The 143,433-nt window shown below is 34.6% G+C and overlaps 5 protein-coding genes across 5 annotated transcripts; 3 read left to right on the top strand and 2 right to left on the bottom strand.

Moving 5' to 3' along the window:
- Nucleotides 1-22,145: 22,145 nt before the first annotated feature.
- On the bottom strand, nucleotides 22,146-40,149 carry BTBD10 (BTB/POZ domain-containing protein 10; the record flags this gene model as incomplete). Its single annotated transcript, XM_051216834.1, has 3 exons — nucleotides 22,146-35,457; nucleotides 36,689-37,157; nucleotides 40,091-40,149. The coding sequence occupies 3 exons, from the start codon at nucleotides 40,147-40,149 to the stop codon at nucleotides 33,343-33,345; spliced, it is 2,643 nt and encodes an 880-aa protein (XP_051065454.1). The 3' UTR covers nucleotides 22,146-33,342.
- A 7,924-nt stretch (nucleotides 40,150-48,073) lies between these two features.
- DRC1 (DNA replication checkpoint protein Drc1) lies at nucleotides 48,074-83,146 on the top strand (the record flags this gene model as incomplete). Its single annotated transcript, XM_051219449.1, has 17 exons — nucleotides 48,074-48,085; nucleotides 51,995-52,051; nucleotides 52,160-52,234; nucleotides 54,085-54,222; nucleotides 57,286-57,372; nucleotides 59,626-59,748; nucleotides 61,446-61,645; nucleotides 64,116-64,190; nucleotides 66,172-66,318; nucleotides 68,224-68,316; nucleotides 69,018-69,129; nucleotides 70,380-70,469; nucleotides 71,719-71,836; nucleotides 73,977-74,158; nucleotides 76,900-77,303; nucleotides 80,285-80,456; nucleotides 83,096-83,146. The coding sequence occupies 17 exons, from the start codon at nucleotides 48,074-48,076 to the stop codon at nucleotides 83,144-83,146; spliced, it is 2,136 nt and encodes a 711-aa protein (XP_051065453.1).
- A 4,339-nt stretch (nucleotides 83,147-87,485) lies between these two features.
- RPL17 (60S ribosomal protein L17) lies at nucleotides 87,486-88,567 on the top strand. Its single transcript, XM_051219448.1, has 3 exons — nucleotides 87,486-87,666; nucleotides 87,702-87,953; nucleotides 87,986-88,567. Exons 1-3 carry the CDS (start codon nucleotides 87,550-87,552, stop codon nucleotides 88,196-88,198), a joined length of 582 nt encoding a protein of 193 aa, XP_051065452.1. The 5' UTR covers nucleotides 87,486-87,549; the 3' UTR covers nucleotides 88,199-88,567.
- Nucleotides 88,568-96,454: 7,887 nt separating this feature from the next.
- Nucleotides 96,455-101,809, top strand: MS3_00008496 (uncharacterized protein). The gene has a single exon (XM_051216833.1). It carries the CDS (start codon nucleotides 98,095-98,097, stop codon nucleotides 99,370-99,372), a length of 1,278 nt encoding a protein of 425 aa, XP_051065451.1. The 5' UTR covers nucleotides 96,455-98,094; the 3' UTR covers nucleotides 99,373-101,809.
- Nucleotides 101,810-103,232: 1,423 nt separating this feature from the next.
- HES2 (hairy and enhancer of split 2) lies at nucleotides 103,233-117,642 on the bottom strand. The gene is made up of 4 exons (XM_051216832.1): nucleotides 117,550-117,642; nucleotides 117,307-117,510; nucleotides 111,882-112,575; nucleotides 103,233-104,454 (listed from the first exon to the last, which is right to left on the bottom strand). Exons 3-4 carry the CDS (start codon nucleotides 112,356-112,358, stop codon nucleotides 103,468-103,470), a joined length of 1,464 nt encoding a protein of 487 aa, XP_051065450.1. The 5' UTR covers nucleotides 112,359-112,575; nucleotides 117,307-117,510; nucleotides 117,550-117,642; the 3' UTR covers nucleotides 103,233-103,467.
- Nucleotides 117,643-143,433: the final 25,791 nt, after the last annotated feature.

The raw sequence follows: 143,433 nt of genomic DNA, 5'->3' as shown, positions 1-143,433 counted from the left end.
GTTAAAGACCTTCCCTGGTATTGCCAGTAGTGTAATGCCTCTGTAGTTTTCACATTTGCTCAGATCTCCTTTCTTTGGAATCTTGACGAGGTGTCCTTCTTTCCAGTTCATCGGCACTTGTTCCTCACCTTGAATAGAATGTGAATCATGTTTGTACTTACTTCGATGTCTGACTTCAGTGCTTCAGATGGTATGTTGTCGGGTCCTGCTGCTTTCCCGTTCTTGATTTGTCTGATGGCTATTCTGATTTCTTCCGTCGTTGGTGGATTGACATGTATAGGAAGATCTGTGTGTGCTGCTTCGATGTCCGGTGGATTCATTGGAGCCGGCCTATTCAGGAGTTCCTCGAAATACTCTACCCATCTGTTCCGCTGTTGTTGAATTCCAATGACTGGCCTGCCTTCCTTGTCCTTGACCGGTCTCTCTGGTTTACTATATTTCCCTGCTAGTTTCTTCGTTGTATCGTAGAGCTGTTTCATATTTCCTTCTCTTGTAGCTTTTTCCACTGTCGTTGCTAGTTCTTCCACGTATTTCTGCTTGTCGGCTTTAATGCTCTTCTTCACTTGCTTGTGTGCTTCTATGTATTCAGCTTGTGCTTGGACTTTCTCTGTTCGTGTTCGGCTGTTGTTAATTGCTATCTTCTTGTTCTTCCTTTCTTTGATCTTGTCCAATGTTTCTGTAGAGATCCATTCCTTATGATGATGCTTCTTTAGGCCCAGAACCTCTTGACACGTTGAAGTCAATGCTTCTTTGATGCCTTTCCAGTTGTCCTCCATAGTAGTTTCTTATTCTTTCAGTAGATTGTGTAATGCTTGGAACCTGTTGTTGAGAGCTACCTTCAATCCATTGAGTTTGTCAGTATCTCGAAGGAGGGCTGTATTGAACATTTGTACTGTTGTTTTCCCAGCTATACAATGTACTTTTAGCTTCAGTTCCATCTTGGCCATAACCATGTGGTGATCCGAAGCTATGTCAGCACCTCTCCTGCTTCTCACATCTTCCATTGTCCTTCGGAATTCTTTATTGATGTAAATATGATCGATCTGGTTCTCTGTGGTGTGGTCCGATGAGATTCATGTACCTTTGTGTATACGTCTGTGTGGAAATATTGTGCCACCTATGACCAATTTGTTGAATGCACACAGGTTTATAATCTTTCTCCATTTTCGTTTCTCTCTCCCAGTCAGTCCATGTCGGCCCATGATATCTTCATATCCGGTGTTGTCTATTCCGACTTTGGCGTTTAGATTCCACATCAGAATGGTGAGATTGTTTCTTCGACACTTTGCTTTGATTGATTGCGGCCTTCCATAGAACTGATCCTTATCATCGTCGTTGCTATCATTGGTGGGTGCATAACATTGGATAATGTCCATCGTGATTCGCTCCTTCTCTCTTTTTAATGATGATTTGATGATTCTGGATCTGTGAGATTCCCATCCTACTAGTGCATTTCGTGCTAATTTGGACAGCATTCGAACAACTCCCTGAGTGTGTGGAGCATTTTCCTCTTCATGATTGGAGTATAGCAGCATCTCACACGTATTCAGCCTTTGTTGTCCAACTTGGGTTCAATGGGTTTCGCTGATTCCCAGTACTGCCAACTAGTATCTCCTCATTTGCGTGGATATTTGACTGGTCTTCTCAGTCTCCCTCATTGTTCGAACGTTTCATGTACCTATAAAAATTGTTGTTGTGGTTGTTAGAAGGGGCATCGACCTCGTGACTTCCGAAGGAACTCGGCTTTCACCATGAGACGTCATAGTTCTTCTAAATGAAGACCTCCTAACTCTCAGGGCAGAGTTTAAATGATTTGAATAATTCTTTCTGGTTAGCGTTGTTTTTTTAGCGAGTTATTTTTCTACGGGATGGTGTTGCTAACTCCGTGCTTAACCCTCCTCCTTTACCCGGGCTTGGGACCGGCAGTAACTCTAGAATAGCTACAGGCGGAGTTGGATATTGAGATTATCATTATTTTTTTTCGATAAACAATAAACGGCCGATTGTCTGTAAACGCAGACTGAGACTGTAATAATCATATGGATATGCGTAGGTGGTTATAAGTCAGCTGATATTTTTTTTCGATATATAAACAATACGTTAATTTAATAATCAGATAAGCTTTGTAATTTAAAATAGGAATATCCACACAAATAAAATTATATGTGACATATTTTTTTTAAACTTACACATTACATTATTATTAGGAATTTGGGTCAGGTTAAAGTATCCAACAGAACGACCTTGAGATGTCGATCATTATTAACTGATCAGTAAGCAGAAAATGAATCAAAACAATTTTCGAGAAATAATATGTCAAATGATTGACCAACTTTCCTGTTTTTATTGTAGGCTTTTAACCGTTATAGTTTAGGGTTAAAATTGGGGTTTATAGTTAAGATTTAGGTTTAGTTTATAAGACTAAGGTTAAGATTTCAAATTCATGGTTGTTTGGGGATTTGGATATAGGATTTAAAGGTTACGTTTTAGAGTTGATATTGTGTTTTATGGTTCATTTATGTCTTTAGTAATTCTAGCGGTAATTTTAACCCTAAATCCTAAACTCTACAACCTGATTGGTCAGTAATTAAGTGAAGTTTCGAAACGTCACCTATCTAATGATACTTCCCTTTTTAAGGTCAATCATATTTTGTTCGATAGCCATCATCGTGGTTTAATATTGTTCAATAAACGGTGAAAATATGGTATGAGACGAATGTAAAACAAGTGTGACGAGTTTTCAATCACTTCCTAGCCAATCAAAGAATACCATTTAGATATGGATAGTTTCTAGGAAAGGAAACAATAATATTTCAAGGTGTAGAGATTTTAAAAATGTAATAAGTTTGTCAACGTCTTCTACAGGTCACTCAGCCTGTAAATCAGAAAGACTGTGATACATAAACCAGTCTTTATAGATATAAATTATCCGTCTTCTCGAACCCTTATAATGATCAAATAAATTTCTATGAGTAGCTACGTTGTTTCTGGTTAGTATGAAAGATTAGTGTTGGGATTTAAGGATAATGGAAATTCGCCTGTCATATACAATTTACAGAGACAAAATTAATAAGTTAATATGTCTAATATTATCATTGTACTCTATTGTTGCAATAAGTGATTTTTCATTATCGTTTCAGGCATTATAAGCAATAAACAGAGATATTTCTACTGCTTGTTATATATAGGATTAGAATTTCGTGCAGAAACCTAAACGTCACGTTCTTGATCCTGACTAGTTTTGTCCTAAAGTATGCATTTTACCAAAAAATGTTACACTAGACTGAGATATGCCCCAATTTTTTGAAGTCTCTTTCACTAACCTGATTGGTTCCGAAGTTTACGTTAGCTAGACAGTATTCTAAATAATTATGAATTCCATAATAAAGCTGGCTATTTTCTCAAATGTTTTATAGTTATCAGTTATTCATTAAGATCAATTGTGATTTCGCCAAATACCCTGGCAACCAATTAGATTCATAAATTAAAAGAAGACTAGTTCATTAACCTGATGATTTGTGATAACAATCTATGAATATTTAATACCGACCTTGGATTAAAAAAAACATTTGTGATACTGATCGAACTGTAATTTTAAGAATTATGGAAAAAAAACACAACAATAACAACTGAATATTGTAGTTGTAAATATTTCCAACTATACTTTTTAATTGTGTCAAAGAACATGTTGTTTTGGATAGGACAATCAATTTTGCTGCAGGATAAGTTCTTGTCAGTGCAATTTTTAGTCTCATATTGATTGATCCTGTGATGTCGTCACCTTTGAATTGAAGTTGAATAAAAATAGGCTTTTTCTGTTCTACCAATGTAACTGCTTTGGCAGATACATGTAAATTTGTATATACAGTTGGTGGTAACATGAAAGGGATACCTGTCGACTACGTAGAATAACAAAGAAATAATGAAAATATACATTGACAATTAATCTACACAGATGAAAGTTATTGGTTTACTTACGAAATCTTTATGAATGAATTTAAAAATGAACAAACAGATCACCTATTTTTTTATTATTGATTTCATATGGAAACCAATAATTATGGTGATGATCACATTGTTCCGTTTCATTGTACGATGTATAGTTTTATTATTTACATTAAAATAGTGATAGGAAACATGCTGTAATAAGTTTTGTTCAAGCAAAAAAGATTTTTTGTAAGTGATTTTTGGGGAATTTTTTGAAAGTATTCTACACAAAAACCATTTAACAATATAGTAATAATAATAATGTGTTCACTAGTGACTAACTTAGTGAGGGAATTCTCAGAGTTCTAGTAAGAAACCATGACTAATGGAGTTAATCCGTGTCAGGTAGAGACAGGTATCTACCTCAGACAAGGGAAGATGGTCGCACAATTTCGTGGATTGGTTGAAGTTAGACATTAATACCGCCGGATGCCGGCTAACTAGTCTAGATATTAAGCGTTCGTGCACAAGATCAAAGGTCCTGGGTTCAAGTGCCTTTGGTGCGGTATCATGGGTGCTCACTACTGAGGAGTCCTATATTAGGATGAAACGGCAGTCCAGTGCTTCCAGGTTCTCAACGGTGGTCTAACGTCGATCGATTCATGATCTCAATCAAAAACTTAACAATCTCCATAACCCCATACTACTACTAATAATAATCGTATGGACATTAGTAACTTAATTCATGTATCTAAATTTTTCACAAAAATTCTGCATATGATATTACTTAAATAAACAAATAGAAAATTTTTCTTTGAATAATTCAATTTAATTTTAGTGCTGATCTAAGTTTATTGATCAGGTTGCAGTGTGGTCAATAGTTGAAGTGACTTGATATTAGTATGGATTATGTTCAGATTTTAATGGGGTTGGAGGAAGTCGACAAGAAACTCTATTTGACTTACGTTTTATGCTAGTTGACATTCATTAATAAGGTATTCCTATAGTCCTAAGGAAAATGATGCTTCGTTGTAGAATGTAAATGTTTTATTTTTGTTGAAAAATCACAATAATTGAAATTTGATAATCCTGATAATTTTACAGGTAAGAAAACTTAGATTTTTTTATTAGGGATATATTTTGACAATTACGTTAAAGGTCAAAAATGTAGCCGAAATTGTCAACTTAAGTTAATTAGAATTATCGAAAAAATTGTACGAACAAATACAGTATGTTCTTTTTTTGATGTGGTTGGTTGAATATTAAAGATAATGTTAGTATCTTTTCCAGAAGTTTGAAAAAAAACCCAAAGGACAATAGTAATCATCACAAATTACCTTTATTTACCGTAATAAAATCAATCTTAAAAGTAAAATGTTATACGTGACGAAAACTGAATGAATAGAAAATGCCAGGATTAATTTCAAGACTATTATTGTATATATACTTACTGCATAATTATTCAGCATTTTAAACCTAACTGCCGGTCCCAAGTTCGGGTAAAGGAGGAGGGTTGGGCATGGGGTTAGCGATCCCGTCCCGTAGAAAAAATTCTTACCGAAAAACGCCAATCAGATTAAACAAATCAAACCATTTCAATTCTAACCTGAGAGTTGAAGCAAGAATTATGACTCCTGATGGTGAAAGCCGAGTTCCTTCGGAAGTCACGAGGTCGATGCCCCTTCTAACAACCACAACAACAATTTTTATAGGTACATGAAACGTTCGAACAATGAGGGAGACTGAGAAGACCAGTCAAATATCCACGCAAATGAGGAGATACTAGTTGGCAGTACTGGGAATCAGCGAAACCCATTGAACCCAAGTTGGACAACAAAGGCTGAATACGTGTGAGATGCTGCTATACTCCAATCATGAAGAGGAAAATGCTCCACACACTCAGGGAGTTGTTCGAATGCTGTCCAAATTAGCACGAAATGCACTAGTAGGATGGGAATCTCACAGATCCAGAATCATCAAATCATCATTAAAAAGAGAGAAGGAGCGAATCACGATGGACATTATCCAATGTTATGCACCCACCAATGATAGCAACGACGATGATAAGGATCAGTTCTATGGAAGGCCGCAATCAATCAAAGCAAAGTGTCGAAGAAACAATCTCACCATTCTGATGTGGAATCTAAACGCCAAAGTCGGAATAGACAACACCGGATATGAAGATATCATGGGCCGACATGGACTGACTGGGAGAGAGAAACGAAAATGGAGAAAGATTATAAACCTGTGTGCATTCAACAAATTGGTCATAGGTGGCACAATATTTCCACACAGACGTATACACAAAGGTACATGGATCTCATCGGACCACACCACAGAGAACCAGATCGATCATATTTACATCAATAAAGAATTCCGAAGGACAATGGAAGATGTGAGAAGCAGGAGAGGTGCTGACATAGCTTCGGATCACCACATGGTTATGGCCAAGATGGAACTGAAGCTAAAAGTACATTGTATAGCTGGGAAAACAACAGTACAAATGTTCAATACAGCCCTCCTTCGAGATACTGACAAACTCAATGGATTGAAGGTAGCTCTCAACAACAGGTTCCCGGCCTTATAGGATCTAATGGAAAAACAAGATGACATGGCCCCCCTATCCCATACTCACCAACAATAGAGATGAAAACAACTAGTGTAGCAGCAGCCTTTACATTAGTAGGGCTCAAAATACACAAAGGAAAAAGGAAGATCCCCAAACACAACATGAAGAACATCAATCCAATCACACTTGGTGGAGAAGCTCTCGAAGAGGTGGACAGTTTCACGAACCTGGGAAGCATCGTCGATAAACAAGGAGGATCCGATGCAGACGTAAAGACGATGACTGGCAAAGCAAGGACGGCACTCCTACAGTTGAGGAACATATGGAACTCAAAACAAATGTCAACGAATATCAAAGTGAGAATCTTGAGGACAGTCCTACTGTATGGAGTACAAACTTGGAAAATTAAAACAACCATTATCAGAAAGGTACGAGTATTTATAAACGATTTTCTACGCAAGATATTCAACATCCATTGGCCGGATACCATCAGCAACAGCCTTTTGTAGGAGAGAACAAGCCAGCTCCGAGCTGAAGAGGCAGTTAATAAAAGATGTTGGAAGTGAATAGAACATTCATTTGTGAAAATCATCAAACTACATCACGAGGTAAGTGCCAACTTGGAGTCTTAACCGGAAACGAAAAAGAGGAAGGCCGAAGATCACACCACGTCGGGAATCGGAAGTAGATATCAACAGGATGCATAGCAACTGGAGGGAACCGGGAAGGATTGCCCAGGACAGAGCTAGATGGAGAGTGCTGGTGAGAGACATATGTTCGTGAATGAGGGGTAACAGGCGTAAATAAGTCGAAACCTACCGACAGGACTTACTTCAACAGTCAACAACATAATGGACCAATGCTATATTTTGACTTGACCATTCCAGGCTTTCTTTCAACCGGACATCGCGTGCCGAGATGGCAGTGGTTGTGTATAAGTAATATTTGTCACAACCATCTAACGATTGACCAACCTATTTGTCATCTTTACCTAGTACCTTGGAGTTTAAGCTCAGTGTTGATCATGCATGCACAAGCAATGCTTCTAATAAATCCATCACGAAATTCTAAAAACATACGAATGTTAATTAGTCTTAAGAGATAAATTTTCCGGATGTGAACTAGAACGCAATGAACTGCTACACAGAGTTCTCAAACTTTAGTTGGCAGACAGACTTCTAGACTATACGAGAAGTGGTGTAGGTTTGCAAGTCAAAGGACTAATCGAATATTTCACTTTCTATAATCAATCCAGGAGATGACGCACACAAGTCGTAAGGCAAAATTCTATTTCAAGGAAGAAAGACTCATCCCAGACATGTGTGCAATATCACTCGAGGTGTTTAGAAGACTGTATGTTTTCATCAGACAAGACTGCATCATACGCGTACTCAAGATTACTGAGTGGTTTTCTAGGCGGAAATTCGAACAATAACGGGGTAGGGTACACACATATCACATACAAGTCTATATATATTCCACTAATCGTAAGCTTTCGGTTAACCCATCAACTACAGTTATACGATTTACTAGTAATATTTTATCGTTAGTCTGTTACTTACAGTTTCCCCCAACCACAACCACTTTCTGAGTTAATCATGCATTGATGTTATTTTCTATTATATGGTTGATGCAGTCTGGTATGTTTGTATATTAATTACATGTGCTTGAAACATAATATTAGTATGCTAGGGGCTGATTACTGGGCAGGGAAAGGATATAGGCTGTCGAATCGCGGACTACTAAGAGATTAGCAGTGAACCAAGGCTATTAGTTCTGGTTGGCTCAGGGACAAAGTTGTAGAAGTCGATATTCTGATAGGTGGTTTTGTCATGTCGTATGAGTGAGCGGCCATAAGTCATAACATAAAGCTTCTGATTCTAATTTCTCGATTCTCGGATTTCGTTGAGTTTCAAACGTCAAAGGTATACCAAGCTTAGTAACGGACATGCCTAGACGAATGTCCTGAGTTCGACTCCTAGACATAATACATCTACTCACTGGAAATCTGTGACAAAATGGACACATAGGCTGCACATATCCCAACCAATACCGATCAGAAAATAATTTAGTCAAGAATATCTACAACGAGATAACTTGAATCTTTTCTAATACTGATACAAATATCATACCAGTTGGACAAGTGAGTGACTGGCTATCAGTAGCTCATGAATTCAACTATTAAAAATACTACAATCTACACAAACCCCCATTCTGATAATCACCATCATGTGGTCACTAGTGACTGGGTTCAAAGTGGATTTCCTGGACTTCTAGTGAGAAACCGTAACCAATGGAATCAAATCCGTGTCGGGTGGAGAAAGTTATCTACTTCAGACAATGGATGAAGGGTTGCGCAAGATAATGGGTCGATTGACGTTAGACATTAACACCGTTGACTGTCAGTTCAGTGATCTAGAGGTTGAGCGTTAGCGCGCGAGATCAAAAATCCTGCGTTCGAATCCCACATAAGGGATCCTGGAATCGCACTGCTGAAGAGTCCCATGCTAGGACGAAATGGCCGTCAAACAGTGCTTCAAGGTTTTCAATGGTGGTCTAGCTTAGATCGACTCATGAATTCAACTATTAAAATTACTACAGTCTCCACAAACCCCCATCCCGATAAAATGTCAGTGTCTCGTGTGTTTAGTGTGCATAATTTACCAACCTTTTCATGGAAAAGTGTAATCATAGTCGAAATTGTCAAGATGAAGCAAGATCAAACAAATACAGTTGTTCAGTATGCAAGCAAATAGTGTAGGACCACTCAGTGATCTTCGTTGTCGACGATTTTTACTAGAATCAAACTCAGGGACCCAACAGACCCAGTCAGTTACCTTCAAAACGCAGTTCATATTTCTGACTACAGTTAACTAACGCCACGATTCAAATACTATTAGAAAGTGACCAACTCATTCCCGGTTGAACTGAACCCTTCTCTCTAGAAATTCAGGAATCCATCCCCCTTAGATAAATCACTAGATAGAACACTATTAATGTTTAGTTCATGAGTTTGTGAAGATTATTTTAAAATAAATTTGATTTTCATTATAAAAAAGGACTATTGGAAATAAGAAACGTCAAATGATTTGTCTTTAGTTTGAGACTTCACAACTCTGTTCTTGTACTCACACATTAAATAATTCAGATTCAAACCTAGAACTTCCAATGAATATAATCAGCATAATACTACAAATATATTAGGTCGTCGGAGTATAATAGTTCATTAACTAGACTTGAGTAAATATGTGGTGACTGCACTACTCTTATATAGCATCATCGGTTAAAAGCGATTAGCTCATCATACATGATTTCATTAATAATTCTAAAGGTCAAGGTCCTTCATTAGAAATTCATTCCGAAATTAATCATAAATGACAGTATGTACATCATATATTAAACAAAAGATCAATTACATTCATTTAAGAAGTCCTAGGTGTCTATTCTTAGTAATGTTGTAAGCGTGAACTGGTAAGTAGTCTCCTACTAAGATGAAATGACCGTACAATGATTTCTAGTTTTCAACGTTGCCTCAACTGAAATTAATACGTGAAGAATTTTTTCGCAAAAACCCCTTCATTTAATTGGTGACGTAAGAGTCCTTACTATATTTAAGAACTAAAAATGATCTAACGAATAGAGATTATTGAAACCTATAAAATTATTTCAAACAAAATCAGTGACCAAACATTACAATGAAATTTTATTTACTTTCTACAATATGTGTGTTGTTGTGGATGGTTGTAAATTTGTATGATCGATTAGATTAAATTTCTGCGGTCATTATGTTCCTATTTTGATCACAGTTTTATCATTAAGAATGTTAAAGTTAAGCGATTTATAGATTACGTATTTATTGATTGTACGTATATGTATGTGCCTTAAAAAGAAAATTACATGCCGATTGATATAGATGTATGTGGCAATGTGAATTGTTTGTTACAAATAATATAATATTAATTCGCACTCGAGACTGAAGGTCTTTGGTTCGACCCTGTTAGGTCGCGATAAACATAATGAATGGTAACTTTGGGATCCTTTTATGGACCAATACTAAACGTATGTTTTTATCGTATAATTGTTAAATATCTAAACTATTCATATTCCTCTTATTATAAACTTTATTTTGACCTATGAACCATTATTATACGTTTTACCATTCTTGAATTATGCCCTGTCTATTAGTCATTGCCTCCCACATTCACAGCCACATTTAGCCAAATTTTGTACAAATGTTATTTTCTATTTCATGTTACGTTTTGGTCTGTTTGATTGGTATATGAACTCAGTATGTTTGAAATATAAGAATTCATATTACAGAGGCTGAGATTGGCGTTCTGGATTTAACTGGCTGGGCTAGGCGGACAGCAGGACCAATCAGAACTCTAGGCTGCTTGCACGTGTTTTACGCGTCCCTTGTCCGATCGATAATTCGCTGCTTCTGATTGGCGGCTTTGGGCTTTAACAGACCCCTGAACGTGGAGTCGTGGTTAGGAACTGTTGAGGGGTCTCCTACTAAGACGGGATAGACGTCCGATGTTTACAGGTTTCCGATGATGGTCTAATTTATGTTGGTTTATGGTTCAAACGAACTGTAATATGATATGACAGTAGTTGTATAATTAGGCAGTATGATAATAATCTGTACTGTATCTAACTGATTAACTGAGGATGAGATTTAGTATTTTAGTTGTAATGGTCGTCGTGGTACTGATGAAAGTATTACAACTGATTAACTATCTAGGTGCCTCTTTAAAATAGAAGACAAAAATTATCAAAAAGAACTATGTGATATACACTAGCGTAATACATTTCGAGCGATCTGATCACACATACTCTTGTTAATAATAGTGATATATGAAAAATAAAAGGTCGACAAGACAAGGAGACTAAGGTAATGAAGAAAATCGATATGGCACTCACTACTCTGGATAATAAGACAATATCAAGGTAGGTTTATGGTGAGAACAAACCGTTCCTAAATACATAAGAGGGGAATTTTCATATAACCAAGGCCTCAATAAACCTTACAATATGCCCTAGACAAATTTGAACAAAACCATAAAGGTAGAGTTAAGATCAGTCTAGTGATTAGTTTCAATTATGCGTTTGGCAATTAGATCGTCCAAAATGTGTTGAGCTAATTTATCAGGTAGATTTGGTAATCTTTGTCTTTTTATTGGATCATGCAAATTTATCAAACGGACTAACTGTTTAAGCAGAGATGGATGGTGGTTGGAAATGAAATTCGAAACTCGCGTTTCGTCTCATTTATGACTTATCAACTGGATGTACCTGGATTCCACAGTTGATGTTCGCAGAGGGATACGAATCAAGTACCGTTCACTTCAGACACCATCACGTTGCACACTTAGCTAATGAGTCCAAATAGTCATTGGTTCATGCACACATGAGTGTGTGGTGGACCAAATATATCAGTTCTGAAATAATGATAAAGTTATTACAAAAAAATAAAAGGTTAGTTTGTTAACATACTGAAATACTAATTATGCACAAAGAAAAATATGGAACGTTACTTAAATTGTCAGGAGGCGTGTCCGAGTTCGTTTTTGGTCTAGTAGTACACAACTATGAATTCAAATGTGATTTATATAATACAACGTGTGTATCCAGAGTAATCGCGTAATGAAGATATCAATGTGATCTGTAAACGTAGACAGCAAATATATTAAAGTTCTATTATCGCGACAGCTGATAAGCGAGAACGAGAAATATATGTATGCAGCAATTTATTTTAGGGCGATAATCATTGTGTCCTGACATGAGAGTACAAAACAGGGACAGAAGATCAAGGTCAAAAATTGTTAAAACAACAATTTTACGGTCAATATTAGTAATTGTATATATAATACTCAATAATAAAAAATGAAAATAATTACGAAATAAATTCACGTTAACTATCTCCACAAGTTTTAAATTATACATATTGATTGTCTGAATCTTCCCATTGATGTTCAGGACTGCAATCGATCCGGTTTTTTTATTGGGATATATGGTATATGTCTAACTGTGTCTCAAAAATGCTTTGGACTTAGTGGCAATATCGAAGCAATCCGTATCGAGTGCACATTTTCCTAAAGAGATCAGTCAACTTCAGGCATAAACAACAATGGGACGATTCAAAAAATAAATACACACAAATTGAAAGGTACTGATTTTTTTTGAATAATTCTATTGGTTAAGAAAGTTTACCATAAAAATTGTCCAATTTGTAGCTTGCATGATGGACTGATTTTGGTTCTAAACAACCACTAACAACCTGGATTTACTGACCGAAAACCTTTTTTGTCTTAATATGGGATTTCTCAACAGTGCTCACCGTATCATCACGGTCTGAATCCATCACTTTCAGATTCTGCGGAAGGTGAGTCATCACCCTTGAAGGACTTAGTTGGAATCCAGTGATTTGTTTTTAGCTTCAGTTAATTTTATAGTTTATATCATAGACTGACATTAGCTAGAGAATCATTTGAAAACTAGAGAACACCGGACAGTTGTTTCTTTCAAGTATGGAACTCCTCAGTAGCAGTACACATTCATAATCCCACCAGGGGTCAAGGTGCCCTGTTGTATAGCCATCATTCTTTTTCCCATTGGTAATATATAATGAAAAAATTGATTTTAGAAAAAAATGAGTAAATTTTAGTTCAGAAAACTGGAGCGTAAATAAGAATCCGTTTATTGTGCTCGTCTTTTATGGTCGAACATGTATTGTAACATGCACTTACAATAAATCGCCTAATCATTCATTTTTTAAAAACAAATATATAACAACAAATTCCAGCATTCAGGAATACGAGGTGATTAATGGGCGAAAAGACGTGTCAATATTTTCAATACTACTAATAATCGATATATACTTCAATATCTTCTACATTAGAAAGAATGATCATCTGGACGGATGTTTTCTGGAGACAGTATTTAAAAAAATAGCAGTGAAGGATTCAATATCTTGGTTGTATCACGAACTGATATTAGATAGCTCTACGTATTAGTTACATATAAGAAGTATTTCTAACGTATCTTGGACCAAATGGATGAACAATATTAAAATTAGTAGTAAGGTATTTGACAAAGATGAAGTAGTGAATTCTTACCAAATAAGGTTGTTTGAATATGTTACGTATGCTCAAACACAGCATACTTCAACACTCAATATTAGGGGTGTAGGAATAGGTTGGGAGGAAGTTAGGAGTGGTCAAATCGAAACGTGGCATCACTCCATGAAGTTACTGATCGTTAGTCTGAGCCACATAGGTGAGTGCTGACTACCTGGTTAGCTTTGCTGTAAATTATGGTTAAAGATTTTTGGTGAAATGTCTCAAAATCGGTCGTGATTATACAGATTTATTCACTGCTTATCTTACTCTAAATCTTGAGTTCCTTCATGCATGACTTTTCATTGTCCTTTCGAACCACATTCTCAATGTTCAGTCCTCCTCATTGTATCTAATTAAAAACTGGATTAGCTCACATCAGTGTCAGGCTTTGTGTGAATTATGATTGACCGACTGATATTACATGGAAAATTGTTGGAAACTAGAGAGTATTGAATAGGTGATTTTTAATTCCGGTTTTCGATTACTCAGTATCACTGTGGATCTAAGCAACCTTACATCAAATTGGCAGTATTCATTATACCATTAGACTAAAATGAAATCATGGGTACATTTTTCTTAAATGTCTTAAATATTCAGAGAAAATAACTGTACCAATAAGATCTCTGTGTGTTAAACATTATCCTAGATGGTGTCAGTTCGTAATGTGTGTTAGCCTTATAATAGATTTAAATTCGGTTACTTTTATTATCTTTTCAGAAATGTTAAGTTCAAATAAATGTTTCAAGAACTATACAATAGTTTAACAATGAAAGCTACCGACTCAAAAAAACACACCTTAATTTACCTAATTTGATTTGAACATTTCGTACTACTGAGTGCTTTGAGTTAGATGATTTAATCGTGAAGTTTTCAGTATTGTTCTGGATAACGTAATTAATCAGCGTTTATTTCATGCAGAATTGAGCTTCTTAGTTATTCTACAAGCGATAAATCACTTCATTCTGATGGCATTTGTCTGAGATTGATTATTTTCGTAGGTTTCATTGTCTTCATGTATTCTTGTAATGACGTTGATTATTTTATTCGACCTCTGACTACGCCGTTGATAGATCTGATCAATCTCGATGTGTACAGTGAATGCTGATTGATCTAAATGAATTGTTTCTAGAATTTGTCTGATATTCTTAGGATTTCGAACAAGTCACGTAAAAACAATATGTTTGTTATACAAACTGTAATCTGTAGGTTTAATCGAGTAAATCAGTTAAATGAGAAGATAGCAAAACACTTTCACCTAGAATCTAGGAAAGTGTTTATCGCTTTGTATACGCTGTTCTCAATCTAATCATTAATATCGAAGATAACAAATGTGAAATTAAAGAGTTATGACAATGGTTAGTACTCAGTGGTCGATCAATGTAAATATCTCAGCCATACAGGTCAGTCACGATCTGAATAACTCACTGGTAACGTCTCCTACTGTGTGTGAAACCCAGTGATGTGGATTCGAACCCCGCAAGATAAATCAGTTCCTTAAACGTTCTAAATATTCCTTATTGACAAGTGTTGACTAACACGAAATCTTGATCTAGGATTTTACTGTCGACTACCTTCAACTTACCTAGGATCTCAACATGATACACATGATATCAAGTCACTAAGACAACCGACTACATTATCAATTGATCGATTGAATTTAATCAGATATAAGGTTATATATGAACACAAAATTGGCTAATACTTAGTGATTAATCATTAATTAATATATATTCACATTCATTTATGTTGACAATGTTGTAATGCCAATGACATTCATATTGTCATCATTTCTATTGTTAAAACAGTGCAAATAACTTCAAACTCAACGACATGACAGTAAATAGAAACTACAATTTAAATCACATCTCTATTCAAGTTATATTTTAGAATTCTAAAATGTTATGAATTAATCATAAAAATATCATGTATAATATATAATTATTAATACCATTAAATCCAAATGGTTCTTCAGCATTTCTATTTTATAGTTTTATATATTACCAGAACACACATATATGATGTATATACGTAGAGATAGCTGGCTTAATACATGAAAATGACCTTGTCCCCGGGTTGGCATGACTTCGTTAGTTCACTGAATCACAGATAAAGACAATATTATATATATAGCATGTGATTAGTAGATAGAAAGATTAGTACCATTTATTGATAAATGAAGGATAATACCAGCAATAATAATAATAATAATAATAACAATAATAATAATAATAATAATAGTAACTAATGGTTCTCTCAAATTGAAAAATAATTATTACTGTTCTTCCTTACAAATAATGAATTTCAAGCAGGCGTTTACTCACGTTGTTTAACGCTTATTTCCATATCGTTATTTTCAAATAGATGTATTCACTGATCGATTGAATCTAGGGCGTTGTTTTAGTCAGTAGATCAATAATTGTTATTCTAAACAGACATCGTATTACATAACTAGTTCGGCAAGCTAATATGATGCTTAATAAATGGCTTAGTGAATAAATGATTGACTTTCAGATATTTAATTTGATTTGATACAAAGCGTGATTCATAGTCTAGTAAATACGTGTATGGTTAACCAATAAGTTACGTCATACTTAAGTTATATGCGATACTAACGTGATGTTTGTTAAGATGGTGACAACAACTATTTTTGCTTAAGTGAACTGTTACTTATGTATACTTTCTCAGCACAATTCTTCTCTATTCATTAAAAAGTCACATAATACTCTATGAGAATAAGGGAAGATACGAGCAAATGTGGATGTACTAAAGGTAAAATAGTATACAGATTGAATGATATCACTGGTTTGCCCAATAGGTCTATTCTGTGATTGGCTAGTGAGTGAAAAAAGACAGACCTAACCTAATGAGTCATACATATAATTGACTAGTCTTATGTTCTAATAATTCAATTCATGAGTCAATCTAAGCTAGACCACCATTGAAAGCCTAGAAGCACTGTTTGACGGCCGTTTCGTCCCAGCATGGGACTCCTCAACAGTGTGCATCCACGATCTCTTATGCGGGACTCGAACCCAGTACCTTCGATCTCGCGCGCGAACGCTCAACCTCTAGATCACTGAGCCGACATTCAACTGTGTTAATGTCTAGCTTCATGATCTTGCGCAACCCTTGTGCGGGATTCAATTTGTCCTACAGATATACTACCAGAACCGTAAACTCAATACTGGCGAGCACAGAGTTTATGTAAAAGCTATGGTCAGAACAAGGACAACTTGGCTTTAAACTTTATCTGTTTCTAAACGCAAAAAAATTAGATTAGTACAATAATTAAGGGAATTACAGTCATTAAGTGAAACGCACAAACATACCGACCAACATTGCATGTCTTATCGAAATGAATAAAAGTCATGAGTCACACTAATATAATTGAGAGGTCACATGCAACAGGGATAGTTTACAGACACATCAGACCAGATCAACGTGGTGGACGCTTTAACAACGACTTGACTGGTTAGTTATAGACATAATTAACATTCCCCTTCGAGCGGGCAACACGTCCAAACCTCACAAATGTCGCGTTCATACAGTTGGCTTCTTCCAGTCGGTACAGATTCCATATATTCCGGCTGATTTCTTCGGTTGCCATCTTCAGTCGAACCATTGTAACTCGTCCATCTGGATTAAATTGTCCTTGTTCTGACGATAGCTTTCACAAAGACTCTGTCCTCGCCAGTATCGCGTTTACGGTCCTAGTAGTATATCTGTAGGACAAATAAAATCCTACACCTTGTCTGAAGTAGATAGTTGGTGGTCTAGCTTAGATTGACTCATGAATTCAACTATTAAAATTACTACAATCTCCGCAAATCCCTATTCTAATAATAATCTTTCGCTGTTAATTACTTCGTTCTACTCTGTGTTTGTGTCAATAAAATTGTCGTCATTTTTATCTGTCTCTTGGTTCAGCAGTCGGACAGGCGTATCTGTAATCATACGGTTCAACATACCTCAAGCTATATAATATCTGACGAAGAGTATACTTCACATCATAACATTCTAAATATACTTCTTTTAATACACAATGATGAATACCGGAGTGAATTTAAAAGAAATCTCCTCCTGGATTTACTTCGATTTCAAAGTAGAAAAACTATAAACTAAACTTGAGAAGAGGTCATCATTCATCGTTCATTTTTGCTTATTTTCTGCACTATACTTAGTTCGCTTTTATTACATTTATTTTTCGATTACCTAAAAGAGGACAAATTTTGCTGGGGATTTCATTTCGGTTATTTTAAACTATCTACATATTTTTTCAGTGAACATGTTACTGTAGTGCGTCCTAAATCACCGAGTGAAAAAAAGTAAATAAGGTGAAAGTTAAAGCTTGAAATGGAATTCTCAGTGAAAATAATGTTTTTATATGGCAGCATTCACGGGTAGATGCGTCACGGACATGTATTTTATTCCAGTGATGTCTTATAATTAAATGTCAATTATATAACACGTTGTATATGAATTAGAGAAAAAAACAAGTGTAATGAACATTTATTAATAATCTTATTCTGAGAATCCTTAATGATATATCTTCCATGAACTCTTTTTTAAGGAATAAAATCAACTGGCCTCAATTTTTGTGATTGCTAGGTTAATCGATTATTTATTTGAGGTCAGTTGTATAGATTGGACTATTTTTGAAGCGTCAACACAATGGCTAGAGACGTCATTAGACATGGTTAAAAAAAGAAGCCAGTAACTATCCTGCTGTAAGTTTCTTCATAAAAGTGAATGTGATTTCTTTAACTGAAAGAATTCTTTCTGCTTGTATTTTTGCTAACTGAACTGTTTCTTCCAATATTATTATTCCATTCTCATATACTAATTTCTGTTCGTTGTTGTCGTTGTTATTTTTATTACACGCACTTTACATTTCCCATTTCTTCACAACATTATTGTTATTGTCTGGCACATATGTATTTGGTGCCCCCTTGTCCCAATGTTTATGTGTTCAAATAAGAAATTATAAATAAATTTACTCACTATTTGCCAACTTGGGAACTAAGTGAAAAAAAAGTAGAGAAGTGGTTAGTTTTTAACATGGAACTATGGTATGAAAAATACCTATACGGGAATGGTATCTTTTAATCCACCTGGAATCAGAGGTTGGGGTTTGAGAAATCGTATCTACAACTCAGTATATAGTTTATTTGGGTCTTGCTGTTGATGATATAGACTGAAATTGATCAGTCTCTTTTCAGCATATATGCATCCTGTTCGGATTTCCATCAAGTCACCAGCACTTGATAAACAGAGTTGGGTAGTGGCTAGCAATGGAATCCAGAACACGCACCTTGTCTTATTCGAGACTAACCAGTTCGATGTACCTGACTCGTGTTAATTGTTATATCGGGACTTGAACTCTCTACCTCTCGTTTCAAATGCTTAACACGTTATCCACTTAGTTACTGAGCTAATATAACTAACGACTATTCAAATCTGCTAATCAAAAACAACTCAGAGGTTTGAGGTATTTTCAGACGTAACTCAAAATAAGTTTGTAGTGATCCCATGGTAATTTACTAGTATATTTCCTATTAAAACGAAATGGACTCTCTTAAGTGAAAGATTTCTTAATTATATTTTTAAAGTGAGATATTTCTTTGATTAGATACTTGTTACGTCCTTGGTTTGTCAGCCCACAGATATACAGGAGTGAAATTCATCTCAGTCTAGTTCAATGCCCTAACACGATACGTTATCTAGTTCAACCCCGAGACTAGTAATGCGTGAGTCTGAATTGGGACTAAACGACACTGGGGAGTAAAGACGAAAACTACCCTGTCATCGGATTGTCTAATAAGCGAGGGATAGTGAACGATTGGATCATCACCCGATCCATTCCTGAATAAATAGGTGACTAACACGAGCACAACACACAAACAATAAGAAAAATATAATTATGTCCAAACTAAGTATTAGGGTAGAAAAATGGGATACGAAAGGTTAAATTTAAATTACAATAATTTTCGAATAGAAAAAAGTATGACAGTGAATCAAGCATCAGATGAAAGCTTATGATTTGTAGAATAAACCAGAAGCAAAACTAATGACCCCACCTCACAATAACTTCTGTTGTTCGTCATGTCTTCTTTATTTCTCTATTCAAATCAATATTATTTATTGACCATGTAACATTTCTCTCATGTATTTCTTTACAATATTCTGATTTCATTTTGTTTAATTCGTTGTTTTAGATGCCATAATAATGCACAAAAACTTAGTTTAACATCAAACCAGAGAAAAAAATGTTAATGGAAAATATTGGTATTATTATTGGTTACTAGGAGGTGAATTTCGATCATCATATTTACTTTTCGTTCAGTGTATTAATAAGTATAAGTATGTCTGTTTTGTTATTAGATTAATTTTTACGTCTAATTAAGGTCATTGAAAAAAAATGATTGTGGATGAAAGCTTCTTTCAGACAGAATGACAACCGTACTTACAACCTTGACCCAGTTCTAAACAAATTTTATGATGAATCGTATATTACAATTTCGAAAAAGATTTATTAACAAACTACATAGTACATAAAATTTAATTTTTTTTAACGTTACCGAATATAATATTTAATGTATCAATTCAACAGTAATCAACTTGATAAAGACGAACTAACGACCAATCAGAAGATAGAAAAGATAAATAGACGACTTATTATGCTAATGTGGTGTGTGCTACTGATGTCGACAGATATAAGTATTATATACCATCAATCAAAAGTGAAATGCCAGGTGGCAGAATGTTAAGAAGATCGACGAAAAGAGAACGAGAACAAGGAGTGATTGGTGTGGGAAAAAAGGAACAGTCAAGCCTGAAACATTTTTCAAATGAATAATTTACTGTATGGTTCTCAGATTTTACTAAGATATTCTGTAATTTTGTTTTTAAATACATTTGGTTGTCCCTACCAGTGTTCTCGTTCACTACACTAGAACTTAGGATACTGAATTAAGGATTGTGCATCATAGGTGATGCCAATTTGTGATGAAAACCCTAACTTCATAACTCCTAAAGCCATTTCTTAACACTGATTCCTAACCCTATTTTGAATATGTACCGTAACCTTGAAGCATTTTGCAAGTTCAACATTGACTAAGCCGTATGGTCCAGCTTTATGATTATCTCTCGTTTTTCCACAGACGGGGTGAAGAAAAATACACAAACCAACATTGTGGTACTTTTTGAGTTTTACAGTAGTTAGATTCGCGATAGGTTGTAAGCGTTTTGTGAGAGCAGGTAAATACATGCAATTAGCAGATATAATTAGTTATCTAAAATAAATCTAAACCAGGAAAATTTATGGCAATAAATGCACTTTTGTAAAAATGAAGGGCCCCATATTTGAACAGGTCAATGAAAAAAGTCATAAGTATTAAAGAGCACAATTACATTCGTCAAATATTCTATTTCATTCTTTTGCAGAAGACGTTTACAGCGAAAATTGCTGAAAAGAAGCATGCTATATATATGCATTACTGACATACTCTACAACTAATTAGTCACCGAGTAATAGCAATAAATGTAACATGAATTTTATTGATCAAGTTGTTTTGAGGTCATTCATTTAGGGTTTTCCATGAAATCTCACGGTGTGTGCATATACTAAAGAAAACATTATCAGACACGTTGATCTAAGTCCCAACTCATCATCTTCATACTCTCTTTCTCTCTCACTTTCTTGGGTAAAGTAAATCAGAAAGAAAAGAATAACAGTAACTCAGTTTAACAAAAAAACATTTTATTAACAACTCTTGCATATATGTCAATCGATAATTGGAAATTAATACGTTCTCGATAAAAGACAATGAATATAGATTAGATTTATAAGATTTTATCTTCCGATAATGTGTTGTATTGGTTCAGAGAGACGATGATAATCGAACTGTGGAACATTTTATTTCCTTCCTAATCAACACCAATGATGTTATATCCTAGTGAAGATTAAATTAAGGGTAACAGTTGTGAACTATTAATGGACTAATGTTAAATATATATTCTTACTGTATAACCATTCAGCAGCTAGATTATGCATATTTATATTCCTCTTATTATAAGCTTTATTTTGACCTATAGACTATGATGATGCGACTTACTATTCATAAATTATACTCAGTTTATTAGTTAGTCTCCCACGTTCACAGCCACTTTTTGGTATGATTTTGTGCAAATGCTATTTCCTATTTTATGGTGTGATGTGATCTGTTTGGTTTGTATATAAACCTAGTATGTTTGGAATAAATGATTTGCATGGTGGAAGCTGTTATTGGCGTTCTGGACTCAACTGGCAGGGCTAGGAGAACAAAGGACCGATAAAGATGTTAGGCTGCTCATACCGGTCGAGCGTCATTAGTTTGGCACCATGCTAAGATTGTATAAGTCGTATTCCGATTGGCGGGTAAGTCACGTGATAATTAGCTGGGCTTAAAGCAATAACAAATGGTAAGATTATGAATTTGCTTTAGTCACACTATACAATCAATTGTGTGTTTCGAAGAATATTAAGAAATTCGGACTCATTTGATCACTAATATGAAATCTCTGATGCATATATTAGAAAAAACGGGGGCAGATATTGCTCAGTGATTGAGGCCTTCAAACTTCAACTATTGAGTAGCAGGTCCGGACCGCCATTTATGTACGTCAGTTGGGGCAACAGACGGTATTGTAGTGAACGAATAACTCAGATGGGGAAGACCAATTTATTGTTTCATGTAAAATTACGGAGTGCTTTCTTAAAATATGAAAATCATACGTTAAATACATTGTTTGCACATTTCCTTCAGTTGTCCTTTGCACGCTTCCTGATTCTTTCAATTCTGTTGTTGTTACAATTGCTCTGTCTTCCTTCCTGTTCTATTCTTTACAATCTTCTTCTAGGCATTCCACTTCTGAATGGTGTTACATACTGCTTATCTCTGTCAACATAGGTAGCATACACCACAGTATCACTAGCTTCCACACTTAGAAATATGGCTCAAAACCATGTATGCGAATCTATAACTGGTTGATAAGCCAATCACAATCAGCTACAAACTATATATTTGTGTACATTGGTGGTCAAGTGTTCTCAGCTATTACTTTTACTCTATTCAAAATTGACACTTTCACAAGGATAAGCAAATATAAGCACGTAGCTCACTTATTAATTATTGTCAGTTTTTGTATCGGTCAGTGTGACATAGTTTAATTGACTGAAAATACCTTAAATCGGAGTCGGTATGATGGAGCTTGAATTCGTGACTGAATGATCAGAAACTTCGACAATGTAATCACTGACATATTAGGACTCGGTTAATTTAAGTGAATAACATGGACAATATATATATAGCTGGTTTTCACACTATTTGACTGAGAATTACTAGTGGTTTTATGCATACAACTCTACAAGAAACCAAAATAACACAGTTTTGATATGCGCTTTATTATTAAGTAATGCCAAAAAAACTAAGACAGACTAAATGTACATTACTAAAGATAACCAAGTCTTAATGAATAATCATTTTTTTTATTTTGTCTTATAACTAGACTATCATTCTCGAAATTTCATCATAGTCATTATCATAATTAAAATATGGTGTGCATCAATATTAGGAGAGTAAGACAATATTCTATTTCATTCACATTAATAATAACATAAAGTAATAAGTTCTCTCTTTGCAAGTTGTTTAGTTCCATACTCATCCTATCTTTTCTTCTTCCTGTCAATCTTTTATATTTAGGTTGGTTTTTTATTCCGGTTTCACATCTGAATCCTGGGTTCAATATGCTGTATGAAGTCGATTTCGTACTATTGATAATAACAATATGAAATATAGAAGGGACGAATTGAGCGAAGAAATTTTTTTTCAATTAGTTTTTCATCATGGCTCTACACTAATATATATATATGTTTTACAATAATAATATAATACTCATCGAGTGGATACGTTACGTAATAATTACATAATGACATTTAAATTAACATTGAGTAATTGGAAGAAAGAGGATTATTAATATTCAAAGTAATCAAGAAGTTGCTATGTTGCGTAATATAAGAAACAAAGAAGGAATAGAATTTTACCGGATGGTCAATAGGATAGTAGTTACGTAAGAATCAAGAGATGAATGTTGAGAAGTTATAAGGCTCAAAAGCGATAGAAACAAAAAATTACTTGGTTTACTAACAGTTAATGGGAAACATATCTCCGATATAATCAGGTATAGACAGAATATGTTGAATAGTGTTATTAACTTTGAATAATATTATTTACGTAAAGATTAATAACAATATTACTCAGTGCTCAAACTATTACAGATTGATTTTGGGATTCGAATCTATAAGTCGAGTGATTTAACCAATAAATAGTTAACATTGAATGAAAAAACACTGATAAAACTGAATGATGAAAATCAATATTTCAATACAAAAATCTCGTTAAAGGTGGAAACCATTGATTTTGAGTTAATCTCAGATAATCTTGAAATATTTATATCTAATATTCCAAGTTTTTTTTTCTTTAGAAAAGAAATACTTTAATTCAAATTGTTTTCGTATCCGGTGAACTTGAAGAAATTTAAACAATTTATGCTTGACTTGGTTAACACATGACAATCAGATGAAATCACGAACCTGTTTATTTCATTACCGTTTAAATAACAATTGTTACGTCACACGTATATACTGTACAGTATGACCTAATTATGTAAATTAATTAATGTAAAGTTAATTTCAACATACAAGTCATACGAAATTATACCTTTGTAGCACAAGAATTTTTTCTTTAATAAAAGAAGGTATGAATTTGTCCAAAGTGAGAATATACCAGATAATCAAATATTTATTCGATATGATTGTAATTTGTGATTTGACCTCAGTCAGTCATAAGTAATCTAGGACTTGGGATATATGTGCATCGATTCAATGTGTCACACCAAATTATTCAGATAAATGTCAGACCAGTGGAAATAGTAACATTATCAGTAAAAAAAATTGGGTACAGGAAATATAAGAATGAATTAGTTTCTGGAGTAAAACGAGAGTAAAAAATGATTTAAAAACTCAGGATCTAAGAAAAGACAAAGGATGAATGCATCTGAGCCATTACGACTGATTCTGAACCATATGCTATAACGCCTCCAACCATCATTTGAGATAATCACGAAGAGATCTCGATCAAGTAGTTTGTATTTACCAACATAGCTCAGTTCAATAGTCAACGACTTTACGGACTGATGTCTAGCTTTAGTTGTGATGAGTCTAACTTTCTTCTGACCTATTATTGCACTAGGAAAAATGACAAGTCAATGTAGATGGTGATTGAGCATATATGAAATAGATATTCCAACCATTCAAGTCGATGAAGATTCACTATTTTGCCAATTAACTTTCTATCTTTAACTAGAGTACCCTGTTCCCAACCTCAGTAATACTCACTCGATAGTCCCTGTATACACTAGTAACATTTGTGAAGCATCTATGGTCGACTATTGAACGTTTAGCAACAAAAAACTTTGACAATTGTTACTTCACTCAGTAATTGACGAAATAGAAACTTACTATTATACTGAATATATTGTGGGGTGACTTTTTTTTCGACATTAGTCGGTCATAATCAATGAAGGAGCTGGTAAAAATATGTATCGTCTTATTTCTTGGAATGTTTTCGCTTCACTAAGTGGAGTGGGATAACCAATATTAATTATTTCAGTCAGCTAATAAATAAGTATTCGTTTCTTCTTTAAAACTTCATTATAATTATTTTATTGTAAAATTCTTGAAGTATGATCGAAGGGGTTTCGAACGACTTTAACAAAATGTCTGTTTTATCACTTAAAGCGTGATTACATTATATTTGCAAGTTCATGAACTTATCTCAGAATAGATGAAATCGTGAAAGCAGATTAAATTTAGAAGTTTGATTTTATTTGTTTAGTCTTTAGTATTGACCGAGTTTATAATAGTATTCGTTCATCGAGTTACTTTTCGCGTGTTCTAGCCATACCTATGAACGTTTGGTATTGGTACCCGATAAAAATCTCTGAAATTAAGTCATTTGTCTGCTACAAGTTGCGAATAGGGAATGCCCGAAATCCAGAAGCTACCGATGGCGTATCACAGAATAATTAAAGAAACTCATTTAGTGAGTATATGTACTCAGCTTTTATTCACTTTATATGGACGGTAGTGACACTGCCATTCAACTGACCAAGAATAACTACTACCATTGAAGTAAGTGCTTCTATCCATTTGTACTGATGCATATATATGCCTGATCCTACGTTGTAGACGGCTGAGTGACTGGGTGGAGAGTGGTTTGAATCTGGGACCTATTAACTGAAGGCTGAATGGTTTAAAATCTAGGTCTCCGCTTGCTGAATTTGGGATTTATTTATTTATTATTATTTATTTTAACACATACTGGTACAAGGAGGCAGCAAATACATATGCGCTACACAAATCTCATTTGATGTGTGAGGGCTGTGATACTGCCCGGGTGCCCAAACCGAAGCAGGTTGAATTTGGGATGTCATTAACAGAATAAGTAGATTTCACAGTGTACGTTTCTGGGTTTACTCTATAGGAATTTATAGACTTATATTATCACATAAAGTTAGTACAATCATATGGTCAAATAACTTAGTGCCTGGTTGAGATTTCTAAGGTAGTAAAAGTTTCCCAATGGTTACTTAGTATTAGCACACATATGAGATATCAATTCAGAGTCTCTCATAAATCTACACTTCTAAGGATAATTTAATGTATATTGTCATGGTTCACCAGGAATCAAAGACATCAAAATAAAAAGAAAGTTTTAGAACTGAAAACTGGATCATATTTCGTAATATTACATAATCGAATATCTAAAATTATTTATTTATTTGGACACATACAAGGAGGCACGAAATAGATATGCGCCATGTAAATCATTCGATTTGTGTGAGGGCTGTGATACTTCAAGGATGCCCAAAACAAAGTAGGTGGTTTTCTTAGGAGGCCACACCCCGAGACAGTGGAGCAACTTCAGGAGATGCAGTCCCATGGTAACCGGTGACCAACAATAGGTACATACGCCGTTTGTTTGTTTAGGATCACTGAGCCCATGTGCACCATTGGTTTGGAATCAGGGTTTTCCAACTTCCCTAGGTGGACCCTCCATATGCACCAACCCGGTTAAAGCGTCGGACATTCGATTTTCGTTCTCTCAATTCCGTAACCAACACCCCCGTCACGAGAGGGCAGTGAGTACGACTTTCCTGGGAGTGGCTGTATACACGTGGCCCCTTGGAAGCATTCCGAGGGGGAGAGCAGGCTCCACCCCCGGCCGTACCATGGTATGTGGGGGCAATATATAAAATGGTATCTAGTTTACTGGTCACGAAAACTGAAGAATCTTCAAAATGAAAATTATTGTAAAATAAAGTATCCTGTAAAATCACCGAAAACTTGCTTTGTTTTTAAAGCCGAATTTTCGATGATAAAACATGAGAATTCCAGGTCTTCATGGGAGGATGCTAATTTTAATATTGTCGGTTAGGATTCTTAAAATAAAATTTTACACGAGTTCAGTCGATTATTAATGCTCACAGGAGTAGATTTATATTAATAACGGCATCATTAACATGAAAAAGACAGCTCTTTGATGTTTCTTAGATCAGTATTTGATGATAAAAACCATTTGTACTCTGTCAGTTTTTATCGAAATAGTTAGAAATGGAATTAACTCATTTAACAAGTATTTAGGCATGAACAGCATGAGGGCTGATGATACTACCCGATTACCTAGACCAAATTATGTGGAGTGGGGTTCAAATTTGAGACTTGAAGTCAAACACCTTAACCACTAAGTTACCGCACCATAGAAGTAAAGTCAGTACTTGATTTGTTTTTACCTCATCATCAAATAGTAAACTACACATGTATCAAATTCACTGAAAATATAACACACTAAATATCTTTCGAAAATAAAACACCACAATGACGATAACACACATGAAAGTGATTAAACTGAGGTTCTTGGTAAAAAAGAAAACCTGATGGCGAGATGTCTAATTAGTTTCATTTCGTATTTCTATCAATATCACTTAGCCTAATGAAAAACGGAAAACTGTCAGGATAGTGAAACTATGACATGATACCGACCTAACTGATTCAAGTTGTTTTTGAAGCATGGAATCCATCATCTGACATTTAAACTATGATTTTAGTTATAAGTATATTCTCTGAATTCATTTTAATGTCACTTTTATTTAGTCTTATTTATTGGATAACTTTATATTATGAGAGAGCATTAGATTTACGCACAATATTGCGGCATTCTACACTTTAAGACAGTTTTACAAATACAAATCTGGGCCAACCAGACATACATGCCACACAGTATCACAAGACTATATGTATGCATATACATATAATTAGTATATACATTTTAATTTATTAAAACTGTCATGGAATAAATGATTGTGTTGAATTTCGGCTGTACTAGACTACCATCATGAACTACGAGGGTGTATATATTCCATTCGGAAAACTAACAAAGTAAGAAATTAACGTCAACTACATTGGCTACTACTACAGTCGTAATGACCTAACGATACAAACGGAACAGAAAACAATGAAACAACCACTTTGGAAACGTACACTTAACAGAAATTGAAAATTTTTTTGTTCAAAAGAGAACAAAACAATATATTAATGAGTCAGTGTACAATTTGATATTACACTTTTTATAATCTGCCCTTTTTTCCAATTTAAACATATTCGTTAACATCTTAAATCATCATCAATGTTACAAATGAGATAAACAAACAATTAAAGCTAACTAGTCAAACATTTTAACGTATTCACTTACGTTGACGAATCAAAAAGATATTGTAGACGTAGAAGATAAAACTGGACAGACGCGGACGGACAGTGAGTAAAAATCACGCATATATATATTACAAACATGGGAATTAGTGTTAGAAACTACTCAGTAATAATAATAATAATAATAATAATAATAATAATAAACAGATTAAACAGTCTGTGTATTTCCGAAAAAAAGAAAGAGGTAGTAGAGGACCGAGACAAGGAGTATTGCTGAATTTTTACTATTAGAAATGTAGAAAATACAAAACAAACAAAAAGCAGAGGAATAAACAAAATGAACACAACATTATTAATGAATCCTAGTAACAACTGGGTATTTTATGTGAGTGTAATATAGTAAAAATTAATCTGAATAAGAATAGTTGATAATTTAGTCACCTATATTGATAAATGATAGCATATTACATACAGTATATAACGTTTTCATTTCAATAGATAACCGATAATGCAAAAATAATTGTGCTTTTTATTAAAGTTTCCCTTTGTTTTCAGCTGTACATTAATTGCGATCAATAGTGATAATAGTAGTAGCCCTAATCGTAGGATGAACGAATACAATTGAATAATTTAGTTAAGTCAAAAGTGAGTGGTATAATCATGTTGAGTATGTATGTATGCATTTATGCGTAGACAAAGAGAAAGCAAGATATAAATTAGTTTTATGGTCACAGCCAATTACGATAAATAATTCGTATTGCCTATTTGCTCATTTGTGTAAGTAGTATACATATATGTATATAATGCATGTGCATATCTGTGTACTGTAAGAGTTTACTGATGAATAATTGCTTGTAAGTTGAGGAACAATGAGAGGATACATTGAATTATTATCCCTGATAATAACATCAGTTATTCCCCTTTCCTATAGTTATAAAGCATTGATTGAATGTGTTCTATTTTTACAAAGAAAACAAACAAGACAGCACCATAAATAAATAATTAGTAAATAATATTGTTAGAGCAGTGTTGTTTGAAGTGAAATATAACATTAGAGTGATAGATTATAACACTAGGCGTTAAGATGAAGAAGAAGTAGGTGAGACAGGATCATATTGTGATTCAGAGGCATTGTATAATGGAGTAGCAGAATCTGGTTCATCTGAATTTGATCCTAATTCTGAAGTTAAAACAGAGAGATTAGATAGTCGTGATATACGATTCAGGTAGATTGTACTTCCATTATTATTATTATTATTATTATTAATCGTAGCACATGTATTTGCTGGAGTATCACTGGTACATTCGGTAAGTTCGTTTGAAGTCACAGAATTTACACTATGGTTTAGTGTACTAGTATTAGTAATAGTAGTACTAACAATACTACTAGTTTGAGTTTCGAAGTTAGAAGATACAACAGTAACTACAGAGTCTGGCGCTGATGTTCTTAACTGATTGTTTAAATTTGAATGAACTAAGTGTGGAGGAAGTGGGTCGATGACAGCTTGTTCTAAGCCTGTTGTTAAATCACTAACTGATTTACTCTTTACACATTGAAAATCTACATGGCGTGACTTATTTTCTTCTTCTTCCCAAGACATACGAATAAATGGACATTGAACATAGTTGTAAATTGCTTCCGGTCGAGCACCTGGACGAAATTTTACCCGATCTTTACAAGTTGGATAACCTTCAATGCCAATACGTATTTTTTTAAGGCTACGTTCAAGTAACACTTGTTTGGCTACTTCACGATTTTCAATATATTTTAAAAATCGAAACATTTGTGTACTGTAAATTATATGTGAATTTAATTCATTATCTGGCATTTGTGGAGGATAGTCTGGATCCCAATCAATAGTTTCATCATCTGTTACAATGACAATATGACATTCACGTTCACCTAATTGAGTACACTTGACAAGTAATGAGAGAATATGTGTTTCAAGAAATTGTCCAAATATACCATGTGCACCATCATTTGATAATTCATGTAAAAATGCTCGTAGATTTTCACATCTTACAGTTTGTTGATTGAATGGGATAAGAAAGTAATCACATGCTTCTTTAAGTTCTTGTACTGAAACACCGGGTGGACAAGACATACAACCAATAAGATAATAATCAAGAATTGTACGAAATACCTGAGCTGAGATAGTTGAATCTTGAGCAATTGAGATATCTGGTGGATGTGTTTGAAAATTATGGTGGATTGTCGTTGTTGATGATGATGAATGTGTGGTAGTTTGTGATTTACTATCACTTGGTGAACTGCTTTCCATTGACGTAGACTGAGGATAATTAGTATTGTTAAGATTATCATACAAATATTTAGTCTCTAGAAATTGTGAACTAAACATTCGTCCAAGCATTGTATTAGGATGAGCTTGAAGAAGTTCAGCATCAATGAGGAATCGAACACCATCGACTAATAGACTAACACGCCGACGTCTACTATTAGATGATTGTCTTGAGGTGCTGATATTACGGAAAAAAATACATAAATAATTAAGAGAATACGGTAGAAACAAAGGTGAATCATACATTAACACATTCGATTCTGGACGGTTCTTTTAATTTGCTTGAATGTAAAGGTCTTTGAACAATCTTTGAGCAGTCCAATTCTATACTGTACAATAATTTGAAAGTGTTTATGTACTGGTTAGGTGATAAGTACCAATTAGTAGTACGTTAGAAAATCAGAAGTGGATAACGTATATTTTATAGCTGAAACTTTACGATTACGTAGCATGGAAAAGTTTAAGCTATCCTCCTTGAGTACTAGTACTTTTTAACAGATTTAATATACTTATTTGCTTTAAGTAACAGCTAGTTTCTTATAGAACTGGGTAATATTTTAATACTTAAGTAATCCCATATTTGAAAATTAATCAAGTTGTGACTGCTTTTGTGTGAATAGGGATCTCATGAGAGGTGTTTAGAAGACTGGGTGTTTTCAGCAGGCAAGACTGCATCATACGCGTACTCAAGATTACTGAGTGGTTTTCTAGGCGGAAATTCGAAAATAACGGGGTGGGGTGCACATATATGCCATACAATCCTTTTTGGGTGTAGCATAAAACAAGTTGTTACAACGGAACGAATATTGTAGAAGTTGGAACTGGTTCATCGAATTATTCTTAATTATAATTTTATTGTACAATTACTAAGTAACTAGATTACCATATATATATATTCCATTTATCGTAAGCTTTCAGTTAACCCATCAACTACAGTTATACGATTTACCAGTCATATTTTATCGTCAGTCTATTACTTACAGTCTTATCTAATCACAACCACTTTCTGACTTAACCATGCATAAATGTTGTTTTATATTATATGGTGCGATGCGGTCTAGTATGTTTGTTTATAAATAACGTCTGTTTGAAAATATTAATAGGGGCAGGTTACTACTTTGCACTCGGGACAAGATAAAGAGTAAAGTCAGCTAGTAAATTAATAGGAATCTAGCTGCCGGTTCAAGGTCAATAGTACTGGTAGGGCGTCTACTACGCCGTCAGATACAGATAAATTAAATGACAGATCAAATTAGGATTCTGATTGGTGACTTGGGGAGTGACTTTATTCATTGGTCACAAGACAATAAGTGCCATGCACTCATTGTCCTTGAGAGGTCAGGCAACCCAAAATTAGGTTTAATGTCTTTTTAAAATCCTCTTATGGGTATTTCTACTGACAAATCACTACAGCAACAAATTTAAATAATAAAACTAAGTATAGACTATAACCTAGTGTTTCAGATTTACTCTAGTTAGTATTTATTTAGGGGATTTTGTGCTTTTTAGAGCGGGTTTTATGTAGGTGATTAGCTATAGTAAGATCTTACCCATGGAAATTAATTTATTTATTTAACACATAAACATTAGTACAAGGAGGCACGAAATAGATATGCGCCATGTAAATCATTCGATTTGTGTGAGGGCTGTGATACTTCAAGGATGCCCAAACCAAAGCAGGTGGTTTTCTTAGGCCACACCCCGAGACAATGGAGCAACTTCAGGAGGAGCAGTCCCATGGTAACCGGTGGCCAACAATAGGTACATATGCCGTTTGTTTGTTTAGGATCACTGAGCCCATGTGCACCATTGGTTTGGAATCAAGGCTTTCCGAATTCCCTAGGTGGATTCTCCGTATGCACCAACCCGGTTAAAGCGTCGGACATTCGTTTCTCGTCCTCTCAATTTCGTAAATAACGCCCATGGAAAGTAGCATGTATAATAAAGTTTCACACTGTTTAAAAAGTGTTTTGTCACTAAATTTTACACGTTTTGTACTTTCATTCATATCTAAATTAAATAATTCTTACTGTGTTGTTGGTGTTTTAGAAAGTTGGTTTGTTGTTCTATTTCCAAGGATATTTTAGATAGAATTAACTCAATAACTTTAAACTTAATCTAAAATCCTCTAAAAACTGCTAAAGATAAACCGTCTATTAATGGGTAACCTGGAGATCAGGGTGCAGCGATGTCCGCATTCATTGTTTATGTTAGTAAATACTAGGAATATTCACTCTTTTTATGTGAGTTCAAGATGAGGTCAGCATGTCCACCAATAAAAGTTTTGCGTAAAGAGTACGACTGCTACATATTTACAACCCAAAACGTGAATTTCCGCCACTCAATTAATTTATATTATTGTTTAGCAACAGTATTCAACGAAACCGATTAAATTATATTTAGAGATATTTACTCTGTCATAACAAGTATACGTGACACGATTAAGTCAAAGCGAAATCTCTAAACATGGACAACAACCAATTAGTTGAAAGCTTGGTCCAATACATAAGTTGATGGTGACCGTTCGAATTCAATATTGAAGTTGAAATAGATACTTGACGAAAACCACTTTTAAGTTGAATAAATCTTCAGAAACAAGTAAACAAAAAGGCAGAGTACTTACTTAACTGGAGATGCTAAATTCACTTCACAAAATGGTAGTGCTGATAGGGAATAGCGTCTCTGTTCTATGTTTGTAGATTGAAATTGTGTTTGGTTTATGCAACTATTAAGTGTATGGCGACCATCACTACCATTGCGAGGACAAAATAATTTAGTATGTGGTGATGATAACGTGAAATCTAGACCAGAATCGTCGTAAAATTCCCTACTAACACTTGCAGGATTCATAACACCATTATGTCCATGAAATGACCCATAATCTGAACGATAATTTACTTTAGCAGAACTAGAACAAGACTCAGGTGGAGAATCACAATTAACTAGTGAAGTTATTTTATTTGGATGATGGTGATGCTGGTAACTATGTTTATGAAGTAAGGGGCAATTTGTTAAATGGTGATTATTATAACTGTTGTTTGGACAAAAATAGTTTCCACTGCTGCCACCAATAGCATGACTACACAAGTGACCTGATAGTGAAGAACATCTATGGTGACAGATATTATTTGCTGTTGTTGTTATTGCCGAAGCTAGCGGCTGAGACGTACAAATAGTCGATGATCGTCTACTTAAGTGTATTCGTTCTAATTGTGACGGTAGATATGCTGTAGCCCAGTTATTATTATTATTATGACTATTATGATCATGATTACGATATGTGAATGTACACGGAATGTTAGATGTAGTAGGGATGAATGAGTTCGATCGAGTACATGATATATTTGTTAAAGAGTTATTTACTAAACACATTGTATGTCTCATTGAATTCGTTGTTGTCACAGTAGTGATAGAATTATCTGAAACAACAGATTGTATATTTTGATCACTTATAAAACTATTATTATTGTTATTATTTTCATCATCATTATTCATGATATCAATTGGAGTTGTTTCTGCAATTTCAATGCTTGGATAATCCTTAACAGATGATTGATAATTTGTAGACTGTATATTAACTGGTATAGTCAATGGTACCGTTTCTGATGAAGATAATGATGGTAATGGTGATCCAATTGTTGTTAAATTACAATTTACTGAGTAGTTTGTTTGACCTGTATTGGGTAAACCAATTTGTTCATTTATTTCTTTTACACTAGGATCAAATGAAATCCAATTTACACCAATTAAATCATTAGGGATATCCATTAGTGAATACATACATTTAAAATCAGTACCACCATGAGTAGTATGTTGTGTACAACAATAATAATAACGATTATCATTACTATTACTACAGAATGAGCTTCGATTACTATGTGATTGTGATAAATCCAAAGGAATTGGACTAAATGAATGACTTAATATCTCATAATCATTCATATTATAATGCGATAAAACAGATGTGAATGGACGATTAATGGCAACTTGTCTCTGTAAGTTTTGCGTTGTTGTTGAAACAGCAATAGAATTGTCTAGAATTCGGACACGATTTCGTTTATGACGTGTACTATCATTTCGAATATCTGATTTAGTTTTAGTCCAATCTGAAATAACTCCAGAAGGATGTGGTGATACATTTATTGAATTTTTTACTTCACATAATTTATCATTTGGTTGATTACTAATTGACAAATGATCTGTTGTATCAGTTTCAATACTAGTTGTTCTATATTGAAATTGATTACGTCGACGTTTTTTATCACGTTTATTCTCAGAACTATGATTAAGTTTAACTGATGACGATGAACATGATGCACCATATCCACTTTCACCATCTAATTCAATCAATTGTTGGTGATGACATTCATCAGACAATAAATTAATTGTACAATCTTGATCGTGAACATGAAAATTTTTATCACCATATTCTTCATCGATATTGTTATCGTTATCAACTTGATCTGTCTCCATTTCTCCATCCATTACCCCATCATCATCAACATCATCAGGATTGTCATCAGATAAATAACTAGGTGAGAAATGCGATGAAGAAGCTGTCGATGTATTTGTCGTTGATCTTAACAAACTATGATGATGCTGTCTTAGCGCAGCGACAACAGCTTGGGCCAAAGGCGGTGCAGGAGAATTGGATGGACTTATAATATCGTCAGTGTTTGACAAACCGTTGACATCATTATTACCATTACATGTATTCATTAGATTATTTATATTCTATAAAAAAGTAAAAGACAACTGGATAACAATACAAAGAATAATCTACTAATACAAATCGAAACTGATAGCATTCCGAATTCCATCGTCACATTAAGAAGTTAGAGAGATAATTTGTTGTGCTGGAACCAATTATATTACAAAATTAACCAGTTTTGTATGTTATTTTGTCAACGTATTTCCTCCTGGTTTATGGACTATTATCGGCATGATTAATTGTTGTGGTTCATGTTGATCATCACACATATAGTGATAGTCATAATTTGAACAGATACACAGCTACTTCAGTGTTCAGTTTCCAACAGTGAAATCGCGGATGTGCGTTTTATTCAATTCAGGACTCTTCATCTGGATGTGAACACCTCGCAATCATGATATTTGCACTAAAGCCCGGACCTAGTACCCATCGCTTCAAACATCGTATTATGTACTAAGCGACTGAGTCATGAATGATAGTCACTTACTTGTTTTTACACTATTTATGTCCGTCCATCGGCAATTCGTCTTATTAAATCCTTCTCTGAAGTGGTGTTATTTAGGAACAACAAAATTCGAGTGAACAACTAATTTGTACGTAATTCCATCATCAAATCTATTTGTTCACGTGAAGGTTATATTAGTTAAATTAGTTGCCCTGTATTTGACTCCAATTAAATCGTTTGCTGATAGTTATCAAAATATACATGCCATTTTTATCGACTTAATTCACGTTAGAGAATAACGGAATAAAATAAGTCAAATACGAGAATGAAGTTTGAATACGTATATTTCGTACACTCATTGGTCTGAACAGATAATCAGAGAAATGAAGAGAGACGAAACAACGCGCGGTGGAGAAAGCGAGTTATCCAACTCGTATTGATCAATCATGACTCAATATTTTAATTCGGACAAAAATAAATTACAGACACATAATGAATAGGATAAGCAATTGACACACATACGATCATATAAAAACAGTCAGGGTTAATAACTGAATAGTTGACGAGATCAAAATGTGGCTTGGGAAGAATGTGTAAATTTGTCTGTTCAGAAGCTAGAAAAGCCTATATGGGTTTGACATAATAGCAGGCACTACAAGTTATTCAAAGACATTAGCAAACAGAGCTGAAAACAATCGCAACTTTTTACTTCCAATTATTTTTTATCTGGAAGAGCTCATTCTACAAAATTATTGGAAATAAACAGCCAAAATAATTCTTGCAATATAAACTTTAACAAACGGACTTACATTGTTTATAGCTTTGATAGCATCAACCGAAGGAGGTGGGCTGCGAGATTGACTTCCATGCTTATCCAAGAATTCTATATGTGAGTGCCTACGCCTTGCTCCCAATGATGTTGAAGAGGATGTCTGAGCAATAGATGGTGGAGAAGAGAAGCTACTTGGCTTTGATTTAAAAGAGATATTTTTATTGACACCACTTGTAATTGCGTCACTGGTACATGCAACATTGGGTTCATAATATGAAGAAACCTCACAAAGTGTTCGTTGAAATGATCCAGGATCGATGGATTTTAAATTACTGGTAGATGTAGGTCTAGGGCCAGTAGAACTGGATGACCTGAGGACTAGGCATGGTTTGGCTGCGACACGATAGTGAGTAGGATTTGACTCTTGGTCACAGACTACGCCAAATGGCCTTGAAACGCTACCAGTGCTGTGACTTCGACTTCGACCCGATACGGACTGATCAGATCTGGTAATTGAAAGATATATGCTATGATTAGCTGTTAAATCAACAGAATATCACTCGTTTGTATACAGCTTATAAGAACAATTCTATCATAGTAAAATATTATTAGTATGTGAAAGTGTCAATGTATCCGATCAAACTACTAATATATTGAAGCAGATTATATTTTTTATCGAAGAACTAGTAAGTTATTACGTGTTTACACTAAAGTTTAATTGGTTTACTATCGAAGTATTTTTATCCATTTATGTATCACTTAAAACAATAACTGAGCAATCTATCCGAAACAATTTAAAAAACTTTTTAAAACTGGGAATTGCTCATCAGTTATTGAAAGATAACGTCAAACGGTGTTAGTCTAATACAACAGAAGTATAAAGCAAGTCTACAATTGAATGAATTATAATTGGGGGACGAACACATAACACGAACAAAAACAGTTAACGTTGGAACCACTTCATAATGCACAAGTTAATGAAGTTATAGATTATGTTACCAGTTATCTCATGTGATATCGAAAGTTTGTATTTGAAGTAACTGTCAGAATAAAGTATCTAATGTTTTAAACTGGAACTTTCACAGCTTTAGAGAGTTAAAGAGCTATCATCCGAGTTTTACATGATTATTGTATTTATTAACGATTTATACTGACGCTCCTATTAAGAAAATATATGTTATGCTCCAGATTCCTAAGAGACTAACATTGTAGTTTTGACAGATGGGATGGGACAGTCGACTATAATAACAAAGTGAAAATTTAAAAATTATCTGACGTGTTTCCATATCGGGAGCGTTTGGCAACTAATCATTACGAATGCTACTTCTTAGGTAATAATAAATAATCAAATCTTAGGTACCTAAATAAACCAACGTGATTCTAGTCGTTAAATCTTAATTTGAGGATAAAAGGTCTAGTTAGTACTGAATATATGGCATCAATAAATCGTTGGATGGACATTTCCACATAATATAAACTCGATATAGTTGATGATCACTAACATCTGTGAGGCATTTCCCATTAACAGTGGACTTGTTAAATGAAGAAATGCTGATGTAAGGTATTAGAGAAGTTATTAGGTTACTACGATTAGGCAATGGACATTTAGAAATATGAGACACCTAAAGAATATCAGTTAAGTTAGCGGTATTTCCGAAGTCTTAGGAAAACAAAATTAAATACTGCATTGTAATCGTTGGTCGATTTCCTGAATATAGAGACAACTTATGGGTTCTTGTAAAAGCCTCGATAGTAAAAGTTGGTGGTTAGTGTAACCCAGAAACTAAGAAAGTTTTCAAATACTCCGCTTTTAGTCATATTTTTATTAGGGTTTACAATTTTACTCGGCTGCTGAAACCAAAATAAGTCAGCGGAGTGCGGACCTACAACTTGATGATTAAAAGCTACTTTTTCTACATAGTGATCCCAATAATCTTTATCATTGGTTTAACAACTACACTGGTTAGAATAGCGGGTCGATAGTTACTAAGTCTCTGCTGCCCATCTTATAAATATAATCAAGAATTACGTTTATCCAGTTTCATCGGTTTAGACTGTCTCAAAGACGCGCCGAACAGTATTACCAGGGGTTCAGCAATTATATCCATCAGGGCTTTTATAATCTTAAAATGAGTATCGTCGGGACCAAGAGGCTTATCTGGTTTGGTACGTTAAAGTAGTCATAAGACAGCTCCTTTCTCGATAACCACAAGATCCATCGACAAGCCACCATTATTACAATCAATTGTTAGTCCTTTACCATCGTTGACAGAAAACACTTTATTAGAGTATCGACGGATTTTCTTACACCAAAAGTGGTAGGATCCCATTAGCTCTCCGAGTGCGCCACTTAATATACGAGGACGATTTTTTCGGACTACTTTCACAATCCTTAACCAATTGCTTTTCATGCGAAAGTCTGGGCTTACTTATTGACGCTCCACACGTGTTCCTATTGAATCTGTACTGTTCAGATGCTGTAGAAGTAAATATACTCAGATACTTTTTACTATGTCTTACTCGAACAGTAAAACATACAAAGGTATTGAGATTTAAGCTTCGAGCATTTTTGTTTGAGATGGGTTTTAAACAAGTATAATCCTTGTGTAACCACATTTTACACATACCACATTGCATTCCTTTTTCCACAAGGAAGAAACACTCTGGCTATCCACATTCATAAGCACAGCTTACCGATGTAAATGAACTTAAAAGGGGAAAAACCGACAAAAATGCACAAGATAGCTACTAAAATGGGAATCAAATAGTGTCACGAAACGGACTCGAGGAGAATTTCAAAACCTAAACGAAGTGATTTGGGTTAAAGTAAACCAAATATACTTTGGATGCAACAAATACATAGACGTGAAGTTAGTTCACAAGTACGAAATTACTGCTCTTTCTTAAAATCCACAAAAATGAACAACGTGGGACTGAAATGGACTGTGATTGAGGTATCTCAAAAATCTGATACGGAGCAAACGGTTTTTCACAGAAGCACTAACGTGATTTATAAATTACTCTGACCATAAGGGCATCCTTTATCTTTTAGGAATATGACAGACTGAGTCCTTACAGTCCATAAATATTGGCCGAATCCTGTTAGCCAATAAACAAAGTCCACCAGTTGGTCGTCACAAAATTCATTTATCCTTGGAGACAATTCCAGAACACCTAATCTCATTATCTTGCACAAATTTTGGGGTTTTCCCCAGATTATTATAAAATTCCGTGAAATTATTAGGGAAAACCAAAAACTTCCCCAAATATTTTGGTAACTATTCCAGAACTTAGGGAAATTCTGAGGTTTTGGCGCTGTTTCCCCGAAGTTTTCCATAGCAGTTTTTCCTAAAATGGACAAAATTCCCCCCAAAATAGGGAGATTGGGATTTATGCCACCGAATTTGTGAACCTTGGTGAAATCGTCGAAAAGACTTACGATGGATCCAGAGAAGCATCATTTTTTACAACGTGAACATTATCATTCTCAAGCGACATAACAATGTAGGGGAACCGTTTTGTCACTTCTTGACAGGACGGCAAACCGACGCACTCGGGAATAGGTCGAACGCTCCAAGGTTAGCCTTTTGAAGAGCTGGATCGATTTAATAAAACAACTGCACTCCGATCGAAATAGTAAACTGAAATCACAAAGTTATTGCTGGAAAGAATGCTATTTCTCGTGAGCACTATTTATGGTAGCAAGTTGGGGCTGAAATAAGAGAAGCTTATCGGTATAGTGTTGTAGAAATTGTTGAGTTGTAATTGAGATTGATAATTATCATCCAGTCTTCAGTAATAAAGATAGGTGGTCTGTCAACCTATATTACTCCTTGCAGTTTGTAACACTGTGGAGGTTCAATCTCGTTTTCAATATATCAACAGAAAGTGCTGGTATTACATATTCTGGTAGGAAATTCCAGTAATTCACTACTCGGTGCGAAAAAATAAACTCCAGGCGTTTATGATTTGATCTTGGTTTTTGAACTTCAGTCGAATGCCCTCTCAGATGGTTAGTCTTTGATGAAAGGAAAAGATGGGACGCATCAGTATCAAGGTCATCGCTCAGTAAACCATAACTGAAATAATGTGAGGTGTCTCAGTCTATCTTCATAAGATGGCTCAGAGAGACCTTTTACTATTTTAGTCCCTCGTCGTTGGACTCGTTCCAGCATATCCGCATCATTCTTGAAACAAGCACTCGCTGCTTGAATCCCATATTCTAAATGCGATCTCACGAATGTCGGGGTATAATAACCTAAAAATTTCTCCATCCAATTACTGAAAAGACCTACGAATACCCTACGATACCCTATAGCCTTTTGCAGCAGCAGCCTTACAGTTACTATTAGTTTTGAGATCGCTCCTTATTATGACTTTCAAGTCTTCATAGATTCCTACTTTAGGGCAATACGAATCCACATATTGTGTAGTGATACGAATCATCACCACACTCTTGTTGGGATTCACTTCAAGTGACCATTCGTCCATCCATGCCACCAATGAGTTGAAATCGTCCTGTAATACCATTGTATCTGACATACTGTGTATGGGACTCCAAATCTTTATATCGTCGGCGAAGAGTAGAACGAATGACTTTGCTACGGTTAATAATTCATTTGTATAAAGTAAAAAGAGACGAAGACCGAGGATTGTGCCTTGGAGAACTCCACCTTTTACAGGTTCCCACGATGAGAGAGCCCTATTTACCCTTACTGTCCTCCTTGTCATAGAGAAAGTCACTTATCCGGTCTATGACCTTATAGTCAATTCCAAAACTTTCCACGTTTAATTTAAGACCTGAATGAGCGACCTGATCAAAGACTTTACTCAGATCTATGAAAACCACATCTACAGGAATATTCCGATCTCTAGTCATAGCCCAATCTATCGTAATTGGTGGGTCATTCAAACATGATGGATCTTTCCGAAAACTATATTGTTCCCTGAATAAAAGATTATGCCCTTCGACATAGTTCGTAGCAGTCATTAGTTTTTCAAATACATTAGTTAGACTAAGGGGTCGATAAATACTAACTAAGTCTCTGATCCCTGAAGCATACACCGGACTGATTATTGCGTCTTTCCGGTCCCTTGACAATCTGGACGGTCTCAGAGACATATCAAACAGTGTGGCTATAGGCTGAGCAAGTACTTCCGGTGGGGCTTTCATAATTATAGGATGAATATCATCACGACCATTGGACTTATCAGATTTGGGATGCTGAAGTAGTCTTGGGACAGTCTCTTTCTCAATAACTGCAGGATCTATCAACAAGCCGCCACAATCAAAATTAATCGTTGGTCGTTTCTCATTGCTGACAGAAAACATTTTACTGAAGTATTCCGATAAAGCTTCAGCTTTTTTGGCACCATCTGTTGCCAATATTGACGGATTTACTTGTACCAAAAGTGATGGACCTCCAAACCTTCTCTGAGTTCGCCATTTTGTTTACGGGAATAGCCGTTTCGGACTTATTTTACAATCCCTAATCAACTGTTTTTCATACGACAATCTAGTCTTACTTATTAATGCTTTATAAGCATTCCTAGGCTTATCATGTGCTAACTAATGACTAGCTTCCAGAGTCAATGCTCGGAGTTGTAGTGAGAAGCTATGACTAGTGGAGTTTGACCGTGCCAGGTGTGAGGCATTCACTCAATGGATGGTGGTTGAATAATATCAATGATTGGTTGAAGTTTCGCATTAACATCATTGGATGCCAGCTAGCTGATCTAGAGATAAGCATTCGCGTGAAACCGAAGATCCTGGTTTCCAGTGCTTAGTGTGAGACTGTGGATGCCCACTACCAAGGAGTCCCATACTACCACGAATTGACCGTCTAGTACTTTCAGATTTTCAATCGTGGTATTTGAAGTCAATGTGGTCATAAGAGCGCTGTTGGTCTATTTGAAATGTAAATTGTCTCACTGATTTTGCGTCATCATTGGTCTGATTTTATCTGGGTGATATTCACATATCAAGTGTACGACAAAATGAAGAATGTAATGAAGATCTAGATATATCACCTAGATGATGCAACATACTTAGTGAAACCGAATGCATCCAAGCGGATTAATATTCCTAATAGTTATTAAAGGACAGACGAACACCAATCGCCGTAAATGGATCTCGGGTAAACCATGGAAAAAGTTTTGAATTCAAGGTAATACATATCTTGGTTAGCTGTTGAGATGCAACTGGAATCTGAGCAACCATTAAAATTCTTGTAGTATGTGGTAGTGCAGGACATTTAGATATCTGGTTTACTGTCCCTTGTCAAATGGAGTTGTATTAAAGTGCTTAAATATACTCCCAATAGTTTTGTTCGGCAATTGCGAAGGATCTACGTATGGTGACTAGTACAGTGTAACCGAATTTGTGGGCCGGACTACTGTAAGACTTACAGGTGAATTTGTGGAGTTATTAACTATGTCACTCCATCCAGACTTCGGTTTGTGATTCATGTTCATTGCGGATGTGCTTAATTAGGCTGGCTTCATATATGCGTAAGAGAGTCAAAATTTTTATCGAACGTAGAACGTGTTGTAATAAACGCGTTACATATGCCGCAATTATTTATAAAGATTTCTTAAAACAGCTATTTAAAGACTGTATAACGTTTACAAGAGCGAGGAGAAACTTAAGACCATTAATAAAAACGGCAAAGAAGATGATGTAAGCATCTTATGATCCAAAGCCATATTTTAATGACTTCCCACAAGTTATTGTTCTTAAATGGATACTATGGATTTGATTTGCCGCCCCATGAGACCTTGTGATTGACCATGATTTATTAGAGTATCTGCACAAACCAGTTGGTTAAGGAGGACGTCTTCGGAGACATGCTAATCTATTCAATTCACTTGACAATTTTTCTTTTGTAATTAAGGTGACAGAAATATGTTTTGAGAAAGAAGTAATGCGCATTTAAGAAACGGTCCCACAGGAAAAGCTCACTGACAAAATTAATAATGACATTTTTAAATTATCAAGATCCTTCGGTATAATCTTATGTGAGGAAACATATTCATTAAAGACTTTCAAGTACACGAAGACCCTAGAATTATTACGGAGCGATTAAGTGGATACGTTTTTGACTCAGTATCAAGCGAAAAACCACTAAATGAATCAGAGTCTATCCGGTTGCTTTCTTTCAAATTCATTCATACAAACTCTAATGTGTGCAATATTTTTAAGGCTTTTAGCACGCTAAAAAGAACAGACGGTATATCAACTAGTATGCTAAAAAAAGGTGGAGGTAATCTCTGGTTAATACTTTCAGGACGATTTTGAATATCACTCATGACAGCATGTTTTGTCGCTTCCTGTTAAACTACACGTCATTCAGAAGATTATATCAAGAGCCCAAGAAAATATTGAAAACTGCTAGCCTACAAACATCATCTCTGAAATATCTAGAGGGTTGAGAAAATGGTTAAGATGGCAGTAATTCAATATATACTTGCTAATAATCTCATATCTACTTACCAGAATGGGCTTTTAAGGACTAGGTCATACGATAGGCACCTACTCGACTATCTGAATGATATAACTTTAAAGAGAGGCGACGAACTCCACATATCAGTCCTATTGGTCAACTTTAAGAAGGCTTTCGGCAAGGTGTCACATGAAATACTAAAGTCATTCGGAATTGGTAACACTTTACATTCATGTTTTACTCCAATTCTAACCGAACTTAAACCAATAGTAAAGTATGATGACTTCCTATTATCAACAAAACAGATTTTAGGGAGCAGTTTCCTACAGTTATGATTCCGAACTATTCCCCAGACTGTCTATCACAGAGTTTTATTTTAGTCAAGGTCAGAACTAGTAAACTATTTCGCTTGATAAACCCTATCTGTTTCTCAAATATAAACAAGCACTGTAAGTATGTAAAATAAACAATTAATACAGTCCAGTAAACAGGGAGAGACAATTAGCATACTGGACAGTAACCAGAAGACAAAAATATAGGTCGAAAAACCCAATATCGTTTTTGATAAAAATTTCAGAAAATGACAATATATTCTCAAACAACAATATATTACATGTGGTATGTAAGTCTGCAGGCAAGATCAAATTGTTACAAATAATAAAGGCTTCACTGTAGTAAGTTACTTAGATAGGTTGATATGTTTTAAGGCGCACTGTTTACAACAGCCCTCACATATGAATGTAAAAAATGTTAGCAAGACTCGAATTGTCAATGTAAGAGTTGGCGCTTGCTATGTGTAATCGATGGTCTAGAATGAACTCACGTAAACGCAACATTATATCCCTCTAGCATATCTGAGGTGTTAGTGGGGGCTCAGCTTCAAGTTACATGTTCCGTATGTGTTTTCGGTGGCACATCACGAGGGTGCTGAAAAGGAGAGTAAAAAAGATAGGACGAGAAGCGAGGTAAAAATGTTCATGACTAGTAAAGTTGAGTTATTGTGATGAAACAAATAGGGTATGACTACTTAGACTTATTCTTTTTTAGTAATCCGGTTTTTAAGCAAGAGACTTTTAATAGGTTAAAGAGAACAAAACTAAGCATGGCGATGAATGGACAACGAACTGTATTAATGAAGGTGACGAGAAAAGAAGTTGAGAGTTGAGGATTGTATGTAGTTTTGTAATATAGTATGATATTGAAAACACAATATTCGGATACACAAATGGCTTTCTCTCCTGTTATCGTCAAAGCTTCTTTATAATATTATGGATTTTGTAGGGTGATGAATAGACTTCATTTTAGCGTAATTAACCAGTTTTGCTTTTATTAAGATTTATCGACATGAAGTCAAACCCATTCAGGGCAACAAGTATGAGTCAAAGAGGTTTTTGGCATAATAAATTAGCGTCAGTACTATTGTATAGTTACATCCCGTCAGACCATAATAGGCCGTAATTTAACAAAATGTCTTACTCCACAAACTTGCTTAAATTGAAATTATCTTCCAACCCTCATATTTTCTGGCCAGTAATGCCACCCTTCGTCCTGTGATATTAGTCTATCTTACACTTACAGCGGAGGTCAGATATTGATGTCACTTATATGAGGCTGGTTTTATACTTCAAAAGATAGACCAAATGCTACAAAAGATAAACCACAATAAATTAGAAATACATGAGACCATTGTTAAATTCTGTTTTTAAGAAGTTGTAAAAGAAGCTGGCGTCTCAACTTTGGGACAAAAAGGGTCAATTTTGGGCAGACTTCGGGCCAGTTTCATCGTAAGATTTTGGTGAATTAAGGAATATACAATAAAAAACCCGAAATTTACCTAGGTCTGTATCTTTTCCAAAATTCATTGAAGTCTGGTGTTTTTACCCAACATCAACACAAATTTAAAAAACGCTGTGGATATATTTGCAAAATTCTGTCACGGATTACTAATGGTCATCAGTTAACACACATACATTTTGAATGATCGTATTAATGATATTTGTCCCGTGTTACAAAAACTATCGAACAGACAAATACTTTGCCACTAAAAAGGTTTCCTCCTCGTTTTATGAATGTACAAAAAGATAGTGCTTCTTACTTGACATCCAGATAAAGTTTACTTGTACTGACATTACAATTGACCCGAACCAACATGTACTTATTAATATCAACGTTTTGTTGCACACGCAACCTTGATTTTGTGAACTACTGTCAGTGAGAAGCCCCACGACCTTGAACCCTAAACCATGCATTACAACTGTTCATCCCAAGCTTCACATTTCCTGAACCGGTTCACAAAACCTAGTTCTCCCTTGTAGTTTTAATGCCAGTTGGCACTACTGGATTTACCATGGGAGCGGATCACTCTACGAGATCGTAAATGGTAGAAATTACGCAGAACCTTCAGCTCGAATTTGCTCGGAAGAACTGTAGCGTGGTGTCGAGTTGAGGTTAACTATGAACACCGCTACCAAGAAACACGTGCCAAGTAAATCAGAAGGCGAATGTTGAACGTAACCAAAGAAATCCATAAAATCTCCGAGAAGTCAAATACCAGAAGGCAATTAATGGACCAAATCGAGATATGTATTTGCTGGCGATCTCGTGGTATCGAAAGGATACCGAGATCATGCCAGGATACAACCTTGGTTACAGAAGGTAACCGAATTCGCGCGAAGTTACAATCGAAGTGCGAGAATAAGAATGGAAGTACAATATAGCTGTCATTAGCACAGTCAAACAAAAGCACATTAAAACAAGCACTGGTACAAATGGTTATAATAATAATTGTTTTTATTAAACCAGTCGTGTTCTCGTGATAAATGTGGGTCACTACAGAACTAACAAACACCCAATTCCTATGGGCTGGCCAACTGGGTAGAAGGAAACAGACCTTGGTCACAGTAACATATCATTCTTGCCATGCACCTTCCAGAGATTCTTTAGCAAGATGGTATTAGCACGTTGCAACTACCCATGTCTGCAAACATTAGCAACTGTGTCAATGACGTGAGTTTGGGGTATTATGTTCGACAGTAGTAGTTTTATTCCCGAAGCTCACTCACTGTTCATTCCTCATATCCATACACAACCATTGACGTTCTTGATTTTTCAACGATAATCTCAACCGGAAGCTCACCACAAGTGTGAAACGACATAGTAATACAGCTTATGCTCTTTGCTGTTGTAGTAATTGCACATCAGTAAGTTTTACACCCCACAATGTACGTTTAGATACGCTCATTCATACTGCTGAATGCACAAATCCAAAAATATCTAAATAATTGAAAGTAGAGCAGTCGAGCGATCAGACTACTGTTCATTGCACATTAGCAAACAAATCAAGAAGTCGGTGTAAAATATCAAGTGGTTGATACAAACTCGTCGCAAACATACTTTCCACTGAATACATTGGACATTTGCTGTAACCATAGAAACTATTTCCGAGCTATTTCAAAACGATGGCCTTGAATGACCAAAATAAAAAGATTTACTTCAAAGAGAAAGAAATAAAAGATGTTGGACCCTCTGTAGATTCAGACGATATCGAACAAAGGATTGCCGCTCGACGCATAAGAATTCAAAACAGGTTGGAGCGCTTAAGGCAAGTTCATCATATATAATAATTTTTTTACGATGAAAATAGAGGCGACGTTCAATCTAATGAAACTAAGTCAAGCAAAAAAGAGATTGGGTTGGGGAGATCTCAGATCGATCTGAGTAGTAAAAGGATATCCAAACTTATTAGTGATGGAGACGCTTTTATAACTAACATTCGGGTTGCATGTGATGCACGTGAATACTTCCAAAGAACTGAGGACCATGAACTTAATCGTAACAGAATTCGCGTTTTGGAAGACGAAGCAACGAGAAGCCTAGAAGTATTCGATAAAGTATGACAGTTCTCTTCAGTAAAAGTAGCTTGGTATGTTTGAATATGTGCATTTAGGGACAAAATCAACTTATTTTTCCGTCTTAGTTATATGAATCCTGAGGTAATATGAATGGGTACAGCTATTGGTAGCTTTCAAAATAGGCTTTTAGGGGTAGGCTGTGAAACAATGCTTATTATGCGTTTTAGCCAGCTGAATACGCTCATGACAATCTTAACAGATAACAGGTGTTTTTTAGTGGGTTGATGTATTTTAAGTCCCCTTACTTTGTCTGGAAACAATAGTGTGTGTAGATACAGCAAAACGCTAGTTATGAAAAATCATAACTTAACTTCTAACCACATGAAATAAAAAATCCCTTATAGCCCAACTTTTGTTTTCCATTAGTAATGTATCATAATGATCTCTTGAGATTCAGATTTTCCTTGGTCACTAGAAGTGAAGTAACTCATACTTTAACGGGAAAAATTGGCACCATGGATTTAGGAATAAAGATTCAGATAAATTTTGAAATGAAAAGTAGTTAGTTGCGGACACTAACAGATCATGTTTCAAATGAGATAATGTGTTGCAAGCCTCTCTATATGTTTTTTCAGTCCCGTAGAGATATAAACTGGATAAACGTACAGTACTTCGACTCTAAATTCCAAGTTATTTGTTGCCTCAGATGAACTATAACTAGTTGGTTGTATATATCATTATTGTTGGTTCAGTAGCTTGGTAGATCTTGATCTCTGCCGTTAAACGGTCTACACCTAAGATGCAGCTTGGTAACTTTACTGGAAAATGCCTAAATTTTGAGCCTACCAGAATCGCTTCGGACTATTTGAATATTTTAACATGTGAGTACTTTTATCCAACTGGCTTCATGTTTAGAATTGTCTACGCGTGCATGAATTTAAAACCCCTGGATAAGTCATCGATGACTCTCTGAAGAGTTTCTGCGGCACTTCTTACACTGAAAAGTATACGCAAACATTCATATAGTCCTAAGGAAATGATAATAGACGTTGTAGGAATGTCACCTGCGGCCAGTTATGAGTTTTGACCAGATCGATTCCTGAGAAAACAGCTGTACCGCTCAAAGTAGCTGTCAAGTCGTGGACGTGTGGCCAGGGGTGAAAATCATGAGTAGTTTTTGTATTCGGTCACCGATAATCATCAATTCAAAGCTAGTCACCTCTGCTTTGTTTTCTAAGGGCCATGTTCAAAGGAGATGGCCATGAGCGGTTTGATGGCCGGATAATTCACATGTCTATCATATGCTAGAATTCGTTTTTAACCAATCTTAACTTTTCAGGAGCTAGTCAGCGCCCTTTCGAAAATACAGGCGGTTTTGTAGTCGTAATATAGTGAGTAACATTCTGGTTACACACGATAGTTAAAGGTACTCATCGAGTGTCTGATGGAAGTATAGATCTAATGTTAAACTGTGACCGGGAATAATCTGCAACCAGAAAATGAAGTTCCACAAACAGATAATTTAGTATTTCCATCCACCAACCTCCGTTTGCTTGGGTCGATGAGTAGATTACAGTGTTATAACAGGAACATCTGCCATATTGAAAATCCAGTGAATGGGTTTTTCGTAAACCCACGTTATGATAGACATATATTTTTACGTATGTGGCAAACCACTTTTATTATCAGAAATAGGTTTTGTGGGTATTATAGTAATTTAGTAGTTAAATTCACGAGTCGATTGAAGCTAGACCATCATGGAAGACCTGGAAGCACTGGAAGGCCGTTTTGTCCTAGTATGGGACTCCTCAACAGTGCGCATCCATAATCCCACCCCGTAAGATTCAAACCCAGGACCTATTAGTCTCGCGTCATCTGTAAGTTGAAGACCAGATCTTGTAGACGGTCATTAGTACCCGTGGGAAGAATGCATTCTTCCGCGCCAGTGTCTACGAAATGGTGAAATTCCGTCATCAAATCAGTAATGTGTGGCAGACGGATATTTTCACCGGCTACGGCTATCCTTAACTGATAGAAGGTTCAGGGTGGAGGAAACAGTAGGGTTTTCTCCAATTTTCGGAAGAATAATCATACTTGTTATGGTACCGACACCGATCGGGTTTATCTGTTTCTTGTGGTTTACAGACAGATCTTTTACGCAACAGGCTTGTTAATGGAGTTTTGGAACGTCCGAGATTATGATGAATAGTAAGAAAACGAGTGACAGTACCTTGGTGGGTCTTAAATGTCGTTTTATGTAGTTTGAGGTCTTTCTTTGACATAAAAAGCTCAATACTGAGGGTTCTGGTGATCTTCAAAGTTCTATAGGCAGATGCAGCCGGTTCACCCACGGCGCTATTTCGAAACGAGACAACCACCGCTCTCACCTGTTGGTGAAGCAGAGTTGTCCAAAGAGACCTTCGTTGAGAGCCCATTGATCAATGACTCCCACACACGCACCAAAATTTCTGTTGCTGAGCCGTATGGGAATTCGGTCTTATGGAAGAGCTGGTCATACCGTTGTCAACTTCTTAGGTCTTCCTGTTTAATTACAACCTTTTTTAGGATGACGCAAGGTTCGGAAACGTCGCTAGTAAACATATTAAGTGTAACATATCCATCAAAGTATAGCGACAGTGCTTTACTACTACTAATACTACTACTACTACTACTACTACGAGGAGTCGTGCACGTGGGTCTATCACACCATGCCTGTGAAAGTCAATTTCTGCGCAGCAGAAATTGACTTCGATATTATAAGATCATAATGGCTTGAGTCAAAAAGCTACAGGAGTAAGAGTCTTAATCTACAGGAGTTTGAGTGGCCATTTTCTCATTATGAGGATGAAATACATAAATGGGAGAAAAAAGTGAAGAATACAAAAATACCATCCTACGTAAAATGTGACATACCATATTAAAACAGGGAACAGACCCACAGTTTACCGTTCGGTGCATCAGACCACGTATGGCTCACTGCTAAAGATGCTACAGATATTCAGAATTTGACAACACTTTCGTCTGTAACACCTATACAATCAAAGGACTCCAACCCAGTTAGACCAAAAGCCATGAATAAATGTGTTCAGTAATATATTTGAAAGGTTGTTGACATTTTGAGAAGAGTTTAATCTAATCTGGCTAGTAGTTACAAGGGTGCGTAGCACGGCATACTTACTCGTGATCTGGTGCGGTTTCGTGACCGAGCGCCATCAGCTAGATGTGCCTAGTAAAACTGATGCGGTCAGCATCAAATGTCGGAGACTTATAGAACTACTTATTTCGGGGATTTATTTATCTTCACAAGTACTCTCAAAACTTCTCATAATTATTCACTAAATAAGTGAAATGTACTAGAGGGAGCCACTTTTTCACGAAATTAAAAGATTTATGTGAGACTAAAATATTACAAAAAATTTATTTCGTCATTGTTCAAGTTTATTCACTTGTACTGCTGAATCTGATGAAAGACTCAGTATACAGGTTGGGCTCGGTAACGACTGATCGTGTGTCGATCATAGATGACATTACGGAACATTGTTGAACAAACAGTTGAGTAGAAGTCATAGCTGTATATCAAGTTCCTTGATTATGAGAAAGCATTTCACAGCGTAGATAGGAGAACCTTATCGAACCTTCTTTGACAATGTGGTGTAACTGAGAACATCATCACCATCATACAGAATGCCTAGGATAGACTACACTTCAACGTCGTACATGGAGAGCAGTTTACAGGCGCATCCCAAGTAAGTAAAAAGGGCAGACCAAAGAATAGATGGGGCCTAGAATTGGAGGCGAACATCGAAAGAATGGGTAACACTTGCCAATAATTGGAAAAGACAACCCAAGACTGCGTAAGTTGAAAAATCCTGGTTGACTGCCTTTGCTCCACAAGGAGTAGCATTCGTAAGTAAGTAACTTATAAACGACCTGGGTATTTCTTCATAGATCACTAGATTGCTAAGACTTTTCGCACGGTACTTGTATCAGTCCACTTATTCTCACCATATACCAAATAGGTTTTGGATTTTTATCATTTTATTTGTGTAGATAACAGAACAATGGGAAAAGGCGCAGGAAAGTGAATTATTAGATGAAACAAAAGAGGTAAGATAAATAATTTCACCCTAAACAGATTGCAATAACTAGTATGGGAATGTTACACCAGGCTTTAACTTATTGTATAACTTCTATACTTTTTCTAAATATTTTTAGATATTAGACAAACAAAACACGTTGTGCAAGGACCTTATAGCTGAGAAAAATAAGCTGATTAATGAACTGAATTTAGTAAGTCGTAAATTTGTTTTAAAAATTAGTAGGAAATCGCGTACGGGACCAATAAACCAATTATGCCCGCAATATTTCGCATTTATGCAATATGAAAACATCGCCAAGATGAAAACCGAATGAGTTAGGATATTAAAACCTATATTGTTATAGATGATTTCAATTACTCATTTGTTGGGCATCTTGACTGAATTGTGATTAGTCTTTGCCGGCATATGTATGTAGTGTACGTATTACCCCTATGTGGCTATTTTTCATACCTTATTATCGAACAGATGGATTTGTAGTCAGCAAAGATGGATCACAATTCAGTCAAGATGATCAACAAATTTATAATTCAAGTCCTCACTAATAATTATATAAATATAATGTGTGGATCTAGTAACTTAGTGAAGAGTGTATTGGCCTTTGAAGATAAAGTTAATAGTTTCAAGCCCCAGTGCGGAAATTAACACTAGGATTCTTGCATAAGTCTGATATCGAATGAAACACGTACCCCGGGATTCGTATATTCTATGAAGGAATGCCTATGGTATTGAAAACTAAACATATACAGAATATATTTATAAGCGTTTATATTTACTTATTATTGGTATTAAAGGCTACAATCGGTCAGTTTCCATAGGTATGTGTAGGTTTTAAACGAATTTATTCGATATTGCAATTTAGTCATTAGTTCAAGAGCATGGAGTTAAAATGAGGTTTAAAAACGTAACAAAAACATGGAATAATACTAAACTAAATACAAATAAGGCCTATACAAGATATTCAATGTCAGTTGGTCGGATACCATCAGCAACAGCCTACTGTAACAGAGGACAAACCATCTTCCAACTGAAGAGGAAATTAAGAAGAGATGATGGGAGTGGATAGGGCAGACATTACGGAAATCATCAAACTGCATCACTAGGCACATCCTAAGTGGAATCCTGAAGGGAAACTCCAAAGAAGAAGTTCGAAGAACACACTGAGATGGGAATTGGAAGCAGACATGAAAAGGATGATTAGCACCTGGAAACAAATGGAAAGGATTACTCAGGACAGTGTTAGATGAATAATGCTGTTGGGTGGCATATGCTCCTCGATGAGGAGTAACAGGCGTAATTTAGTAATCAAATAAAACTTAGAGGGTAAAAAAGGAATGAGTACAAATGCAATATTTATTTCAAATAGTGTTATTTAAAGTCATCGACTATAGATTATAATGCAATCTAAAGTCCATTTTTGAAGTTTTTATCTTCAAACACAACTTTGTCAATATGATCAATTATTTTACAACGTTAGTTCAAGACAAAATGTTTACGACTTATGTCAAACATTATAATACATGTTTCGTGGAAATAGTTGTTGGTTTTCCCAATCAAATTGTTTAATAGTTGAAAGGAACTCTAACACCATAAGAAATAAATTTCGAATTTTTTGGAATCTTAACTTTTTCACTTCTTAAATCTTTTCTTTTTCAAATGAATCTATCATATCAGAGCGGGAGGTTTGTGGAGATTGTAGTTACTTTAATAGTTGAATTCATGAGTCGATCTGAGCTAGACTACTATTGAAAACCTGGACATTAACGCCGTTAGATGCTGTCTCAGTGGTCTAGAGGTTAAGTGCTCGAGGGCGAGACTGAAAGTCATGGGTCAAGTCCCGCATGGAGGATCGTGGATAAACCGTACTAAGGAGTCCCGTGCTAAAACGAAACGGCCTTCCAGAACTTCTTGGTTTTCAGTAGTGGTCTATCTTAGATCGATTCATGAATTCAACTATTAAAACATCCATCATATGTTTACTATCATCAAATTAAAAACATTGTTTTTTTATGTTTGACTTAAATGAAAATAAAAACAATACAGGAAATTAAAGCTAAAGATGATCATTATGTAAGAGAATTAAAGAAACGCACAGATGATATTGATTTATTAGCCGAACGAATGGAATCACAAATTAAAGCTATTCAAAGAACCTATCGGGAAGAACTAATTGCCATTGAAGTATGTAGCATTGTAATAATAACAATTATTATGCTTATTATTTTCATCAGCATTATTATGCAAAGTTCAGTCAAGGGATCTCATTTTTTTTAATGAGTTTATTATGAAGTTATACAATTGTGTATTATATATAAATTGTAGGAATCAATTTCGTGAGGACATATGAACAATGAATGAACATGATGACGTGACAGAGTCATTTCATAGTGTAAATTATAACAATAAAAGACTATGTGTATGTAAATAGAAAAATCCTGTAAAATTACTAAGTTAACAATGGATTATAATGTGAATAGAGTAAATTAATTAAAACGTATAACAAAGGTTAAATGAAGTGAAGTGATATCAGAAACAATTATGAATAAATTCATGAACGAGGGATATTTTCTGTGGTGAAATCAGTGAAATGAAAACAAAATAATAATAATAATAATAATAATAATAGAGTTGGATGGTGGCTAGCAACGGAATCTAGGGCAAACGTTTGTTTTGCATAAGAGTGTTCATCTGAATATACCTGCATCCCATAGTTAACGTTCACTCCACAATACGAACTCAGAACCATTTGCTTTAAACACCATCACATTATCCAATTAACCTCACAATTCATATAGTCACTGGCTTGTGCAGTTGTGTGAAGTTTAATTCGTTTCTATTGATGCTCTGAATCTTCTCATTGATGTTTCAGACTGCAATTGATCAGTCTCTTTTGGCATAATAATAACAATAATAGTTTAACACCATAATTTGGCAATAATAAGACGTACTTCATTTTTACACACAATTCACACTTCATTTTTTGAATATAAAAAGCATCTGATGTTTTAATGAGTTGAATACAAAGAAGTCTTTTATAAACAACCTTAATACCAACATTTCGAATAGTGGAGTGATTAGAAACGATTAAGTAATCAAGTATAGAACTCTTAATAGTTTTGCTTTCCCCTTTCTAGATCCACACAGTAATATGTTCTCATACCCAAGTTGAAAGCTAATTCACCTTGTTCTACAAAACCAGGTGAATTAATAGATACAAACAGAAGTTCTTGTTCATTTCCTCACTGAATTAATACCTACAATAAATTCATCGAAAAGAGATTCCTTCGCTGAAATTCATGTTTTTAATATTTATATATTATATATCTGTTTATTATTACGCGTTTGATTTATATTATTATTACTAATGGCTTCATTCAATATTATATTGTGATACAATATAGAATTCGCTCAACATACTCATTAACAATTTTAAATGTAAACTATCTAGAACAAGATATAGATAAGATATTTATTAACCAATACAAGATTACACTTTTTTCCAAAAGATAAGTCCTTCAGTTAGTCTGGTGTAATTTCAAATCAATTATACAGAGATAGTTATTACTTTTAATTAACGTATATAAGTGTTTTTATTTTCAAGCTGTTTTTTGAACATTGAGATGTAAAATGCTAGAAGGTGATTGACGGGAAATACTGTTTTACTTAGGCTTTGTCCTTGTTGGAGCTCATCAGCAAGGTACACCTTCAGTCTTGGAAGAATTGATATTCCATGGCATTGTCAATCAGTTTCACTGTCTGAGACCTTACCGCTTATTGTTGAATTTAGTTCAACTCAATAACCAGGGACTTTATTTTTTCTGTTTCTATTTAGTTAAGAAAGTATCTATTGTAGTTTAGATGTTTGAAATGAAACAATTAAGAGACCCTGACGTTTAAATTTCATGTTTGTTATCAACTTTAAGAAGAAAACATGTTTGCCCAGAAAGGACTGAGATTATTGTAATATTCTACTCCATAAATGCAAACAATTTCACTGACCTATTTAAACCATAATTGATGGTTTGGAAAATTAGGTTATAGACGAAAATTGATGAAAATTAGCTTAGTAATTAGCCATGGACAATACAAAATTTGACACAAATTTGTGACGGTACAAGTTGTAAAAATGTCATATTAGCATTGTGAGTTACAAATCAATTTGTTCTTTCTTTGAAATAATCGAATTTCATGAATCAAGTACTCTAGTGTTAGACCATTAGGTTGGTAAAACGATATTCCTATCTACTGTAAATCACTTCTATTATCTTATATAATCTTTTTCGGTTACCATTTTAATTTCATAGAGCGATTTATCAGTTCGATGTTAACTGCAATGTTTTGAATATTCACTCATTGAACCGTACCCAGAGCTTTTGATAATTTTTTCTTGTTCATCTATTATGTAATATTCTTTATATTTTCAATTCAAGTACAAATTTTACTGCATATTTATATGCTTTTCATTCGATATATCTACGAAATGGGTTACACTGGACATGTTCATGTTATGACCTTTTGATGTCTGACTTTTCTATCACACGACTTATCTACCAATCCGAGTACGACTTATACGAATTTTCACACTAGGCCAACCAATGACGTTCAACCGGTGTGGGCAGTTTAGCGTCCTTATTGGTCCTATGTCCTCCGAGCCCTTCCTCTTGAGTACAGAACACAACACCAGCTTCCGAATATGAATCGAATCGTTTATTTCAGGCATACTTGGTTTATATATCAATCAGGCAGACCGCAACGTACCATAAAATAGGAAATAATATTTGTACACAAATAAGCCAAAAAGTGGCTGTGAATGAGGGGGACAGTAATTCCAAAACTGAACATAGCTTAAGAACCGTAAATCGTACAATAATAAATTATAGGTCAAAATAAAGCTTATCATAAAAGGAATATAAATATACATAGTGTAATTGTTGAGTAGTTATACAATAAGAATATTTATAGAATAATAGTCCATAAATAGTCCTTGGAAGTTACCTGCAATTTAATCTTTACCGGATATAACAGTTCATAATAGACATTTCCGGATAATTACACTTTCATTATACAGTTGTCACCCATTTAATAAACAATGAAAAATATCAAAAGTGTGGGTTATGATATAGTTAATGAATATATATATCAGACACATTACAAATAATCTCAATCATTTATCAATATCTATTCACCTGAAGGTAACAACCCCCCCTTGTCTAATTAATCTTTTTTATATTTTCAACCTAATAGAATGCATTTTTAGATCAAAGAGAAAAATTAACTAGTGAACAAAATGCTGAATGGGGAATGTTGATGAATGAAATCAAACAGAAACAAGTAAACTACTATATATGAGAATATTTTGTGTGTGTGTGTGTGTGTATGAAGAAAAGTCGTTGATTGATACTGTTTTTAAAAAAACATATTAATGTTTAGTATAAAAGACCATTTTTAGTAAGATGTTTTAAATGGGAATAATTTTTTTTAAAGGAAATTAAATTTCAAAACTTTTTTCCCCTACACTATTGACCTGTACCCTTCTCTCACCAATTCAAAAGCAGCATTTTTACCGGCTCGGCCAATGAAATTCCTGTTATCAGACATACTTAAAGAGTGAGAATGAATCAATTACATGATACTTTTTATTGAGTTCATGAACCGATCAGTGTTAGACTACCATCGAAAACCCGTTTCGTTCTAGTACGGGATTCCTCGGTAGTGTGCATCTACGATCTCTCCTCAAAGGGACTCGAACCCAGGACTTTTAGTCCCGTGTGCGAACTCTTGACCTCTAGACCATTGAACCGGCATCCGACGGGTTAATGTCCAACTTTAAACAATCCACGATATTGTGCTCTCATCCTCCATTGTCTTTGGTAGATAATTGCCTCACACCTAACACGGTTGAACTTCACTGGTGACGGTTTCTCACTACAACTCTGAGAATTACGTTTTGAGGCTAGTCACTAGTAAGCACATGACATTTATCAGTATAGGGTTGTGGAGATTGTTGAGTTTTAATTGATTTCATGGACCGATCATGATAATTTTCTAAAAAGGAAAAATGGTAGGCATTTATAGTTCTTATTCTCCTACACCCCCCCTTCCGCATGAAATCTGTCAGCTATTTTTAATCATGATATAACTTTTATAAAATGCAGTAAGTTTTGACGTGTACTAATATATGCTGTTATCATTACTTATAAACTGTTTGTCACTCCTTAAGCGCCATTTCACATAGCTGATACATAGAGATGTTCGGACGTAATTTATCAAGCTCATGGTAGCACACTTATCATTAAAAACAATATTGACGATTATTGCATAACATTATTATGAAAAGTGGAGGGATTTGAACATACAGTTTAATAAATCAAATATTTTATACTTCATATAAAAACGATCTGAAAGATTACAGTAAGGTTGAGATCTCTGAGCTACATAGTATGCGTAAGGCCAATAAAAACCGGCCTGGTGATAAGTGGTCATGAGTGGCCAAGAAATGGCTCACATCTCTAAGAAACGAGACATGCACCATTGGCGGTTCAAGTTTGTGAGGGTTATATATATATATATATATATATATATATATATATATATATATGAATGCCGACTGAATTTAGTCAGTAAACTTCCTTCTTATTCAAGTAGCCGATTGGGTTCATGTTTGGAAAGATCGTGTATCAATATCGAAATCGGACACTGCACGTCACAAAAGTTAATTTACATGTAAAGTTTTCACTGTCCTTCTAGACAACAATATCAACATGGGTTTTGTAGAATTTAAATTTAACAAATGAAAACATAAGTACAGCAAAAAAATCATCAGAAACGAATAATACTATCTGTACACCAATCTTTATATCAATAAAATTGGAACCAATTTTACCTTGGTTTAATGTAGGTACCAACAGTCTTTTTTAATATACATAAAAGAAAGCTAAGAATTTAACAGATCTATAGATGATTTCACCTTAGACCAATTTGATGCAACATTTCGAAATGGTTATTCTTATTAAGATTAATCCTATGACCATCTTCGTATTAAGTATTTGGTACAAGACATGGATCATAAGCAATATAGAATCTGCTGCAGGTATGTATCGCTTCAAACTCCCACACCATATCAACACAGAAAAATGAGAATATCAAGATAAGTTACAGAGTAGTACAAGTAATGGAAGTATCAGTTATAGTAGAAAAGATTATGATTATACGATATGACTTAAAAAGAAGGAGTTTGCAAAATGGAATGCATGGATGTTTTAGGGCAGAGTAAATACACCTACGTCATTCAAACCTAGTTTGACCCATATCACTGAACATCTCCAACCATTGGTTATGATAATCACATGGATCGCAACCAGGTAGTCTGCACCTACCAGCATGTCTCAATTCAATGCTTAATGACTCCATGGACTGATGCTCCATCTCCATTTAGTAACTCATTGGCTTTCTTACAGTCTACTCCTACACCAGACAACATCGCGTATCGAGGTAATCAGTTTGTTTCAATTTATAGTGTCTATTAGACTGGTGTATTTATTCTATTCCCATTGATTAATTTTCTTTTTTATATGACTCTCATAGACTAATTATTTAAAACAACGTGAAGATCAGGCTATTGAATATGAGAAAGAACTTTATGATCTACGCACTAAATATTCAGAAGAGTACAATGCACTGAAAATATCATTAGGCGCTGAAGTCGAGGTAAGTCAGTAAATTAATCATGATAATGAGGAAATTATGATCTTTTACATCTCGCAAATATATTAGACTAGATTTATATACTTCTGTGATATATTATGGGAAGACGGATTAGTAGGTGAGAAAAGTAATCAGCATTCACAACGATTATGTTATGAATGTAAATGATAATCTAAAAAGGTTATTTCAATGTATTCTACTTGACAATTAATAGAACGTTAACTGAATTCAACCAATGATTCTGTTAAGTAGACAGCACAAGTAATATAGAGGGTTTCATCGTTTGCGTTACGGACTACTTTTAGATAAACAACTTTGCGAACCATAAATCACTGAACACCTTTTCATTCTTAAAACGGTACTTAATAACAACATGCATCGATTGCTCTATCGGGGATCGAACCCAGGACTTTTACGTCTGCCAGTCAGCGCTTAACTTTCAGGCTATTAGTTTGTTATTCAATAGTTTATATATTCGGGGGTTACCTGTTGAAATCAGTCACTGATGAGCATACATGATTAGCACGGGATAAATGTCAACTGATTACTAAATTCAATGATTGCTTAATTAACATCAATCGTGACATCAACTAAAGGATGACAATTGTTTGATGTATTTTTGTAAATTTTCGTTCAGTATTACAGATATTACATGATCAAACTTGTTATTATTGTTATATACTTTTTGATCGGTGATTTAAAATAGTTTTGCACATGTTACCATATTGACTATTTGTATTCTTGTACTCTGATATTGCAATTTTTACCATAGTATAATGTCATAATGTATTGTTGACTAATAGAAATGCGATTTTTCAGTGCATTTTCATCTTCACATAATTCAATTGGAGTCATAAAATCACAGTCTTATTGGTTGATTCTGAAAGAAACTTAAAAACATCTTTACACATACTGGTACAGTTTATACTGACATTATTGTTTGAAACGGCTCTAAAATTTCTGTGTTCTTATTTATCTTCTCAAGTGTAGAGTTAGTTTAAACTTGGCAACCTATTTTTATTTAACTGTTAACTGATGAAAGCTGCCATTATCTTGTAAGTAGGACTGTTACCTTAAGTTATTTCTTTTTTCGACATGACTGAGTGAACATCGAGCAACAAAATCATTCATCTAAGAATACAAAATTTATCTGATGTAATTTAACAAATAATAAAAACCGAATTATGGATCATGAATGAGAAAATATATACGTTCATGGTGTTATTCATTATCAACCTCTCTGTGAAGGGAAGACAGGGGATGTTTCTTTTTATATGGAAGCTCTGAATAGTTTTTTCTGAGGGGGGATAGTGAACTTTGTGCGTTACCGAATATGTGTAAGTCTGATAAGTAATTACTGTATAACACCAATCTACTTGAACATTCAACACACATCACTTTCAATCATCTTCCCTACTAATCGGACACAGATTCTTTTTGTTTTATTATGTTCTTACAATCCAGATAAGTCATTATGAGGTAAAACTGAAACTAATTAGACACAATAGAAAACGAAACGACCTAGATGAAGGAAATTATTTACAAACTCGATTATTGTATTACTTAAATGTAATCAATCAGTCACTTAGTTTGTGAAGATGAAATGTTTTGTATATAAATAGGACTTTATGTAATTCATTCAATATACTATTCAACTTTAGTATACACTCTTTGTTTTTTGTTGTTGTTGTGGAATTTAGACATTTGAAAGTCATTTACAAAAATTAAAATCTACATATCAATTGAATTTAGAAAAATTAGATTATAATTATCAAGTTTTAAAACGACGTGATGAAGAGAATACAGTGCTTAAATCAAATCAAAAGAGAAGAATTACACGTCTACAAGATACATTGAATAATTTACGTATAAAATCAACTAAACAAGAACAACAATACAAGTGAGTAGTATGTGTTTCTTTGGTGGGAGTATTAATTCAATTGAGACTGTTGACAATTTACAGTTATATTTTGTGATTTATATCTGCGTTTTGACTAAGTCATACTGTTATAACTCTCTCTTATTACAACCTAGCTATTCCTATTGCTTAGTATTCTCGGACATCAATTCACTCAACAAGTCCCGAAATCAGAACACGATTGAACAGGAAAGAGATAATATTCCAGATAACAAGGTTAGATGGAAGTAAGAAGCACAATAGGGAAAACGTTAGTATATTTATAGTTTTTACATGAAAAGATTCTAGAGTGTACTCCAAGTATCGACTAACACTGACTGTATAAGAATTAGCCAATCAGCGTGCGCCAACGCGATCGTGCATGGAGCATGCTTTAATCCAATCTATGTACCGCTAACACATAAATATTTATTTTCTATCTTGTAAATAAAAATTTTACGAAAAGAGTGTATTTAATGGTGTTGAATTCTTCAAGCTTGTTGGCTTAATTAAAATACTTTCATTGTTGTCCTGATTGGTAGAATTATTAAGGATTTATTACTTAAATCTTAAAGTATTCAACATCATGGAATAAAACTTACATATATAATAGTCTGGTGTATGCTACTTATATATATCGACAAACATAAGTTGTATACAACTCCACTCAGAAATGGAATATCTGGCAGTAGATGGTTGGGAAGATCGAATTGAAGAGAACGGAAGCAGAGGGTATTTGTTCTGGTAATGAAGGAACGATGAAGTTTGAAACAATTGATGGAGGATTTACAAATGAAGTATTGAATGTATAGTTTTAACATTTGATGAAAAAAACTCTAATTTTCTATTAAAACACAGTTGGTTTTCCCCACATGTGTTCTCATTCATTAAAATGGTAAATGGGTGATAAAATAATGTTTGATGAAAGGTTGTCTATTCAAACAAATAAAAGTTGAATTTAAAGCTTCATCTCACTATATGAAAGTCGCTCATTTATTGCAATATATCACTCAATCAATGTCTAACGTTATCTCTGTTTTAGACTTCGAACTTGCTTTTAATTTGAAATGAATTATCCTCTTTTGTCTCAAATAAAACTTGAGTAATATTAATTACTAGACCATCACTGTTCACTTGTACAGTGATTTTCCTTCACGAAATTTAATCTGCTTCATATCGTTTTGTTAGCGTGTTTTGTAGTTTTTAGTAGCATACAACTTACATGTAAGTAGTATATACATATAAATACAATTATTGTAACTACAGTTTCCTGACTACAGTGCAAAGTCGTGCAGAGAGGACAGCTGACAGACGCATTCCAAGTGAGAACCGGAGTCAGACAAGGCTGACTGCTATCATCCTTTCTCTTTCTTCTGGTGGTTAACTGGATCACGAGGACCTCCACATCTGGGGGGAGGCACGGAATACAATGGACAGCTTACACGCAACTAGACGGTTTGGACTTCACAGATAACCTAGCTATTCTATTCCATGCACACGAACAAATGCAGACGAAGACAACTAGTGTAGCAAAAGCCTCTACATAAATAGACCTCAACATACACAAAGAAAAAAGAAAGATCCCCAAATGCAACACAGAGAACACCAACCTAATCACTCTTGATGGAGAAACTCTGGAAAAGGTGGAATCCTTCACGTGCCTGGGAAGCATCATCGATGAACAAGAAGGATCTTGTTTAGACGTAAAGGGTAGGGTTGGCAAATTAAGGACAGCATTATTACAATTGAAGGACATATGGAAATCAAAACAACTGTCAACCAGTATCAAAGTGAGAATCTTCAATACGAACAGAGCTGAGACGTGCAGAACTACCACAACTATCATCAAAATGGCACAAGTATTTATAAACAATTTTCTACGCAATATACTCAATTTTCGTTAGTCGAATACCATCAGCAACAGCCTGCTATGGGAGAGGACAAACTAGCTTCCAGCTGAGTAGGAAATTAAGAAGAGATGATGGAAGTCGATAGGACATACATTACGGAAATCACCAAGCTTTATCTTTAGGCATACCCCAAATAAAAGTCCTGAAGGGAAACGCTAAAGAGAAAGGTCGAAGAACACACTGCGATGAGAATCGGAAGCAGACATTAGAAGAATGAATAGCATCTGAAAACATATGGAAAGGATTACTAAGGACAGAGTTGTATGGAGAATGCTGGTGGCTTATGCTCCTCGAAGAGGAGTAACAGGCGTAAATAAGCTTCTTATTATATTATGAATCGATATTTCAACCCAATCATACTGACAAGATACATGAAATATCTCATAAAGTTGTCTAAATAATAAAACATTCTACAAAAAGACAAATTACTCTTTATAGAGTGGATGCTTTTTTTCACGTAACATGGAGCTCATTATATTGTTACACAAAATAGTTAATATTATCACATGGGAAATAATTCTGATTCTCCCCATTGTTATTATTATTATCCTGTTTTCTTTTAGAGTAGAAAATGAACAGTTATCTGAAGATTATAAAAGAAGAATGGAAAATTATAGTGATTTACAAAAGAAATCAAAGTACGATTCTGTGTATAGTACAACTGCCTCATTTTTTATTTAGCCCTTAAATGAGAAAACTAGAAAACAAATTGTGTTTATCATAAACTGATTAAAGACATTAAGACTACAAATGAGAATTGGGTGTAATGTGTAAAATCTGTTTTGTTATTGGTTTCAAATTATCTAGTAGGATTACATTTATGACTCTATGTAGTTTCTGTTAAACATATCCTGTTCATGTAAATGATATACCTAAATTGCCAATCAATCATCATAGATTCTTTCAAAGTATTGATTGTGTGTGGTAGAAGCTTTGAAGTGGATAAATATAGAGTAATAAGTAGAGACATTGAATAAACTGATCAGGACCTTAGGCTTCATCGACTGAGATTGTTGACAGATGTGCTACACACTCATCTTTATCACCCATCTCTATGTACACTGAAGGCTAGTGTAGAAATATATTTGCAAAAAGATGAAGGCGATTAGATCAAGACATGATAATAGTCCATAAAGTTATCGATTGGTGGTTGAACCTTATGGCATGATGTGAAATTCATGGTTGGAGTATATCGGTTAATCATAATTTATGTTTAGTTATGATACAGTAATATCTCACTTCATTCCATTGTATCATGGGTTGAATTTTTGAATTTCTGTTAACATCGCCATAGTTGATTGACTAGAGATGTCGTCATCTTATCAAAACCTGTTACCCCCAACGAGTTAGGGCATATCATTCAAGGTGTACAGTCATTGATCATAGTTACTGAGGGGATCCAAGTTTGGATGTTTGTATTTACTGGTGTAGCTCAGACGAATTTTTAATTATCTTATGACTTGATTCGAACCTTCCGTTTGTCTGTAAGTATCAATCCCAAGGTTGGACTTGATATCTCAAATAAATTGAGCATTGGGTAGAAAATAAATAATAAATATATTTTTGGGATATCACAAAAACATAGTTATTATTAACCTCCGTTTGTATGTTGTTTGCTTGATTTTAATATGGTTTTATTCTAGCCAATACTGAACATTAGGATAAGGGGTTTTTGAGTACGTGTAATCAGTATTCTAAGCACACCAGTGGATAGAGGTCCACAACATGATTCTACTTAGTAATGTGCTCCTTACCTCAGCATTAGTCACTCAGTGGTTCCACTATGATTAACTTATTCTGTGAAGACATCTACTATCAAATACTAGTAACCTGTATATATCCCTCATTTTCAAAAATCATGAATTAAGACAAAACGAAGTTTTAAACAGTAAGCTCTCTTCTTGGTACGAAGACGGGTGTCTCGCCACAAATGATATGAGTTAGGGAAATGCAAACATAATTGTTGATACGCACGCTATATTTATGTTAAACCGATCACCGTTCTTATCATATATACTTAAAACATTATCATATATAATTTTAATTAGTATAGAGGGGATTTGTGGAGATTGTAAAACTTTCGTAGTTTATGTCACGAACGAACCTTAGTTAGACCACTACTGAAAAACCTGAAAGCACTGAATAGTTGTTTTGTTCTAATATGTGATTCTTCAACAGTGAGCACACAAAATCTAACCGCAGAGAGTTAAACCCATGTCTTAAGCGCTAACGCTTAACCTCTAGACTATTGAGCCGGAACCCAATGGTGTACAATGAATGTAGACGCGTGAGATTAAAAGTCCTGGATTGCTTTACAAATGCAATGTGATAGACGCACACTGCTGATATGTCCCATATTAGGATAAAACTGTTGTCCAGTGCTTCCAGGTTCTCAATAATGATCTAGCTATGGTTAGTTCTAGATTTAAACTACGAAGATGAACAGTTCTGTCGTCAATATGATTTCTAATAAAAGTCAGATAACATGATCATTTTATATTCTTTTTTTTCATTAATTAAAATATAAATAACAATTTGTTTAATTAAGACAACAAACAATTTTAATGAGTTATTCAAATCTCGTATTTACTATTTTTTTAAAAACACACCTTAATTAAGATTGTTAATAGAAAGTGTACAACGAAATTTTCATGATATTTGGATAATGAATGAAGAGAATTTGAAACAATTAGGTAATCGTCTTTTGGAAGCACATCGAATTATTACTGAACAACAACTTGGCTTAACATGGAATCCACCAGATATGTAAATATTTCTTTTTTTCATTTACTGAAAACAAAATTGCAGTTTATAAAAGTTTTTCTTCTTTATTTGACATTTTCACCGGATATTTAAATAGATTTATTTATTTTAACACATAGATATTGGTACAAGGAGGCACCAAATACATATGCGTCACACAAATCTCATTTGATATGTGTGTGGACTGTAATACTGCCCAGGTGCCCAAACCGAAGCAGGTAGTTTTCTTAGGGGGCCACCACCAGGAGCCTTCGGCCTGAAGGGCTGATCCACAAGGCAGTGGAGCATCATAAAGAGATGTAGTCCCATGATAGCCTGTGGCCAACGACTGGTTCATACACCATTTGTTCCCTCAGGATACTGGAGTCCATGTGCACGATTGGTTTGAAATGAGGGTTTTCCAACTCCCCTAGGTGAACTCTCCATGTCCACCAACCCCGTTAAACCTGGTGCCGGACATCCGATTTCCGTCCTCTCAATTTCGTAAACAACACCCCCGCCACGAGAAGTCAGTGAGTAGGACTTCCCTTGCAGAGGCTATATACGCGAGGCCATGTTAGAGCATTTCGAGAGTGAGAGCGGACTCTCCCCACTCTCTGCCGTACCAGGGCATTTGGAGGCAGCTCGGCTAGCTCAATCGGTGGAGCATTTAAACAGAACCGAAACTACTATTCATCAGTGCTTTCATTGATTAACAATTTTTACATTCAATGGTATTATTTTTTAAGGTCAGTAAGTAAGTAAACATGATCATTTCGTACGATTGTTATAAAGATATAGTTCTGGCATCAGAGACAATAACTGATTGACACTTGATTTGTTACATAACTATCAATAATTAGCTTCAAAATTAATTTTGTGAGGTGGAAAGTCGTAAACATTGGAGGTGTATACAAGTCGCGAATGAGGCCATTGACTGAATAGTGGCATTATGTAGGGATCACTTTACATCACAGATTGATCAAAATAATAACAAATGATGCAGTTAACTTAGGCTTAGTAGTTTAAACATTTCGTACTCTCAGTGAGACTTGAATGTACTAGGCTTCGGTGTTTAAATAGGCTTAAGTCACAATCTACTTAGTGCAGTTTGGGAGGCCTGGTAATATTACTAAAAACTTCTACATATCAAAAGTAAATTATGGTCCAAATTGAGTGCAGGAATGTGCACTTAATTAGTAAGTTGTATCTTTTATCGTAACCGTAGTTTTGATTGAACTTTAACATCAAAGATGCTTCGCTAATAATAATTCAACACGAAAACGTAAGTCGGTATCATTAACATAGGAGCCATTATACCAGAATTCTTAATGAAATATGAAGTTCTTAGTCCCATTTGCAGTTCGAGATGATGGTGAATATTTACAATTTATTGTAGAATATTTTTGTGCTCTTGTTGAGTAGTTTAGTCATGAAACTCTCGTTCTACTCATTGACTAGTTTGAGTTGATGATGTTGTTTAGAAGTAACACAATGAAAACGTCGTAGCTTAACTATTAGGCTCAAAAAACACATTACTAAATCTGATGATAACAGAATCTCTGCAATGTCTGAAGATCTTGAATTTGGTTAACAATTGGCTTCGTAAATGAATACTACCAAGAAATTATATACCACGACGAAAGCAGTTATACAATGCTTTCTTGTTTTGAACACTTGTGATCTTACAATAGGTCTGCGAGACGTAAACTATCTTCAAATTGAATAATCTCCATAGATTCTTCATGTTAATCAAAATTATCTTCATTTTAAGACTTTTACGAGTATCTGTTTACCGAAATCCCATAAATGAATATATCATAGTTGTAAATAAAAATAACTAAGAAAATGAATATGTTCATAATCAGTAACTACTATTGATGATCTCCAGTGACATATATATGGTACATTTCATTGTTTTTTTTCTAGAACATTCATGGAAAATGTAGGTCCAGTGAAACAGATCACCAGTATACCTCCAGCTATAATTGCAATGGAATTAGCCTTACAATCTGACAAGAAGTAAATTGAAAATTTATTCTTCTATCCCATTTAGAACTTGTATTCAATTAAGCATAAAACTTACACTATTGATAATTGATATTTATAAAATCTATGTAACATTGAGTTTAGACCAATAGTGATTTTCTTTGTCTAACTTTATGATGAATCAGTGATTAGTTGATATTTTATGTTTGAAATATTTCAGTTTGATCATTTCATAACATTAGTATACACTGGAATTTAATAGTTTTAAACTCAGACAAAGTACAGATGTATAGATTGTCTATTGAAAACTCATTAATAGCTCATCTTGCTAATAATCACCAATACTTTAGTAGTCAACCAATCAGTCAGTCAGTCATAAGCGCAACATAAAACGTGTCATTTTATACATCGGTTGTCACAACACCACATTACACTGAAATACTAGAGTAGTACAAATAGTTACGGTAATAGGAAGCATTGAAGATGGATAATCACAATGAAAAGAGAATATGAAGTCACAAAGTGGAAAAGTATCAGATAACTTTAAAGCCAATGATTTAATGGAAGATTAAATGTTTCATAATCTTATATGAGGCGAATATTTAGTCGGTACATCTAAATCTGGGTCTAAAATCAATCTGATTTTCTCGGATTCATTCTTCGGATTACCTATTTAAGCGTTGTATAAGCCACTACATTTTTTCTAAATATCGACTAACTTCAAATTTTTCTAGAAACTTTCCAGATTCACAGAATGTGACCTCAGAAAATAAAATACCTACAACATTGAAAGAAGTTTCATCAAAAACTGTACAAGAATTTTTGCACTTACTGTGTTATGAGCCTGTAAGTTTTCGTATTATTTCCTCATAATCTAATTAGACTTTAAAAACGCATAATATTTATAATTGATTGATCACTGGGTGGTGATCAATGTCATGTGTGTCAAGTCCTTATTTAGTGCAGATCGAATGCTAAGTGACTCGACACTGCGGGCACTATACATTGAGATTAGATGGTGGCCACATTACAACATGATCGATAGCATTCGATCTGTGGACTGTGTCCACTCTATAAGAAGTGAACGTTTATTGATTCATTCAAAAATTTACATCAAAGTATGTCAACCAATTTATCCAACATGATGATTTAAATACATCATACGACAATAAACAGTATTGAATTATCGAATTTGGACTACCAGTTAACCATGGTTGTTATTTTTAAATGTTTTTTTACTAAGTAACTCAATGATAAGTATATTGGCTGTGTGCTTCTAAGTGGTATACATTTGAATCCCAGTATGATGAGTATATCTCTTCCATCCATTAGTTTATACTAACTGGGGATGAAATATATGTTCAAGAATTTGTTGTGGATTCGCTTTTCAATGTTCAATATACGTGCATTATTATTTAGTGAGTGAATCCTGGACGTAACAACATAATTTTCACCATGGATTTCATTTCAGGCTCTAAATTTCATTATTATTTGCTCTTTTCATACGATAAGTTGAAATGTGTTACACAGACGTGTTCTGTAGATAACTACAGAAGATTAAATTGAAATCTGAGGAAATTATAATCTTACACCACTGACACACCATATGGACAAAATAATTCTAGAAAATTTGAGATATCACACTTTTACTGAACATTGACAAAATGATGATTGGCCTCATGCTGTAGTGAACAGAACACGGGTGGGGACAATCGAATGTATTTAACACAAAATTACAGGACTTGTTAATAAAATCTAACAATCATAAAGCAAATGCTTAATTTGCAAAATGTCCACCAATTGTCTCAAAATGACCCAGACTTCATTGTTGTTGCATTTTCATACAAATTGCATCCTGTTTCCATTCTTTGTTGTTCGATCCTCTTGTCTCTCTTCTGCCAGACCTTCTCTTTACGACTAACATCATATACTACTTATGTCAGTATAAGTAGCACACACCACAATAGTACTGGTTGAGATTTAACAATTATATTCAAAATTGATGGGTAAAAAAACAAAGAGAAATTCGAACTTTTATCATTTTACATTTTAGTTAAATGACACTAATGCTTTTTTTGTTATAACAATAATTGTAGGAATTTTTAATTGATGAAAACATAAAACGTTTGTTAGAACCGTTAGGATATGAAGAAGGGTTACTTCTACGTCTAGATACAATACTAACGGTAAGTAGGTTTTTGAAAAAAAATTAAATTGAATAAATATTAACAGTGTAGGGTTATGGAGATTGTTGAGTTTTTATGGAGATCATGAACTGATCAATGTTAGATTACCAGTGAAAATCAGGAAGCATCGAACGGCCATCTTGTCCTAATGTGGGACTCCTTAGAAGTGTACATCCACAATCCTTCATGAGGGACTCTAACTCAGGACATTTGGTCTCTCAGAGGAACACTTGACCTCTCAACCAGTTAGCTGGCACCCGACGGTGTTTATGTCTAACTTCAACCGATCCATGATCTTGCGCAACCCTTTATCCATTGACTGAGGTAAATAACTGCCTCACATTCGACACGAACTGGGCTCCACTTGTCACGATTTCTCACTAGAACTCCAGGGAGTCCATCTTGAAGTTGATCACTAGTGAACACGTGATTATTATTAGTATGGATATTTGTGAATATTGTAGTACTTTAACAGTTGAATTCACAAGGTTAAACGTTCCTGGACGAAACCAAATGTGGGTTCGAGTCCCACGTGGGGAATCGTGGGTGAGCGCTGCTGAGGAGTCCCATACTAGAACGAAACGATAGTTTTGTGCTTTCATCCTGGATTTCACTGCTAGTCATGTTCTATTTGTTCTATGTTCTTTACAATACTCATTTTATTGTCGGTCAAAGTTTAGTCTTTTATCTAACTGAAATGATTTATACAACTTTGTAAAATATAGAAATTTTAGTCTTTCTGTTCAATAATCGATTTTACCTGAACGAATCTAATCCATTTATCTCACCCAATGGAACTAACAAGATAATCATCTTTTCTTCATTTTCCTAAAAAAAGAATAAATCTAGAATGTCAATATTTTTCAAAACATTATTATCCTTTCTTACAGATGAAAATTTTATCTTGAATACTATCAAGTTCAATAAAAAACTTAATCCTTATAGTTGAATCAGTTGAGTGAATTAACTTTGATAAGTCTGAGGCAGTGAAAAGTTACCTTCAAAAAATCTTTTACAACTGTTGGATAAAAATAGTGTGTGAAGACAAAGGACGTCTCTAAGGTGGTCATCCTACATTATGGCCTCAAGTTATAACTGCTTATATACTATAATAACTGAATCATGACAAATACACTTATTTGATAGCATAATTTTTGGAAATGTGATATGATTGTTTCATGAAAACATCATGAAATCTTACAATCTTGAATCGTTGGTTTATTGTTGTTGTTGTGTTTTTTCTTTGTAGGTTTTAGGTGTACAAACAGAAGAAGATTTAAATATGTTATTTACATATTTTGTCGAACAACAAAAAGATAATAAATCTCAGCTTAAACGTGTACCTTCAACAACCATTGAAGAATCAAGTAAGTATACAATTCTATTGTCATTTGAACTTTTCAAAATTCAATAAAGTTGAACACAGTTATTTGCAGCATTTAATTTTTCTACAGATATAAAACAAATTAACTTGATGTATACTTGATTTATTAAAGGATTATAAGTTTACTACAACTTCCATTATTGTTGAATGTACTCGGTCGGTCAGCCAGTAACAACGTAGAACCTGTACATGTGTACATTAGTTCAAATTGTTATACCACATAAGCACGGAGAGATGAAATTGTCACACCAAATTTTAGAATAGTAGAGTTCGTAACAGTATCATTAATAATAGTAAAGATTAAGCATTGAAGATACTATTCAAGGAAATACAAATTAGTGAAATAAAGATACATAAAACGATTTGAGAATTTCATTAACCCAGAGTTTGGAGAAAGCCAAAGAATGGATACACTTGCACCATTGCAAATGATTTTGAGCCATATTATTCAAAATTTCTAAACATTGGCTATGATAATCATGTGGACGACAACTAGATAGTCTGCACCTATTAACATCAACCGTCGAGGTAGACTGTGGCTGAGAATACATAACACATGTCCCAGTCAACTCAGTTGATGAATATTTACCACTTCATCAATCGATTTCCCATATTTACTTAGTACACTATTCTTAATCCACTCATTGTTATAGGTACTATAATAATTAAATGCTATAGTAATTTCATTCGGTACTGGATTCATACATTATTGTGAACATCGGTACTAAAGTCCCAGTACACCCTAGCGACAAGTCAGGAATAAGGACGAAATACGTCCCCTTAGTTATGTTGTTTACTTCTAGTGATTTGTTTATTTGCCATCCATTAATAATAAACATTTGTATTTATTTAGTTAGTTTAGCTTTAAAAGTGTTTACTCGACTGAACTTTAGAGTGTTTCGGAGTTTCGCAAACATTATTATTGTATTTATTAGTTATGAGAGTTTCTACCACAAATGATCTATGTGGGTTCTGTTTGTTTGTCGAGTGGAGGGGGGCTAAAGTGTTTTGTCAGATCACACTAGGCAGTCGATGTGTACCGATCAAAGTCCTATCTTAACATAGATGATGAGCTGAATTATGTTGATTAAATTGAAGTATGTACATTAAACTAATTAATTCGACGTAGTGGTGGGGTTTCTTTTTAAAGTCCAAATGAATGCTATAAACATTATCAACAATAAATGGTTACTTTTAAACAATTTATCTTGTCGAATAATGTGCGTTTAGTATGGATACTTACTTACTTACGCCTGTTACCCCTCCTCGAGGAGCATAGAACGCCCACCAACATTGTTTATCCAACTCTGTCCTGAGTAATCCTTTCCATTTGTTTCCAGGTGCTATTCATCCGTCTCATGTCCGCTTAAAATGTCCTATCCACTTCCAACGTCTTTTCCTGATTTCCCCCTCAACTGGAAGTTAGTTTGTTCTGTCACAGTAGCCTGTTGTTGATGGTATTCGACTAACGAAAATTGAGTATCTTGAGTAAATAACTGTTTATAGATACTTGCACCTTTTTGATTATAGTTGTAGTAGTTCTCCCAGTTTCAGCTCCGTACATTAGGACAGCCTTGACGTTCGTGTTGAAGATTCTGACTTTGATATTGGTTTACAGTTGTTTTGAGTTCCATACGTTCTTCAATTGTAGGAATGTGTTGCTACCTCAAATGAAATCTTGAAGAAGTAGGTAGGTTTTAGGAACATACTACTAAAGAGGCTAAAACGAACACAAAACAGATTTGCACCAACCTCTAGTTTCCAATAGTTCTCTAGCTTAAGTGAATTAAGGCAATATCAAGGCAGTACGCACAGTATGCACATATGCCAATAAGAGACTGATCAATTGCAGTCTCAATGATCAATGGGAAAATTCAAGTAAACAGTTGGTCGTCAGGACTCAGTAGCTAAGTGGATAACGCGATGGCGTTTGAAGCGAACGGTACTAGGTTCGAGTCCTAGAGTGGACATCAACTCTGAGATGCAGGTATATCCAGCTGACAAGTCCGAAATAGAATGAAACTCGCGTCCTGGATTCCACTGCTAGCCACTGTCCATCTTTGCTCATAATCATCTTATTAGTTTTAAATAAAAATTTTACCCAATTAAATCAAATTTCACAGGTGAATCTGTTCAGAAATCTCCATCGAAATATACCAGCTCACAAAGTTTACAAGAATCATCTGATAAAATGAATGAAACTGTTAAATTTATACAAGATGAAAGTAATAAAGTTCAGTCAATTGTTAATGGAAAATGTTCAATAAAGATTGATCATTCAGATGACGAAATAAAAACTGATGAAGTAAGTAAATTAGAAAAGTAAAGAAAAAAACTTATTGTTCTATCTGTACTCGTTTTTTTAAATTTCCTCCTTCATTAGATAAAAATGAAATATATTTTTTGGACAAAACAATCATTAAGGCGAGACTCTAATTTTTGGACGAGCCAATCAGAGGCATTTTAGAGATTTCAAGGTTACAGCGCCAACTTTAGTGCCTAATGCTAACGTACGATTGGTTCACTGGGAATTTTGTACAAAACGTGATAATTGAGCGGATATAACAAATAAAACGGCTGGACTATAATTTGTGAACGAATCAATCAGGTATAGCATTTTGTGCACTCAACAACCGGAGTGCACATAAATAATATTGAACCTATGTGGTCGATGCTGAAAGAGTTTTTGAGACTTTATCATGGCTCCAGAGGCCAACTATTCTGTAGCCATATGGACGACTTCCTCTACTGCATGCATTACGATTTTAGAACCTCTGAACCTCTTTCTAACCTTGACAAGTTTTTGAACCACGTATAAGAAGTATATCCACTTTATTTCTTTGGTTTTGTATAACATGTTCACTCTAAACTGACTGTTTGCTGATTGGCTAATATTTCTCAAGGTTACTTAAGATTCGTCCAAAGGTCGTCCATAAATTAGTCTCGCCATCATTAAAATGGTTTGTCTTTTAATTAGGTATATAATTAATTAGTAATAACTTGATGAAAGAGATAATTGTTGGACCATGACCATATCATTCGTGAAATAGTTACTAATCGATGGCATTAAAAGATGCTTAAACAATATTTTGAATTGATCGACTTTAGATATGTAGGATATTGAATGTTAGCTTAGTGATCTAAAGGTTAAACTGTCACTAAAAGATCTAAAGGTCTTGATAACGATCCTCAATGGATTTGTGGTTGTCCATTGACGAAGGACAATACTAAAATCCAATGGTCGCTGTTTTTTAATGGTTATTTAACTAAGATTAATCTGTAATATAATATACACAGTTTCAAAATCTCTCTCCAAACCATTGTTTGGTCTAATGTTGTTACTACGATACCACTTGTTAAGAGGTATTTATTACTTTCATGTTTATTGTTCAGCTGATGTATTTTAATTGCTTGATGGTTGGAGGTAGTCAGCAAGGAATCCTATTTAACTTAGATTTTGTGTCAATTGATACTTGTGAGCAATGCACAGCAGGAATCTGCAAGAAATGGGTACTCCATGTCTCATTCGAAGCCGAATCATCCAACTTCACAATCTGAGATGTCATCGGTGACCATTTAGTCTCACAATTGACCTTCTATTTGACTAGGGTATTCATATGAATTGTTCACTTAATAATGGTCAGTGTCATTTATATCTAATCCTTAGTACTAATCGAATCCGATTAGTCAAGTTCCAATGTTGCCACTAGTCTATGTGACTCAATGTCAAGTACATTATGTTTTGATTTAAAGCTGTTGGTTGTTTTCAATCTAATACATATTTGTTGCTTAGACCTTGTTTATACATTACGTAGTAGGAAGAAATGAACTAATTAGTAATGACCAATTTGCAAGTGATCCAAGAAGTGATACTTAATACAACATTTATCATGGTTAAAGTAACACTTGAATGTAGTCAATTAAGGTCATTTTGGTTTACAGTTGTTTATATAAATGAGTGTTGTCAGTGTTATTTTCCCAACATTTTAGATCATCATTATTTTGAATTTGTCTTTAAGAAAACAATCTGAATTTTATTTGCTCAACAAACAAAATAACAATACGCAAACTATGGAATATTTATTTACTTAAACAGATAAACATTGGTACAAGGAGGCACCAAATAGATACGTGCAACATAAATCACTCGATTTGTGTGAGGGCTAGAATACTACCCGAGTGCCCAAACCAGGTGGTTTTCTTAGGGGGCCACTCCCCGGGCCTTCGACCTACAGGTCTAATCCACAAGACAGTGGAGCGATGTCAGGAGATGCAGTCCCATGGTAGCCCGTGACCAACAATAGAATCATACGCTTTTTCTTTCTTTAGGATCCCGGGGCCGGTGTGCACGATTGGTTTTCCAACTCCCCTGGGTGGATCCTCTATATCCACCAACCCGGTTAAAGAGTCGGACATACACTTTTCCTCCTCTCAATTTCGTAAACAATACCCCTGCTATGAGAAGGCAGTGAATAGGACTTCCCTAGTAGTGACTGTTTACGCGTGTCCATGTGAGAGCATTTCGAGAGGGAGAGCGGACTCTCCTCAGCTTCGGCCATACCAGGGTATTCGGAGACAAGATTACAGAATAGTACTTAGTTATTTGGATTTTTTATAGATAAATGTAGTGTAACCGATAAGGTTCGACTACATTGGGAGTGAGGTAGTCAGTCATTTACTAAATATATTTTTGAAATAGTTGCACAATATCGCGAAATAGACTGAAGTAAATAATGTTAATCAATGGATTTCAACTCGAAAGCTTAACAGTGATATATATATAATTTTTGGAAACATCATCAATAATAAATGCTTGAGAATTCTTCAAGAAAACACTACTTTATAATATAAAAAAAAGAAAAAAACACTCTTTACACAAAAACAACAATCATAAACGTAACAACCATCCATTACTTCCAGCTTTTCCATGATGGTCTAACTTCAATTAACTCATGATCTCAACTATTAAAATGATGAATAAGTTTTTTTGATATAAAAGAACTAACAGATTTTATTGGGTGTTTTTTTTTCTTTCCATTTCCAAAGTCATCCATATCTCATGAAACTCAAACATCTTCATTAAAATGGAGTTTAATTTCACCGGTACATGTGATTGATGCAATATATCAATTTACTGAAGATATGCATAGATGTAAACATTCAGAGGATAAAAATAACATCGATAATCATAATGATGGTGATGATGATGATGGTGGTAGTGGTGGTGATGATGATAATAAGAACAATAAAAATACAAAATCTACAGAAACTTGTATTCAATTAAATCATAAATTCAAAAATAATTTACCATTAATTACAATGAAAAATTTATCATCATTAAATAATATTGAAATCAATAAAAAATCATTTAATTTTAATAAAATTAATATATTTGATGATTATAGAATTCGTAATGATTCAAATGATTTAATCTATTGGAATAAATATAAGTAAGTGAGATAGCTGGGACATATGTTACGTATGCCCAACCACCGACTGCCTCGACATGTGATGTTTTATGATGTAGGAGTAGGTTGGAAGAAAACTTGGGGCGGCCAGACCAAAACGTGGCATAAATCTATGAAGTCACTGATAAGTGGTAGGTGTAGACTACCTGGTTTGAATCCGAGAGATGATAGGAACCGATGGTTAGAGACCTTGAATGACATGGCTCAAAATCGTTTACAATGACGCAGGTGCATCCACTCTTTGTGTTCTCCAAAATTCTAATCTTCTGAATTCCTCATGTCCATTTCTTTTTTTTCTCTTTCCAAATTTATTTCACTGGATTATACTCCTAGAATAACATATTTGAACCCTAATATTTCCGATTACTGATTATACTCTTACTACCTCTACCACTATAGGATTTAAATCGACAACTGCATCTCTGTGCTAATGTGGTATGGCAACTCGAACTGATGTACGTACATACGAAGTTCTACGTTGTTACTGACTGACTTTTAGTTGATATGAATAAATAACTATCTTTGTAGATATCCTAATGAGTAGGAAAATTAAATTTTTTTTGACGTTTCGTGACTTAGTGTAAGCCACTTCTTCAGAGAATAAATAAATAATTAAATCAATATTAATTCAAGTTTAAATAATACAAATGGAACAACAAAAATATTAGTTGACATGATTTATGCCAAAAGAAATTTTAAACAAAAATTGTTTTATTTAATAATAAATTTCATTTAATCAATTGATATAAATTATTGCTTTGAATTAAAATTATAAATCGATCTAAGTGAGATTATCTTTGAAGATTTGGAAGCACTGGACGACTGATTCTTCTTAGTGTCGGATTTTTCAGCAGCGTGTATCCATGATTCTGTACGTGGGACTCTAAATCAGAATATTCGGCTTCGCACGCCTGCGCGAATGATTAACCTCTAGACCACTGAACCGGGATTCAACAGTGTTTGGTTTCCTTATGTGGAATCGTGGATGTGCATTGTTGAGGAGTCTCATACTAGAACAAAATGACCATCTAGTGCCTTTAGGTTTTCATTGATGGTATAACTTAGATCAGTTCATGATTTTAATGAAATTCAACAATCTCTACAATATCATACTGAAAATAATTGAAATTTCTTTAGTCACTAACTTTCTGATCAGAAAAGGAAAATATTTAACCGATTCAAACTTAAAAATCTCAGATGATTATTCATTTAGTGGAACTAATAGTGTAAAAGTGAAAATTGTAAATGATGCTTAAATTGTCGTATTTTCTATGAACCATTTCTAAGCTTTTGTTTAATCCATAAATTTTTACCATATGTATTATGGTTTCAAATTTATTATTAATTATTTACTCCCCTATTTCTCTGGTCTTGTATCACTTGTAACCGAGTTATCTACACACCATAATAATTGAATTGTTCTAATAATTGAGAACAGTAGAAAACGTTTGTTCTACATCTTCGTTTTCTTATTGACCAATGGGTTAAAATAATCTCGAGGACCAACAAACGTTAAAATCGCGGTTGTTGTTTATCGGTCGTTATGTCGATCGGTGAATGGAAGGTCACTAGTCCTGCTGGCAATACAGGTGAATCGATCGATAATCGAAATAGAGAGAGTGTGTGTGTGACAGTGATCATAGAACCACTGTCTCAATCAGACGGTACTAGATACAACCCAACCTAGCAATCTGTTTTTTTCCCAAAATAACGATCATTTATATCAAATATAAAATCATAACGCGCCATAAATAATAAACATTAATCTGTACAAAACACCAAGTCATTTGTGGTACAAAAACTGAGTAACAAGTATACAAGTAATTAAATATAATTGATGAATTTTAAATGATATATCGACAGTCAGTAAATTAAATTAGCGCTTAAGTATTGAACAATAATAATAGCTCAGTCTTTACTCAAAAAAGATTATCGATAATGAATCCGTGGGGAATATATTTCAAATTATCTCCTTTTTTGGTTCATTTGCCCGTTTCTAACAGTTGTCTTCTCGTAGAACTTTCTTGTTTGACGTCTATGAGGTAATCAGAAACAATGATTGCTGAGTTTAGATGGTAAAGTTTAAAATCAGTTGGAGCAGTGCGAATCCGTTAGTTAGTCATAAACGCAAAAATAATAATGGATTTCGATAATGTAATAAGAAGACGAAGATTATCACAACTATGTGATGATATATATTAGCGCAATATATTTCGAACAATCTGATCACACATATACTTGTTTAGAACCTTGATAAATGAAAATACAAGGTCAACTAGACTGGAAATGGGGTATTCAAAAACAGTTTGTTCTCATCTTAAACCTACCCTGGTAATATTGACTTATTATCCAAAGTGACCAGGTTTCAAATTGTGTTCACATTATTATTACTCGTATTATTATCCTTGTTTCCTCTTACCCCGTTTCCAGTCTAGTTGACCTTTTATTTTTATATATCAATGTTCTTAACAAGTATATGTATGATCAGATTGTTCGAAATGTATTGCAAACTTGTGGAGATTGTAGTAATTTTAATAATTGAATTCATCAGTCGATGTAAGCTAGACCACGATTGAAAAACTTGGATCACTGGACGGTCGTTTCGTCCTAGTGTGGGACTCCTCACAAGTACGCATCCACGATTCCTTATGCTGGACTCGGACCCGGGCGTGCGAATCCCTAACCTCTAGACCACTGAACCGATATCCAAAGGCATTAATGTTCAACTTCAATTGCCCCATGATCTTGTATCCAGTGCTTCCAGGTTTTCAATGGTGGTCTAGCTTACATCGACTTGTGAATTCAACCATTCTAAAATTATAAATGAAAAATATCCTTTTTAATACATGTTAACAATATTCTTTTCATTCTTACTATATATATATATATATATATATATATATATATATATATATATATATATATATATATATATATATATATATATATATATGCTTATATAGACAGAACATAGTCACTGAAGAATGGGAAGATATATGGAATAATTTATATCTAGCTTTAGAAAAATATTACAATGTACTGAAACATCGAGCCAAATTAATACATGATACAGACGGTTTAAGAAAACAAAATGCTGAACTACGACATTTATTACAACAATATATGAATTCCAAGGTAAGAAATATGTGTTGATTATTTTTTAAAGAAAATCAGTAGAACTAATAATTTCATTATTTAAACTTTGTACCAAGAACATTTTATCTTAAATTAATCATAGATCCTAGAAACTCCATGCTTGTATTTGAAGTTATGAGAGTAGAATATAGGAAATTCATGAGAATGATAGTACAGTGAAATTAATCAACAGTAAAACTACCTTGAGTGGTATCGGTTGGAATTTTGTGCATTTTCTAATGAAGATAAATGTCATTTGAGTAGATACAAAGAATGATATGTTAAATTATAGTTTAATTCAACAATCAAGTGAGGATTTGTACATTAAACAACATGTTATATTTAAAATATATATGTTCCGCGAAACTTTATGTTCCTACTCAAAACCGTGGTTATTAGTTAAGTTCACTGAACAAGTATTTAAAATACTGAGCAATAATAATATAAATCGATTAGAATCTTCAAAGAACAACGTTCAGTGTTCAAAGTATTGAAGAGTACAAGAATACCCATCGTTAAAGTTTTTAGAAGCCCGGAAAACTCAAGGAAATTTGTAATTATTTTACAATTAAACTAATATGATAGTCTATACACTAAGCAGGCTGATCATTGTTTGGAAACTAATAGGATAGATGATAACTTGCTTCTCTAGTCGCTTGATTTGGCTGATGAAAAATTTGCATTCCTTCTCACTGTTTCAAAATAAATTGATGAATGGAAAAGCCACTTTTTGAGGGTATTCGAAATGTTGATATAATTACTTGTAAATAATAATATAGTCTAGAAAACTACAAGAAAGCACTGAATATATTACTGCTATGTCCAACAACCCACGACATTAATCAACCAATACGCAGCAAGGATGCTGAAGACTGATACTCTATGTGTTGACAGTTGGCCCAATAATAATTAGCATGAAACGAAGCGGAAAAACATAAGATCAATGATCGTCAGTTCGAGATCGTTATTATATTTTAGACATTCATTTATATGCACACAAGACCAGACCACGCAGAAAACCAATTGTATAATAGTATTAATCACTTACTTACTTACGCCTATTACTCCTAATGGAGCATAGGCCGCTGACCAGCATTCTACAACCCACTCTGTCCTCCGCCTTCTTTTCTAGTTCCATCCATTTCTTGTTCATTTTCCTCATGTCTATCTCCATTTCTCGACGTAATGTGTTCTTTGGTCTTCCACTTTTCCTTTGGCCCTGAGGATTCCATGTGAGGGCTTGTCTTGTGACGCAGTTGGGTGCTTTCCTCAATGTGTGTCCTATCCACTCCCAGCGCTTCTTCCTAATTTCTTCCTCCGCTGGGATCCGGTTTGTTCTTTCCCACAGTTGGTTGTTGCTAATAGTGTCCGGCCAACGGATCCGAAGTATTTTGTGTAGACAACTGTTAATAAGCACCTGTATCTTCTGGATGATGGCTTTCGTAGTTCTCCAGGTTTCCACCCCATACAGTAGAACTGTCTTGACATTTGTATTGAAAATTCTATCTTTCGTGTTGGTTGGCAGTTGTTTTGAGTTCCAGATGTCCTTCAGTTGTAAATATGCTGCTCTTGCTTTACCGATCCGCGCTTTCACATCTGCATCAGATCCACCATATTCATCAATGATGCTGCCCAAATATGTAAAAGTTTTTACATGGGGTAATGAATTAAAGATGTGAAAAACGTAATACTGGGTACACAAATAATCGGCTCTAGTTTATAAGTGCAAAATGCTGTAAGAAAATAATAAAATAAAAATGTGATCAATATATATATAGTCGTAAAAACAATAGCTCTGAAAGTTTTTACCTCATAGTTAAATCGTCTCTTACTACAATTGCGTATATTCAATTACTGTCCAACCGAATTTGTATTAGTCGGTAATGGATGAGATAGTTGCAAAAAGAAGAAGAAGAAGAAGATTAGGAGCAATTTAATTAATACATGGAATCAATCCAGTCTATTTGTTTCTTTACAATTCCTGTAACCGTTATTATTGTCATCTGGTTGATTTTATCTCATTGTGCTAAGATAACATTTATGTATTTAAATCAATGTAGAATAACTGATTAAGGAATCAATGATTTCTATCCATTGAACTCATTCGCTATTTAGATTTTTATTTGCATCAGAAGGGGTTTTGTGAAGATTGTAGTAATTTCAAAAATTAAGATCATGAGTCAATTGAAGCTAGACCACCATGGAAAACCTGGAAGCATTGGACGGCTGCTTCGTCCTACTGTGGGACTCCTCAGCAGTGCGCATCCACGACCCCACCTCGTGGGATTCGAACCCAGGACCTATCAGTCCCGCGTCAGGTATTTAACCAACTAGACCACTGAACCGGCATCCGACGGTGTCAATGTCTAACTTCGACTAATCCACGAAATTGAGCGACACATTCACCACTGTCGTCAGTGAGTTACTACCTCACAACTGACCCGCGGGGCGGGGTCGTGGATGCGCACTACTGAGGAGTCCCACAATAGGACGAAATGGCCGTCCAATGCTTCCAGGTTTTCCATGGTGGTCTAGCTTCAATTGACTCATGATCTCGACTATTGAAACTTTTATTTATTATTAACAACAAACTCATTGTACTTAAATTCATGTTTACTATTCTATTCTTTATTAAACAGGTTAATTATGAATTACAAATTCCACCATCAAAAATTATGTCATTTATTTGAAACTGGTATCTATTTTTGTGTGTGTTTGTGTGTGTGCGTATGTATCGTATAAACCATACAGATTTATCATTTTGGTTTCTTTAAATGGAAGTATTGAATAAGTAAATAAACTATTTCATAAATATGAATCCATTTTCTTTTTCGATGATTTCATTTAGTTAAACTGTATAATTTTATTTATAGTTAATCTTATAGAGGAAAGCCCTTCTAAAATGAATTTACCATAATTTTACCTTTTTTCCCCTCATATTATCAAGCATATTTGAGAAATAGAAATTTAAAAAGTGCCATAATTCTAGATAATAATAATAATCATCATCATAAGTGTACTCACTCTGTTCAGTTTATTTCCAAATGAAGCATTGAAACATTGAATTTTTGTTACGCATAATTGATTTATCTAAGTGTATTCAAGATAAGAAGAAACATTGTAAATTATTATACTCATATTGTTATTAATGATATCGGCAATACATAAATTATTTACTTTTTAGTGTTTCATTTCGTGTATTTAATTTAATTGGTTTCATTAAATGTAAAATATTAAATCTATAAAAAGATATATGAAGTGTTATCTAGATTGAATGCTAGATTTGGCTCCTAAGCTCTGCTATAGTAACCTCGAAACATGACAACAACGACTCTAGTCGAAAATACACTCATTTATATATTGATTCATAGATCCATTTTTTTGATTAATAATTAGAATGAAATCACATATATCAAAAATACTTACAATTATAACAAATCATATGCTGAGTATCATTCATGTTAACTGAATACAAGAATAGCATAAGTTATATAGAATAAAATGTTATACAAGAAAACGAAACAAGTACTATATTACACTCAATTAAAACGGAATTAATGTTGAACAGAAATTATAATGAGTAAATCAATTGAATTTTGACTTTTCTTCCACCATATCAATATAAAAATATTAGCGATCAATCGTACATATATTTGATTGATCAGCCCTAATTCCAATTACTTTCAATGAGAGATTTTGAGTAATACTCTCTCTTTTCGATCTAATTTGTAAAGTTCTATACATTTCAACTCTGGTTGGTGGAATAGCAGGCTCATATAGTGAACTAATCCATCCATTAATTAATTAGGTAAGTAAAAAGAAGTAGGGGAAGCAAGTAAGTAAGTGACCTTACAACTAATGGATCACTAAGTAATGGTTACTGTTATGTTTGTCTAGTCTTAATGCCGAACTAACTCTATTGATCAATCTGATCACTAACTTGAATAACTCGACATTGCCTGCCTTATGCTGAGATGTTAAGTGGCTGGAAATAATTCATAGTAAGATATTTTTGGTATAATAAAATGACAGTTTCCCTCTCTTGAAATAAATGGAACAAAATTCAGATAACAAACTTTACAGCTGTAGTTAGTTAAATAGCTAGAATGATCTTTGGAACCTCGCTTTTAGAAAACAATTAATGCTGTTGGAATAAACATCTTCTTAATCACTTAAGTAACATAAGTTCAGTTAACAGAATGAATTCGTCTCTGTTACACAAATTCCTGCTCTAGTTTGACAATGAATTGCTTTGTGACATAATACCTTCATTTTTAGTATTATGTCTAAAGATGAAGATTTATTCGCACTTTCGAAGCACTCAGTCATCTTGGTGGTAATTGTTTGATTTCACTATTTCCTAGGTACCTGATATAGTTTGTTACACCAATATTTCCTCTAAATAGTATGTTGAGGCTAATTAGACTGGGTTCCTTTGCCTTAGTGTCATCTACGTTTTTTTTAAGATATGTGGTTCTTCAAACAGACAAAAATCAATGAATAATTAATCTCACAGAACTTATGATGTAAACAAAATCTGGAGAATTGCTATTTGAATAGGAAATCGCACTAAATCTATGAAACTACGGATGTTCCTTTTATCAAAAGAAATAGGTGAGGATAAATTGGCACAAACATAATAAACTGCTTTTATTGTGAATCCTGAAAATTTCATTATCAGGGAAGACACTAAGCATGATTAAACTCCTGTCTAGTTATGAGCATAGGTAGCGCAACAGTGAAATTAATTTTAACGGTTATGTTTAAGTTTGGTGTCATGAATGCTGGTTACAAAGTTAGTGCAGATCAGGATCAGGAGTTACTGTATTGCATAGCTCTCGGGAAGGCCTATGTCAGCTAAGTAGCTACACGATTCTGTTATACGATATAGAAACCTATAATATGTCCTACGATCGAGCTGAGCCTATCTTTAAATTGTGTTATGCTAAACTTCAGCAGTAACAGACTATGGAACTTCTTCAAACCGATCAGATGATACCAATCAACATTAAAGATGTGACGCTTGAGATTTAATGGCTATTTTGAAAATGTCGGGTTTCTACTTGTAACATCACTAACTCATTAGCCCATTAACTGCCTGTCGTAGTTCAGCGGACACTAGAAGAAAGCGTGATGAAGGAAAAAGATTAGGAATCTATACCTATAAACTGGTCTCAACCAGTTAGGAAGGGAGAGTTGCGAGAATTAAACACAAGATTGGGATACTAGTACTCAGTCAAGCGCATTTAGCTTTTTTCTGAAAACCTTTCCGAAAACATCGACAACACTCAAATAAATGAGGAAACTCAATCTTCCATGCTTCAAAACGAGAGCAAGAGATGAGGACGTTAATGATCAATACGTTGTCCAGACTCTAATGCATATTTCTTATGATGATAGGACAATCCACCTCGTTAATAGTTAAATCTTCTAAGACCCATGTTCACTATGTGAACGCTCAGTAACCAATTACACATTATTCAACTGAGATGATAATCAAAAACTGTCCAAATTTGCTAACGTATTGTGAGTAGTTTTCAAATCCTGATGAGATGCGAGTTCACTGGGGTAAATCACAACCAAAAAACTACCAAATTTACCTCGCTACTCATTCATTAGGCCCCGCTGATAATGCGGAAGTGAACATTGGGAATTTAGTCCTTATGGTAATACTAAAGAACAACATAATAAAATATAGGAAGTAGTCTTGGAAGCTACAGCTCCCAATTTGTGGGCTTTGTTGTAAGGTTAGACGTTGTATGTTACTCGAAAATATATTTCAGATGTTTTCTCTAAAGGACAAGATTTGATAACATGTAAGGAAGGATTCGTATCAAAAAGCACAATCTGTCTGTATGAAATATCCGAGAATAGTTCGTTATCGAGACAATCACCTATGATCCAGGTTTTGAAGGAGCTTAAGAATGTCAAAAGTTTTCGGACTTTGAAAACATCTTACCCAGTGAAATCAGAAGTCAGAAGCGAAGAGTTTCGAAGGTATAATTGGTAGGCTATCAACATACCGAGAAGTAACTGATCTAATCTGGCTACCGGTTGTAGAAGTTGAGCACAGAGTTCCCACTCGTCATCTGGTGAGGATGCGTGACCGAGCGCCATCAGCTCATTAAAAATAATGTGGTCAGCATCGAATGTTGAAGACTTGTAGGACTATTGACTTTGGGGATTTATTTAATGCTACAAGTTCACCAAATTTAGTTAACTATTTAATACCAGTTTTTGTGTTTAACACTAACATTATAAATATGAGTTTATTTGTTGGCCTACTTTCTTGAACTTTGAATTTCGAGCTGTTCCTAATAGAATTTCGCATACATTATAGCGTTTGACAACTTACTGTTAAACATGTTGGAGATGATTGGTGTTTGCGTCGTCGAGTAGAAAGATGCCACATATACTCAGTTTGACAACAGTTTTGTCTGTAACACCAACCAACCCGGTCAAATCAGAGGTTATGGATGATTGAGTTTGATGAATATGTCTAGAAGATTGTCGACACTTTGAGTAAAGTTTCAAGTAAACTGACAAAATGCTAAGCGCGGCATCCCTACTAGTGATCTGGTGAAGATACGTGACCGAGCGCATTCCGATATGATGTATCCAACAAAACCTAAGAGGTTGGCAGCAATGTCGAAAATTTTCTGGACTACTTATTTTGGTGATTTATTTACCGTAACAGGCTTTTTTCATTATTCTAAGTAACATTTCAGTTTCAACTCTTTGTGAAACAATATTGTTTGATTTATGGAGGACAATAAAGGATTTATGTATGGTTCAGATATCAAGTTCATACTAAGAACAAATTTGAGCAGTGTAAGTCATTTTCCACCTAAGGCTCGAGAGTGAAACTTCACTATATCCTCTGGTTTGTTAAGTGATGAACGGCGGCAAAAAGATACTCCTGTTATTATATATACGGTGGTCGGCCCCAAACTGTCTCCTAATTCCGAAGGTATTAAATACTCCAAGTGAAATTTGAACCCATTTAAGCTCGACGTTGTTTTTTGTCTCACAGTTATTGTGAGCGGGCAGTTTGATCGTCCACGTTTTTCGGCGCCGTTTAATCTTAGGGATAATGGTAAAGTACTCGTGGGAACCCAAGGATGAAGATGAAAGTAAAACTTGCAAAGCAAGAATCCCGTATCTAAGGACTCATTTCAAAAACATGCATGAGTGTGCGTGTGCAGTAAAGGTATCTAAAAACACATTTACTCATTAACTTTTAAGGGGATGACTCTCCAGCGAGCTCAAACTTACTTGAAAAATGTCATTGAGAAGAAAGAGATTATTCCTTTCCGACGATTCAATGGTGGCGTTGGTCGTCATGCTCAGGCAAAAGTCTGGAAAACAACTCAGGGTAGATGGCCTAAGAAGTCTGCTCAGATGCTTCTTCAGCTTCTGCACAATGCATTCAGCAATGGTGTATACAAAGATATAAAAGGAGGAGAAGCCAGTCGTTTGTATATCAAACACATTCAGGTAACATCCCTATTTTCTTATGACTCGGCTAGGTAAACCAAGCACCTAAAATGCGACGTCGTACTTATCGTGCCCATGGTCGTATTAATCCTTACATGTGCTCACCATGCCATGTAGAAGTCATACTTGCTACGAAAGATGATATTGTCCCTAAGGTCCCTGCAGCTGCACCACAGTTAGTAAAGAAGAAAGAATCTAAGAAAAAGATGAAAAAGCAACTAATGAAGGAGAGTGCTGGTTTTTAATTATCTTAATATACATGATTGGATAATTCAACAATTTCTGGTATTCTTGACTTAAGGTAAACTATATCAATACAAACTAGGAATCTTGCCAGTGCGTAATAAGTTTTCATATTAACTGTTTCTACTTTGCGAGCAAAGCTGTTGTCTCGTACTGTAACGTAAAAGTGGTAAATTTATTACAATCTTCCTACTGTCACTTCATATTGCCATGGTTATATGTTCCTGTTTTTAGTTCCTTATTGGTATTTAGCCATATGTCTAATATTTTGGATCAGGTTAAATTATGTATTTACTCATAACTAACTACAACGTTTGCATGTAGCTGGTTACTATGATATAATAAAAGTCCTGTGTTGCCACGGCCACAAATTGTCACATGGTTCTCTATCAACTAACGAAGTCTTCAGGTCCTACATTTGGCTAGTTGTGTGTCTAGCTGTTCTTGCTCGTCCAACCTTCAGTGGTTTGGTATTTATCCATCCTTGTTTTTTTCCTGAATGTGACTTAATTATTACAAAGGTCCACGCAACCTGACACCCACGTTGCAAAATTTGTAATTGCTTCTCTGCGTGTAAGTTGTCTGGGACTACCCAACAGTATTGGTTAAATCTAGTCCCACATAAATACGTGTATATACCCCGAGAGGTATTGTTTTTTAAGGTGCTGGGGAAGTAGAGATTTTAATTCATACAACAAAGCCATGTTATTAAAAATGAGTTATCATCCGAAGTTAGAATGGTAGTTTTTGTCGGAAAACTGTGACGATGTGAAATGCAAGTATTTACTCACTACTTTCTGTTCAACATGAAGAGTTACGGGTTTTGTTTCGTAATAAGACATTAAATAACTGCAAGATTATCAAGCTTCATTTCATATAAACTTTATTGACGCACCGTGTAAAGTTAATAAATCTTACTCAAATATCTGTGTGGTGATAAACGATACTACTTTCGGATGCTGTCTCATGGTTAGATAGCTATAGAAAACGATTATCAAATATTTCTGAGTTTCAGTTATAATCCAGTGGATAGTTTTCTCGGGTAACGGAGATGAATAAAGTAAGGGCGAGTTGGCTGTATGGTAAACAGTGGTCGTAAATTAATCTTATTTATTCTGCTGTACTATCTACTGGAAAATCCCTGCTCACTAACCATAATGCTAAGCTTTGATACTGGGTCTACCGTGATCCAGTGTTTGACTAAGTCTGTGTCTATATAGTGATTTGTGAAATTAGTTAGAAATCGTCAATGGTTCTTATCTGTGTGATCGACCAGACGTATATACTCTACCAAGTGATATACAACTCATTGTCAGCTGTTTAGATGTCAGGATATATAGTTCCCTTAAAAATACTAATTCGGTTTGCTCAAAGGTCAATTAGTTTACATTGTGCTGGTGATACACTTTTGTCTAGTTGCTTGCTCCAGGTCCTAATCCATAGGTATACTCACGAGATGAACAGTTTCTTGAAATTATTATGATGGACGCTTGAAGTATTTTATTTTCAAGGTATTTCACTTTCCTGCTAATGCTCAAGTTTCAGAATACATAGAATCTTCAGGAATTGTTATAGAAGTGCTTAGTATGATCTATTCAAGTATTATATCAATCTAATTAACATGTGAAACCCTATTTGATTTTGAGCGCTTTATCCCAAACGAAACAACTCATATTTATTACATGTAGCGTAAATTGGAGATGTTTTTGAAAAGTTGTTAATTTATTGTCCTCAATACGACTTAAACCAAGTGCTCATTAGACTCATTTGGAATAGGCATGAGACTAGTTGTAACTGAGAAACTAAATACCTTAAAATAGCGTTTTCATGCAGCAAAAATGCTCCATCATCCGTCCCATTAGGAATTTTACTGGCGTATTGGAATTAATGAATAGAGATGTGGCTCTGTGTTGAGTTGGAAGTGATGCCAAACCAAACGAAGGTCTTTAATTGAGTCTCACGGTTAGCGTAAACTTTAATTTTTAATACGACTCCGAATTCCACGTACGTTTTCGATGTACTATGTTAGCTTCATACTTAACCTTAATGAACGTGCTTTCGCATAACCTTTACATCCTAGAAATCAAGTACCTCCTTAGAGTTTAGGGATACAGTTGCTATGAAACAAGCAGTTGTCGAACAAATAAATTAATTCAGTATTAGGTAGAAATGAGGTGAGTTTAAGTAAAATTATGATTATTTAATAGATAGGATTTTTATTCATGGTAAGAGATAAATAATGTGTTCGGTGTCGATTTTGAACGACATGATCTATTCAAAGACATTAATGAAGAGTCTTAAAAGTTTCATAAATCATTTAAACTATTTACTATCTTTCAGGGGTTGATATCGATTTAGTATGAATAACTTCAGGGTGTAATAACCAATATTGGTTTTTGGTGGCTTGATATCTTGAGATAAGTTCTTTAGTATGTCATATTTCTGAATTAAGTTAACCGAAAGTCTAATTGGTTTTTTTCCATCAAACTGCAAATCATTTTTGTTCGCAAAAGCTTATTACAAGGCTTTTTGTACTAAGACTGGTGTTTAGTAGTGTCCACCGAACTACTACTGACCTGAGTGAAAATCTAGCTTAAAATTTCCAGTCAATATAGTTACCGATCTTAAAACTCGTTGCAAATCGGGCGACCATTTCAGGCTTGACTAGCTTCTCAATCGATTTTCCATCAAACTGGTTAGGTGGGATGAGGAATTGTTTCCGACTCGTTAGTGCCCCTCATCAAGTTAGTCACCATATCATTTCTTAAACTAAGTTCATCAAAGTGCTCCCAATTCCGTGCCGTTTAAATTTAATGCTGTTCAGAAGCGGTTATTGATCGCAACATCTCAACAGACAATTGTCATATATATTACTGCTAGTTTAGTTAATCGAATTCTGATTATTCTTAGTTAATGCTTAATTGGTAAATTTAGGAGTAATGTAGGGTACTGGTAATTAGAGTTATGGGAGAAGTAAGGACCTACTCCACCTGTAGCTCTCCTAGAGTTACTGCCTGTCTCAAGCCCGGGTAAAGGAGGATGGTTGGACATTGGGTCGGCAACCCCATCCTGTAGAAAAAAATCTTTCTAAAAAACGCCAACCAAACTAAACCATTTAAACTCTGCCCTGGGAGTTGAGGGAAGAATTATGACGCCTTAGGATGAAAGCCGAGATTCTTCGGAAGTCACGATGGCTATTCTCTTTCTAACAATCAGAGCAACAACTTTTATAGGTACATGGAGCGTCCAGACAATGTAGGAGACCGGGAAGACTAGTTAAATAGCAACGGAAATGAGGAGATACAACTTGGCAGCACTCGAAATCAGTGAAACCCAATTAGAATTTTTCTACCGTACTTTTCTAAGAAGGTCTTAACAATTGGTTAATTAATAAGTAGTCACCAATGTCATGTCCTGTTATGGCTTTAAGTTGCGGTCGATTTTTACCCTGTGCTAATTGTTGTGTCCTTGACTGGAAAATTAGAGAACAGCGTATTTATCGGTCGATTACAGTGACACGTATACACGAACGGACGGCCTAGAGTCTCGATTGGTCTCGCTTCCCTGTCTAGCCCAGTCAGTTGAGTCCAGAACACAAGCCACAGCCTCGGAGATATGAATCATTATATTTCAAACATACTTTGTTTATATACCAATCAAGCATACCACATCGTACCATAAAAATAGAAAACATTTTGTACAATATTCAACAAGTGAACAGATATCGACCAATAGGAAATGTCCATCTAAAGTCCAAGGACACCATTGGACTTAACGTGATAATTATTGGTCTATTCCTCCGCATCCACAACATGTCCTCCTTCAGTACTGGCCGATTTCTATCGACAAGGTTAAAATTTAGCCACTGGTCCAAGTGACTCGATTTTGCGTACACTGCTGAGATGTAAGGTGGTGGTAGTTGACAAGAGACCCTGGACCTAAATTTCGTGCTGTTTAGCATTTGGTAATACGGTGCACCTATAGTTTTGAAGGAACTGGTGCTACCTGTGAAATATGGGCCTGTATCACTGTTTCAATTTTTGAGGTGAGTTATCCAGGTCACGTTCCGAATCTTGCTGATGAGTGCCAGCTGTCACATAACCAGGGTTTCCTGTCGACTACTTACAACTACCTAACATTAAACGGCTTTTACTAAAACTGTGCAAAGATCACTTCATTTCATAAAGATTAATCGCGAATTTCTCCTGATATAGTGTTGTGACTTCTAGCCGTGCTAATTATCACGTGACTTATTCACCAATCAGAATACGACAATCTTAGAGCTGTGCCAAACTTATCGACCGGTATGAGTAGCCTAGTGTTCTTGTTGGTCCTTTCTCCTCCTAGCCCCGCCAGTTGAGTCCAGAACACCAATACCAGCTTTCACTATATGAATCATTTGTTTCAAACATAACTGGTTTATATACAACCCAAACAGACCACATCACACCATAAAATAGGAAATAACATTTGTATAAGATCAAGTAAAAAAGTGGCCGTGATTGTGGGAGTCATTAATTAATAAACTGAATATGATTTAAGAATAGTAAATCATAGTCCATAGGTCAAAATAAAGCTTATAATAAGAGGAATATATGTATATATATAATCTAGTTACTGAATAGTTATACAGTAAGATTATGTATATACTATTAGTCTATTAATAGTTCTCAGAAGTTACCCGTTATTTAATCTTCACTAGGATATAACATATACGTTGAAAGGCAATTTTTGGTGTCATTTTCTGGGTTAAAGCTAAAAGATAAAGATTTATTTTTCAAATAGTTCGTTAATTGTTGTAAGTTGATGATGGAAGCACCTTGGGAATTTATGCCTGACTAGCCTTAAAGTCTTTAACTTTGTTCGATCATGTCCACTTACAATGACTGAATATTGATCATAGACAACATGGAGCCTGTAACATATATGCATCGTTTTAAGTCTCCATACCAAATCATTATAGTAAGACGAAATTATTAGCCTAGTTGATGTAGTAACAGTGTCAGTCACAATAGAAAAAACTATCCATAGACAATTTGATCCAAGAAAGAAAGTGGGTAAGATAAATTTAAACTTCAGCTCTATGGGAAAACTAATAGTGGATGCATTTGCATTATTATTATTATGAATAATTCCGAAACATGTAAACCAATGTTCCGAACCATTGATTGTAATATTCTTCTATATATATCTGTGTACGCGTAGCATGTATGTACTTAAAGATGTTTCATGTTGTCACCGTTTTGAAAGTGTTTATCAGTGACAGATTTTTATTAATATCACAGCTGATTTCTTGATATCAACAAGTTTTCGAAATGTTTAATAACTGAAACATTCTCAATTCATCTATTTTTTGACAATGAGTAGTTATGAATTGAAGATAAAGATGCAAGGGAAAGTTTATGAATATAAACATATAATTCGAAGTTGGACAAAATTAGTCAGTTACTTGTCACACAGTAAAAAACACACATTATTAATACTGATGTTAAAGTGCACCTTTTGACCGTTTACGTGCCAAATTAATTTAGAAAGCAAAAATAATGAATGTGCAAATATCACTTAGCAGTGACGGATTTTACTTCTCTCTTAATTGTCATCTTCAGTAAAACACATACAACTACTGACTAATATTAATCACAGTATTATTAAAAGATGACATGATAATTGTAAACCACCTTCAAATTCCTTTCAGACTGTAAACACTACTGTCGCAAACTGTTTTTCTCTTTTACAAAGTGACCATATTCGTGTGTATTGCTTTCTCTGATAGATAGGATTTCTTTCAAAACCAAACAGCAATTAGAGTAAACTATAAGTATATTGCTTGTTTCAGTGGAAGATGAGATCTTTTTCGTGATAAACGACTGTGATCGAAGTAGAACCTGGTATGGATATGATATGGGTTAAGTTATCATACTATATCGACACGGCGTGATAGCTATGTACAGCTTAAGCAATCGACATAATGTAGTGGAAATAACAATAAAACCAAACTAGTCGTTGAGAATAAAGACAGAGTAAAATGGTATGTATGAAAAAGTTTAAATACAAGATCGAGAGAAAGATAAGGGATGAATTCATACGCGTCTCCAAATACTTATCGCGGTTAACCCGCGGACCCCAACGAAATAGTGTGCATCTACTAACATGGCTCGGACCAACAGTCAATGACCTCCTAAACCAATACCATGTCTTTGTTTGGCTAACTCTAGTTCTCTTTTTAAAAAAATCCTACAGCAGTACTCTTTTCGAGCTCTAAATCATCTCGTTGCAAAGACCTATATTAGGTAAATTTCCTAGACAAAAAGTTTGTCAAACACTTTTCCGTTATATTCAAATGTTCTACTCATTATAGCAATAAGTAGCTTATCAGATTCAATAAAATTACGAAGTATCAAGTTGGATTCATTTTAAATTCACAAGACAATCTATTTATTTCGTTTTAACCAGGAAAATACGTGGACAATTGATATATCATAAAGTTGAATTTAACCATGAATAATTATTTGAAATATGAGAGAAGTAAATCATACATTTCCGAAAGGTCTTTCTCTACTACTTATGACAATTAATTTGTGGTTAATTATAACAAAAGTTCAGTACATAAAATAACCGTATATTGATCTTACAACCATTTTTCCATGAACTCAAGAACTAAATAGTATTTATAGGTGACAACGCAAAAAATTTTGCTTCTAAAACAGTGAGTAAACTTGTAAGATTGGATGATAGCTGACAGTGGGATTCTGTGCTTACGTCTCGTTTTGTTTGGCCATTGTCAGCTGAGTGCATCTGCATTCCAACTATATGATACAATCCACAACAAGTGGGTATTCTGTTTTTCTGTCAGCAGATACCATCATTTCTTTTTCTGTAAATAATATTCTACTTGCACCCAATTCATTCAATTTCTGGACCCGAAGTTCCTGGGTCCGATCCCCTGTCAGGTCTTGAATGAGCACTGCCACTAAAATGTCCTTTTTAGGACGAAACAGTCATCCAGTGATTCCTGCTTTTCATTAGACGTTTTACTAAAACCAATCCATAATATCGTTTACAAAATTTAATCAACTCAAATCTGCAGTCTTTTGATTTCGTTGATTCAACAACCAAATTTTAGGTATTATAGAAAATAATGTTATCATTAGACGTTGTTTTGGAGGTGTTCTCCCCATAGAAATAATTTGATTCTACCGTATCTGTCTTATGCAATGATATGATAGTTTGATTAGCTCCCACACAAATACAATGGCCTAAATATGATTACATAAACCCGTACTTAATGAATAAATTACGTAATAATAATATCAGAAATTAGAAAGACCTCGACATCCGTATTTCAGGTGAACTTTGAAAGAACTCTCAAGATGCACGTATAACTGAAGATTAATATATAGCTGTGAATGTTACGAGCAAACAGATAATGGTGTAATTGTATCTACACTGTATTTTGTTTCATAGTTAGTCTAGAAAGTACATTGCTTTCATCAACAATCGATAAATCATATTTTCATCATTTATGATGAAAATAACAGACTAAGTGATATCATACTAAAGTTCATTTTCGGTTATAAGCCAATTAGTTTCACTGTGGTGTGTGCTACTTATATCGGCATAAGAAGTATATGACGTTAGTCGTGAACAGAATGTAATTTATATGAAAATGCAAGAACAATGAAGTCTGAGTCATTTTGAGACAATTGATGAACATTTTGCCAGTTAAGCATTTACTATATGATTGTTAGATTTTATTAACAAGTGCTGTGATTTTGTGTTAAGTACATTTATTTGTCCCCACTAGTGTTCTTTTTACTACATCACAACTGCATCATATATAATCTCGAAGTTTCACTTTCAACGAATTTTATAGAAGGGAATGATGACTAACTACATTTACTGGTACAAATAAAATCAATTTGAAGCAGAAAAAATATTTTTTTCCGAGGTTGGGTGTTATTAAGTAGTAAGATGAACTTGACTTTTCATTCCTCCTCGAAGGTCAGATGAATATACACCAATAATACATTTATTTAATTATTTGAACACATAAATATTGGTACAAGAGGGCACCAAATATATATGCGCCACAACCAATAATACAATCACCAATAAATTTGATAGACTTGTAGTGACTCACATTTGTCACGAGAACACGACTGGTTTAATAAAAACAATTATTATTATAACCAACTGTACCAGTGTTTGTTTTAACGTGCTTTTGTTTGACTGTGCTAATGACAGCTATATTGTACTTCCATTCTTATTCTCGCACTTCGATTGTAACTTCGCGCGAATTCGGTTACCTTCTGTAACCAAGGTTGTATCCTGGCACGATCTCGGTATCCTCTCGATGCCACGAGATCGCCAGCAAATATAACTCGACTTGGTCTATTAATTGCCTTCTGATATTTGGCTTCTCGGGGATTTAATGGATTTATTTGGTTACGTTCAACCTACGCCTTCTGATCTACTTGGCACGTGTTTCTTGGTAGTGGTGTTCACAGTTAATTTCGACTCGACACCACGCTACAATTGGTGATCCCAAAGTTTGGAACACGCCTCAACCTCTGGTCAAATCTTCCAAAGAAGCCAGTTTGGTGAGTCTGTTATTTATCTATCCACATCTGTCGTATATTTTCATATTAATTTTTAATATATAATATACACGACATGACGGATAGCGACAAGAATACTATTAATGTTATAGACTCAGACGTACAGGCCATTCACTTTCGACCTGTATCATTTATCCCCCACGACCCTGAGGTCTGGTTTGCTGCATTAGAGTCTCAGTTCGAGACTCGTCGCATCACGAGCCAAAGGCAAAAATACGCCTACGCTCTCGAATCATTACCCGGGGACCATTTAGTAGCTGTTCGTGAGGTCGTCCTCAATTCTAACGTGCCTAATGTTTATGACCGCCTCAAGAAGGCAATTCTCCGACATTTCCTCCCATCGAGGGAGAAACGATTGAGGACCCTGTTAGCACGTCACCCCCTGGGTGATGCTAAACCAAGCCATCACCTCACGCGCCTGCAATCTCTTGCAGGACCAACAGCATCTGACTCGGAGATAGTTAAGGAATTATGGCTCGAGTCACTACCAGCCCATATCCAACCTACTGTGACGGCACTGCTCGAGGACTCACCGCTTAACCAGGTAGCCCTCATAGCAGACAAAATTTTGGCGAGGACTAGCAATAGAGACACCTATGTAGTTGCTTCGACGGCACGTCCTAAAGTAGACATGGACGCCGGTCATTCCTCAGCTCATGGTGACAGGGCCGGGTGTATTCACACACGTCTTAGTTTTCGAGACCGTTGTAACGTACCCCAACCCTACGTCCCCCGAGCTCGCTCAAGTTCTCGCAAACCCGTCACCACTCGCCCAAAAGGGCATCTTCCAGGCCACGCCGAAAGGCGGCTACGGAAGCGAGTGACAGTTGGTGCTGGTTCCACAGGTCCTTCGGGTCTGGCGCCCGCCGTTGTCGAGTACCATGTTCATACAAGGCGGGAAACGCCAGCGCCGGTGAGTAAAAGCGGCCGTACTCGCCGGCCCTTCTCCACAGGTTGGTCGCCTATTCTATGTGCACGATTATCGCACAAACGCTAGGTTCCTAGTAGACACTGGGGCCCAAGTTTCTGTCGTACCACGAGGTAGCAGCAAGTCACAAGCCACAGTGCTTCGACTACGCGCTGCGAATGGCTCAGTCATTCCTACCTACGGTACACGACAACTCGCGGTCAACCTGGGCAACCGACGACGGTATCTGTGGACGTTCATCATTGCTGATGTTCCCACAGCCATACTAGGTATCGATTTTCTACAGCACTATGAATTACTTGTCGATTCACGTAGGCTGCAGCTAATCGATACTTCGTCGAACAGCAAATTCATGGGCTGTAAAGCCCATATGAACGCGTACCGAATCCTCGGCACTTTTTACTCGCGTGACGATAAATTCCACGCTTTATTCGAGAAATTCCCCGTACTCACTAAACCACTTGAGGAGCTTCTATCGGTGACCAATCGTGTGGTACACCACATAGTCACCCGCGGACCGCCAGTCACGGCACGACCTCGCCGACTGGCACCGGACAAATTAGCTTTTGCTAAGCGTGAGTTTGACAATTTACTAGCTACTGGTATTATTCGTCCTTCTCACAGTCCATGGGCCTCTCCTCTACACATGGTGCGCAAAAAAGATGGGGTTAGTTGGAGACCATGCGGCGACTACCGAGCTCTAAACGTAGTTACGCGCTTTGATAGCTACCCCATCCCCCACATACACAACATCACGGCATCGCTCAAGGGCACGACTATCTTTTCTAAGATCGATCTGGTACGAGCATATCATCAGATCCCAGTCGCTCTTGAAGATATCGAAAAGACCGCTATCACGACTCCTTTCGGTTTGTTTGAGTTCCTACGAATGCCATTTGGATTACGGAATGCTGCTCAAGCTTTTCAAAGGTTTATCGATAGCATTGTACGAGACCTCGATTTTGTTCACGTCTATATTGATGACCTGCTAATCGCATCATCAAACGTAGATGAACATTATCAACATCTTACGCTATTATTCCAACGCCTTTCGGATAATGGAATAGTAGTTAACCCAGACAAATGCGAGTTAGGTAAACGAGAAATAATATTTCTGGGTCATGTTATCAAGCAAGAGGGTATCCTACCTTGTGAGGACAAAGTGCAAGCAATAAAGGAGTACAACGTGCCGTCCTCACTCAAGGAACTGAAGGCTTTTCTCGGTTTGGTTAACTTCTACCGTCGTTTCATCCCACACGCGGCAGAACGGTTACTACCACTAACCGACTTACTACGCGGCAACCCACGCAGATTAGAAATGAACGATTCTGCACGTACTGGATTCACTGAAATCAAAACGGCTCTTGCGCAAGCCACTCTTCTCGCCCATCCCGATCCATCAGCCACGCTTAGTATAGCGGTTGATGCATCCGACGTTGCTATAGGAGCAGTCATGCAACAAAACATCTCCGGTAGTTGGCAACCCCTCGAGTTTTTCTCACGACGCCTTACTACCACGGAGACGAGATATAGCGCTTTTGGTCGCGAGCTGCTAGCAGCCTACTGCGCCATCAAACATTTTCGGCACGCAGTAGAAGGACGTCGATTCATCTTATTCACCGACCATTAGCCCTTAACATATGCTTTGCATACCAAGTCTGACCGCTACTCACCACGAGAGTGCAGACATTTGGACCATATCTCCCGGTTCACGACAGACCTTCGTCACATCCAAGGCAAGTCGAACTGTGCTGCCGATGCTCTATCACGAATCCAAATGAATGCAGTTACCCTGCCGGTGCTCGATCTTCCTGCTATGGCCGCTGCCCAAGCAAACGATCCCAGCTGTACAAAAGCACCACACTCTACGTCCCTTCAGTATCAGGAAGTACCTCTAGCCACGACTTCTGGCACCATTCTATGTGATACTTCTACCGGTCTTCCTCGACCCATCGTACCCTCTGCTTATCGCCGTCTCGTATTCGATGCCCTGCATGGATTATCTCACCCAGGTATCGCAGCTACATTACGCCTCATCGCTGCACGATACGTCTGGCCGTCCATGAATAAAGATGTTCGTATGTGGGCTAAGCAATGCTTACAATGTCAACGATCAAAAGTGCACAGGCACGTAGCCGCCCCCCTCGGTACATTCGCTACGCCTGATGCTCGCTTCGATCACGTTCACTTAGACATTGTAGGACCACTGCCACCATCGCACGGGTATGATCACATACTCACGTGCATCGACCGCTTCACCAGATGGCCCGAAGCTATACCCATCACGTCTATCACGGCGGAGACAGTTGCTCACCGCTTCGTAGAACGATGGATAGCTCTATACGGTTGTCCCTCGACTGTCACGACTGACCGAGGACAACAATTTGAGTCCGCACTATTCTCCTCACTTACTCGGCTGCTTGGTACGGAACGCATACGCACTACCGCCTACCATCCAGCTTCAAACGGTTTAGTGGAAAGGTTTCACCGTCAACTTAAAAGTCCTCTTCGAGCACACGAAAACGACGACTGGTACAAAATCTTACCGCTCGTTCTTTTAGGTATCAGAACGAGTTTAAAGGCAGATATCCAATGTTCCGCCGCTGAACTTGTATACGGCACGACATTGCGTCTGCCCGGGGAATTCTTCACACCACGGAGCAGACATGATTTCGCTAAATCAGACTACGTTCAACGACTGTCTGCATTTATGCGAACGCTGTCTCCGGTGTCAACTCGAATACAACATCGACAGGTCGCTCTCCCTCGAGAGTTATCTACCTGTTCACATGTTTTCATACGAGTAGATTCGGTACGCAAACCTTTGCAACAACCTTAGATAGGCCCTTTTCGCGTGATCGCTCGTCACGAAAAGACCTTCAAGGTTGATCGACACGGCCGCGTCGAGATCGTCAGCATTGATCGTCTCAAACCAGCACACGTCGATGACAGTGCCCTATCTGATAACCTGAGATTCAATGCTAGACCTAGCAAACCTACTAGCAGGATCCTCAAACCATCTTCAGGTCCCACGCTAGATACATCTGAGACCTCATTCTCACGTCCCAGTCAACAGCACGCGTCATCTGCACCGTCTACCGATGAGACGACAGTCTCACGTCCAGATCAGCAGACCACGCCGCCCTTGACTTCGGATGAGATTGCAGGCTCACGCGACGCGAACGAGACTGCCGTCTCACGTTCCGGTCGCCGAGTACGGTTGCCCGTACGCTTCCGCGAATAGTCGCGCAGTCAACAACCGATACGGTGTAGGATTATTCCTATACTACACGCATGCTACATTCTTCTTTTTTTGATTTTCTTTTTGTTTCCTGAGCCCACGCCTTCGACCATCTCCGTTTGGTTCCGTCGACTTCAGTCAACTTTGGCGAAAGCTGGCCTGGTCACCCACGCTCTTGTCAACGTACTCAGTCGATATATTGGTTTCGAATGCTTGGCATACGCTTGGTCTCGAACTTGGTCGTTACGGTCGCTCCTGGTCTCTTGGCTCAACTTGGTTTCGTCCTTCGTCTGCAGCGTTTCTGCTCCGCATTCCCTACGAACGCCCTCTTCAGATTCTGGATACAAACCACTCTGGTGTAGCATGCCAACTCAAGCAATACATACAACACATCGCTCCTGGTACCGTTCTCCGAAAACGACCTTCGTTGGCAACTCGACGATCAACGATCGCTTTCCTGTTCGCCAATTCTTCCGTCCTACAATCGCTCGTCAGCCGATCAGTCCCACGATTTAAACCGCTATTTATCGAAAGTGTAAACCCTTTCTAGCGGGGGGCTCCTGTAGTGACTCACATTTATCACGAGAACACGACTGGTTTAATAAAAACAATTATTATTATAACCAACTGTACCAGTGTTTGTTTTAACGTGCTTTTGTTTGACTGTGCTAATGACAGCTATATTGTACTTCCATTCTTATTCTCGCACTTCGATTGTAACTTCGCGCGAATTCGGTTACCTTCTGTAACCAAGGTTGTATCCTGGCACGATCTCGGTATCCTCTCGATGCCACGAGATCGCCAGCAAATATAACTCGACTTGGTCTATTAATTGCCTTCTGATATTTGGCTTCTCGGGGATTTAATGGATTTATTTGGTTACGTTCAACCTACGCCTTCTGATCTACTTGGCACGTGTTTCTTGGTAGTGGTGTTCATAGTCAATTTCGACTCGACTCCACGCTACAGACTCAAGCAAATATTTAGTATTTGTGCTATCCTAACATATTCATATTCAAATCATCAGGCTAAACGGTTCACTGCACAGTCAATGAATTCTTTGTAGATATGCGTAGAAAAGCTGAGTAGATCACGTTTTTCTTTGAGGGCTATATGGCAGGTAAAACTTGCGTGTAAGGATTGCACTGAACATAACACTTAATAGTGAAGTTCAGTAGAGGTCCGAAAATATAAGCTTCAATCTATTTAGGATTAATCTATTCTGTCGAGCTTAAGATTTCCTCCAGTTTGTGCACGATTCGTGAACATTTCAGGTACAAATTGCCGCTTCGTGTTACTTCGATTTGCTTTTGTTAGTGTATTTGATTTTGAGGGTCAATATATACCAAACTCACGAAGAGTACTTCTTCTAAGTGTCTATATATACATTAATCTGTTTGGTTGTCAAACAAAGAATAGAAATTAATGAAAAGCATACTTCGCGTCACAGCTGCACTAAGATTATAACTTGAAATTACTTACAAATAATTCGTTTCAAATGAAGTATGGGTCAGGAACTTATTGACAGTAATAGTTTGAACATTCACTAATTGAAGTTTGCACGCGTCGTCTTACTATAAACTAACGTAGACCTGGTGATTAGCTGTAATCGGTAAAGTTAAACCACATCCAGTGCTAGGCAGTTACGCACTGGGTAATAGTCACGAGGTATCGTTTATTGATTGGAGTAAGCCACTGAATACCTAGACATCGATATTTCGACAAATCCTGTTACATTGATCCGCTGTGTAATAGAAAGTGCAGTAGGGTTACTACTCGCTTCTACTCTGAGCCATATCTGACAACATCTTAAGCCACTAAGTTGCACGACCATTACTACCTGAAAATCACAGTGCTACACTGTTATCTTTCTCAATGATTTTCCAGGTATAGTTAGTCCTTGCTATAAATTAGTTAGTATTTCAATCTACGAGTTTCGATAGTCATACAGCAGTTTATTATTAATTGAATGTGTTGTAGTTCATAACAATTGGTGTTTTAAACTGAGCTTTCATCTATATTTATTTGAATTCAAGGAGTAGATATGGATGTCATACGATCTTTATAAACTGTACAAAATAATTTAAAAGCGACTTTGTTTACACAGTAATAATATTCAATATTTCCTGAAATCAGTATTCTTTAAAAAATCAAGTATGAATGACATTCATTAATGTACTAATTAGCTACTATAAATATTTCACTCAATCTTTACGCACTACTTATGAAAAACCAAATACAGAAACAGATTACTTATATTAGTCGTTGTATTAATACACACATATATTTTAAAAGTAAATTTACACTACTCAAATAGTTTTCAGTAGCTCATGCAAAATAGGGTGATGTGTAATAAAATGTTGGCATTCTATGTATTAGCTATTTTAAACTAACAGTAGAAAAATTAGTAAATAAATGATTAATTACAAATAAATTGATGGCTTATAATCACGCTTCATAAATATAAATGAAACAGATTAAAATTCAAACATATGGTCTCCATAGTCTTTCAAGACTTGTCGTTTCTTTTGAACATAGTCTTTCATTACCAAAGGTGAAATCTGAACTATTATTATCATTACTATTGTTCTTTTCATGATTAGTAACACTACGAAATGATTGGTTACCAACACCGTAATTATTGTATGGGTGCGATTTTGAATAATTTTCATCTTTGATTGGCAATAGTTTATAATTTAAATGACTATTTAATATATCTGGATAAATTTTTGAGTGTGTATTCGGTTGAATCTGATGGTGACATGTTTGGTTGATTATTTTAGAATCTGAATAGTAGCAGTTGTTTTGACCAATGAAGCTATTAGCTTTATTCAATATGTTCAATGGTTGACGGACTGCATCTTGTTCAAATGTATAATCGTCATAATTACACGTCGGATAATAATGTAAATCTTTTGTTATTGGTGTATTCGTGTGGTTTTGCAGATTTCCAACACCAGTTATCAATTGATTTTCCTTATTCATATCATCTGTTGACGTAAATACAATTGGTTGATAACTTGTTGATTGGGAATAGTGAGATGACGGTATTGATTGATGTTGATGTTTATACGATGGCTGATATGATATTGTTGGATAAACACTTTTAGTATTCTGTTCAATATGATTAGAAATGGGATAATTATTGATTTTCGATGGACCATTATCATGATTCTTCATAAAATAATAATTATTTGTTAATTGATGATTTGATTGTGGAATTGATGGTATTAAACGATGTTGATAATAATTATTATGATTATCAGGATAAACTATAGATGCTAATGATGATTCAATTCCTGAAGAATAATTTAAATTTTGCAATGAATAAATTGATCTACAGTTGTCCTGATGTTGTTGTTGTGAATTAGACGATGTTGTTCTAAAACGATTTTGATGTAATTCTTTTTTAAGAAACGAAACAACCAGTTCTAAAATATCAGCTTTCTCTAATTTCCGATGATGACGTGGCTAAAATGTATAAATAGATAATTGATAAGTTAATTAGTAAACTGATATATATGCACATATTTATATCATAGATTGGTCTTTGCAAACTGACATTACTTGTGGTGTAGAGACATCTATCTACCAACCAGAAAGTGGATTTACTGTTCAGAAGTTCGTTATGTAGTAATCTGTGAGTATGCAATATTATGGTCTACGAAATTAGAAGATATGTATTAGCTGAGGAATTTTGATAATAAGTATCTTCGAAGCATTGGTCGTGTATATTGAGAACATCGAGTAATCATAAGGCACTAGGTAAATGCGGTTGATGAGATAGGGAATCGTTATCTTTTAAGGTGGACGAGACATGTGTTAAGTATGCTTAACCACCGCCTATTTGAACGGGAGATGTTTGTTATTTTGGGTGTAAATTGTAATAAAGCTAGAGGCGGTTAAACCCAAACGTGGCATCAGTTCATGAAGGGACTAACTGTTGGTAGATGCGGGATATCTGGTTGGGATGCATGAGCCAACGGCGATCAATGATTGAAAACGTTGTGATATGTCTCAAATTCATTTTTTAGCTTCCCCTAGATCTTCGGTTCCAGTATTTCTTAATGCATTCATTTTTATTCTGCCTTTCCGTAAGATACTCTTAATGTTTTATACTTTTTATCATCATTATAACTAAATTATTTAGATCTGTTTGGCTATTAATCTTGAAAATTTCATCTCATCGCTTTATTTTGGAATGGAATCCTAGGACAATAGGTGTAAGTAACTAAGTAAATATCACAGTCACAAACAGATATTACCAATAGGGTATTCGGATCACACTTGACCTCATGTAGAACTGAAAGACTGAAACATTAATCAGCCACTAATGATATAATGAAAACAAAATTAAATTATTTAATTCCGAGGAGAAACAATAAAAATAGTCAGAAATCACATTGAATTACGTAATTCTTTATCAACACCAGAAAATTACACAAATATATTCAATTTAGTGCGTACATTAACTTTTTCATGTGATCAAAACTTAAAACTCAAATGGATGCTTTCGATGATGTTTTTCATTCTTCAAGTCAGATGATGGATATGACGAGTTGAAAAGGTAAATCTATACTTGTAACTATGACTTTTGGTTCAACATTACTTAAGTTTTTAATTCAATTTATTGATTACTCTGTGTATTATTTGTTTTAATATCAGTGTGCTATTTTACTCATCAATAACACCAATTTATTTGAGTTTGATGTTTATTGAAGATACAATAATCTTTGTATTAAATTAATGTGAATTATGTTCATCATGTAATGCAACATGAAATTTTGTTGTGATTTCATATATGTGACTTTTCCCTAATTAATAGTCAGGTGGAGTGAATATCAACTCTGGAATACATGTACATTCAGCTGATAAGTCCCAAGTAAGACGAAACACGAGTTCTGCATTCCACTATTAGCTACTATCCATCCTTGTTTATAATGTTAGTGATCTAAGGCAATATCGAGGTAATCCTCACAGAATGCACATATGCCAATAAGAGACTAATCAATTGCAGTTCTAAACATCAATGGGAAGATTTAAACTAACGATACAAAATGAATTATGAGTATATTTTCGACTAGGGTCGTCGTTGTGTTTTCGGGGTGAATAAATCTTCACTTGTGCATGTTTTTCGTGTTCTTAATTCACGTCATTGGAATTGTAGTGGTTCCTCGTTTTTCAAGTACGCGGGTGTAACAATGGTTTAATCGTAGAGTTTTCACTAAGACTCTGGATAACATGTAGAATTAGATACTGATAATATTCTACAGAATGGCAATTAGACCACTTAACTCGGAGAACAGAATAATAAATCAACAGTTTTTCCTGGTCAGTAATCAGAATTAAGAGATCTAATCAGTTTTTAACTTCACTCCTACACAATAAAAATAATACCAACCTATATTCTAACTTTAATTATTAACCTCTGATTTACATGTTGTAACATGTAACATCAAAATGTATACTTAGAACATTGTGTACGTTTATTAATCAAACAAAATATTTTGATTGACTTTCATTGTTGCTATGGTTTCAACGTAAACTATTAATTTTTGTTAGAATACTCAATATCATTAAACAAAAGCTGTTCCGTTATAGTAGTATGGTGTTTAATGATTAAAAAAAATAAAATGATAAGATTTAAATTGTTTGAGGTGACGATATGTTTCTATGTAGGATGGGGGAAGAAATGTTAGCGGTCATCTTTTTCAAGTTATCAAAATTTATTCTTGTTTTGTACTGGGTCATTGATTTATGTATTTTAAACTGTTGTTTAAAGTGAAAAAATACACAAAGATATTAATGATAGGAAGATTATTACAAACTAGATAGGACTTTACACCTTTTTAGGACTCTTCTCGGCAGTGAGGATTTAAACCTTAAATGACTGTGACTTTGAAATAAATTTCTAAAAACTGAATGGCAAGTCGTAACCAGTGAAAATGATCATGTAGTCAATAAAATGATCATCACAAATGCCATTGGATAATGTCATAGTTTGTCATGAAGTACCTAAAGTTGGAGATACGAATGATTGGATGTAGATTTAGTCGTCTAAATTTAGTGAGAACTTAAGGTTTTAAGAAAAATCACTAGAAGAGTTCTAAATGTACACAACTGGAGAGTTCCCGTAATATTTTGGAACATTTGTCAAGTACTGTCTGATTTATACTGGTTTCATATGTCCTGAATTCAAATGGGTCGAGTTTATAATTAAACACTCAGTAAGCTAACTTGAATGAAGATTGTTATTAATTAACTTATCCTAATTATTCACATAATTTCATGGTATATTATAAAACTGAATTTTGTGCTTACCAGCTTGACTTGGTATTAACAACTACCTCACTATTGACATGGTTGAACTCCGCTGGTTAAAGCTTTTCACCAGAACTCTAGAAATTAGCGAGTACATAATTATTATTACTACACGGGGTTTGTGGAGATTGGTGAATTTCATTCGAAGTATAATGTCACAGTGATGAAAACAATGAAATTTATCAACCACCACCACCACAAACCCCTTTTTTAGTAATCATATCCTGCATGTATAATCTGTTTCAAAATCAATAAGTTTCCAACTTCTTTTGTAAACATCATTTTAATAAACGTTGTATCATTGGTATAATAACGTAAACCTGGATCGATATGCATATTCGTTTCAAGTCGTACATTACTTTCTACTGACAACATTATCCATTTAATACAATATTTGTTTCAATAATGCAATGAGAAGACGAAAATTGTTGGCTGAATTCTAATAACCACCATTCATTTGTCAATTTATGTAAAAATAGGTTTTTAAGTCAACAACTACTTTACAAGTTACTTCTGTTTGTATACCAATTAATAATGATATAATCTTTTTTCGTAAACTATTTTAATATCCAAATTATTATCAGAAAGGGGTTTTGTGGATATTATAGTAATTTAATAGTCGAGTTCATAAGGAGTCCCACACTAAGACGAAACAGCCGTTCAGTACTTCCAGCTTTTCCATGGTGGTCTAGCTTCAATTGACTCATGAACTCAATTATTATATTTTTTTATTATTTAGTTCTATTGATTGTTTAAATTAGTACAGTGCAATTTCATGAAATTTCCATTCACTCTCGTATAATGGATTATCTTTTTATATTGATTATAATGTTCATCATGATTCAAATAATTATAAAGCGGATAACTGTTTCAATACTCTTACAAGTATTATATTGTCAAATAGATAATTTAATAGTTAAGTTCATGAATCAATTGAAGCTAGATAACCATGGGAAATCTGGAAGCACTGGGAGGCCGTTTGATTCTATAGTGGGACTCCTCCTTGGCAGTGCACATCCACCACCTCGCCTCACTAGATTCAAACTCAGGACCTATCAGTCTCACCCGCGAAAGCTTAACCTCTAGACCACTGAGCCGACATACAACGGTGTTAATGTCTAACTTCAAGCAATCCTGGAAATTGCCCCACCTTCCACCATTGTCTTCAATGAGTTACTATGTCACAACAGATCTAGTTGAACTCTAATAGTCACGGTTTCTCATTAAAACTTCAGGAAATACCTCTTTGAGACAGTCACTAGTGTGCATATGATGATGATTATAGTCAGAGAGGGGTTTTGTGGATATTATAGTAATTTAATAGTTGAATTCATGAGTCAATTATTAAGGGAGAATAAATAAAGGAGGAAAAATAAACTAGGTATCAATTATTTTCCATTATTTATATATAAAAACACTTAATGGTCATTAATCAATGATCTATTTGAAGAGTATATATATAAGCAGAGGGGGGATTTAGGCTGTGCGTATGCGCTAGATAATTATTGATCCATTTAAAAATACAACACCTGTGTATGTGTATGAAATATTTAATTATTTTACTAAAGAAAATATAAATATGCATATAAAGAAAGAGAGGTGGGGGGAGAATTAGGCAGTGCGTATGTGTTAAAGAATTATTGATCCATGTATATATTACAGATGTTGTATTTTTAAATGTTTACATGGATCAATAATTATCGTATTTTATGGCTTAGATATAATAATGACTAGTTAAACTGTTTTCGATACACGTACACTTGAAAATAAACAGAATAATTAAATTAAAATTGTCACATACAGAAAAAAAAGGTAAACAAAACTGATAAATGTTAATTACTAAGCACAAAAATACAATAAATCATAAGTATTTCTCATATTTATCTTTTCTTTTATATGAATCACAATGAAAACAAGTAGATCCTCTTTTTTTCAAAGAAAAAAGAACAAAGAAGAAAAAGAAACAACATTTTTCTAAGTGAACTATCTGTTGATAAGTGAATATTAAGTTTAACTTTAATGTGGTAGATACTGTTTTCTTTTCTCTATTTGTCTTTCTCTTTTTTTTGTGTGGAAAAAAACATAACTAATTATACACGTGCAATATGTCCATTTATTCTGTTCTGTTTTTTTCTTAAAAAGTATTTGCGTATTTCTAATTTAACGTCTTTTGTTAGTGTTGCTTTCTTTTAATACTTAAACTATTAATATTGTGATATGATGAATGAGTGTTTCATTATCATTTTTTTTCTTTTAATATTTCATTGTAGTAACTCCGCTTGGAGCCCCTCTGAGGGCCACTACCGGTCCCAAATTCAGATGAAGGAGGAGGGTTGAGCATGGGGTTAGCAACCCCACCCCATAGTAAAGTAACTCGCCAAAAAACGCTAATCAGAAAAAAATTATACTGGTCGGCGGTCTATGCTCGATTGGGAGTAACAAGCGTAAATAAAGTAAAAGTGAGTTTCATTGCAGTTGCTCTGACGTAGGAAACACTCACTATGCGAAAATTTATCAATGTAACCCTATTTATGTATGATACCAAAGATATAAATATATCTTGTCACTATTCATATAAAGAAATATAGATTAGTGGATAAATTTAACATTGAATAAATATATTCAATGATGTGTAGAAATAAGTAGTTTTTAAATTTTCCTCTAAAAGAATTTATATATTCATTTTGTATACTATAGCTATAATATTTTTATAATAATTCATGGTGTAAACTGAATTTAACTTTTAAAAAAAAACTTTGGAATGTTGTACATCTGTTTCAGGTTAATTTAATAATGAATATTTATAGTTCATGGTATAAATTTTGAAGGTGTTATGTCTTCTGGAGTGGATGGTTTAACCAGGAAGCTCTCAAAGTCATTTAAGATAATGTCAATAATACATACTTGGATATTTATTTAATTTTAATACATAAACAATGGTACGAAGAAGCATTCAAACATATATTACTTTTACTTACTTACGCCTGTTACTCCTCGTGGAGGAGCATAGGTCGCTCACCAGCATTCTCCACCCAAGTAAGTAAATCTGAAATGATCCAAACCTATATGCACCGCACAAATTATTCGATGTGTATAAGGGCTGAAATACTGCCCGGACACCCAAATTGAAAAAGGTAGTTTCCTAAGGAAGCCTCTACCCAAGTCTTTCATTTAATGGTCTAATCCAAAAGGTAGTGGAGCAATGTTAGTAGATTCGTCCTCATGGTAACTAGAAACGAACAGCAGGTTCACATGCCATTTGTTCTCTCAGGATCCTGAAGCGCATATGCACTAGTGGTTTGGAAGTAGGGCTTATCAACTCCCCTAAGTGGATCCTCCATACCCACAAGCCCGGTTTAAGCACCGGACATTTTTCTTTCGTTTTCTCATTTTCGTAAGCATTACCCTACTCAAGATCAAGTTAAATATAATCAAATTACAAGATGGGTGTGTTGACTTCATTGATCCACAATTTTAATTTCAGTCGACTTTCTAAAGTGAAAATCACTCAATACCATAGGGAATTATTTTATCTGGTTAAATTACATTTAGACGGATTAGTGAAAAAATGCTTAGTTACCCAGTGAGCATCTAACTATTATACTGAGAATTTCCATTATTGATTAAACACTTTTATTCCACATTAAGTTAGGAAAAACGCCATTTAATTTAACGATTCAAGCTTGAGGAAGACAATAAAGTCAGTGGTAGTTTGAATTCATTTTAAGGAATCTAATTTGAAGAATATTTAAAAAGTAGCTTGGATGAATATAGATTATTTAATCGCAGACAACATGGGACTTATTAAGTATACGTGTCAATTGAATGAGCCAAATCTTTGACTAGAATAATATGAAATGAGAATCAGTGGGGAATTTAATATAAACTCTGATGACAAGCTAAACACGAGAAATAAAGTACATGAAAAGGAACAAACAAAAATGAAGTTTCAGAACACTAAACTCAAAAGTTTGAGGAACATAGTGAATGACTGTTACTATAAAACTGAGATTGAATTTTTGATCGGATCACCCATTGTCTCTAGCTATAAATCACGACTGTCGAGTTGAACCAAGCCCATAATTCTGTAATTACCGGCAGTGTTCAAACCGTCGGTTAATAGTATCAATTGATCTACTGTTCTTGCGAATTTATTTAATCCTTTACTGTAACAAATAAAGTTCAAGCTTAGGATGGGTGTTGGTCTAGAATTCACAGCACATCCACTTGCTACCTCTGTTGATGAATGTTAATGACATAGTACCTTATGCCGATATTGCATATTTCTGTGAGTCAGGTTCTAGTTCCATTTCAGTTATCGAGTGTTTTAGCTAACTGTTATGCCAAATATTATCATTGATCAAGAAAACATGATTATTCAAATAACTTTCTTCAGAGTTGGAAATTATCTTTAAATTAATTAAGAGTTAAGTATGAAGACGATTATTTAAATTTCAATATCTGATATCATTAAAAGTGAACATATTATAGCTAATAAATAGTTGATTTAATAAAGATAAATTAAAAATAGTAGTAGTACTACTACTAACAGAAATAAGTAATAGATCAGAACTTACATTTTTATGCAATAATTTCAAAATAAGTGTCCTCAAATTATCTAATAACGCGTTGATACGATCACGTCGTTTTCGTTCTGTCATTTGTTTAGCCATTCGACGATCATGTTTTGTTGTAGCCAAACATTTTCTATTCGTTTCACTATATGAAGTCAATTGACTACTGGACAGTGGCAATTGTTTCTGTGGTGAAAATGATGACATGGGTGGTGGTGATGATGATGATGTTATCGCCATTGTTGTAGTTGACAAAGATAATGAACATAAAGATCCTGATGTGGTTACTACTGTTTGTGTATTTTTTAGCAATTCTCTTCGTCGTTCTGTCTCAAATATCAGTTCATTTTTTAATTCTTCTACTTCTTCATAGCTAATTTCTTGCTCTTCATTTGAATCAATTAATGAAAATGATATTTCATTCAAATCTGATTCTGATGTATTTGAACTATAATTTATATGTGACATGATTTCGGGCATAAAAAGTTAATGCATTAATGGTAAATTATTTTCAAATGTTCTGTTGAGTATAATTTTAAGGTGTATAAAAATATGATTTTATGGGGAAGATTTTGATTGGTTCATATTTCCCATTTCATGATTGGTCGATATTTGTAAATAAACTATTGTGTCATTTGATGCTGTTTAGAACGACTCAAAATTGTCTAGTCTTCCTGTGCAATGGACAGTTCAAAAGCTAATTTTGATAATAATAATAATAATAATAATAATAATAATAATAATAAGAAGAAGAAGAAGAAGAAGAAGAAGAATGTTTTACATTCACTTGGTGTTGTTTTACTTGTATCTTCCCATTGTTACTTAGGTCTGCAATTGATCAGTTTCATGTTGGCACATGTGCATCCTGTGCGAATCACCTCGATATAGCCTTGAGTCACAATCTTTTTGAGAAAAATGGATAGTGGGTAGCAGTGGAATCCAGGATGCGCGTTTTGTCCCATTTGGAGCTCGCTGGCTGGAAGCGAACGGTAGTGGGTTCGAATCTCGGATTGAACATCAACTCTGGGATGCAGGTGCATCCAGCTGACCAGTCCCAAATAGGACGAAACGCGCGTCCTGGATTCCACTGCTGGCCACTTTCCATCTTTGCTTAATAAGGTTTTACAGTTTAATCTATTCAGAATTATCGCGAACGGAAGCTTTAGATATTGCTTATTAGAATCCAGCCTTGTGTTTTGAACTTCAAGTGTACATAGTGAGATCTGAAGATTTCTGAGTTTGGTTTGAAGAGTTGGTATAAGAGTTTTACACTAAGATCAAGCAGTTGCCTCAATCTCTCCGGTATTAGATCGTTCTTGAGATGATATCAATTAGTGACGAAAATTGTATCAAAATGAGAAAATATCTAAGGTGTTTTATGAAAAAGCCTCATGATATGCTAGTATAAGAGAAGTTTGAAAGATTATGAGTGACCCACCAGCACACTGATATCAGCTCAATTAATATAGATGATGAATGTACCTAAAAGTTAGAGATTACTTAGTTTGACCTCATATATGAACTATAGTGTGTACTTTTAGTAACTGGGATATCTTGGTTACTAATTGTTTTTTTCAGGTTAAACAAATATCTTTAAATGTTATCACCAACCTTATATTATCATTATTATTGTATGTGTACTGGTCACTTAAGGTCATAGTACTTTAACTATACACATTAACTTAATGATAATTAATGTATTTAATCACGCATACATACTTGTGTATTTTCAATGATTTATTGTTTAAAATTGGCTTTTTAATTTTGGTGGGAAATAGATTGACATAAGTTTGAATCAGTATGTTGGATGTGTTTGTGTGTAACTTCGTATATGAGAAAATGAACCAGTCCAAGCCTAACAAATGTAGGATAAGTTGACCTTAATTTCAGTGACATTGAACAATATTGATCACAAAATGAATTATTACAGATGGTAACAGTAAAAGATAGTGATAACTTGTTTCGTTCATCCTTTCGATAGAACATGTATGTTACTGACAATTTATAGTTTACATCACGGACTGACATTAGTTAGCCAACTATTGAGAAACAGGGGACAATGAGCGTTTATTTCGCTTTAGTATGACTCTTTACATCTGTACGCATCTACTACTCTGCTGAGGATCGAACTCAGTGGTGAATTATTGGTATAAAGGTTAAGGTTTCACTAGGAGACTTGAAGATATCGGGTTACATCTCTAGCCGGGTTGCAGATATGCATTCCTGAGAAGTACCAGATTATAACGAAAGGGCTTCCAGTCTTACCTAACTTTTAATCGTTCTTTAGTTAATGTCAGTCCGTGATGTAGATTATGAAAATTCAACAATTTCCGTTAACCCTTATACTGATGTTTTACAGATTTATTAATAATTCCTGACTGAATGAAATTAGAACCTTGCAAAAAATAAACCAAATTATTCGTTTCTTAGATTCGAATACAAGTTGTGAGGTGTGTTTAAATCAACTGAAAAATTTCTTATTGAGATTTAAAATGACATATCTTAACTCCACCTGGAGGTAAAAGAACATTGCTAAGGAAATGGCAACCAGAAAATATCATTTGAACCGTTTAAACTCTGCCCTGAGAGTTGAAGAGTCTCTATTTGAAAGAGTCGTATCGCTTCATGATGAAAGCCGAGATTTTTTGGAAGTCATGAAGGCGATTACCCTTCTGATAGTCTGAGTAATAACTGAAGCAGGTACATAGAGTGTTCACACAATGTTGAAGATAAGTAAAACCACTCGAATGGCTGCAGAAATGAGAATATACAGCCTGACGTTGCTTGAAATTAGTGAAATCCGCCGGACAAAACAGACTAGCTTCAGCAGGCATGCTCATGTATTACGGCCATGAAAATTCCTCGCACGCACAAGTAGTTGCATTGGTGCTCTCCAAAGCATCATGAAAAGCACTTCTAGGATAGGAATCTCATGGCTCCAGGATCACCATGGTATCATGTAGAACAAAATAGGAACAGATTACAATGAATATCACCCAGTGCCTAAGTTTATCATAGAGAACTGTCTAAGAAAAGACCTTACCATCCTGATGATGGACCTGAACGCCAAATTCAGAATAAACAACACTGAGTCTGGAGGTTTGGCGTTTGCACCTGAGATTGATAGTCCTAGGTTCGACTCTCATGTGCATAGTTACGGATACACGCTGCTGAGGAGTCCTATACTAGTACGAGCTAGAAAACCTCGTGATTCATGAAAATGTCAATAGGAATTTATACTTATTTAAACAGGACAATGAGAATATGATTCATTATTTTCTAAAATCCTCTTGAAAATTTCTAAAGAAATCTGATTTTTCTACGTATTTTCTGTGTATTTTTTGAACTTTTTCAAGAAATTATCGACGGTTCTCCACATAATGTTGATTTGTGGTCATACTTTTTTTGTCTAGTTTTGAGTGGTCTTGGAGGTGTTTACTATGTTGAACCCAAAATACTAACAATTCAAGTTGATTCGCCATGTAACACGATTATTATCTCATTTATCCTGCAATAATCACTACCCGATAAATATTTTCAATGGCTTTCTCTGTTATGTCATAGTTACCAGTTCGGAGTAAACATTAAATAAATAAGTAATAAATATTTTTTCTCATATTCGTTTCCAAAAAACACCTACTCCTCATTCAACCACTCCAAGATAAACCTTATGATCACAACTATAACAAAAACCTGTATGTGTGCAAGTACGCTTGCTTGCGAGCGTTACTTTGTGTGTCTACATTTAATACAAATACCGACACACATCACTCACAGTCAACTTCTAAAGATAAGTCACATACACAGAAAACAATGATTCACTGATATGCTTAAGCAGAATATCACGTACTGGACAAAATTCTCTTAAAAATATATATTCTTAGTATATTTCAAAAAATGTTAATGTTGCCTAGCCGTTATGTTGTTATCATAATCAAATTGAATAACTGTTAATGGTAGATTTCATTGCAAATTAAACATAAATTGAAAAGTTACTACAGTGATAAGTTCTTTGAAGTATTTGAAATTTTTCTAAATAGGAGATAAATTTACACAGCTTTTTAAAATGAAAGTCTATGACTAAAAATAATTAAGTATGAATTTAGAATACTAAAGTTTTGCTGTATGGGTTTATGGAGATGGTTGAATTTTTATGGTTTGCATTGAAGGAATGGTCTTAGTTATAGGATCATTAAAAATCAGAAAGGACTGGTCAATTGTTTAGTCCTTGCGTGGCACATCATAGTGGCAGTGCTTATACACTACCCCACTGAGGATCGAATTCAGGTCTCTCGGTGGACCCCATAACCTTTAGACCGTTGAGCCAGCACCCAATGATGTACATCCCTACCTTCAATCAATTCTCGACAACTACCTGATATGCTTCTAGTTTATCTATTCAATGCTTCCTCGTTTCCAGCATTTATCTAATTAAGATTATCACAGCTGGAATCACGAGTCGGTCTAAGCTAGACTACCATCGGAAACCTGGAGGCACTAGACAGACGTTTCGTCCTAGTATGGGTGTCCTCAGCAGCACACATTCACGGCCTGCACGCGGATCTCGAACCTCAGGTAATGGATGAAGAGTCGCGCAAGATCATGGATCGATCGAAGTGAGGCATTAACACCGTTGGATGCCGACTCATTGGTCTAGAGGTCAAGCGTTCGCACGCCAGACCAAATGTCATGTATTAGAGTCCCGCGTGCTTGGTGGTGGATGTGTACTGCTGAGGAGTTCAATACTAGGACAAAACGGCCATCAAACTGTGCTGTCTAGTTTTCAATAGTGCTCTAGCTTAGATCGACTCGCGATTTCAGCTGTGAAAGTACTACAATCTCCACAAATCTCCATACTGATAATTAAGATTAGTCCATGAAGCAAACTATCAAATCTCTGAATTCATCTGATCTATACATATTACTATCAGACCGAATAGCATGGTAAAAAACAATCGTATTTACTCTCAGTCTGACCTAATATATACACAAGTCTTGGAATAAAAAGTAGCAGGTCGGGTATGTACCATATTCTCTCCATATTGAAATAGTTTCAACATTATTATCAGATGGGTTTTATGGATATTATAATAATTTCAATGGTTAAGATCATGAGTCAGTTGAAGTTAGACCACCATGGAAAACCTGGAAGCACTGGACGGCCGTTTCGTCCTAGTATGGGTGTCCTCAGCAGTGCGCATCCACGATCCCGCACCCCGCGGGGTTCGAACATAGGACCTACTGGTTTCGCGCGCGAGCACTTAACCATCAGACCACTGAGCCGGCACCCAACGGTGTTAATGTCTGACTTCAACCAATCCAATTACTATTATTAACAATCGATAATTATTACAATCCATAAAGAATCACACAAAGTTAAAAATGTAACTCATGAGATCACGACTTCTCAATCTAAACAGTAACTTACTCTCCATGAAACCGAGTTCTATTCTTGATGACATTATGGAGTGATAGTTAAGGAAGAATTCTAAATAAGACGAAAGAAATCTGCATTTGATCCTGGTTTCCCAACGATTGCCTTGTTGATATCGTACTCTTTCCACGGTAAACTAATCACTTTAAACTATCCAAATAAATGATTAAACTTTCATAGTTTTTAACAAAAAAATATCTACTTAATTGTATTGTCAAAGTTTGTGCATAAACTTACATTATATGTATAACTTAATGTATAAATGATGTTTTAATTTGATTTAGTTCAACATGTCAAAAAGACAAGATCAGGTGAATTATTTTGAAACAGTCAACAAACGCACACATCATATATTAATATTATATCCACTATTTATGTTAATCGCCCACTCATCATCCCCCCTTACTCTAAATAAATAAATAATTCATTTTCGTTTATTTGAATTGAATATATACAAACGCCAACGCTTTCTACCCCTTTCAATATTTCATTTTTTTTCTAAATACACAATAAAAGATCAGTATGGATGGTTATGTTGACGTGGTAAAGGTTCAGAGTTGTGTTGTTGTTTTGTTTTGTTTTTCTTTACAACAAAGTGGACAGATCAAAGAAAAAGATGGGTTGTTGAGATAAACCTTTTTTTATTGAAAATTTTATTTATTTATTTACGTATTTAATGTTTTAAGAAAAATACAATCAGTGGATAAATAAAATAAACAAATCTGTTAATTCACCACTTAAACATGAACACACTTTTACACCAGTTCTGTAAAATTATTGACAATCGAAACTGTGAATAATAATAATAATAATAATAATAACAGTAGTAAGATTAATTCAATATTCAATTTTGTGTAGATATCTACTTGTTCTACTGTATAATACATGAAATGGACTACCTAACTGATTGCATTGGGCAAATGACATTGACAATGACAAGAGAAATGCACAGACATATACACACATTATTACACGCTTACATACAGATACGTGTTTTGTGTGAGTATCATTAATGTAATGAATCAATGAGTATGTATGTATTTATGTCGATATGTAAGCGTCTGTTTGTATTTCAATGAAAGAGGAAAATGAATGAGGTCAGTATAGGTTAAAGCACATTATTGAATAAATGGCAGGTTATAGATTGTATATATTGAGATATCATCACAACTAATGGTAATACATTATCTTGACTGGTCAAGGTCGTATGTATCATTTGTACTTTGGATTAATCAAATCTTTCCATATCGTTTAATATGCGCAATAATTCTATTTTTTCTATGAATTAGATTTGACATGAATAATAAGTTAGGCTATGCGTTGTTTCTCACATGTTATATGTTATTGAGTATTACGGATATCTTTATTTATCAACTGTTAACATCATTTTGCCGTCACAAATCAATTTACGTAATATTTGTGTTTGTTACATAGCTTTTACCCCAGTTTGACGTAATTGTTGTTGTCACTACGTGAGTGAATGTTAAATCAACTTTAATGCAGTTATTTCTATCAATCTGTACTCAAGAAAGTGAAATGAACTATTTATGAAGTCAGATGTTCTAAACAAAAATGGGCTCTAAAATCCTTTAACATTTGATTTATCACCCTAAATGGTGTCGATGAATATGGATGTCTAGTAGTTGTTTAGTGAATACAAGTTGAGACAATTCTGCGTTAAGCTATTTTTGAACATTGTGTAAATTTCTAGTATACAACCATAAACATTTTTAACCATTTTAAGTATCATCATTTTTGACGGAACCGACATATTAATATGTAACTTATCTGAGGATGAAAACCATCTGAGTAATAATTGACGTTGATAGTCTTTTCCTCCCACCTTCTGAACACATACAGCCTTGTGAAGGAGCATTCTCCATCGATCTCTGTCCTAGGCAATCCTTTCCAGTTGCTATTCATCCTTTTGATGTCTGCTTCCAATTATCAGAGTAGTGTATTCTTTGGTCTTTCTTCTTTCTGTTTACTTTCAAGTTGGCGCTTGCTTCGTGATCCAGTTTGATGATTTCCACAATGCATGTCCTATCCACTTCCAGACATCATTGTAAGTGTTGCATTAATTAGTGACATATTCTTCATAAGTAAAACGGGGCATTTTTGTTTCGAACATGGTAACTGAACTATGTTGTTAGTTAGTACTAATTTGTGGTGTGCCTGTTATGGAGATTGCGAATGAATTTCTGCAAACAGAATCTGCAACCACTGACCAAATTGTAAACAAAGATCTAATGCATATGGATAAGTAATATATAAGTTGTGCCTTTCAATGATTTTGAGATGGTGAAGATTTATAGCTCAGTTGGATGATTTAGGTGGAATTTCGTTCTTTGAGCTGGATGGTTTGGCCGTGGAGCTTTCATTGTTCTTCTGAACAACATCAAAAATTCCAATACGTTTCTACATCATCCCAATCCAGTAAGTACTCACGGTTATGCAGATGATCCATTAAAGAGTTGCGATGCAGGTCACGAAGATAAGTTTGATCAATTTTTGTCCTGTGGCGGGTTTCACTCATTTAATTCATGTATATTTCGCAATGCTAAATGCTTTAAATGTGGTAAGATTAGACAAATCCAGTCAGTTTGTAATACTACTGTTCATTTCGCTGCAAGTAATACTCAACTTTGTAATTCTGATCCTATTAGTTTGAATCCTTCAAATGAATCATACTTTGATGAGATTCATGATATTATTCTACCAGATATGCGTTGTTCTCAAGATTCAAGTATTTCTAATGAAATTAATTACAAATATGTGGAAGATATTTCTATCGCACCAAATCCTGATCAGATCTCTCAAGTTATTGTACCATATATGGTTTGTCCTAATGATTCACATATTTCTGATGACATTTCTTACAAATCTAAGGAAAATATGTTGAATGAATCAAATCATGATCGAAACTCCTCTAATCAATGTAAGAAATATGTTTTAAAGGAAACTACATTGTTCATAAATTGGGGATATGAACATCCAACATTATTTTGTGAGGGACGATAGTGTTGAGAAATCTATAGTTCAAATTCTAGATATCAGTGATTTTAGTACACAACCGACATGATGACTGTATATAATTCCAGGACCCAAGTAAGCCGGTTCTGATTTCATTTGTTAATTCTAATACTAATGAGTACATTCTAGATCGTACATAGTCTACATCCAATACACAGTCAGACAGACATGATGAACCTAAAGAGTAGACGTACAATCGATTACAGAAACTTAGACTCCAATTTAAGCCGTGGAGGATATGGTGTTTGCATGAAATAATGATTCGTTTGTGATTGATGACTGCCTGATTTCGAATTCCAAATACAATACGTTCGTTTGTGCCCACCCAGTTCTGTTAGGTCTAAATTGTGCTATTTCTGGGATTCCTAGTTTTTATAATAATTCAGATACTTCAAATCATCACAGTTATACACATTTGGTGGATATATTATACAAAATTGCCTCTGTACAGTTATTATTTAGATTTCAGTGTGTTACATGAATAATAGGGTCAATAATGTATATTCTTCTGTACAGTGAACCTTTCAACACGCACTACTATAACTCTAGTAAGTGATAATTCTCTTAACATATATTTACTCAAAAGTTAACACTTGCCTATAACTCCATATAAGATCTTATTGGCAGCTATTGTGAAGTGACTAAATTACTGTTAGACTACTATGTTAAAATCAAATAGTGTACATTTCCAAATGCAATTTCATTTTGTAGTCTACCACAATATACTTTCTATATCATACTTTATTTACAGTCACACTTTAAAATACAATTACCAATAATAACTAGGTTGTACGAACCAGATGTTACCATAGCAAATAAATCTTAATTATTCCCACATTACGAGAAAACATTGATCAGAATAGAAGTCATCTAGAAATACAACAGAGCTTTACTTATCAAAGTGAAGAAACTCTGTTCCCTTATGCTAGAGAACTGACTGATTTCAATTTACATAAGTAAATCTGTGGTTCAATAGTTTCCAATGATGACGTGAAGCACTTCATATAAAGCAAGGTCTACGATGTTTCAAAATTCTTCATCAATTTTCATCAAATCTTCTTCGCAGAACTATTTATTTGAAATAACCATCTCTTCTATAAGTTTTATGTAGAATAGATCGAATGTGACAAGGGGTGGAATCCAGGATGCGCATTTTGTCCTATAAGACTCATCAGATAGATGTGTCATAGGTCCAACTCCTAGTCCCATTTCACTCGTCCTATATAAAAATGTTCACTTAATGATCAGATCTAGACAACCCGCCCAAATATGTATATACACCAGAGGTGACTAATCAATTGCAGCTCTTAATATTAAAAGGGAGAATTCAGTTTCTAAATTCAACCTTACTTATCTGGTGGGCTTAATATTTGAAAACAATCTTGATTTTGATCCTAGAATAAATAATTCTTTTTTGAGTAGTTACAGTCTTTCGAAATAGGTTTCAAATGATTATATTAAGTTTTACTTAATGAAGTTAGACTATTTTTAGGAGTAGTAAATTAACAGGGTTGATTACTTTTGAAAAGAGTAGAAAGTATATGTAAAGTCCAGTCTGCCATACTAGACATTTATCTTGTAGATGATCATTCATTATAAGGAATATATGTAACATGTTTTTAAGTGTTAATGATACGGTCTGATCCTTAAACTATAAACTGACTTTGCAACTCATCTCTCTCTATGTATATATATATCCTTCTTACTTCAAAACACTCTTTCCGTGATGTTCAACCCTTATAATAAGTGTTTTTCTAATATTTTATCGTTGTAAGCTTTTAATTTGCTGTATAGTTCACACAATAAACTAACTTTAGTTAGACAATTATTGAAAACTGTTAGGGTTTAGAAAGCTGTTTCGTTCTCATACGAGATTCGTTAAACTTCGCACGTTCATGAACTCAAGACCTTCAGGTCACACAACAAGTGCTTAACCATTTAATTAGAAACAAACGATTTACTTTTATAACGTCAATAAACTCATGAAATCGCAATTATCTTCTTCTATCACCTTTCCTAGAAATCTGCTTCTTTCCCTATATGACTGAACTTCACTTGTCTTGGCTTCTCACTAGGAAGGACTCTATACAATGAATGAACTCTACTGAGTCTCGTACTAGATCCAAACGGATGTGCAGTACTGTACTGGTTTTCTGTAGTTATCTATTTAAATTCAGTTGATAATGTGAATTTTATATTTCAACCATTTTCAGAAATCCCATTAATAGTCTATATTTTCTTAATCTCAATTCATATTTCTCTTTATAAAGAAATTTGTAAATTAGATACAAAATACCAAATAAATAGTATCATTTAAAGTATAACTGAAAAACAAGACCTAGAAAAAGAGAGAGAAAAAAACAAATAAAGACTTAAGCTACTGTAAATACCTCTTTGTATATTCATTCAACTATTCAATAACTGACAATTAGATTCATATTCTTCACAGATTATATTCATAGATACACGTGTATATGAAATTTTGAAGAAGAATGATCTGTATCTGTACAAAAATGTTTTGTTCACACTTTTATTATTTTTTTCTTTGTCAAATTGTAAAAAACTATAAAAAAATGAAGAAAAACACAAAAAAAACCTATGCATACGCTGTGTACATACAATTTAAGTAAAGAAAATAGTATAATGTTTACTTATGGTAAGTTGAAATTAGTGTCCCATTGATTGAAATGTTTAATTCATGTGTATACATGCAGGTACATAAGAGGGAAATGTAGAATTATCTTTTTTTTACTATTATTATTATTATTATTATTATTATTATTATTATTATTCATATTTTAATTTCTTGGTTCATACCTTTACTTGACAATCTATGGTTGTATAAAATAAATATTTATTCATATTTAATTTGTATTATTTGTTTGAATCTTCTCATTGATGATTAGAATTGTAGTCTTGGATTCCATTTGTTAGCCACCATCTATCCATGCTTATAATGCTTATGATTTAAGGTAATATCAACGCAATCTGTCCAGGATGCATATATGCCAATAAGAGACTGATCAGTTGCACTGCTAAACATTAATGGAAAGATTTAAATGAACAATACAAAATGAATTTAAACTTCACTGTATTGCACAAGCTAGTGACTGTCAGGATTCAGTAGCTAAGTGGATAATACGATGGCGTTCGAAACGGACGGTACTGGGTTCGAGTCCCAGACTCAGCAGAAGAGTCCCCAATAGGATGAAATGTGCTTCCTGAATTCGACTGCTAGCTACTATCCATCTTTGCTTATAATTTATTGATATTATTTTGTACTGATCAATCGTCTAATTATTTTTATATGCACCTCGTATGGGATAATAATTTCTATGACTGAAATAATTAATGTAAACTATTAAATGACCATCTCGTTGATCTAAAGATTGCGTATTTCATGCATGGCCTGGAGGTCGTCAAATTGATCCTCAGCGGACGTTTAAATAGATGCTACTGAGGAGAAGGGTAAAATAATCAACTGTAGAATCACTAAGAATTAAAATACACTTGTTTGTAGTGAACACGCTTGATCACATATAGGAATGAATTCAAGCAAATATAATAACTTTAAGTTAATTTTAATTTATGATATATGCCTAATGAATTATATTTTGGTACATTTTATTGTGAACGTGGAAATGAGAAATGAGAATGAAAATTTAACTGTGATTCTAACCATGATTGAATTTAACTGATTGTTAAGTAACTCTGTCTCAATGTCGGGTTATAGCACCCCATTTGCACTTGAGTCTGTCATACGAATGCTTTATTTCATACATACTGGGTTTATATATCAACCAAACAGACCGCAAGGCACCATAAAATGAGAAATAACATTTATACACAATAAAGCCAGAAAGTGGCTGTGAACGTGGGAGACGGTAGTTAATAAACTGAATATAACTTATGAACAGTAAATTGTATAATAATAATTTATAGATCAAAATGAAGCTTATGATAAGATGAATATAAATATACACAATCTAATTACTGAATAGTTATACCATAAGAATATATAGATAATATTAGTCCATTAATAGGTTTCAGAAGTTACACGTATTTTAATCTTTGCTAGGATATAACACTTCTAGACTTATTGACTCAAATTATTCCCTACTTCTTTTTAAACAAAAACCTATATGAATTCACAACAAGAACAACAAAAACGAAGCGATATATTATTGATTGAGTTCATGAACCGATTGGTGCTAGACTACCATTGAAAGCCTGGAAGCACTGAACGGCCGTTTCGTCCTATTGTGAGACTCCTCAGCAGTGTGCATCCACGACCCCGCTCGCGGGTTTCGAACCCGGGGCCTTCTGTCTCGTAGGCGAACGCTTAACCCCTAAACCACTGAGCCGGCATCTGATAATGATCCACGAAATTGCGCAACTACCTTCCATTGTACTGAAGTAGATACCTGTCTCTACCCGACATAGATTCGCTCCACTGGTCATGTCTTCTCACTAGAACTCCGAGAATTCCCTCACTAAGCTAGTCACTAGTGAGTACATGTTAATTCCTAGTATAGGGGTTGTAGAGATTATTAAGTTCTTGATTGAGATATATATTTATTGTGTCAACTATTTCCATATATTTCTCTCAATTAAGTTTTATAAGGATTTTTCAAAATCCCCACCACCACCCATTTTTTTTCCAAATAATTTCTCATAGAAAATACAAGTGATACAAAATTAAACTTTTGAATATTGAACAATGTATAAGTGTACCATATACATATTTGAATGAATGTTTGCTTTTTGATCATACGTATATACATATATATATATATATATATATATGAGCACAAATGGATGAGCTACAAAGCAAATCACTTATTTGTATTATTATTTCTGTATATTGAATTTACTTGAAAAGTTCAATTTCAATGGAAAAAATTCTAAGCAAAAATTAAATTTATTTATATAGTTAATTATTAAAAATAAACATAAAGAAATTCTATGTAATTTATATATATAGATTTGATATAAGTAATATAATATTGTTTAAGTAAAGAATAAAACTGAATCATTCATTGATATAAAAACATGCTTATACATGTATTTTACTTAAAAGATAACACAGTAATTATTATTATTATTATTATTATTATTATTATTAGTAGTAGTAGTAGTAGTAGTAGTAGTAGTAGTGGTAGTAGTAGTATTAGTATTCAGTAATATGATGTCGGTTTCTTTGCGCGTGTTTACCTAAAATGTAACACAAAACTCACATGAATGCACACATATATATGTATACCCATACGAGGAGTAAACTAGTCAGGAGGGTGTTACTATATGTGTGTACTATTTATGTTAAAAAAAAAGAAAAAACAAACATAAATTTTATAAATGAACTGAACACTGTTTTCAATGACAATAATCTTTTTTCCTTTCTTTCTTTGCCTCTCTCTCTCTTCATATTTATCATTTTATACATAAAGTTTAGTTTTAAAGAATTGATAATTTTTATACTCTTTTCTATTCAGTATTATCAGAAGGGGTGTGTGGAGAGTTTTAGAAATTTCACAGGTTGAATTCATGAGTCAATTGAAGCTAGACCACCATGGAAAACCTGGAAGCACTGAACGGCCGTCTCGTCCTGGTACGGTACTCTTCAGCAGTGCGCATCCATGACCCCGCATCCCGCGAGATTCGAACCGAGGACGTATCAGTCTCGCGCCAGGCGTTTAACCAACTAGACCACTGAGTCAGCCGGCATTCAATGGTGTTAATGTCTAACCTCAACCAATCCACGAAGTTGCACCACCGTACATCATTGTCTTCAGTGAACTGATATCTCACAACATACCTGGTTGAACTTCACTGGTAACGAATTCTCACTAGAACTCCAGGAGTATCTCTTGAAGTCAGTCACTAGTGAGCAGATGATTATTATCAGAAGGGGTTTTGTGGAGATTTTAGAAATTTCACAGATTGTTCTTCTGAACAATGACAAGTTGAAGGTCAACAATAACCAATCAAGATCGATGTCGACAAGAAAAGCTGCCAGTCATATGTGGAGAAATTTGAACGTGGGGTGTGGGATCGTGGATGCGCACTGCTGAGGAGTCTCATACTAGGACGAAACGGCCGTCCAGTGCTTCCAGGTTTTCCATGGTGGTCTAGCTTCAACTGACTCATGATTTCAATCCATTCAGTATTAATTTTATTTTTTCAATCTGCAATCAACATTTTTGTAGTTCATTGTTATTATGATTTTTTCTTTCTTTTTAAATAAACAATATTCATATCATATAGACTGTTCTAACAAGTTTGAAATGTATAGTAGATGTATGTGTGTGTGATGAAAGGTAGCAACTAATATGTTGACATATCAGAAAGAGGTTTGGTGGAGATTATAGTAATTTTAATAGTCGAGTTTATGAGTTAATTAAAGCTGAACCACCATGGAAAATTTAAAAGTACTGGATGACCGTCTCGTCCTAGTACGGGACTTCTCAGCGGTGCGCATCCACGATCTCGCTCGCATGATTGGAACCAAAGGACCTCTGGTCTCGCGTGAGAGACATCTAGACCACTGAGCCGTTATCCAACGACACAATTTCGTGGATTCGTAATACTGACTTATTTAAGTTTTTGCTTTAATTTTATGTCATGGTTTAGCTAGACGAAGGCAAATCAAGACGATTGGTTGAGATCTGTGTGATTTTCTTAATCAATGGTCAGAAACTTTGGTTAACATGGTTCAAAATCGTTCACACAGGCGCAGATTTATTCACTTTATGTTTTCCTTGAGATTTTAAGTCCTCATATTACCTTATAAACATTTATTTATTTCGCTAACACATATTTTCTTCTGAAATCCTATCTTTAATGATTAATCTTTTCTATCATCATTAATAAAGCTATTACTTGTAATACTCTAGGATTCTCCTTGACAATTTTACCTCATTGTGCTAATGATGTATGTCAACTTGAACTGATGTACACATGTGCCAGGTTTTACGTCGAATATGACTGATTTTCCCACATTGTAGAATCTGACAAATATAAAATGTCAGTCACCATTTAAGCCAATGAATAAATAATTGGAAGAAATGAAAATTTCTCACACCCTATTAATCAGTTTTTTCATCTTTGGATTAAAAAAATCCCACGACAACAACTCACTTGTTCAGATGTGTATAATTATATAGTTGATTTCTGGTTGTTAAAATAATCATCTCTAATAAAAATTCACACAGATATTAGAGAAATCATGTCATTACATTGTGGTATATTTAACCATCTTCCAGCACTGCTGAGGAGTCCTACAATAGAACGAAACGGCCGTCCAGTGCTTCCAGGTTTTCAACGGTGGTCTAACATCAATCGGTTCATGGTTTCAATAAAAAAAATTAACAATCTCCACAACCCCTATACTGATAATAAATTATTTACTAGACAAATCTAACAATTTCTGAGTTCGAGAACTGATGACACAGTTCAAGTATTCTTTCCATTTTAAGTTATGTTAAATATTTAACATAATCTGACAACTTGTACTTTTTTTCGGTTAATTAAATGCACAAAAATGGCACACACTTAGTTTTATCACTGGTGTCTATCAAAATAGAACACCTAAGTATTGAAATTTCATTGATATAAATATAATGGGGATCTTTAAACGAACAAAGTGATATATCCATTTACTTCATATAAGTTATATGACTAACTTATTTCATAAATCATGTTTTTTTTTAAAGGAATTTGATTAATTTGATTTCATTTGGTATCACATATATCTTTCTTAAGTATTTCCTATTTTACAGTAGTTCAAATGACAAATGAATATTGAGCATATACAGTTCTATGTATGTAGATGTTGTTTCAATGATCTATTTGTAATATCATGTGACTAATATGTATATTATTGGCCTGGGACTAGTATTGGCTAGTAATGTAGTTCTTATTTACAAAAAAAACAATTTGTAGCATTGGTCTTTGTTATTAGTATTATAATACTTGTACAGTGCTTGTTCCATGGTCATATCAACAAACGTACTGGACAAGAAAATCAAGATTTTTTTAAAATTAACATAACAATTAGCACGTGATGATGTTGTTCCATGTGATCAAATTGTTCGTCATCTTGTTACTGACATGCAACAGTGTACAGGATATATTGATAAAAATAGGTATTATTTGTTTAATGGTTTAATTTAAAGTGATTTTTTTAAATATCCTATTTGGAATTCATCAGGTTAATGCATAGGTGTAACATTATTAATTTAGATGGTGGTTGGAGGTAGTCAACAGGAAACCCTGAACCCGGGTTTTGTGCTACTTGGCACTCGTCAGCAAGGTGTACCTGTAATCTTGAGGGAACTGGTGCTCCCTGGCGGATTCAACCTCGTGTCACCCAGCTCCACAGTCAGAGACGTTACCACTGAGCTATCCGAGCCACGACTGACCTCCTGTAGGACTGAGATGTAATCACAATTGATTGATCACTGGGTGGTGACCAATATCATGTGCGTCAAGTCCTTATTTAGTGCAGATCGAATGCTATCAATATATAGTGCACGCAGTGTCGAGTCACCTAGACTGGTGGCCACATTACAACATGATCGATAGCATTCGATCTGCACTAATAAGGACTAGACAAGCATGACATTGATCACCACCCAGTGATCAATCAATTGTGAACATTATTAATCTTCAAAATGGGGCTTAAAACGAGTGCCTAATATCTTTTTAAATCCCATTGCTTTATTCACTAAGCTACTGAATACAGTTAATCATTAGCTTGCTCAACAGGTATGATGCTAATATTTGTTACTAGTAATTATTCAAATTATCCACTTGTTACTAGTCAGGACTGAGATTCTCATTAATCTTTGTCCGGTATATATACAACTGGTTCTTTAAGTAGTACGTTCTTGATGAATAGTTGTAAATATTGTTTTGAGAACTAATGATTGTATAGTGTATGCTATTGATGTCGACAGATAAAAGTAATATGTATCACCAATCGAAAGTGGAATGCCTGGCGGCAGAAGGTTGAGTAAATCGAAGAGAAGAGAATGATAACAGAGAGTGATTATTATGGAAATGAAGGAGCAACAAAGTATGAGATAACTGATAGATATTTTGTAAATGAAGTATCTACTGTATGGTTCTCAGATTTCACCATGATATTCTGTAACATGGATTGTTTCCACTTGTGTTCTCGTTCACTACGGATTGTATTTCAAGACTTATCAGTATTGTGAATATGAGACTTTCAACCTGGAGATTATTATTATTATATTATTAGTTTTATTCAATATGATATTTCTGGTACAATATAGAATTCTCAGCACAAAGTATTTCAGCGAATTTTCGTTTCTTATTTCTTGATCGATATTGTCGATAAATGTTGAGCGATCGCCAGTTAGATGTTAGCATTTCAGAAATCAACATCTGAATAATTTCCATTCTTTTCAATGGATATTCCCAGCCACCGATTATACATTTTTTGTAACTTGTACCGAGAAAGGTCGTAAACTTTTCACAAACGAACTTGAATAGTTTATGCAATTAATTGACGTAATGATCTGTTAAAAAAAGCAAGGAAACAGATAACTTGTTGAAATATCTAAATGGAAGGAACAGGTAGCTTGGATATTCAAGTACGCCGCTAGCGTACACTGTAAACCAAATGTTAGCATTTTTTTAGTTTATCCAACTTGTAATATATTAAGATTCTTTGTTTCAACGTGATTAGTGAATGTTTTCTCACACAATTTCTATATTACTTACTTTACTAGTTGAAAATACCAAATGATATAATCTAATACATTTGTGAAAATGTAAGCGTACCTATAGAAGAGTCTAAGAATACCAGATTAATTTGGTGAATAAAATGACAGTGTGAACTGTGAAGATGGTAGTTTATGTGAGAGCTGTTACACTAACTGTAAAAAACATTTTCATACTTTTTTTAAAAGAAATTTTTAAAGCGTTACTATATAGTAACCCCATTTTATATACCTTGAACATAATGTTGAAGTGTAGACAGTTATTAATTTATATAAACAATTTTCGACTTGTCCATATTATACTCATATTCCGTAAGTTCTTGAATATTTAATCAAACTTGAATAATGAACTGTAAGTTTGTTTGCTATGCTTAGTAAATATGCCCATTCTTCCATTGGTTTGAGATTTGATCTAATGTTTGGTGGTCTGAAATAAATTGTCTTAGAAAAAACCTCTGATCTAGTTTTTTAATATTACGTTATCAGTAGTAGTCGACTTAAAAATAGAGTCAGCCTTAGAACATCTACCAAGCTAGTCGGAATCATGTACATTTTGAGTCAGATAGGTTTCAGGTAAATTCTCACAATAACAAAATGGAAGTTATTAGTATCAGGAATTTGTGGAGATTGTAGTGTTTCCACGGTAACAATAACAAATTTACCCTATTTAGACATGTATTGAAAGCTTGGGAGCGCTGAAAGGCTGTTTTGTTCTAGTATGAGACCCCTCAGCAGGAAGTATTCATGACCCTGCACATGTGACTCAAACCCGAGACCTTCGGTCTCGTATTCGAATACCTAACCTCTAGACCACTGAGCTGAAACCTAACAGTATTAATTTTTAGCTTTAACCTATCCACAACATTAAGTAATCATCGTCGATTGTCTTCGACGGGTAACTGCCTCACACGCAACATGGTTTAGCTCTACTGGTCCAGTGTTTCCAAGCTTCTGGCGATGGCCTATCTTAGATCAGTTCTTGATTTCAATAGTGATAAAAAGATAACTTAGTCCAGAAGGTTATTATGAATGAGCGTAATCTGTTCTTTCTAGGTCACATACATATTTGGCATATTAATTTACTACAGACATTAAATGCTTAATCCAAGTTTTATGGTAATATGCAGATTTGACGAAAAAGACAAAACTATGTACCAAATTATTGGTTGTTAACTTTAAGAGATATAGTTAGGTATTTAATTAAATGATACTGAAAATGAACTTTGTAACGTCCTTCATTTATTAAATGGAAATATACTCAATTGCATATGAACAAAATTTAATTTCTTTCCCATTTGAATGTACCTCAGTAGAGTATTAGGATATTGTTCAAATTGTAGTGAAAGAGAACACAGGTGAGGACAACTGAATTACATTTAGCACAACATTACAGAGTTAACTGATAAGATAGGAAAACCATACTACAATACCTAGTTTGCAAAATGTTCAATAATTGTCTCGGATTTCATTGTTCTTGCGTTTCTATACTAATTGCTTTCTATTCCCGTTCTTCCTTTCTTGATCTTTCCAACTTTCTGCTGCCAGACATTACATTCCTGACTCGTGTTATATACTACTTATGTCAATATAGGTAGCACGCATCACAAAATGAACACCCGGTTTCAATTTCTCAGAAGCACCAAATAAATTTTTTACTATCTAGTTTAACAAATAAATATCATAAGTGATTTCTGTCACAGATTAATATTAGCTGTGATGTCATTGAAAACTAGGTAATATTGGAAAGACATTTTGTCTTGGTATGGGTTTACTCAGTAGGGGATATTTAAAAACATATAAAATAAGGGGACCTTATACTTTCAGAGAAATGCGCATTTATTAGACAGATTATGTATTTATGTAGCTCACTCATTCAAACTAGATAGTATGACAATGAACTCACTTGGCAAACTGTTAGGTAGCTATTTCTTATCAGGGATGAATGGTGGCCATCAGTCGAATCCAGGACGCAGATTTTGTCCTACATGAGACTCATTAGCTGGGTGCACCTACACCCCATAGATGAAGTTCAATCCAAGGCTCGGACCCATTACCGCTCATTTCAAACGCTAACGCGTTATCCACTTAGCTACTGAGTCCATATAGTCACTGTCTTGAGCAGTACTGTGAATTTTAACGTATATTTATTGGTCATTGATGGTTAGAACTGTAATTAATATACACATTAGGCAGTTAGTTAACCAAAAGTTGTTCAATTTCTATTGTGGTACTCCAGATTCTATACTAAACTTCAATTATAATCAATCTATACCTATACATACCTACATAAAAATGGTTTAAATGAAACAAAAAACTTCTGTATCTGAGATAGTTTCAAATAATACTAATAATTATAGCTTTGAGGATTTATTGAATATCAAAAAAGAAAAGATATAATTAAAATGAAAATGGGATCAACATTGGACATTTAACGCCTGTTTAAACAAGAAAATGACAATCTGGTCTGTAATGAAAAAAAGTGGAACAAACATGTAGAAGAAGAATGATAATAATAATAATAATATAAGAGATACAATTACTATTTATGTATGTAATTAAATACAGAGTTATTTACTCTAAACAGATACATCAAAAAGAAAAAATATGTTTATACTGGTGATTCGTGGTTCACGAGTGAAAGACTGACCTAGATTTAGACAGTAGATGGATAATAGTCTCTGAAGTGTAAACATTTTATACGTATTTTAATCTAACGGAAAAGATGCTTAATTAGAAATAATTCTTTGCTTTGTTTAAGGTTATTCTTAACCAGTGAAAACCGGTTACATTCAATTTATTTACTATCTTATAATCCAACTTATACCTCGCATGGTAAATAAGAGTGTGGTGTTTGAATGAACTAATGATAACTTTGTACTTGATTTCGAATTATAAATACAGTACATTCGTTTGTGGTCATCTAGTACTTCTCGATCCGATTAAGTTATTTCTGGGATTCTTAGTTCATACTGAAATTCAAATACTCCTATTCATCACAAAGAGACTGCGTGAAACAAAATTATCATTTTTTCTCAAGATACTACGTAGCATAGGTATTGTATTTAGCTTCTGTTTCCTATCAGTCGAGAAGTGAATTGACCATTAGTGGGTCTATTTAATGTTTAGATGCTTACTTCAGTACTATTCGTTTATTTTAAACATGGAATTTTCTGCGATCTGTGGAGTAAGTCAAGTTGAAAGTGTATTAAGTCTACACTTGAAACGATTGATATAGTCAATGACGTGTAATAGAAGTAGAATACTAGAATTCACTTAACCTCAGTGTAATTAACTCACAAGGGAATAAAGTATAATTCGAATCAAAATGTATTTATTCAACATCATCGATAAATTGGATAAAATACTCATGAATAACGTTATACTAACAATGTAAAGGGATTAAAATCTGTAAATACAGTAAAGAATGATCTAGTTTGCTCCTTAATCATTTTTCTTCACAACGTATCATAACTCATATTAATTCTTGAGAATTAATAACTTCCTCACAAAAGAACAATGACTACTCTACAAATGGAGTAAAATATAATCAAATGTCCATGGTGATCAATGACATCATTGACAGATAAACTGTGACTGGGTGAGACAGTAACTTTTTCGTGACGTTGACTACAGATTGGAATATTTCACGAAATATATGAATTTGTAAAATATGAACCATTAAAGTTTAATGGGATAACACTCACTACTGTTTTTAAAGTTCCACAATTTAACCCTATTCAATGTCATGGATCAACTATACTGAGTGGTCTCAGACTCGGACGAAAAAGGGAGAGATTATTCCCCTGTTTTCAATGGTTCTTTAAATAATGTCAGTTTATGACCAAAATCATTCCAAAAGTATAAAAAAACCTTTTCACAAAACATCTTTATTTCCACAAAAAATCTGATATGACAGACAAGATGTTAATGTATCTGGTCATGAATGACCTACTCAATTGATATCGTCCAATGGTTAATAACTTCAAATCGCGTCCATTTTCTTGTTAATATTATGTATATAAACATATTTTTATTAAAACTATCCTTTTTCCACTGGGCATCTGTCTTTTTTATTTACGCCTGTTACTCCTCTTGGAGGAGCATTGGCCGCTCACCAGCATTCTCCATCCAACCCTGTCCTGGGCAATCCTTTCCAGATCCTTCCAGTTGGTATCCATCCTTTCCGTATCTGCTTCTATTTCCCAACGCAATGCGTTCCTTGGCCTTCCTCTTTTCCGCTTCCATTCACGATTCCAAGTGAGGTCTTACCTCGTGATGCAGTTTATTGATTTCCGTAATGTATGTCATATCCATTCCATCGTCTCTTCCTAATTTCCTCTTCAGCTGGAAGCTGGTTTTTTTCATCCCACAAAAGGCTGTTGCTGATGGTATCCGGCCAATGGATGTTGAGTATCTTGCGTAGACAGCTATTTATAAATACTTACACCTTCTTGAAGATGGTTATAGTAGTTATCCAAGTTTCAGCTCCACACAGTAGTAATGTCTTGACGTTCGTATTAAGGATTGTGACTTTGATATTGGCTGAAAGTTGTTTTGAGTTCCACATGTTCTTCAATTGTAGGAATGCACCCTGGTCCACCAGGGTGCTTGGCACCTGTGTGGTTGCGCAACAGGATTGAGCTGTACTGTTCAGATTGTGGCGTTAAAACCTATACGGTGTCTGGTTCTTCTGTGAAACGGGATTGAGCTGTACTATTTGGGTTGTCACGTGAGAGCCTGGATGGTGTCTGGTTCTCCTGAAAACCAATATAAAATTACCCTGACCCATAAGGGTATATTATATAACTATATGACATCTGTCTTGTCTTCTGAATAATTATTCATTCGGAGGCTTATTTCCATAAATTGGTCTAGTGAATAGTCACCTCTCAGCCACATCATCTATTGATTTGCATTACTTTCTTTCCTTTTAACGGTTGAAAATCTGTTCATGGAATCAATAAATCCTTCTTCGTAACAAAGTCGTAGTTAAGATTATCATCATTTACAACTACAATGAATAAAATATAGTGTTATTTTCCTATAACATGTGAAGTTAGCCTAATTCTCTTCAATGTTGTATAGTTGTGTCAGAATGAATAAATTTTAATTCATGCCATAAGTAGATTATAAGTGTAAATATGATTGACTTCAATGATTTTTTCTTGTTAGCTTTTCTTTTCAGGAAGGTTGGTGTTTACGAGATAGGGTTGTCAACCCCATACCCAACGTTCCTCCTTTATTCGGACATGGGATCAACAGCATACACATGAGGCCTCCAGGAAGACTGAATTTTAAATGTGAGTCTTGATAAAATCAAGTATATGGTCGGTAGAAGCCTACTAATTTATTCATTCATATCTTTATTCTTTTTCATAGTTTTCACACCATACACCATCTTGAATTATCAGTTTTGTAAATATTACTATAATTATTTTAGCATTATTTCTGTCATTAAAGACAATTTTATTACCTCCAACACTAATTAATAACTATTCCAGTGTGTTGTTCCCAGGCTAAGTCTTGATCTCTCATACATACTCTATTTTTCATGATCATAAAAGTAAGTATGAAATTAAATTTTTCCAAGTATACTGAATCGCCTTATGAATGTTTCCTACCAAATAGTATTTGTGAAGTATGTTATGTACAAAAAGGTACAGTGAATCTTTTCAGTGCATTCAATGTTAATTGTTTTTGCTTGGCGTGTTTTTTTAGACTGATTTGAGTTTCAGTTTGCAAAGGACAGGAGACTAGATGGCATGTGTTAGACCTGGCAATAGTGCTCTCTTAATTGATCCAACTTTCTTCTGAAAGTGTCGACAGATTGGAGCTTTAAACACTTATTGAGTTAATGAATTCCATTCGTTGATGACTCAATAGGAAAGCCAATTGTCGGCTGACAAGTAATTTTTTCTGGGTTTGTGAACCTTTATAGAGTGTTCTCGTGAATTCTCTGTTTTGGAAGACAAGAAATGTGGGAACATATCAGATGCAAATTTATCACTAAGTAATCTAAAAACTGTGGTCAAGTCACTTCTGGTTCTTCTACATGACAATGAGAATAGGCGTGGTTTAATCAGTAGATCATCACATGAGAGCTTTGCATTTCCGAGAATCAGCTTACTTATGGTTCTTGGAATCTTTTCCAACAGTTCAATATCTTTTGTTAGACAGGCGCTAGCTGCCTGTATGCGATACAAGAGTTTAGGACGAATGAGTACAGTATACAAAGTAGAAAACGACTTAGCATAGACATGGATAAAAGCTCTACGTATTAACTATAGTGTTCTCAAACCTTTGGCGTCATTGTGCCACAGTGTTTAAGTCTTGGTTAACGATGACTCTTAGGTCATTGTATGTCTCGAAAACAGGTAGCTCATTAGTGTTTACTTAGTATGTATCTGTACCTTGGTGACCAATATGCATCATAATGCACTTGGAAGCATTTATCGACGACTGCCAAATTTTAGACCATCTAGATAATTTCTCCAGATCATTTTAAAACTCTTAATCTGTCACCCCTACTTTTTATCGCTCTCCATATCTTGAAATTTTCAGGATATAAAAGCCTGTCGGTAATAGGAAACTACGAAGGTCATTTACATACATGAGGAACAACACTGTACCCTGAGTAACTTCGCTAAGTATAGTTTTCCAGCTAGACAGCTTTGATTTCACCTATACTTTTTGTTGGCGCCCAACTAGGAAGTTCTTTGTCCACATTAATAAAGTGCCTCCTATCCCGAACTTGGTGAGTACTAGTTAGAACGAAACATAGGTCCGGAGTTTCCTGATGACTGTTCCCTACCAAATAAGGTCAAAGCAGGATGCATGTGTTATTGAGACAGGGACGTCAGTTCCCTAAAAATTGAGAGATTCTTGAGAGGTTCTAGTACATAATATAATCAAATTCACCGCTTTCTATCGACTGTTCCTCACCAGCTGACCACAATAATGTTAATAATCAATTTATATGAAATTATTAATATACTAATATATACACTTTGATTCAACCTCTTTGTTCTCATCATTCATCAGCTTTAATTTCATTACTAGACCTACATTATAATCAGAATCTAATATTATTCATCTAAAATATTACAGATTAATGATCCTGAGTTGTAAGGTAAAGAATCGATCATGATATTATTGATGAGTAATTTACAAAAGAGTAGATGAAAATCAGTGATGAATAGAAATCGAACTTCATGATTTCAATTGGTTTAAACTGTAATGGACGAGAACACAAGTGGCAACAATCAATCGTATTTCAATGCAGTATTACAGAGTTCTTTCACAAAATATGAAAATCATTTGCAAATCTTGCATCAATTGTCTCAAACTTCATTGTACCTCCATTGCCATAGCAATTACTCTCTGTTCCCATTCTCTTCAATTCAATCTCCCAAACTTTCTGTTGACAGGTGTTTTACTTCTGATTGATACTATATATTGTTTATGTTGATATAAGTAGCATACAACACAGAACTATCTATTTTTATGAGAAAAAATAACTGATGGAGTATTCTATTTCTGTTAGTCAGATGCCTTGGTATGTGTTAAATGAAACCACGTGAAACTAACTCGTCAATCATTTTACGATTATGTCGACTTAGTGGCTAGACTCTGGGTTATTTTTTTTTCAAATAAGTTGTGCTACTTTAAATAGTCTATTTTCTCCTTAAAATTTGAAGTAGATTACATACTTTAAAAATAGACGTTAGCTGGTTGAACATTTAAAATGTTGAGACAACAGTTAGCTAATCAATTCACAGTCGAATAAATCATGAATATGAGTAGTGGAAAAGTACTTTATAAACTGGGTTATTATGCAGTAAATGTTTTCACCAGATATTAATCTTTGAATATTAACAATTTACACAGTATGGCTGTATCGAAAACAAAAGTTTTAATTTTTACGTGAGAACATGTTTTTCTAATGATGTAACGCATAAGTAATTTTCATAATCAACTGGTATCGATTGAGAGCTCAGTAAAAATTAACGAATACTGAAACACTGTTTAATCTTAATTTGAAACTATAAATCACTTATGATATTGGATGAAGATATCAAATACTAGAGAATGATTGGAACTGGAAACGGTAACCTAGGGAATTCTAAATCAGTAGCTAAATAATATCGAGATCTAAAGTTCGTTGACTTGATATCGCTTGAAGCTACTGCCTATAAACACTCCGACAAATTATCGGAGGAAGAGGAAATAGTTTTTTTAATTTATTAAGATTTTCAACGATCTTGTAGTGTCGGTTATTATGTTAAGCCCATATGCCTTATTCTAGCATTCGGACAGCCCATTCTATTCATTTTACTTGAGTCACATTTTGAACTTGTTATTTATTCGCTTATCAATCTTGACTGTTTTTATATGAGCGCGTAGGTGTGTACATTTCTTATCCCATTTTTCATCACATGTCTGTAACTTATTTTTGTATGCCTATAAATAGTGATTAACGCTTGACTAAAGGAAGTTGGCTTACCCGCCATCTCCACTGCGCCTCGTTTTACTTTGTTCTATTCCATTCGCTTTATATACAAAATATATGTATTCACAAGTCCATTCTCTTTATTTGACTTATTTAATTCCGTTATTGACTAACTCCATTTAAGTCGATGATTATATACGAGGATAGGCGATATATATATTTAAATCACAAACATTCACTACGACCTTTCGGAGTCAGATCCACGGGTCACTAAAATCTTTCATATGATATTTATTTATGGTGAAAAATACTGTTAAATATGACTGATCCCAATTCCCTCGTCTTTAAATTTCTTTTGTGTATCGCACTATATTACTTACTAATATTCAATAACTCGTATTGTTGTCAATCATTTTTAAAAGCACTGTGATGTGTGGCAAGTATATTCATGTACATCACAATATGCAATATCAGGTTATTATAAAATTATTCAATTCATTTGTTTGTTTTCATTAGCAATTGGAAACAATCAACAAAACGATTGGATATCAAACTTCGTATTAATTCAGAACTATCAACAGGACTTTTTTGTCACACTGAATTTAAGACCTATTTTCAGAAATTATGGCCCTTGTAGAATATGTTAAACTCAGTTAATCTCTAACACACAAAATGATCTATCATTCAGTAATTTTCAGTTTCATATTGTCCAGTTACTATTGTTGATTGATTTCTACTTCCCAGCTACAATAAATAATTTGACAACGACTATGACACATTAACACCCATGAAGAGTATCATTGCCTTCAAGATTGCCTAGCTAAAGAGTGTCACTCAGGATAAAACCTGGCTGTAGGAACTAGTGTCTAAATCCCCTACCAACTTGACGTACCTTTTGTTTATGAGCAAATGTTTACCTGGTTTCGCTAAATATCGGAATATTATGATTGTGCTTAATTAGTAACTGATTAACAACAGAAACGATTAACGACAGAAATTGTCAACAATTTGTTGGGATGTGGAAATTGTAAGGACCAAAATTTCACATATCACTAACTGGGTAGTCATTGTAAACCAAGAAGGACTGGACAGAAGTTTTGCTATAATATGGGGTTCATCATTAGTCACATCGACAATGTTGACTAACTTTTAGAAGCGGTAACCAAGAGAGAGTCCACTCCTAGTGGGTGTGAGACTGATATTTCATATCATAGCGGATAATAATCGTACAGTGTCTCAGCTTGAGTTAGGAATATAAGCCATTGGGTACCAACCCTTACCACGGTACCTAAAGGTCCTGGATTTCATCCCTCGTGAGTTAGTGAATACTCACTCTTAAATCTTATATTATGATGCAACAGCCATCCAATTCTTACTGGATTCTAAACATCAGCCCATCATGTAAACTAACTTGAAAATAAGTACTTTTCACAAAATCTCAAATGCTTCACCCATACAAAAATATATTTTCTAAGTGACACCGATGCAACAAAGAAATTGCGTCAATTTTGTTAATGTTCAACTAAAAATAGATGGTATCAATTGAATGTCTCAATTTTTCCTTATTGTACTTCATAGTAGTAATGGCATGTGTGAAGTTTAACAATATAAATTTAACAGAAATGATTCTTTATTGATTAGAATGAATAACTTTTAATCATTGGCACATGATGACAGTAAAGCCCGTATATATATAATAATCACAACAAGATGCTGGTCACTTACTATACTGTCATTTTATAAATAAAGACACATAACACACAACAACAACTACCAGTGATAACTAAGTACCTGAGAATACTGCTTAAAAACAAACGAGAAAAGTCAAATTATTACTCATCAGTAATACTAATAATCAGGATCATTTATTTATATGGAATGTGATTGTTATCATCTTGCCAAATACATTTATAATCATAAATATCTAAAAATTTCTTTTATCAATGGTTAGTTATTTGAATCAATACTTGGTCATAAGTAACGCCTACATTAAATTAGCATCTAAATATTCAGTAGTATTTTCCATGTAAATCCATGATGTTAGTAATTAACCAGACAAAGATATTCCGATTGAATGATATTGTCGAGTTTTGTAGTTGTCATATAACTAGCTAGATAATTAATAACTCAAATAATTTGACCAGGTTTCATCTTTGTTCTGTTAATAATTAAGTTGCATACACTATCAGAAACGTTTCAGGAGAACAACTAATGAATAATGATGAAAATTCACAGCTATTTCTTAATCAGCTGATGCTAAGGAAACTAATCTTGGTTGGTTTTAAATTTAATGACCGAGAGAAACTAACTAAAACTTATGAATGTTAACCCAATAAATGGTAGTATCGGTGAATTGAATGAACTGAAATTTAAAGAAAATATATCTTCAACAGGTGGAAGTTGGGAATTGTTTATATTTATCAAAGATATAGGGCTGAAAAGACAGCGTTTCATGGAATTTCAAATAAGAAAGTAAGGGCTAGTGATCATTTCTCATACTAACAGACAAGAATGATTGATGAAATACTTTATGAATCTGAAAACTCTAAAGTGACCGTCCATTTGAACACTATTTATCATCATCTTATACACAATATTAATATCGAATCTCCAAATTTCAACGTGGTCAGGAAAGCTGTTAACAACATGATGAAACGTTTCGACAAGTGAGCTCCTATCACTGAGATATAGGTTAATTAATTAAACACAATTAAGTTGTATTTAGGCATAAAATGTCTTAATATGTTTTATTTATTGTGCTTAACTACTTTTGACGTACCTTTGCTTCTGAATCAAGCTAATTGATCAGAAAAGATAGACATTCTTATGATAACCATGGAAAAATTAGTTCGGAAAAAAAATGTAGCTTTCAACGATTGATATTCAATACTTTTATCTGATTTCTAACGGGGGCTTAGTAACAACAAATCTATTGGACATTAACTAATAATTAGGAAAGGTGTAAATCATGAGAAACATTCACATGAAATTTTTATATACATTTTTATTGTAAGTACATCAAATACTTGGATTATGATATTCTCTGATCACTGTTATTGTAAGTTCTCATTTCATTTATTAACTGTTGCTGTGTTCTACCGTTTTTAAGTTATCGTTAACCAATTACGAACTTATATCTCAGTTTTGTACTATATACGACTTAGTAATATTTGTGGTGCATGCTACTTATGTGTGTCATCATAAGTGGTATGTAATATCCATCAGAAGTTGAATGTTTTTCAGAAGAAGGTTGAGAAGATTGCACTGAAGAAAACAGAAAGGGAAACATGAAGGAATCAAGAAATGATAGAGTCATGAAGGATGTAAAGGACAATTGATGGAAGATTTGCAAATGCAATGGTTATTGTATGTTTTTCACATTTTACCAAACTGGTTCTCCCACACCTAAATTCTCGTTCACTACATGTGTACATTACGATTTCTTATGTAATTATGGTGTAAATTTCTATAAGTTCTTAGTTAGAATGACAACAGAAGTAACATACAATAACTTTACAGTCTATTTACATCTCTTGACCAGACACTTGTGATAGAAGAAGCTTGTATAATGGTAGGCGTTAAGATTTCCGGTAATTGTGTTAATCGTTAGTCAGAAGGTCACCGATGTGAACGCCATAAAAAGAACGCAGAATTAGAGGACTCTATAATCAAGTGGGGAATGTAAGAAAGTTTCCATTTATTTGAGTAGTACTTGGAATGTTGTTACACGATGTTGTTTTAAGTTGCGTAACATTTTTTAATGAAGAATTCAGTGCTAATTATAATTACTTTCTATAGTCCTCATCTGTGTTCTAGTCACTAAATAATAGATATATCGACAGATTATGTCAAATAAATAACTGTTATAACTGGCTATTTTGTGATTTGATATTATAAATTTTTTTATCGCTTCTAAGCGTCCTAGAAATTGATAGCTAACCGTGGACGAATTAACCTTACATGACTTAATATGATATTGATTCTTGCACAGAGAAACAATTGACTGACACAAAAATGACTGAATAGCTGTTTTGTCTTGACATGGGACCCTAGAGAATTGTATTAGCTACTCTTAAGAGGATTGAACTTACAACTATCGAGTTTCGTTATCTTTCATGCATTAAAAGGCATAAAAACAGTTGTATAGTAATTCCTGGTTTCTGATGGTATCCACAGACTTATTGAGTACATATAACTGCTAACCTGTCCAATGTGTATGATTTTCATATCATTATGAATAAGTGGATTCAGGTATATTCAGTTAAGAATTCCTAAATAGAATGAAATTCACATCCTGGATTACATTCTCAGCCATAATCCATCTGTCCTAAATAGCTTGTATGTAATGGCTATTTCGAGACAGTTCATACAAGATGCACATCTACTAACAAAGATAGATCAAAGTTCATTCTGTATTATCAATTCAAACACTTATTTCTATTCATCTGTTCACCAAACAATGTTGATAAAATTTATGAATATCTACCACATACACAAAGCAAAACAGTTATCAAATATACTAAATCTCCTTATTACTTCTCATTATATTATTTCCCTTAGGAAAATTCGTTTTAACGATCAGTTATTTGTTAAATTAATAATTTCATAGTTGAATCCATGAGTCAATTAAAACTAGACCACAATGAATAACCTGGAAACACTGGACAACTTAGAGGTTAAGCATTCGCACGTTAGACCGATAAGTCCTGAATTCGAATCCCATGGACGAGATTATGGATACACACTACTGAGGAGTCTCATACTACGATAAAATGACCATCCAATACTTTCAGGCTTTTCATTATGATCTAACTTTAATTAACTCATGAACTCAACTATTAAATGACTAAAATCTCTATACACCCCCCCCCAATTCTGAAAATAAATCAT

This window comes from Schistosoma haematobium, chromosome 6 (genome assembly GCF_000699445.3).
Source record: "Schistosoma haematobium chromosome 6, whole genome shotgun sequence".
In the NCBI taxonomy this organism is placed as follows: domain Eukaryota; kingdom Metazoa; phylum Platyhelminthes; class Trematoda; order Strigeidida; family Schistosomatidae; genus Schistosoma; species Schistosoma haematobium.
This window is presented reverse-complemented; position numbering and strand designations above follow the sequence as displayed.

Excerpts from the sequence above, each read along its gene's own strand:
- RPL17 (XM_051219448.1), top strand. The coding sequence starts at position 87,550 with ATGGTAAAGTACTCGTGGGAACCCAAGGATGAAGATGAAAGTAAAACT. Across the intron at positions 87,667-87,701 it reads AGTGTGCGTGTGCAGTAAAG|GGGATGACTCTCCAGCGAGC; the intron begins GTATCTAAAAAC and ends TTAACTTTTAAG. Across the intron at positions 87,954-87,985 it reads TGTATATCAAACACATTCAG|GTAAACCAAGCACCTAAAAT; the intron begins GTAACATCCCTA and ends TGACTCGGCTAG.
- MS3_00008496 (XM_051216833.1), top strand. The coding sequence starts at position 98,095 with ATGGGCTGTAAAGCCCATATGAACGCGTACCGAATCCTCGGCACTTTT.
- HES2 (XM_051216832.1), bottom strand. The coding sequence starts at position 112,358 with ATGCCCGAAATCATGTCACATATAAATTATAGTTCAAATACATCAGAA. Across the intron at positions 104,455-111,881 it reads TGAAATTATTGCATAAAAAT|CCACGTCATCATCGGAAATT; the intron begins GTAAGTTCTGAT and ends TATACATTTTAG.